Source organism: Rattus norvegicus, chromosome 11 (assembly GCF_036323735.1).
Source record: "Rattus norvegicus strain BN/NHsdMcwi chromosome 11, GRCr8, whole genome shotgun sequence".
NCBI classification, from domain to species: Eukaryota; Metazoa; Chordata; class Mammalia; order Rodentia; family Muridae; genus Rattus; species Rattus norvegicus.
The window spans coordinates 93,498,556-93,635,661 of NC_086029.1; the positions used below are offsets into that span (position 1 = coordinate 93,498,556).

General features: G+C 43.7%; 3 long non-coding RNA genes across 3 annotated transcripts; 2 read left to right on the plus strand and 1 right to left on the minus strand.

The window, feature by feature from the left end:
• Window positions 1-11,586: 11,586 nt before the first annotated feature.
• LOC120095697 (uncharacterized) lies at window positions 11,587-60,915 on the minus strand. The gene is made up of 5 exons (XR_010056200.1): window positions 60,630-60,915; window positions 59,782-60,285; window positions 58,192-58,301; window positions 36,650-36,837; window positions 11,587-12,519 (listed from the first exon to the last, which is right to left on the minus strand). It is a non-coding gene; the product is annotated as an uncharacterized LOC120095697 (long non-coding RNA).
• On the plus strand, window positions 60,631-84,348 carry LOC102550088 (uncharacterized). Its single transcript, XR_358412.5, has 3 exons — window positions 60,631-60,741; window positions 74,861-75,048; window positions 84,163-84,348. It is a non-coding gene; the product is annotated as an uncharacterized LOC102550088 (long non-coding RNA).
• Window positions 84,349-90,085: 5,737 nt separating this feature from the next.
• LOC120095698 (uncharacterized) lies at window positions 90,086-95,432 on the plus strand. Its single transcript, XR_005491482.2, has 3 exons — window positions 90,086-90,234; window positions 93,901-94,307; window positions 95,071-95,432. It is a non-coding gene; the product is annotated as an uncharacterized LOC120095698 (long non-coding RNA).
• The last annotated feature ends 41,674 nt before the right edge of the window (window positions 95,433-137,106 follow it).

The following is a 137,106-nucleotide window of genomic DNA, read 5'->3' on the forward strand; positions in this document are numbered from 1 at the left end:
AAATGCTGCCCACAATGGCTGCCAGAAAGACTTATTAGGACTGTTAATTCATCACTGTCCAGAATGGAGCAACCGTCTCCTCCTGAGACTTCCTCTCTCTCTTTTTCAGATGCTGCTTGTCACAAAGATCCTGGTGATCCTCCCTTGGTTCCAGCTGGTGGTGACACAACCCAATCTACCTCAACCCCAACCGCCTAATAGTAGGCATTTCCTCTGGAATTCTACATGGGTAGTCCTTTCTGATAGACACGACCCAGTTTGGGCCACCTCCAAGATCACTACCACACCATGGTGGTCCCCTAGTTGGACTCCAGATTTGTGTAAGCTTGCTCTAGCTGCTTCAGTCCCCCAGGGACTAGAAGAGTCCTTTGATTTAGACAAGGCTCCAGAGATAGGTCTTCTGGCCCAGGGCAACAGCGGACAAATCTATGAACAACAAATAACTGGATGCAACAATTTTCACAAACGCTCACTTCTATCTGGTCAGGAGTTCTATGTCTGCCCTGGTCCACACCGAGACCGGGTTCTGTCTCACCGTTGTGGTGGCTTAAGTGATTTCTATTGTTGCTCCTGGGGGGGTGAGACCACTGGCACCCCACTATTGGCACCCCACTTCTTCATGCCTCTATAACCTATCCCAATTCCCAAGGTAGGGCCTCAGACACCACCACACACGAGGATGGTGCATCCTTCTCAATATTCAGTTCACCAAAACAAGGAAAGTCCAAAGACTGGTCATGAGGGTATACCTGGGGTCTAAGAATTTATCGAGCTGGGACTGATTATGGTCTTACCTTCACTATAAAATTACTTAAAGGACCAGTACATTCCTCTGTTCCCATTCCCATTGGTCCTAATCCTGTTTTGGTTCCTTGGGTCCCTCCTGGACCCCCTCCCACTCTGCCTGGATCCCCTACCTCTTCTCAAATTATTACTTTTCCTTCGATTGCAGCCACCCCCTTAATCTCCCAGGCCACATATTCTTCTCCAGAGACCAAGAGTCTGATTCTTACCTTGATTAATCAGACTTTTCTTACAATCAATGCTACTTCTCCCTCTGTGGTAGATGATTGTTGACTGTGCTATCATTCCCAGCCTCCTTTTTATGAAGGTTTTGCAGTTGATGCTGATGTTGTCCTTACCAATAATTCCCATTTGTGTCGCTGGCAGACAGAGGAATGGAATGGCCTCTCACTTTCACAAGTGTCTGGTTTGGGATTGTGTGTTGTTGGGAGCAACACCCCCACCCAATATACCCAATCTTTGCAATCAGACCATTTTCCCAGATAAAGATTCTAGTTACCTTCTACCATAAAACAATACATGGTGGATAAGCCTTGAAGAACTTACCCCTTGATTGGCCACCAAAGCATTTTCTACTGATAGTTCTGATTTTTGTGTTTTGGTCCAACTTGTTCCTCGATTAGTTTATTATCCTTCTGAGGAATTTTTTCATCTTTGGGACCAGTCTCATGACTCTTCCCCAGGCCCCTCTTGACAGCGGTATGAGCCCATCTCCACCATCACTATTTCTGTTTTATTAGGACTGGGAGCTCTGGTTGTTGGGACAGGAATTTCATCACTTGTTCTTTCAAACAGCCGCTACCAAGAATTGAGTGCTACCATTGATGCTGATGTTCAACACCTTCAACAGGGGGTGGATGATCTTACTGATTCCCTTTCCTCCCTCACTGAAGTGGTCCTTCAGAATCGTAGAGGCATTGATCTGCTTTTTCTTCAACAAGGGGGGGGCCTGTGTGCAGCCCTAAAAGAAGAATGCTGTTTCTATGTGGACAAGACAGGTCTAGTCAAAGAAAGCATGAAAAAAGTAAGAGAAGGCCTAGAACAAAGGTAGAGAGCGAGAGAGAAAGGTGAGAGCTGGTATCAAAATTGGTTTTCCACCTCCCCTTGCCTGACCACCCTTATTCCATCTTTTCTACGGCCCTTGGTTGACCTTCTTTTGCTCATATATTTTGGCCCCTGGGCCTTTAATCACTTGACTAGCTTTATTAAACAACAAGTAGATGATTTAGCAGTGAAACCTATTCAAGTACATTATCATAGATTAGCTTTAGAGGATTTAGGTGAAGAATGCTCGGTCTCAACTCCCATCTCCACTCAAACCCAATCTGGGTGATATTGCCCTTGGACTGCCTAATGTTGGCCCTTCTTGCAAAGATAGCCTCCTTTACCTTTCAACCTTGGCACTGACATTGATCATGATTCTCTGTCCCTCACTCAGTCCATGCTGGGTAGAATGATAAAGATGGGCAACTTTTGAGACACCCATTCACCTAAGACAGGAGCCCTGAAGGCTGACAGGATATCCAGTGATGGGTAAGATTGCTGGGCTCCTTGATCGATCCCAAGACAGGCGCTACCCCAAAAGGATAAAAGGGAAATTCCTTCACTGCTGAGCTACCTGCCACCCTGGAGCACTAATATCAGGGGCCTTTCATCCTTTATTACAGAGAAGGGGGAGATGTGGGGAGCTGACTTGCCTGAGACCCCAACATTGAGCTAATTAGGACAGAAAAAGAAGATATGAAAGTTCACCTAAAGGAAAAGCTCAGTGGAAAAAAACTAATGTTCTAGCTAAACTTACATTAAGTGCTAATACCAATCTGGTGGTCTGCATGGCTCAGTAACAACACTTGCCAGAGGCACAGATACAAATCTGGTGGTCAAACAGACTTGCCAAGTGGAGGCTCATGACCTTTTGTTAGGAGTTACCTTCATACAGACCTAGGGCTCGTGACCTTTGCAAAAGTGCCAGCTTCCTACAGACCCCTACAGACCCTGGGCTTGTGACCTTTTCCCGAGAGCCAATTTCCTATAGACCCACGGTTTATGACCTTCTGTTAGGGCCAACTTCCTACAAGACCTAGGCCAACATCCTGCAAGAGTGATCCAACTACCCTATTGGCTAGTACATCAAGGTCTCCCAGCCCCCCTGAAGACTTCCTCTTCCCCCAGCCTTGTTACTATATATAACCAGAGCTTGCAAGCATTAAAATCGTCATCTTCATCAGACGCTTGTCTTGGCGTCCTTCTTTGTGTCTCTTGTTCCCCATTCTCTTCCAGGTACCCTCTGGACCCTTGTTGACTGTCCTGCAGGACGGGACACTCTGGAGTGACTATTACTGACTGCTGGTGCCAGGCATGGTATAGTTCTCTCATTTAAATATGGATTATTAATATTCAAATCTAATTAAAACTTAAATAAAATTAAATCTCATTATATTAAATATTTCTCCCATTTAAATCCTCCAACAAGGAAAATGTAGAAATGGCTCAATGTCGAGAGCTTTTTCAGCTCTTAGAGAGGACCTCAGTTTGGGACCTAGTACCCACTTGGGGGCAGTTTACTACTCCCTGTAACTTCAGCTCCAGGGGATCTGTTGTAGTAAATATTAATCTCAATCAGTCATTTCTACCTCACCTTTGACCATTCAATTCCCAGATAAAAGACACAAAATCTTTATTATATTTATAATAAGCCTTAATAAGCACTAGAGCTGGGCAGAGATTGAACCTCTATGACTATTTTGTCTACTTCCTGGCCAATAACCCTAAGATATGACGTGCCATGTTCTGCCTGGGCTGCTCTTACTCTGACCGGCCAGGTCTCATGGACCATTCCCACAGTCTCCTACTCCATGCTGTCTTCTCTCTCCACCTTCTCCCTCTTCCTCTTATGTGGTCCTTTCTCAGACTCCCAAGCCCAGGAACCAAAACCCCACCTACCTCTCTTCTGCCCAGTAGTAGGCTGTCTGCATCTTTATTTGACCAATAGTTTTAAATTAAGGGAGAAGGTTACATAGTATCACTTGGTATATGTGGTGATGATCTTGTTTTCCCTGGAATCAACCAGACTTTGTACTTAGCATTACAACACATAGCAAAAGACCAATCCTCAACAATTACTCATTATTGTCCACACAGAAAAGACCTTTCTTTTATAACAATAAACAACAAACAGTAGGAACAATTATAAAATAATTATGAAAATTATTATGTGAGAGCTACATTCAAAAATCCAGTCTGCTTATATTTGGAAACTCAGAAGAAAGCGTTCTATTATCTATCTTATCCTGGTGAGTTTAGAGCTCTGTATCTAAATCAATTTTTGTCCCAACTTGCATTATTAACTTAAATATATCTTCCTAGACATAAAATACCTTCCTAAATATTAAACAACTTAAGTTTCATTGTAAGACTATAATTATCTAGTCTTCAACCCAGTCAAAGACCTCAGAAAGAATAAATATGCAGAAGTGCAGGGACACCACTTCCAAAAAATTATAAAAATGACAGAGACAGGTGATTTCCTGGACAGTCCCCAATATTGTCTCTATAATACTGAAGCATCCATCTTCAGCCTCTGGCTCTGTATATCTTACAGACCTTTTGTGAAGCAGGAATTATGAAGGACTTGCTTAGCCTGTCTTGGCAGAGCTTGGGTATCAACTTCCCTGCTTCCATTTGTCCTTTCTGGACAGATTTGTCTATAGTTGAAACTTGGGCATTTTCTTTGCCCAGTGGCTAGCTTGCCACAATTGAAGCAACTCCATATGTTTGTTGATGCTCATCGTCTTTGAAGTAGAATAGCGGTATTGTCAGGAGCAGGCCTGTTCCATAGTCAAAAAAACTTTTAATGATGAAATAATTTTAAATGCCATATTTTGTGGATCTCTGAGGCATTTTTTTAAAATATCTGGATTGTCAAACATTGTTTATTCTTAGCAATTCTCTATCTGAATAACCTTGAATACATTTTATTGTAATTAACTAAACTAGAATCTAATATGACCAGGAGTTTGATTATCTGACTATGGATTTGTAGTACTTAATCATCCTAAACAGCTTGTAACAGCAACTATTAAAAAGGACTGGGCTACTTGGTCCTGCCAAGACTGAACCCCCAGTGAACGTGATTGTTGGAGGGATGATGGTAATGGGGGGAGGATGGGGAGGGGAAGCCCATATAGAAGGAGGGGGGAGGGGGGTTAGGGGGATGTTGGCCTAGAAACCGGGAAGGGGAATAACAATTGAAATGTAAATAAGAAAGACTCATAAAATGTGTATCAATATACAAAGACTTTCCATTGTGCCAATTGTGTACATTGTAACAATATACAAAATTCTGTATCAATATAACAAATCATACCCACAATTGTGCATAAAAATATGATGGCATCTACCATTGTAAGATTATGGCTATAAAAAATTTTTTTTGTTTAAGAGTATATTCAATGGTGAGGGCATTGATCCTAAAGGAGAACCTACTGTTGCCAATAGAGGACTACAACCAACATTGTTCTCTGGTCTCCCCACACATGTACACACACATCTGTACACACAGGTGCATCTATCTCCATAAGCATGTACATATACCACACCCACATAACAATTTAAAATTTAAAAGCAACATTTTCAAAATAGAAACAAGCCGTAATATTTTACCCCATATGTAACAAAGTATTAGCCTTCTTACAACCTAGTGTGCTCTCCTAAGTGAAAAAAAAAAAAAGTTAAAATTGAACACTGTAATAGACAAATGGGCAAAGAATATAAAGAATTCAGAAGAACTATTCCTAATACACATGACATTGAAGATATTAAGCTCACTGGTCAAGTAGTGAATAACAAATACTTGGAAAAGACTGATTGATTGCAACTCCCAGGAATTGACGTGCTTAAGCCTGAGCCTCCCAATATGCTAATACTTACTTGTGGGACTTCTTGGGAGGCATCTACATTTAGATTTAGATAAATGTCATAAGAGAGGGACTCTCAGAATTCAGAGATAATCTGAATAATCTTAGCATTTGGGAAATGGAAGCAGCAGGATCAAGAGTTCAAGGCCAGCATTAGCAAGTCTGAAGCAAGCCTGGGCTGTATCAATCTGTTAGCAAAAACAAACAAACAAAACAAAACAAACCTAATCAGCGCTGAGAAGAGTAGGAATTCTTGACTAAGGAAAAACCATGGGGGGGTTGGGGATTTAGCTCAGCGGTAGAGCGCTTGCCTAGCAAGCTCAAGGCCCTGGGTGCGGTCCCCAGCTCCAAAAAAAAAAAAAAAAAAAAAAAAAAAAGAAAAGAAAAAAAAGAAAAACCATGGGGAGCATACAGCAACAAAGTGACTATCTACAGCCTGGAGCACTCTCCTACAACACAACCATGAAGCCTGAAGTGCTTTCACCAGAACCCAACCATGAAACCTGAAGCGCTCTCACCAGAACCCAAATATATTACTGCCCTGAGCTTGCACTTCTGGCCTCAGAACTTCAGGAAGTTACCAGCTTTTGTTTAAGACCCATTCCATGTCATTTTATAATCCAGTCCATGTTGAGGAAGACAGAGTTTTAACCATGGAGGTGTTCATATTACTCACTTTCAAGTCTCTGTAATGGGGGCATGGGGGTTTTTTTGGTTTTTTGTTTTTTTGCTTGTTTGTTTTTGTTTTTTTGTTTATTTTGCTTCTGGGCTACAGAGGGCTCAGCCCATAGCAGCAAGGGAAGCAGGTGGAAGAAGGACCTCAGACCTCAACAGCAGAAGTGAAGTGGAAACTTCTGGTTTCTTCAGAAAGTTGGTTATGTCAAACGATGTTTTGCTGGAACACACAGGAAAGGATGTTTTGCTGAGGCAGACACAGGGGAAGGAATGTACTGCTAACGCACACATGTGAAAGAATGTCTTCCTGAAGCAGACACAAGTGAAAGCATGTTTCGCTATAGCAGATGCATGAAAGAACATGCGATGTTTAGAAGGAAGATAACTACGACCCCCCCCCCCCAGACAGTGGAGGTCACGAATTTGTCCATTTTGCTCTGCCTCACTATTTTTCACGGACAGCACCCATGTGTTGGTCTGCCTTGCATTGCATTGCTGAGTGATTTCATAGAGAGAAACTCACCAAAGAACTTTTCATGAGGCTCCTGTGGTGTCTTGCTGCTTCTTCAAACTCAGGCACTTGGCAATCCTCAAGTTTTCTTCTGGATTGAACTGTAGCTGCTGGTTCCTGGGTGGTGTCTGCTGAGTGGACTGGGCTGCAGCTGCTGATTCATGTTTGGTGTTTGCTAGTGAACTGGACTGAGAACAACGAAGATTGGAATCATGTAAGGGTCCATGATTCACCTAAGAATGATCCCCTGGACTTAAATAGTGTGCAAACGCAAAGAGTTTTATTCTGCAAAAGTCCAGCATGCTGGAGTTGCCCATTACCAAGACAGAGAGACAACCAAGTGAGCTCAAAGGCAAATGTGACTCAAGCCCTCCAGTCCACTTGTTTCTCATGGATATCCATTAGACTCACTGAGAGTCTTTAATAATACCAGCAGGGTTTGAAGGTCACCCTCTAACATTCTCATTTAACTGGCCTAGGATTAGATTTAAGTGTTTATGCTTTTAGACTTACCATAAAGACACAAAGGATAACTTCCACATCATTTCAATTAGTTTTCCTGAGAAGAAGGTCATACACTGTATAGTACAGCACAGTACAGTACAGGCCAACTACAGACCAGTCTGGAACTTACTCTGTAGCTCAGGTTGGTCTCGATCACAGAAACCCTCCTATCTCAGCCTCCAAAGTGTTGGGATTACCAACTAGCCCCACCATGCCTAACTCATGATACTACTTATGAAGGATCCAGCCAAATCTATGGAAACAGAAAGTAGAATGTTAGGTAACAGAAGCTTGGGGAAGATGGGCATAGACATCATTGGGCAGTGTAGGGTTCCCCTTGGGAAAATGGAAGACATATGGAGATAGAAGGTATTTGAGTGCACAACAGTGTGAATGTACTTTCCACCATTAGCTGTATGCCTAAAATGGTTTGGGGGCATATTTTATGTTTTGTCTGTAGATTTTTACCAAAAGCATAAATTGGTGGAAAGGAAAGGTTAAGAACCCTTCCATGATTCTAATGTCACTCATGAGGAGAGCCTCTCCCACCACTGATGTTCCTAAGTAGAAGCTTCCTACTACATTGACTACCTGAGGGAACTGACCTTACCCCTGACCTTAGAGTTACATCACAGCACAGCAAGATCTCTGTATTAAGAAGCAGAGATCTCTATTTTTAAAAGTTTTTCAGGACTGATAATATTGCTGAATGTTTAAGTACTTGCCAACTATGGTGCAAGGCTCTGGGTGTGATTTCCTGGAGCTGAAGAAGAGTTAGACTAAGAGTGGCCACCATAGTCTTACATATTTGTAGCCTTGTTAGCAGGGAATGACAGTACATGAAAAGGATTAAAAGGTGTGCCCCTGTTGGAGGATGTTAGCATTTTGTCTAAGCTCTGTCCTACAGTTACCTGGCAACAGCCAGGAATGCCTGACTCACTATAAAAGGGGCTGCTTGACCCCTCCCCTCCTCTCTCTCTTGCTCTTGCCTTCCTGCTCCTGTTCTCTCCCCTGTCCCTTCCCCCATCTCTCTCCATGTGGCTACCCTTTCTCTCTCTCTCTCTCTCTCTCTCTCTCTCTCTCTCTCTCTCTCTCTCTGCCTCTGTCTCTATCTCTCTGTCTCTCTCCCCCTCTGTCTCCCTCTCTCTTACTCCCACCCCTCTCTCTCTACCTCTCTCTCTCTCTGGCTCTGGCTTTCTCTGTCTCTACTACCCTTTCAACTCCCCTCCCCATGCCCTGAATAAACTCTATTCTATACTATACTGTCGTGTAGTCCCTCAAGGCCTTTCCCACACCTCACCACATATCCACTAAAACATATCCTTCTCTTTATCTTTTGGTAAACACATCAGTGTTGTTGTAATAATATACAAAATAAAGAGAAAAAGTAAGCTTGTCTTTTATCCCCACTAGGTCTGGCACCATGGTACCCCAAGATATCTGCTGGATAACTTAATTCTCAGTCCGCAAAGCCTCTCACCTGCTTTGCTCCATCCCATATCACACTGCCAAAGGCCTCTCTTTGAGCCTGGCAGCAATCTCTCTACCTATTTGGCAGGTTTCCATGCCAGAAACACACATCCCAGCTCCGTGGTAGCCCAGACCAGCCACCCCACATTCCATTACACTTAAATCTACACATGAAAAAACACACAACACAATAACCTTGGGTCCAATTGATAAGATATAATTGCCCACCTAAACATACAAAGTCCAATACACATCCATCCCTTAAAAACATTCGTAACAACCTGTGAAGATACAGCATGGAATCTTAACGTCACCTGCCATATTTTCCTGCCACGGCTTCTCTCCTTGTCCCTCCTGTCTCTCTTCTTTCCATTCCAGTCTCCTCCTCTTCCTTCAAACTTTTCTCCTGCCCATCCTTCCTTCTGGTCCAACGACAGGCTTCCTTCTGTCTTGTACCTGCCTCACCTGTGACATCATCCCACACATCAGAGGAAGCATGTCACTGGTGGTGGGCTTTGAGGTTTCAGAAGCCCACACTAGTCCCCACCCTGCAGATGAGGATGTAGCTCTCAAATCTGTCTTCCGTATCATGCCCCTGCCATGACCCAGCAATGACAACAGATTAAGCTGTAAATGATCCCGAGTTCAATGCTTTCTTTTCTAAGACTTGCTGTGGCCATGGTGTCTCTTCACAGCAAAAGAGTAAGACGGTAACTTTCATAAAGAAACAGAGAGGGTGGGAGAGACGGACCAGCAGTTTACGTGTGGTCTTGCCAACTTTGCAGAGAACTCAGGTTCCATTCCCAGGCACACCTATGGTAGCTAGCAAAGTCTGTAAGTCCAGTTCCAGAAGCTCTGACATCTTCTGACCGCTACAGACTCCTGTACTCATTGTGCTGTACAGATATACACACAGACACATTTCATTTATAAAAGAAAAATGGGCAATCCACCAACGGGCAAACAGAGGAGAAATCTAGGCTGAAAAGCCTATGAAAAGATACTGAGGAATCAGAGAAATGTAAGTAATAGAGCACTGGCGTGTGCTGACTGGTTTCCATTTGAAAGCTAGCTGACACCAAGCTGGAAGGACTTAGCCGTTGGTCAGCCTTGCAACACTGAAGGACTGGTGACTGTGAAAAGGATTAGAAAGTGTGGCCCTGTTGGTTTAGGTGGAAATGAGTCCTTCCTGAGCATTGCCTCTGCCTAAGTAATCCTCTCTATAGGAAATCCCCACCCAGCCCACAAGAGAACATGGAGGTCTGCAGCAACAGCTTTCTGTAGGGCTTCCCAGTAGCTAAAGACAATACAATAGCTGTCTATTACCATAACAAAGTTACCTTTGGAGGGAGGAGACTGAAAGAAGGGCCATGGGTAAAGGAGAATAGGTGAGTACCAACAATAATATGTAAAAGACAGAAAAAGAAGAACAATTTGAAACTCCTCTGCTCGGGCAAAAGAAAAGCAATCACGAGATAAGGGAAGAGAAGGCATGCCTACAGAATCTTAACAATGTACAATGCAAGCTCACAGCTGCGGGACCCCAGACCAGTCAGAGGAAGCTGTACGTACAATTGGAAGAATCAGAGTTGGCTTGAGGGTGAAGGCAATTGTGTGTATCAGTGTCTTCTGTAGTATTCTCTGCAACTCAACAGTGAGTGAATTAAGAAAGGATCCAAGTTCAAGTCCTGCACAGGGTGAGATCCAGTCATCTGCTTCCCGAAACTAGAAACGTTGAAATAGCTGTCCTTCCCAAGACAACTACAAAAGCCAGAGACAGCAAACCCTCATCTTAGTACTGAAAGTTGGTTGATGAGGAAAAGGGAATGGAAGGGGCAGAAGCAGACGAAGGTGATGGAAATCCATGAATCATGTATGAAGACGTCATAACCTAGTCCATAGTCCTGTATAATGGACACGTATGGACAAGAATATATTGTCTTGTTTTGTTCTTTGAGACAGGGTCCTCCACAGAGTTCTGACTGTCCTGGAACTCCCTAGGTATACCAGATGGGCCTCGAACTCTCACAGATCTGCCTGTCTCTGCCTCCTGAGTGCTGAGATTAAAGCTGTATGACTTCCAGCAACAAGGACATTTTTTAGAAAGAGGGGCAGGAGAACAGAACAGAGAGAGGGGAACATTGCTGTGGTGAGATCACCCACAGGGGGAAGGGAGACTCACAGGTCAAGCTTATGGTTGGGTTTCAGAGGACCCTGAGCAGTTGCCCATGGCCTACTGTTGCCACTGTGTCTGAGCCACAAGAGAAAAGCCACACTTTTTAGGAGCTGCTGGAACCATAGGGATGGGAGTGTTTGCCATCGAGCAGAGTGGACTCTTTGCACTGGACTAAGTCTACACTTGGGAGTGGGTACTGACTCCTAAGTCCTACAGTACATTTTCAAGCCCTATTCCAGGTAGCCTAGTGCCCTCAGGTGTTGGGAGAAGGAAGAAAGATCCTCCCTCAGATTTGTTCCCAAAACAGTAATTCCAAACAGACGTCTGGATAGCATGTGCTACATGGAGCATGTGAGGGGGGAAGAGCCAGGGGGCCAAACGGATAGAAGCTGTGGACCACAGAATCGCATTCCCGAGCATCGCAGCTGCTGTGCCTATTCGATACAGGCGAAGTGATGCTGACTGTGTCCATGGCGACAAAGGCTGAATTTACATTTTAATGTAAGGATATGGAAAATTCGCAAGCAACATCAGAGTTCTTTTTTTAATGAGCTAGTAGATATAGAACTGTCAATAGTGCAGCAGCCAGCAAAGAATTCAATAGAAGAGTTAACATTCAGCCAAAGGGACCATGCAGGATACAGACTAGAGAGGCACAAAGACCCCCAAATGCAAGATGTTAAGGTGATTGACATCTGTCACCTCATTGATCCGTAGGACTGACTCAGCTCCTGTAGGTCTGGTCTCCTGCAGCCTCCGGGGTGCATGGGTGTGACTATGGAGGCACTTGGAGGGTCCTTGACCAAGAAAGGCACCAGATCCTCCCCCTCACCCCAGAAGGCTGGCTCAGACCCAGAAGCTCCTCCGAGTCTCTCGGTTCTGCGAGGCGCATCGGTGCCCTCTAGTGGGAGGATTTTAACTTCTCTGAAATTCTGCTGCAGAGGGATTCTGACCCTGCTGGAGACTCTCTGGGTGGTCCTCAAGCAGGGATGTGGAGCCCAGGGCTCATCCAGGCAGGAGCAGACTTGCTGAAGTCCAGCTTGGGTCAGACACAGCTGTGCGCTCCGCTCGGAGCTCGCCTCTGTCCTCTCCTCCGTGTTGTCCCTCTGTCTTCTTAGTCCTCTTCTTCCACACAGCCTGCTGCTCCCTCTGGCACACTCCTGGGGGTGTGCAGGGGCACAAAATTTCTAAGCCATGCCAACAGCAGCTTCACTTACTGGAAATCTTCTACTTCTAAGAAATGCGGAGCCCACAAAGATTTGTGAGGAAATGGTGGAAGGCGGGCTGTGGAGGGGACTGTAGTTAGTATTTAAAATTGGTCCTAAGACTCGGATAGTTTCTGGACCAGGAGGATGGAACTTGTGAGTCTGTGTAGATACGTGCATGGGTTCCTCCCAGACTCTGGAAAGCTAGTACCCAAAACCCACTTCGAAATCATCAGTCTCCATGGGCCCCTCAAGATCCTGGAGCACAAGACAAAGGGAAGGAGAAGCAAAGAAAAAGAAAAAGGAAAATTATGTTCTTAAAAGTACACACACACACACACACACACACACACACACATACATATATATATATATAGAGAGAGAGAGGGGGGCGGGGCATATCTTGAAACACGTATAGCTGAGTGAGTGGTTTACTCTGCAAGTCACCAGCACTGAAAATAAACCAAAGCCCCCCACAGATTACACTTACTAGAGATTAAATTCCCCTAATTAAACAAGAGAAGGCTGGAGCTACAGTCATGGATCTGCTGTCAAGAGCAGGGTCTGCTCTTACACAGGATCAGAGCTGATTTTAGGGGCTGAGCCTTCTCCAGCCTCAACCGTTCACTTTCAATACCAATGAGTTCTTTAAGCCTCATCATGGTACAGTTCTGTGGGGGCCACAGCCTTGTTTAACTGGTCTTCCACAACTCTGTTTCCTTCCTCCCTGTCAAGCAGACAAGAGTAGTTCTTGCTGGGGTGCTAGTGGTATAATCCTTTAATCACTGAGGAAACAGAGATTGGCGAGTCTCTTTGAGTTCCAGGCAAGCCTGGTTTGCAGAATTTCAGGACAGCTACACAGAGAAACACTGTCTCAAAAAACAAACAAAAAGACATAATTCTTAAAACATGACTCAAAAACTGGAGGTTTTCTTTAGAGATAAAGGTTATACAAAGCTCTGGGTTACATGCCCCCCCCAAACCATAAATCAAATTTTAAAGATATAAATGTACTTGAAGGTGTTCAATGGCTTCTTGTTCTCAGAATAGTTCTACCTTTCTTCTCTGTCCTGTTCCCCATCTAACAGCTGCCACAATGACTTTCTTACACACACACATGCATACACAGCATGCATGCTTGCATGCATGCACACATGCACACACATTCACATACACACACTCATGCACACAAACACATGAGTGCGCACACACAAGCACATGCACAGGCATGTTCAAACACATACACACTCACACACATACACACACACACCCTACTCCCTCTGGATTGCCATTGCCCTGCTGCAGGCCATAGCTTAGGTTTTTCTCCTCCAGGAGGCTGGCCCTGCTGGCCCAGCCCAGCTAGACTCTGGTCTCTGCCTGCTTCTCCTAGTTACCATTTTTTTATTATGATCTTTAAATATTTATTTAATCTTATTTATGTTTCAGAAAGTGGATTTTTTTATTAATCTTATTTTATTTGAGATGGTCTGTCACTCTGTAATCTAACCTTAAACTCTTGATCCTCCTGCCTCAGCTTCCTGAGTATTGGGAACATTGATCTGACTACCAAATCCAGTATTTTCTGTCTTTCAGATTCCTGTCAATGTGTAAACCCATCGTTCACATCCCTTGTCTCAGTACAGCTGAGCTTTAAAATAATGTTGAATAATGATGATGATGGCAAGCATTCCTTCCTGGTAACTGATGTCTCTAGAAATAATCTGAGAGCTTCGTGGCTTTAACAAGAGTTGCTGTTAATGTTAGCATCAGGCACATCTGTGGACAGCTAGAAGTAACTTTACAACAATCTTGCATCTTTATGGTCAGCTCTCCGGGACTCAGCAACAGACATGTCATCTCTAAGGTGTCCTGTGTCCGTCCCTTTGCACATGTGCCACTGCATGTCCCAATGTACACGTGTCATAGCCAAAATAAAAGATTCAACCTCCCTGCCGCCCTCTCTCTTTCCCTCCACCCTCTTCCAGAGGCTGCCTCTGTCCCCCTCCCAACAAACCTCCCATGTGAGTGAGACCTGTTGCATGATGTGACTTGTTCAGGACCACGCTGCCCCCATTTCTAACATTGATGCCGTGAGACACTGCAGTCCCACCGTGTAGGGATAGAGGGGCATGGAACCCACCACCACATGGAGTGACCACCACAATGTGGGTTACACCCACAGGCCTGACATCACCCTGACAAGCCCATCTGTTACATGGGCTCACTTACCGGTCATCAGATTGCTCCCCTCCATCCAAACACCAATGAGTTGGTAAGCGTCCCACCCTAGTCGGCACACCGGGTCCTTGGTCCCAAAAGAGAGCTGGCTACCCTCTAGTGGTTCCAGGGATGGAGTTATCCATGGTCTTTATGACTGGCTTTCTCCCTGATTCCTCATTCTAGGACGCTTTCCCTTGGGTGAGATGTTTCTCTCTTCCCTGAAATAGTTCCTTTCTCGCTGCTGCAAACCCCCTCAGGCCTGGGTGAACCATTCTCCTTGTCACCAGTCTGGTGCTGGTCCAAGCTCAGCCCCCTCCCTAGCCCCGCCCAGGTCACCTTATGATGACCTGGTGATCTGGCCCATCTGTCATTTCTAGCTACTGCACTTGTCCTTGGGACGCTGGGACAGTCAAACTGCTAGCTTCTACTCACCTAACAGGTGCCTCGTCTTCACCCATATCTCCAGGCTCCTTACTGGAATGTCTCCTCCAACCTCTAAAACTAGCATCTGACTTAAAGGCTTCCAAACGTATCCACCGTTGCAATCAAGTCTGGCCCCGTTACTCGTTAGATAATGACTCCAAATGGCTGCTGAGCGGCACTTCTGATCCTAGCATTTTAAAGCGATCTGGACTGTTCTATCTCAGGGATTCCAGGAGTGGAAAGAGGTTCTCTATATCCAGGCATTTTCTTGGCTCCAAACCCTCTCTTTGCTGCTCCTGTTCTCCATCTCAACTCCTATTAGCTATGAAATCTCAATGAGAAGAAATTCCTACTACTCTTGATCCAGCTGATGACCCTCCCTCTTACCATCCCTGACCTGTGTCCTCAATCGTTTCTGTTTCCCCAGCCTCCTTAGCTGCTTCTTCTCACCAGGCTTCTCCAGAGCCTCCTTATTCAGTTTCCCCAGAACCCTCCTATCCTTTGACAGCTATAGACCTCTCTAGCTTACACCGGCACCTACTTTCATCCCACCAATCACTCACTCTCTATCTACAGCCACATACACACCCCAACTTTCTCCCCTACTGAGCCTAACCCAGCTCTGGTCCTTTCTTCAAGGGATGTGTCTGGGGCAGATGATCTGATTAGAATACATTTCTCAAATAGAAAATAGACTTGGATCTTCTACCTCTAACACCTCTACCTTTGTGGAAGAATTTCAATATATCACTCAATCTTATAGTTTGACGTTCTGTGATGTTCATATGATTCTCAGTAATAATTTACTCTCTGAGGAGCACAGGCAAGTTTGGAAACAAGCTAGAATACATGCAGAAGTAGTTCATCAAACCAACACATCATACCCAATTGGTCCTGAGGTGGTGCCTGGCCAGGATCCTCAATTGAATTCTAATACCCCAGATAGTATTTTAGCTAGAGACCAATTCATAACTGCCTTCTGGCTGCTCTCAGTAAATTTTAAAAAGCTCCAAGAGGTCATCCAGGATAAACAGGAAAACCAGCCTTACACCAGGCCCCTGTTTTAAATGTGGTCAAAGGGTCACTGGTCAAGAGCCTGACCTAACCCCCACAAGCCACCAAGGCCATGCACAAAGTCACAGCAGGAGGGACACTGGGCTGTTGATTGCCCTCATGCCGCTGATGACAGAGAGACATCACTCCCAGGTCACCCTCCAGATGTTCTAGGTTTGGCCATGGATGACTGAAGAGGGCTGAGCTCCCTTGACCCGACTATCATAAACATCATGGAGCCTAGGTGGTCATTATGGTATCTTGGTGACCCATCTCCTTCCTCTTGGACACTGGGGATACTTACTCAGTCCTGACAGAGTTTTTGGGACCCACCTGTCCTTCTCATTTCCCTATTGTTGAGGTAGGGAGACAGCCTTACCAAACCCACCAGACCCTACCACTTAGTTGCATTTTTAGGGATGTTCTTCTCACCCATTATTTTTTGGTAATGTTAATGTGTCCTGTTCCCTTATTAGGAAGGGACCTTTTAGCTAAAGTGGGAGCCTTTTGCTCCCCGCATTTGCTTAAATCCAAAATCTCCAGCAGTCCCTCTCCTCTTCCTTCTAGCCACCCAACCTACTCACTCTAATATGTAATTTCCTTTGTCAGCCCTCCAGAGCCTCAGAGGACTTAAGCCTAACATATCTCTGAACTCCCAAGGGAAAAAAAAACTTCTCTGTCCTACCTCTTCCTCCTTTAACACCCCTATGCTAGCAGTTAAAGAAACCTAATGGAAGCTATCGCCTAACTAGGCATTAATTCTGCAATGGTCCCTCTCTATCCTGCTGTGGCTTATACACTTCTTTCCACAATTCCCTCAGGACCCTCTCATTTCTCGATCCTAGATCTCAAATTCCTAGATTCTCCATCCCTCTAGATGCCCAGTCACAGAACATCTTTGCCTTTACCTGGACTGACCCTGACACCCACTTTTCACCTGGACTGTTCTATCTCAGGGATTCCAGGACAGCCCACACCTATTTGGCTAGTCCCTGGCTTCCACTTACTTTCTTTGACTCTCCCTAAATCTAAGATTGTCCACTATGTAGATGATATATTCTCTGTAGCCCTCTCTAGAAATTAGCCAAGCTGACACCTCTGCTCTTCTAAATTTCCTGTCCAGTTGAGGCTACAGGGTCTCACCTTCTAAAGTCCAACTCTCCACTTCTCAGGTCACCTGTTTGGAACTTACATTTACCCAAACCCACAAGGCTACTACCTTAGATAGAAAGAATCTAATTCAGTCTCGAACAGTTCCCTCAACCAAATACTAACCATTTTCTATCTCCTTCCTGCACTGAAACCTTAGACAAACTACTACCTCATCCTTCACACATGTGGGAAGGCCTCAGGCAGTTGATACCAGGTATACATATGGCAGCTCCTTTCTACATGAAGGATCCAGAAGAGCTGGCTATGCTATAGTGTGAGACACAGAGGTGGTTGAGGCACAGATCCTCCCTGCCCACATCACTAACCAACAGACTGAACTAATAGCTCTTGCCTGTGCCTTTCAACTGGCACAGGGACAATCCTTCAACATGTATACAGACTCCAAATATGCTTTCCATAGCCTCCTGTCCCACACTGCTATCTGGAAAGAGCTTGGGTTACGTATGACGAAAGGAGGATCGGTAACTAATACAAACCAAATTATGGCCATGCTAAAGGCCTCCCACCTCCCCACAGCTATTGAAATTGTCCACTGCAGGTCCCACCAGACAGATGACTCTATTGTTTCCAAGGGAAACAACCGAGCCAATGAGTCAGCTAGAGCTGTGGCTCTTAGAGGTCTAGACTCGTCTTCACCCACTACAAGACATTCTTACACTACAACCGCCATCCCCTCTTACACCCTGATACTCGTCAAACTCTGTCCTATCTTCCACCAGCTCTTTTATCCTAACAGCCAAGCATTGTCTTATTTTGTTGAAACCCATCTACAGCCTACTCCTGAGGAGTTACATTTCTTAAAAATCTATCACTGCCTCTTACAAAATCAGTCAGATGGCAGACTCCAACTCCAGGCATTATAGCACCCCTTTACATACCTACCAGGCTAGAGGTTCCCTTCCTGGAACAGACTAGCAACTTGACTCTTTCCACATGCCCACTGTCAGATGTGCCACGTATCTCTTGATCTTGGTGGCCACTTCTGAGGGTGGCTGGAGGCATACCTTACCACCAACAAAAGGGTTCAGACAGTCTCTCATCAACTCCTTCCAGAAATCATCCCCTAATTTGGAGTTCAGCCTCCCCCTAGTCAGACAATGTTCTCAAACTTACCTCCCAAGTTTCTCAAACTCTATCAAGCCCTCGACATCCCCTGGCATTTTCATATTCCCTATCACCCCCAGTCTTCAGGAAAGGTAGAAAGAAATAACCACTCCCTGAAAACCACTCTTGTCAAACTGTCACAGGAACTTCATCTTGATTGGGTAAAACTCCTAACCCTGGCTCTTTTTAGGTTACAAGCTCTCCCAAGCAACCTCTTTTCAACTTACCTTTAGAGCTCATATATGGATGTCCTATTCTAAATTCTGGTCTTTCATCCAAATGATCCCTCTCTCTGTTTACCTACTTATCCCATTACTCTGTAACCTCTGCTCTTTCTTTTTTCTTTTCTTTTCTTCCTCCACTCTTTCCTATGGAACTTTGCTGCACACTGTCTACCGTGGCCACACACTGCCCCCAAGGCACTCCCTGTCAACATTGGAGACCAGGTTCTTCTCTCCCCTCCAGACCATCATCATCACTCTCTCTCCTAAATGGCAAGGCCACTTCAAAGTAATTCATGTGACTCCCAGAGCTGCCAAATTTGAGGGTTTTTCTCACTAGGTCCACCTGTCTCAACTCAAACCTTTCACCCCTCCACCTCAAAATGACTCTTCTTCCTATACCCCAAAAGAATCCTACTCCCTTAAACTCCAGAGATGTCAGGACCACCCACCTTGTCCCCAATCCCAGAAAAATGAGATTCTACTTTGGAGTTGCACTAGACCCCACTGGATTAGATATGGGCTTCTCATCCTCCCCCTGCTGTTTGTTTCCATCCAGGTTAGCCCTTACATCTGGAGATTCAAGGTTCAAGAAATCCCCACTGATAACAAACAGTCTCTCAAAATAGTGTCAGGAAACTGATCCATAGCCACATGTCAGGTGTCTTAGGGTTATACTGCTGTGAACAGACATCATGACCAAGGCAACTCTTTTTTTTATCCCAGCTCCAAGCAGCACTGAAACAAGTTTATTTTTCCATAATCTGTTTTTATACCCTTCTAAGTACATACAAAGAATAGGATTAGTTCTTGGTCAAAAACAAAAGAGACATAAACAAAGTAATCAAGGAACAAACTAGGCATAAACAAAGGTCCTGTGGTCATTCCATTCAGAAACTAATCAAGATGATCAAGATACAGGGAATATATTCCTCAGCTATATTTTTCTTGAGCTTACTTCCTTGTCCTGTCCCAATGTCAAATGTTCTTGCCAGTTTCCTTATAGTTACCCTAAGGACTCCCTACATCGCCACCTTTTTTATTTCATAAACAAGACTGCACCTGTCTTAGGTTGCCCTGACAAAAAATGTCTTTTTTTACCTGTCATTGAAAATGCATTATCCAAGGCATGCATTTCTGTCTTAGGTTAGTAAGGCTCTGCAGAATCTCCCTAGTCACTGACTGCCAGCTTGTTAAACTAGTGGGGATTCATTTTAAGTTTCAAGACATGTATTTTGGCCACGGACATGATGATGTTGTTAAAGACAAGTTTTATCAAAATGGGCAGGAATAAAAGTATTCCCAGGACAAGAAGGGCCAACATAGTAAAACTATATGTCATTTTCAAAGCTTGACCAAGATAGAAATAATGATCTTAAATCATATTATTCAGCAGAGTAGCATTCTTTAAATTCATAATCTTGGTATGCAAAGTTAAAATATCCAGAGAGGTGTTAGAGTCATGCCAAATACCCTGCCCATGTCTTTGAATTTTCTCCCAATTATAGTGACTGTCATTGTAAATTTTAGAAGTGCACAAATTCATTATTATTTAGTGTGACACTCAAGATGGCTTCTCATTCTTAAATTCCGAACCTCCTCTCCAATAATTTGAGTAGTATTATAAAGAGTATCAACTTGTTGTTCCAAACTCCTATCTAAATTTTCTTGAATACTTAAAGCAATAGTAACATTTTCTGAAAAATAATTAACAAAAGTGACTATCCTAGCTTTCTGTGTCAAAGCAATTGCAGAAGCTATGGCACTAGTTATCAATATAATCAAAGCTATTATACCAGCAATAATCAAACTCACTACTCTCTTGCTTCTGCTTAAGGCTTGAGTCATTTCTTCCAATATTTGTAAGATTCTTTTTCAGAATACCAAGGTCCTGTCAAACTCACAGGCAATAAAACATAATTTGATTGATAGGCCACCATAACAGACATGTGAGATTTCAATACACTAACACAATTAGAAAGTGTACAATCAATAAAACTCACATTAAATACTACAGAAGAAACAAAAGTAATTTTAACATGACCAATCAATAAAAGATTAGGAGCCTTAACACATGTACAACACTAAAATCCAGATCCTGTCCCTATTTCGTCCACTATAAATGTAGTAACTTCATAGAAAGCTGTAGCTAACTTCCAAATATGCCATTGGAAATTGCCTGAATCAGATTTCCAAAGATCTACAGACATATCCATTGTCCAATGTTTGATTGAACCAGCCCAATCAATAATTGCATATTATTGGAAACATTGATTTATAACATTAATTATAACATTATTTTTGTTATATTTTGTTAAATGCCAGATCTACCTTCTTTGTTGGGTCAGATTCAGAAGGTCATATTTCACGAGAATAGGTCAGATTGCCTCATAATATTTAGGCATGCCCATCTTTATGCTTTGAGTTACAGTTTGTGAAACATTTTTCTTCCAAATTTGAGCAAACACAACAATATACATATCATTCATACTATTTTTCACAAAGCAAACAGAAATCCCATCACCAAATGCCTTGAAAGCCATGATCTTATTATAAGTTGGCTCCCTTGTCTAAGTACAACCAAGAAGTTGAAGATTATTATTGGTCACAATAATCTCCAGTCTAGGCCACACTGACAGATATATCAGTAGTGGGTCAGGAACATAGGCCCAGTAGATAGCACTGTGTACCAGAACCACCACCACCACCACCACCACCACCACCACCATCATCATCATCATCAGTGAGGGAATCAGTAGGAATGTGGGATTGTTCCATTGTTGCACCAGCCTTTCTGGCAGCCACCGAGCTCCTTCAGCATTCACTGGGTCATATTTTCTTTATTTTCCTTTGTGTGCACTTCAAATTCTGAGGTATCCTTCACAAAGCCCCTTGCACTCAAGCCCCAATGTTGTGACATCACGTGACCAAGCCTACTCAGTCATTCAACAGGGAGGGAGTGAGGAGGAAGGGAAAAAGACAATTAGACAACACTATAGCATGACTCCAGCCAGCACTGAAGCCCAAGGCAACTTTTATAAGAGCAACATTTAATTGGGCCTGCTTACAGGTCCATTATCATCAAGGCAGGAACATGGCAGCATCTAGGCAGGCATGATGCAGGTTGAGCTGAAAGTCCTACATCTTCATTTGAAGGCTGCTAGTAGAATACTGGTTTCCAGGCAGCTAGGATAAGGGTCTTAAAGCCCACACCCACAGTGACACACCTACTCCAAGAGGGCCACACCCTCTAATAGTGCCACTCCCTGGGCTGAGCATATATAAACAATAATACCAGGAGCCAATCCAAATTGCTGTCATCCCTACATCTACCACCCCATCCAAATATTACAACCTCTTTTTCTGCTTCCTCTTTGACCAGACAAAAGATGATTATAAAAAATGGCCTGACAAATATAGGGCTGCCCATATTTGTCTTGCCAGATATATATGTTAGGATCACAGACCAATCACCTCTTCTTTTTTTTCTTTTTTTTTTTTTTTTTTTTGGTTCTTTTTTTTTTTTTCGGAGCTGGGGACTGAACCCAGGGCCTTGCGCTTCCTAGGCAAGTGCTCTACCACTGAGCTAAATCCCCAACCCCCAATCACCTCTTCTATCAATGATGCAAGACACTTTTCTTCTATATTCAAGACCTATGGAATCACAGGTATGAAACAGGAGTTGTTGGTAAGCTCTACCATAAAAACCAATCTGGGTCCCCAAAAAGTATTATTCACATCCAGAGAAAATATGTCTCAATTGTCCAACCTCTAAATATAGGAAAAACAGAAGTAATCAAACACTCCTCCCAAGGTCCTTACTTCCTTGACACCCTCCACCCCTCATAAATGACACTAACCTGTCACATTTCATCTTCTGCTTCAGAACCTGACCTCAGCCTACCAGCTCCTTAATGTCACCCAACCTGGCTGCTTTAAAGGTTGCTGGCTATGTGTATTCCCTGGAACTAATTCACAATTACCACTTACAGTGATTCTGCCAAGTAACCTCACTTCATCTTTCATTAGCTGCCCGACTCTAGTGTTGCCATGGCTCTCATACCTTTTCTCTATCCCTCTTCTTGGTACAGCAAAGTGTTTTAGACATCCAAGACACTTTCTAAAGAATGCTAAGTTCCCTAGACTGCAACAGAACCACAACCTTGATACCTCATCTCTACCACAGTGCCCTACAGTCTAAAACATGTCAAATCTCTTTAGTACTGCCGATGGTCAAGAGTTTGGATGTTGGTGTTTCCCTTTCCCTAAATTAGGAGTAATCCATGGAGAAGAGCCTCTACTAATCCCAATTGTAGACTCAATATCTGCCAGACATAACAGGAGGACAGTTCAGATCATGCCACTCCTGGATGCTGTGGGAATAACTCTTTCCTATTGCCCTTCCTAAAAGAACACATAAACCTGATATCCCAGGTATGGGCTGAAAATAATCCTCTAGGTCTGGCCTCTCACTTGCCTCCTGTTTTGGTAAGTCTGAAAGTTACTACTAAGCCCTATCAGGGTGAGGCCCTTCAAGGTAGATATCAGACCCCACATTAATAACCTTCATGGTCATAGGATCCTGATTCCCTGTCATTCTTCCTGGGACACCCTACTGTCAATTAAAAACCCTAGAGGACAAAATTATAGATCAGTGCAAGACCTAAGAGAGGTAAATAAAATGGTGGAAGATATCCACCCAACAGTTTCAAACCTACATACACTCTTGAGATCCCTACCACCCGACAGACAGTCTTGGACTTGAAAGATGCTTTCTTTAGCATTTCCCTAGATAAGAACAGCTAGACACTTTTTGTGTTTGAATGGCAAGACCTAGAGGATGGTTTCAGCAAACAGCTGATTTGGACAAGACTGCCACATGGATTTAAAAACTCACTCACCAATTTTATAAGGCTCTCCACACTCCTATATGAGTATAGGCAAACTATGCCATGTACTGTGGCATACTAAGTATGTTTCTTTGCTCCAGTATGGGAATGATTTGCTTTTGGCCAACACTGATGTTGATCTGGTTGTATGGAAGCAACCAGATTTCTTCTAGAAACATTGCAAAGACTGGGCTATAGGGTCTTAGCCAAGAAAGCTCAGATCTGTGTATCTGAAGTGACCTTCTTTGGTTTCTAGCTCAAGAGCATCAAAGAAGTCTTTCTTAAGCCCATAAAGAAACCATCCTAGCCATCCCAACACCTAAGACCAGGCACCAAGTATGAGAATTCCTGGAGTCAGCTGGGTTTTGTAGGCTCTGGATACCAGGTTTTGCTGAGATAGCAAGCCCACTCTATGGGGCCACTAGGGGGCAGGAAGAAACTTTCATATGGACAAAAGAAAATAAAGCTTTCCAAGAACTGAAATTGGCAGATCTCCCCAGCTCTGGGTCTGCCTGATGTGACTAAGCCCTTTCATTTGTTTGTGGGTGAAAGTCAAGGCATTTCCAAGGGGTACTCACAAAAAACCTGGGCCCCTGGCAATGACCAGTAACTTACCTATCTAAGAAATTGGACCTAGTAGCAATAGGATGTGCAAACTTCTTGAGGATTATAGCAGCCACTGCCCTGCTAACTAAAGATGCAGACAAATTAACTTTGGGACATCTCTAACTATAATGTCATAGAGGAAGTTCTCAAGGGCCCCCCAACTACTGGATTTCAAATGCCTGGCTATGTCTCTATCAATCTCATTGTTTAACCATACCCAAGTATCATTTGCCCTTAGTACTTCACTGAACTCTGCCACCCTGCTATCTAGTCTGAACTTGGGAAAACCACCAAGCCATGACTGCTTGGAAACCCTGCAACATGTACATGGAACTCAGCCAGACCTGACTGACAGGCCCTGGCCCTATGCAGATTTCACCATATACGCTGATAGAATCAGATATACGGAAGATGGCACCAATTATGAAGGGCCAGTAGTGGTGGATTTGGACAAGACAGTATGGGTGTCTCCCCTCTCAAGTGGAACATCAGCCCAAAGGGCAGAATTAATAGCCCTCATTGAGGTTCTTAAATTGGGCAAGGACAAGGTAGTTAATATCTACACTGACAGTTGATATGCTTTTGCCCCTGCACATGTTCACAGGGTAATATTCAATGAGAGGGGACTATTGACTGTAGAATGAAAGACAATTAAAAACAAACAGGAGATCCTAGATCTCCTAGATGCTCTATGGCTCCCAAAGAAATTGGCTATCATACATTGTCCCAGACATCTTCCCAGACCCGATCCTACCTAAGAATACAACCTACTCTAAAGAAGATGACCAGGCTCATCAGCTCCTACTTAATACCTACACAAAAGACAGATGATGACATACAACAGATGGAAGAAAGATTCTACCAAAAACTTTGAGCAGAACTTTGGTTTAGGATCTCCATGCCAGCATGCATGCATCTGGGAGTAAATAAGATGAAAGAATTAATATCTAAAACATTCTCTATCCCGGGGTTGACCAAGGAATTGTAGGGCATTGTTACTAGACGACACTCTTGCCAATTGACAAGCCCAACTCATGCTAAAAAAGAAGGAGGACCCTTCATCAGCAGTCTCCTGGAAAATAGACTTCACTGAGATAAAAACAGAAAAAGTTGGTTACAAATATCTTTTAGTATTTATAGATTCCCTCTCAGGAGACTGAGGCATTTACAGCTAAGAAGGAAACTGTTCAAACTGTAAGTAAAAAAACTCATGGAGGGAATAATACCTCCATTTGAAACTGCTGTGGCCTTGGGGTCTAACAACAGACCAGCCTTCATCTCTCTGGTTAATAAAACTTTAGCAAAAACATGGGAATAAATTGTAAACTTCATTGTACATTCCATCCCCAAAGTTCAGGCCAGGTAGAAAGGATGAACTGGACCCTTAAAGAGACCTTAACTAAATTAACCTAAGAGACTGGCAATAACTGAGTGTCTCTCCTTCCCTTCATTCTCCTCAGTGTTAGGAACACTCCTTATATAGATGGAATAACTCCTTATGAGATAATGTTTGGGAGGCCCCCTCCAATCCTTCCTTATATAAAGACAGATTTGCTAGCTTAGATTTCTAATCATGATATCCTTTGTCAATCCAGGCACTCCAGTGAATCCAGACTGGTCTGCATGCCTATGTTCAACACCTACATAAACAAGGCTCACCAATCACCCCCTCATTGGTTCCAGACTAGAGATTTAGTTCTGACTAAGAAACACCATAAAGAATCCTTGGTCCCTCACTGGAAGGAACCCTACACTGAGACACTGACAACCACCACAGCAGTCAAGGTCGATAGGATCCATACCTGGATCTACCATTCCCATCTGAAGTCTGCCTCTCAGAAACATGAGAACTCTACCCAACAATGGACTGTCCAGTCTTGTCCACAGGACCCACTGAAGTTAAGGATAGTAGCCAAAAGAGCATGACAAAGTTCAAAATGATTAAGGACAGCAAGTTACACTCAGAGGGCCACCAAAGAGAAGACTTGTAAGAGATTGACCACTGTTTTATACTTATGATAACTCCTTGTTCGTGCTTGCTTCGGCAGCACATATACTAAAATTGGAACGATAACTCCTTGTTCAACACTAGAACTGATGAGACCTAATAACTATAAGCCAAAAAAACTTGACCTTGGAAGCTGTCTGATACTAAAACTGGTAGAGTTGTAAGTGATCCATACCCTGATGATTACTCTAGCCTCCAAAAATTGTTATAGACCTTCGTAACCTACGGCCAGAACTTGACAACAAGCCTCAAAATGCTCATGCTTACCAGCCTTCATTTTTATACTTTCAGGACTGGGCTACACATGCCTGGACATAAACGTACTAGGTTCAGGACTAACAGTGCAACAAAAGAACTGTTCTTAGGACAAGATCAATTATATGCATGCCCAGCAGAAACAGGGTCCACATGCACTCACTTTTCTGCTGATTGCAAAAAATCTACAATGGTTTTGCCATCATTGGGTATGCAAAACATGGACCCCAGGATAGAAATGGACTGTGATCCTTATATGGATATAAGGCTCACTTCTAATTCAGATTGTAAGATTCCTAAGGCTTATAATCCCTTGGTGATAACTCTCAAATCTTGGGACCCTTCCCTCCTATGCTAACTAGTAGATTGGACACACCTGGAGATTCAGAACTTATGTGTCAGGGATAAACCCTGGAATGTTTTTTACAATCCAATAATTGGCAAAACCCAAGTTTCTATGCCTAATGGGGACCTCTGGCACAAACACCAAAACCCGGTTCTACAACAAAAGTACTGCAACTTCCCAGGACCCAGAGTTGAATATTCCCACCCCTCCCCCAGGCATTTCCTCAGACCAGGCCACCCTCTCAGGCTGTCCTCCCTCCTTCTGAGATCCCTGAGACCTTTACATGGGGGTCCCTTAGTCAACATCATAGAAACTACTTTCAGGTTTCTTCATGCTTCTAGACCAAATATGACTAATGATTGCTGGTTTTGTTTGGATCCAAGCCCCCTTATTATATAGGAATAGCTACTATTGACCCTTCCAACTCTTCAAATCAGTCTCTCTGGATGATACTGGCACCTGTCCTTGGGAGACTTCCATTTCCCTGGTAGACATGTGCAAGGAAATGGGACTTGTTTTAGGTCTCAAAAATATCCATTGACAACATCACTCTATTCAGGTGTATTTCATGCTCCTAACTTAAGCATGTGATAAAATTGTCCAATTCCCTTAGAAGGATAAAGACTAATCTTCTAGCAGTACCCAAAGGCACTTGATTTGCTTGTACCCCAGGCTTTTCCCCTTGTCTATCTATGGCTCATTTCACAAATAAACAAAAACCTGAATTACATGTGCTTGTTGGTGTGGTACCACAAACCAAATATTATGGAGGGACAGCAGGGTGGGGTCACATGGGTCTTTCTCCTAGCCCTTTCTCTAAGAGAGCTGCACCCTTTTTAATGCCAGTGTTGACTGGGGTGGGTATTGCAGGATCAGCAGGAATAGATACCGCTGTTCTAATTACAGGGAAACAGAATTTCCGAATGTTAAGTGAACAGGTAGATAAGGATCTGGCTCAGTTACATTCAGCCATCTCATTTTTAGAACAAGCAGGCTCCTTAGCTTAAGTAGTCATGAAAAATGGACAAGCATTAGACTTGCTGTTCCTCAAGGAAGGAGGGGCATGTACGGCCCTCGGGGAGCAGTGTTGTTTCTATGACAATCATTCTGGGGTAATTAGAAACATTTCGGCTGAAGTCAGAACCAGCTTCCTCAATAAGGAACAGAAGAGACAACAAAATATGAGTTGGTTTGAAAGATTATTCAACTGGTTCCCTTGGTTAACATTCCCAAGTACTGCCTAAATAGGCCTGTGTGTTCTACTGTTAATTCTAACCTGTGGGCCATGTCTGGTCAATGATCTCAAGTCCTTCAATTGGAAAAGGATTTCAAGTTAACCTCATAGTCTTAAAAACAGCAATGTACAATTTAGGTGCCAACAAGCTAGCTCAGTAGATGGTAAACCTAAGGATGCTATACAATGCTTTAATTGTTTTTTTATTTACTTACCTCAGAAGTGAAATAGGCCTGAAGACTATAGGTTTAGTAGCAAATTAATATAGGAAAAATAAAAAAAAAATACCAGGAATGAGAGGTTATTGGCACAACTAACAGAAATTAATGGAATAATCTTTATTCTATTGACTTCCTGATTATGCTGTCCTGTATCAGCAGTCTAGTCAGGAGTGAGTCATCCCCGAGAGAGCAGGGTGGGAGAAATAGAAGGACGAGAGCCACAGTGCGAAGGTCTTCACGAGCAATGATGGTGCACACGAAGTCCTGGGGAGCACTTGCATCCACTAAAATCCACTCCATTATAACAAGGATTCCTTACCCAGTGTTGTTAGAGTGTCTATGCCACAGATGAGTCTCAAGTGTGCTTTGTTTGCAACCCAGGTTTGCAGATCACTAAAAAATTAACACCAAGTCAAAAGTTCCTGATGTGTGAGTGTTGGCAGGGCAATTGTGAGGCTTGGCGCTTTCCTGTTGCACATAGATAAAGGAATTCGCAGCATGTCACCATCACCTCTGTGTTGGTGATGACCCAGCAAATGAAGAACTCTCTTTAATGTCTGCACAGGCAAAGTGTTCTGTCTACAGGCCACAGGGATAGCAGTGTCCCTCATCTTGGCCAAGATGAGTGGCTGCTGTGGGTTTAAGTTTGTTGCAGTGGTCTTGTTCTACTCTCTTATTTTCCACGTTGCATATCATATCCAACAACAGAACTGACCTGATCCAAAGCAAAAGAGTGTTTCCCTCAACCTCCTCCAAGGTTGCTCATCACTGCACTTCCTCAGGGTATTGACCGTCTCTCCCCACAATGAACATTAAAGATTACATTCAGTTACGGCTCTGCTCTTAAATGAACAACAGATTTTCTGATCGTTATCAGCCTGCAGGTAAATCATATGTTGTTATGCTTGTATATGAGCCCTAAGCAACTGCTGTCTTTGTAGGTAGATGGTGGTTCAGTGATTACTCAGTGCCAACTAGAGTATCTCTCTCCCCAAATTGTCCACAAGTTAAACACAGAGCAAATGATCTGTTTCATAGCCTAAGAAACATGACTGGTAAGGGCCAGCTGCACGTCCGTCCTGTCCTCTTGACTCAGTGCCTTTGCCAGTCATACTGAGCAGTTTTCTGGCCAGTGTGCCTTCTTACTCCATTCAGTGCATTCACGCGTCCTTGTCATTTGCTTCTGTTTGCACATCTGGTGTCTCAGGAAGTTTGCCAGAAATTACCTGTTATGCTGAATGAGTAGGCGAAACATGACTTTGTGACCTTGTGTAATTAGACTGTCACCCTACCTTAGTTTTCAAAGCTTATGTGCTAAGAATGAGGGTAAAAGCACAAGGTCCAGAGATTAAGAAATTGCTATTTTATGCCTGGAAAAACACAGCATTTAGGAGGCTTCGTTTCCTGACTGTGTGCCTTCCCCTGCTTGCAACCATCCTGTATTACCATGCAACCTGCAGTTCCTTGGTGGGTTTGTCAGAGAAGTTCAGTGTGAGCACTGTGTGTGAAGAGGTGGTTTACATGCAGGGCTGTGTGTCTACACGGTTAGTAAGCTCATCCATTCACCACTGAACCATTCTCTTGCTCTAACCCCTCAGGTTAGATATCTCCCAAGAGCTTACACACAAGTAACTATTGCATGTCCTAATCACTGAAGCAATCAGTTAAACCATCAATTTGTCTTCCTTCTTCCTCTCAGATTGGGTGAACCTTTGTTTACAAAGTGTATGAGGAAGGATTTGTCTCCTTGGTTGGCCTCCAAGCAGAACATGTAACATTTCCACAGAGCATCCTCTGTCTCCCCAGGTGAGGAGCAGGTCCTTGGAGCCACTCCAGGATGAGTGGTTCACATTATGTAATGAAGCTGCTACCCTATCTTAATTTCCAAAACTTATCAACAGGTGTGGTCCATCCCAAGGCAGGTTGGAATGCACTCTACTCTTGGGTAGTAGCTCACTCCGTAGGGCTGAGCATGGCCTCACCCTTCATCCAGTCCTCTGAGCAGAGGTGAGCTGAGAGACTGCTCACCTTAAGGAGAGCCAGAGGGAGAACCATTCGTTCTCAGGCCAGATGCCTCCTTTAACAAGAGGGCGATGGTGGAGCCCGGGAACAAAGCCAAGGAGAGCCTGACTGAACTGGGTCCCTGCACTGCTCACAGGCTAGATCCAAGTCCTAGGCAAAATGTTTCTTCTTGGGCTAGCCTTGAGCTTGCTGTCCTCCTGCCTCAGCTTGTTAGGCTTACAGTAGTATGCCATTTCACCTGGCAAAACTTTATAGTCTGTTTTTCTTTTATTTTCTTTTCCTTCTTTCCTTCCTTCCTTTCTTTCCTTCCTTTCTTTCCTTCCTTTCTTTCTTCCTCCCTTTCTTTTCTTCCTTTCATTTAAAGACCAGCACTATGGTAGTGTTTTCTTAGCACACCTGCAGCCCTGAATTTGATTTCTTTAGCAATTCAGAAGCCAACATGGAGGCTATTCTGGCTATACGAGATCTTCAAAGAATTTGGTTTAGAAAAGAAACTAAGCACATTGCTGGCATCCTTTCTCTGGTATACGATAATTAAACCAAGTGCCTCTCCCTGTCCTGTCTTACAGTCCCAACACCCCAGAGTCTAAATTGCAAGAGTGGGAGAATGCTGCACTTGAATCTCTGAGAGAGGCCCAGGGTTCTGCATCCTCAGAGATGGGTTGCAGGGGAAGGGACTGTTTTACCAGGGTGAAGACTTGGACTGGTGTGGTCAGGCACCCTGAGAGAAGGAAGGACACTAGCAGTGTCTTCAGTCACCCAGGAATGATGGTTGGGAGGCTAATGGGGATTCAGTGAAGTGACAGGGTACAGCTTTAATAGGTGGGGGACAGTGAACATTGTGTAGCAGTCTTCACTGGTGTACACTCACAGGAATGCTCTATGTGATCCAGGAATAAACTTTGGTTCCACTGTACCAAGATGTCCGTAGCCATCAAAAGCTGGGTGCAACTTGGTGGGAAAAGGCAAAATCAGTTCCACTAATTTGAGGGCTGCGCCTCCTTAATTCTGGAAGCATTTTTATCTGGGATATGAAGAGAAGGGAGGGACAGTAAGAAAGGCTTCGTGAGAATCTTGTGTTTTGGAGCGTGACCATGTCTGGCCACTGCCTGACAATGTACTCCTACTTTCTTCTCTGGCTTCTCTTCCTTGGTTTGTCTAGAAGATGCCTCTTCTTTTTTTTTTTTTTTTAAAGATTTATTCATTTATTATATATAAGTACACTGTAGCTGTCTTCAGACACACCAGAAGAGGGCATCAGATCTCTTTACAGATGGTTGTGAGCCACCATGTGGTTGCTGGGATTTGAACTCATGACCTCTGGAAGAGCAGTAGGGTGCTCTTAACCGCTGAGCCATCTCTCCAGCCCCCGAAGATGCCTCTTTTTATCCCATAGCAAAGATGGGGCCTGGCCAGAGGCTACTCTGAGCCCTCAGTCCTGGCATATGATCCTCTCTATTTGTTCCCTTCTCTGAGCTCCAGGCTACTCCAGCAGCTTTCAGACTGTACTTGGCCTCTGCCCTCTCAGAGGAGAAAGGAAGGAGGGGATGGAGGGAAGGATGGTGGGAGCAAGTCCAGTAGGGGGGACAGTGAGCGAGATTAAAGAGGATGGATGGATGGATGGATGGATGGATGGATGGATGGATGGGTGGGTGGATGGATGGATGGGTGGATGGATGGGTGAGTAGATGGGTGGATGGATGGATGGATGGATGGGTGAGTAGATGGGTGGATGGATGATGGGTGGATGGGTGAGTGGATGGGTGGATGGATGGGTGGGTGGATGGGTGGGTGGATGGGTGGGTGGATGGGTGGGTGGATGGGTGGGTGGATGGGTGGGTGGATGGGTGGGTGGATGGGTGGGTGGATGGGTAGATGGATGGATGGATGAATGAGAAAAATATGTAGTATTGTGATCACAGTTGTCCTTGTCATGTCTCTTATAACAAAACCTGTTACCGAAAATCTGTTCCTTTTTTTTTTTTTTTTTTTTTTTTTTTTTTTGTTCTTGTGGACTGCACTTTAGAAAAATTTCTTGGAGAAGATGAAATATACAACTTTTTAAAATGTAAAAAAAATTAAGTAGCTGATTGAAGGAATAAACTATCAACTTGTGTAGGTAATAAACAGAGACCAGTCAAATAGTGGAAGACAGTTCTTAGCTTGCAAGGGTGGCAGCCACCACTGGGTGAACATGTGTTTATACCAAGACTGCAAGGCCCACGGAGAAAAGAGAGAGGTTTATGGGGGGACAGAGGGAGCTTAGTGTGTCCAGATTGAGGTTGTTAGTCTAGGGAATCTGGAAATGTGCTAACTGGGAGAATGGCATCATATGCGGGTGGCCAGGGTCTATATTTGGTTTTGTCTGGTTGTTCTGCAATTAAAATGAGGTTAAAACCAGGAAAGTTATTAGTTAGGTCTCCTTAGTCAGGCCCTTGCCATTTAGGGTCAGTTGTGGCAGGCATTATTGTTTGGCTTCCTGGACTGATTAATTGAAATTGATTACTAATATCCATGTCTACATTGTAGATAGTGCACTGACCCCCTGGGCCCTCTATCTTAGGTGGTTGATGGCTTTCTGAGCTGGTGACTATGGGTAAAGGGTTGATTTCCTATACCCACTGCTCTGGCTCCTGGGTTAACTCCCAGGGCAGGCTTTGGTGGGTAGCAGGTTGACTTCCTGGGTTGGTTACTGCAAATTTCAAATCATAGATGTGAAGCCTGTTGTGCATCACAATTTCTAAAGAGAAGCACATAAATGAAGTGAACCCTTTCCTCCCATGATACCTCAGTGGAGAAATGCATTAGCTACTTTTTCACTACTGTGACAAAGCACCTGAGAAGAGACTAAGGGAGGAAGGGTTTATTTGGGCTCACAGTTGAAGAGGACACAGGCTGTCCTCAGAGGGAGTCATGTGGTGGGAGCATGAGTCAGCTGGTCACATCTGCCCAGAGTTGGGAAGGAGAAAGGCCAGTGCTGCTGTTCAGACTTTCTTTTTCCCCTCTTTTTATTCAGTCTAGGACCTCAGTCCACTGGATGCCACTGTTCACATTTGGTGTAGTCCTTCACCATCAGTTAAATCCCTAGAGAAAGACACCCTCATGGACATGCCTAGAAGTGTGTCCCCCAGGGGTTCCAAATCTGATCAAATAAAAAATTAACTGTCATAGATATGCAACAATAAACCCAAATAAAAATGGCCTTTAAAAGTCAACAATAAGTTTGACCTAAAACTCCTCCCATACACTAAAAACCAACCCCACTTGATCTGTAAATAACCTGTAACATAACATAACTATAAATCTGTAACCAAGCCACTTATCCTTAGCCAATCAAAGTAGCTGAACTTCTAACCATTTAGAGGCTAAAAGCTGCCCAAATATGCCTATACATGGAGCCTATGACATGACTTAGTGGGTAAAAGTGCCTGCCACCAAACCTGATGACCTGAGTTCTATCCTGGGACCAACATGGTAGAAAGAGTTTAGTCCCAGGAACCACCCCTCCCCACGGTTGTCCTCTGTCCTTTATATGTTTGCGGCAACCACTTGTGCATGTGTGACTAGCTGCCCAAAGCCTGGATTTTTAAGCCTAATCTCCTGAGCTGCCAATTTGAAGTCTGTCATGGAGTCAGTCTGTCTCATCAAACTCTTGTTGCTCCCAAGCCAGTGTTTGCCTCTGTCTCCCATGCATGGCCTATTATGGCATTTTTCCTATTGGAAAACTGGTGTGAGCTCACCTCTGAGACCCCGGTTTGGCTGGCTCAGAGTGTAGGCCCCGGCTGCAAGAGGCAACATGTGTGCCAATTCTAGGCTTCAGTTGCCATGGTGTGAGTGGCTGGGAGAGTGGTGATAGGCTGCCCATGGTCCGACCTAGACTCAGGAACATGGAAAGGTGAGCACGGTGGGTGGGCGGTTGCCCAAACTCCTGGATCAGATCACGGTGCTAGTGAGAAAATGCATGCTGGAAAACCAGCTGCAGCATTTAGCCTAGCAGCTGGGCTGTGTCCCAACAGGCAATTGCTCCTTGTGTTGGGAAAGAGCCTCCCTGAAGATCTCTGTACCATGGGCTCTGGTGCTAGGGTATCATGAAGCCTTTGGGAATGCCACACCTTCCAGGGTACTGCAATTCACTGGTCCCAAACAGTGTCTGATTTTTGTTCTGCAATAGCCTCAAAACTGCATATTTGGGGAGGGCTTTGCTCTCTCTACCTGATAACTTCTCTCAGAATTAGATTGGTGCTATGCCCATTATAAAGTACATCAAAATGTAGGAAAACCAATTTAAACTTATTCACTGAATAACCTACAAAAATGAAACTCAGGCTATGGTTATTTTATTTGGCTTTAAAAATTACTGGGATATAACCCTTAATCTACTTTTCTAACTGCTGACCTAGCCACCTGCCCAGCAGTGTACCCCAGATACTTGATGTTTCTCCTGGCCACATGCTCATGGTCCATCTCCCCTCATGGCAGCTTCCTCTTCTCTTCTCTAGTTCTTGTTATGCCCAGACCTCAGGTGCCCACAGACCACCAAAGACCCCAGGAGTCCAACTTGTATGCAAAAGCAAAGCGTCTGTGTCTTTATTCAAGCTCGAGCTCGGACTTCTCCAACTTCTCCAACCCCGTGGATGGCTGTGGAAGGGTCCTGAGCTGGTGTCAGCCTTGCCTTTTATACAGTTTAAGCTGGGTAAGACGCTTTCCAGTTTGACAATTATAAGCCTGGCTGCCATCTTAGAAATCATACCTTCCATAAAATTTTAGGTAACATCGTAAACTTTACTACAACCTCTTTACTATAACGTGAGTCATTTGCCCTGGAGATGACACTGGGTATTTCTGCTTTTCAAGGGTGGAGTGACTGATACTTGGGAGGTGTCTTGGTTCCTGGAACCGGCCGTGGTTCTTCTAGTTACCAAGTTCAAACTGAGGACAGGGCATTAGATGGATTGTGAACACAAAATAGAATTAGCTGGCTGGGCCCTTCACATTTTCCTCCTCCTCCTCCTCCTCACGGTCTTTTCTCCCTTCTCTCCCTTCTCCACCCACAACCAGGTAACTCAAAATCCATCTACCTCTAATCCTCCCAGTAATCTGCTGTACCCAACTTTTAACCAATAGTTTTAAATTGAGAAACAAGATTTGCACAAGAGCTTGTAAAGGTAAGATATCTCTCATTCCAAGGCCTAGACCTTCTGGTACAAAATTTAGCATTACAATACATAGCAACAGACCAAACCTCAACACACAGTACTTCCCGCTCACATGACTGGATGGGTTATCTCACCCAGTGGAGGATTTCAGAGTCAGTGCCCATATTCTAAATGTCTAAACAATATAAAGGCAAAAACAATTTCCCTGCCCTCAACGTCTTCCTAATGGATGAGGATTGTATAAGACCTGCATGCCAGTTCAACTGGTCAAGCCTTTTGCCCCGCATGGTTTGAATAAGAATGGCCCCCATTGGCTCACATATATTTGATTGCTTAATCATCAGGGAGTGGTACTATTTAAAAAGGATTGGGAGATTGCTGGAGAAAGTGTGTCACTGGAGGCAGGCTTTGAGGTTTCAAAAGGCCACACTGTAGCTGCGGGCTTTCCCACCTATGCACAAGTTCCAGAAATAACAACTCTGAGACTGAATTATTTGTGAATAATTGCCTAGGCCAAAAGCTTTCGCTTGTTGCTGTTAGAACCTAACATAATTTTCTCACTTATTCTATTCTGACTCCTGCCATGTGGTTAGTTACCTCTCCTCAGTGCAACCATCAACATCTTCTCTATCCCAGAGTTCTCACTCCCTACTGGAACTCCTACTTCCTATTCTTGCCTAAACTCATTGGCCTATCATCTTTTTATTGACAGGTGATGTTTCCGTACAGTACACAAGAGATTCCCACTACATTTCCCTCTTTTAGTCCAATAAAAGTCTCTTTCTCTTTCTTTTTTTTTTTTTTTTTCCTTTTTTTTCGGAGCTGGGGACCGAACCCAGGGCCTTGCGCTTGCTAGGCAAGTGCTCTACCGCTGAGCTAAATCCCCAACCCCTTTCTCTTTCAATATTAAACTATAAACAATACTAACAATTGTGAGAACTGTCAGGTAAGAGGACATTCACAATGTCCAATCCCTATGTGTTTGGCAACCTTGGAGAAAGTCTTCTATTATCTATCCTATCTTGGGGAGTTCAGAGTTCTGTTCCTAAATCAATTTCTGTCATAAAGTACATTACAAACCTAAAAACACCTCAGACCTTAAAACGTTTTCCTAAATTCTAAACAACTTAAGCTTAATTATGAGAACATAACTACCTAGTGTTCAACTCCATCAGAGGACAGGGAGGGAATCAACATTACCGGAGTATGCAGAAGTGTATAGGGAAGCAGACTCCAAAACTATAGAAATGTATAGGGAAGCAGACTCCAAAACTATAGAAATGTATAGGGAAGCAGACTCCAAAACTATAGAAATGTATAGGGAAGCAGACTCCAAAACTATAGAAACGACAGAGACAGTCGGCTGCCTAGACAGAGTTTCCCTCAGTCATTGGAGCATCGTCTTCAGCCTTCTGGCCCAGAATATCTGACAGACTTTTCTATGAAGGACTGCTTACCCTATGTTGGCAAAGCTCAGCAGCTGACTTCACTGCATGTTGTAAACTGGACAGCATATTGTCAGCAGTTGAAGGGCAGTTTCTGCAGTGGCTAGCGTGCCATCTCTGAGGTAAACTCCATATGGAGGTCCTCTGATGCTCATCATCTCCCTTGAAGTAGAATGGGGTGCTGCAAGCAGACCTGTCTCCTTGTCCAAAAAGAAAAAGGCCTTTTAATAACAATAAAATATTTTTAAATGCCATATTCTGTAGATCTCTGAGGTTTTTGAAGACCATCTATTTGTAGTTTACCTGAATAGGCAAACGTTGTTTGTTTCTAGCTATTCAATATCTGTTCAACCTTGGAAACACATTTCTGTAATAAACTAGACTAGTATCTAACATGACCACAAGTTTGACTGCTTAACTATTACACTTGTAACTTTTAAATATCCTAAATAGTTCGTAATAACAGCAGTTTCCAAGGACTGGAACATTATATCGTTCTAAATGAATTACATAGGTTCAATACCTTAAAAGGTGGATGGGTGGGGGAACACCCTCATAGAAGAAGGGGGAGAGGGTTGGGAGAGGGTTTATGGATGGGAAACCGAGAAAGAGGATAACATTTGAAATGTAAATTCAAAAAATCGAATAAAAAAAGAAATTGAAACATATGTACATTGTACGTTAAAATATAATTTTTTATGTATCACTATACAAAGATTTATACCAATGTAACAAAATATAACCCTAATTTTGTATCAATATACAAAGCCCTATATCAATGTAAGATTTTTGGCTCTATAGTTGAAGAATCAATTCAATAATCTATACTTTATAGCTATTATTCATGTATTATTCCTATATCCCACCCTTTTTTTCTTTTAAATCCCTCTCTCCATTTTCCATCTAAGACATTCCATAATCCAACCTCCGCTATTTTGTTTTTTCTCTCACCAAGACCATTAACAACTTGCAACCAACCCCACTTAAATAATGGCAAACCAATCAAATGACCAAAAACCATCCATCCCACCTCTTGGGAAATGGGGGCAATGCTCCCACAACTTTTCCTGTGGAAACAAATGCAAAACTCTCCCCCGGCATAACACATTTCCCTCCTTCCATTTTGAGGTTAGGACATTGTTAGTGTGAACAGGCTGGTTTAGTTCAGCAGTCACTTCCATAAGCCAATGTCTCTCAGCAGCTGTTGCCTTTGCTCATTAGCATTTAAAATTTTAAAGTTAATAAAGCACTGCATAATCTATCTCTGGGGGCTCTGCTAGCTCTTTCTGTTTGTTCAGCATTTCCTTTAAAGAACAATTAGATCTCTCTACAATTGCTTGTCCTGTAGGATTGTGTGGTGTGTCCATAATATGCTTTATATTATAATATGGAAACAATTTCATTTTACTAGTGACATTTCACTAGAAGCATTGTCAGTCTTAGTGTGTGCAGGTACTCTCATAACTTCTTATAAATGTGTCACGATAAAACCAGGCTTTTCCGGAGCTTAAAGCAGCAGTCCATTGAGCTCCTGAATATGTGCCTATGGTATGGTACATATTTGAATTTTCCAAACTCTGCAAAATGAAACACATCCACTTACCAAATCACATTTCTTTGGGTGCCTTTTGTGTTCCTCCCTGCAGGTAATGCAGTTTGGCTATACGAATAACAAGTAGGGTTATTTCCTTATAATTTTCTTGCCTTTTTGTCAAGTGATAGAAAAATCTTTCTTTAAACCTTTTCTCTTAACAGGGTGAGGATTTTTTTGGATTTTTTTTTAATGAAATTCTGGAGCTTCTGGCACATTTCTTACTAATAGCTGATTTCTTCATTACCTGGTTAACCCGTATATGATCTGATATGTATCTTTTACACTGGCTGATTTCTACTCCCGATCGCTTGTTGTAGTTAACAGTGTAGTAAATTTTAAATCATCCTAAATAAGTTCAGCTGTATCTATAAGTAAAACAACTCTTTCTACACATCGAGAATCAAATAACTATTTTCATGGAAAATTTAATAATACATAGGAATGATACACAGCTACAGTTTTGGGGGTTTTTTTTTGTTTTTGTTCTTTTTTTAAACATTGGAATTGTAAGGGCTCTGAGTCACCTTATTTATTTTTTCTGACTTATACTCTGCCTTTCCCAGCTTGCTTGCACCAGTATAGAATGTAGGCACACTAGAATTTTTGCTACATGGAGGAGAATCCAATTACTTCTCTTTATAAACTAAACTCCCTTGCTTTGGGAATGCTTGTTGTTAATTTCTCCAAAAAAAAAAAAATTACTACAAGACCTCTGAAAATGTTCATTTTCTGCCCCTAATGAGGCAATTTTCTGCATTAGTAAGAGGTACCACAATTTCTAATAGATTTATTCCTGCTATTTGATGAAGTCTCATTTTTCCTTTCAGAATCAATTCATAAAACTTTTTTATATAAGTCTTTAAGTTTTTACTCTCTTTGTGTATGAAAAATACCAATTTTGAGATATAATCTCTCTCTGTATTAGAATTCCTGTGGGAGAATGAATACAAGGTAAAATAATTAAAATACAACCTAACTTTGGATCCTTATAATCTATATGGGACTCTTGAAATTTCTTTTCTATCAAAGCCAATTCTTTCTCAGCCTTAGCTGATAATTTTCTTTAGCTACTTAAGTCTTTATCACCTTGTAAGGTTTGAAACAAATTACTTAGCTCTTGGGTAGTTAATACAATGGTGGGCCTTATCAATTAATGTTTCCCAATAATTTTGAAAATCATTAAGAGTTCTCTATTGGATTCTCCTGATTTGTACCTTTCTGGTCAAGTCTCCTCATATTTTTTTTCAGGAGCAATTTGTAATCCCTCGCCAGGCAACATTCTTTTTACTTCTTCAAACATTTTTCCTAAGGTATTTTGCATCTGAATCAGTCAGTCAGATAGCATCCATATAATGGTAAATTATGGACTGAGGAAACGGCTTACAACTTATTTCTAATGAGTATGGTACAGAATGTTGTTGTAATGTAGGACTATTCAAAATTCCTTGACACAAGACTCTGCAGTGATATTTCTTTATTGGACAACTTCTATTGAAAGTAGGCATCGAGAAAGCTAACATCTCCCTATCATGCTCATGCAAACGGATTCTGAAAGCAATATTTTAAATCAATCACTATAATAGGCCATGCCTTAGGTAACAAGGAGGGCAATGGGATTCCAGGCTGTAAAGAGCCCATTGGCTGAATGATTTCATTAATTGCTCTCAGATCTATCAATACCCTCAACTTGCCTGATTTCTTTTTAATGACACATATGGGAGACATACAAGGGCTGGTGGATTCTCTGCATGTTGAGCATCAAACTGCTCTTAGACTAGCTATTCTAGTACCTGCAACTTTCATTTTGTCTTAAACCACTGTTCTACTCAACCAGGTTTGTCATTTTGGCACTTTAGTAGTAGGGTAACTGGTAATCTACCAGCAATGACTCCCCCATATAAAGTTGAAGAATCAGCCTCTGTTGTGTCCTGCTTATGGACAGGTTAGACAGTTTTCAACTGCCTTTGATAACATTGTAAAATTTCTTTATTAGGAACAGCTCTTCTTTTATAGCCTTTCTATAAAGTTGGGGGAATGCTAATCTGTGCTTCTCACTGTTGCAATAGATTTCTTCCCCATAGATTTATGACTCTATTAGCCACATGTGGTTTTAATTTTTGTCTTTGAGTTTCTGGTCCTACACATTGAATGCATTGTAGACTTTGTTTTACCTGAGACAACAGTGCAATTCCTAAGAGCTGTTAGATGACCTTTGAAACGGGTGAGCTGCATTCCAGGAATTTTGTGATATTATAGTTATACCTGCTCCAGTGTCTACAAGTCCTTCAATCTCAATTCCTTCAAACTGTAAATTTAACTTCAGTCCCTTATCATTTATAGTAGTTTATCAAAATATCTAGTTCTTGGTTTCTTTAGAATTTGTTTTATCCATATAAGCAGTTCATCTCTGTTAAGTGGTTTGTTTACGTTTTTAGCAGCTCTGTCCTGTCAGGCTTTGACTTTTCTAGTTGTTCTTCAGAAGTCTTTCTTTGGAATGGCTAATGTTGGTTTTTTTCAGACCTTGAGTGAAGTCCATTAGCTTTCTGACATTGAGGAATTGCCTTGAATACATTTGTTTGACCTATGCTCATGAGCCTTATGTCCAATTCTTCCACATCTACATTTCACAGGAAACTTTGTCCCTGAATAATTATAATAAATAACAATATTTTATTATTATATATTATATCATTTATCATTCACTTATTATTATATTATTTATTATTATATATTTAATATTTTATTATTATGTTATTTATATTACTATTATTATTATTATTATAAGAATACATTCTTAGGAACTGTTTGTCTATCATCCTTTACGGAATGACCTGATCTTTCACAGCCACAGCAATAGATATTTTGAGTTTTTATATCTCCTATAATTGTCCAATCATAACTGAATTGTGAGCATTAGATTCTATATCCATAGTGCTTTTAATCCACTCATGAACAGATGCAGATCTGGCCCTTAAAGGTCTACTAGCTTTTTTGCTTTCAACATTAGCATTTCAAAGGCTGAAGATTCCTTTAAAATTCCTCTAGCAGTTGGATCTGATAGTACTCTATTCAGAGCTGTAGTTAATCTTTGTAAAAAAGTCAGTGAAAGATTTATTTAAAACCTGGGTTATCTTTGTAACTGATTCAATTTGTCCCTATTATTCAACTTTGTTCCAAGCATTTAAGGCTATTGCACAACACTGTTCTAGGACAGCATCACCAAGTGTAATCTGTACTCGAAATTCAGAACACAGATCTTCACCTGGACAACAATGCCTCTAGTCCTAGTTCACTTCTCCATGCGTGAAGCCTCACCTTTCCACCATGCTAGACATTGTAATTGAAGGGCAGGCTCTAAAATGGCTGTTATCAAATCTCTCCAATCTTTTGGAATTTTATGCTTTTGTATGGCTGAGTTAAGTATCTGTTTGACATATGGTGAATGTATTCCATAGGTAATTACTGGTTCCTTTAAATCTTTTAAAATATTGTGTCTCTATAGGTCGCCATCCATACTCTTGATGACTCTATGAATATCTTTCATCTCCTTCTAATTCCCTTAACAAGGCTAGGAAAATCATTTTAGATTTATTAACACATATAGAGTGCCATTTCGCAGACTTGTTACAAGGTTGTGCTATAAGTTCTAGCCTTCTTTCCTGTCTCTATCTTAGTATCTCCCTCAATTATATTTATAATTTTTTTCTACATTTTTCCTCCAAGGCTTGTCTCCATTCTTCATCTTTTTCCCTTTTCTTATATCTCTATCATCTTAGTATTTTCTTCATTTTTATGTGAGAATTTTTCTAATTTTTCTTATAAGTTTTGTTCCCTTTTTCTTGTACCTCTAAGTGCCCTCCCTCGCCCTCTTTTGAGATAGCATAAGAAACCATCTTGGTTATCAGGATGAAAAGGGGGATTACTGATGTGATACTAGTCATAATTGGTAATGGGTCAGAATGGGTTTCCAATCTCTATGGCTGTGAAGAGACACCATGACCAAGGTAATTTTTATAAAGGACAACATTTTATTGGGGATGGCTTATAGTTTTAGAGGTTCCGTCCATTATTATCATGACAGGAAACATGGTAGCATCCAGGGAGACACAATGCTGGAGACAGAACAGATATCATGATACAGCGGCACCCAGGAACTGGGTGGAGCTTCAACAGGAGGTGCTCTCAAATCCTGCCTACACAATGACGCACTTCCTCTAACTAGGCCATAACCTCTCAATAGCAGCACTTCCCACAGGCCAAGCACATTCACACCATCACAGTCACTTATCCCATTCTCTTTAGTTTCTATCTTTAAACCATTTACAGTAAGTAATATAGAGCCTGGAAGCTCTGTGTCATTGTGCCTCTCATCTTCATGTGTCTTATTTCTTTAAACTTATTTCATTCTCTCTCTAATCTTTGCTGACAACACACATGTATTTGTTCACCTTATATGGCATTGCAAATTTCATTTGTGGTAACATCATAGAGAGAAATTCACCAAAGAACTTCTTGTGAGGTTCCTAAGGCTTTTTGCCACTTCCATGGACTAGGGTCAGTTAGCAAGCCTCGAGGTTTCTACATCTGTTTGGTGTTTGCTAGTAGACTGGACTGAGAACAATGCAGATTAGAATTGCCCCAAAGAATTGTTTCTAAACAGATCCATTTTCCCCATATCCTAATAACCTTTCTTTTCCACTACCTCTGGTGGCTGCTGGGCTAGAGGAAACCTTAGGTTGAAATCTTATTGAAAGTGGTGTGAGAAAAATTCATGCTACATCTCTGAGTTCAATGCAAGCATGGGACAGCACAGGTTCTAACTGACAAAAATTTTAAGTCTAGTCATGGTGGTGCACACCTTTAATCCCAGCAATCAGGAGACAGAATCATGCAGATTCTGAGTTCAAGGTCAATCTGCAAAGCACATTCCAAGAGAGCCAAGATTAGGCAGTGAAGTAGTTTGAAAACAGAAAGCTTGTAATAGAATAAGGGGGCCAATGTTCCAGCTCCAGCAAGCAGCAGAACTCAGCAGCTTTGGCCATGTGGTAAAGAATAAAAGGGACTACACGGAGACAAATGATGCCGGTTAGCTGGAGCTAAGAAATTAGCAATAATTAAGAAGAGACCAGCATCACTGAGGTAAAATCTTCTGGGAAGTGTTTTCTGAGAGCACAAAGAAACCGTGTTCCAGAGAGAACCAAAGTTGTACTTCATTCTACAGATGAACTTGGTAATGTGTAAGAGTCACCCAGATGGTACTGGTTCTGAAGGCATTAAGGAGTCGTGAAGAGCAGCTGATGCTTGGCAGCCTGAGATCCCAGAGGAAACCATTGATGAAGGTGCATCCTCAGTTGCAGTTGATGGCCAAGTAGCCTGATTGCATCAGAATGCCCCAGCATATTGGAGATGCCAATACCATGGGATGACCAGCAAGAGCAGCAGCAGCAGTGGAGTGGAGTCAACCACAGCCTAGAGTGCTACAGAGGGCAGAGCTGGAGAAGTGATCAAAGCCCTGTGGAGAAGCCAAGAAGATCATATGTGGATCCCAGACATTGGAACAAGAAGCTGTGAAGATGAAGTTGCCTTGGAGACCCCAAGGTAATAAAGATGTCAGAGCTGTGGGATACCTGCTGAGGAAAGCAGCCAATAGGGAGTAGAACCAGCCCGGCCCAGGAGAAAGAAGTTTGTTTCAGTCAAAGATAAAAAATGAGTTGGAGATCTGAAAACCACTTTGACATCAGACATGGAGATGCAGAGTTTGGAGTTTACCCACCGGGTTTCCAATCTTTCTTTGGGGATTACAGTTAAGTGATTGGATGGATCTCAGAAGAGACTTTGAACCATGAACTTTTACCATTGTTGAGACTGCTATAAGCTATGGGAACTTTGGAAGTCAAATTAAATGTATTTTTTAGTATGCTATGGCTAGGTATGACCCCCATAGACTCATGTATTTGAACAAGCCTATGGGGGGCCAGGGAGCAGAATGTTTGAATATGCTTGGCCCACTATTAGGAGGTGTGGACTTATAGGAGTAGGTATGCCCTTAGAGAATGTTTGTCACTGTGGTGATGGACTATGAGACCTCCTCTTAACTACATGGGAGCAAGGCTTCTCCTATTGGCCTTCAGATAAAGATGTAGAACTCTCAGTTCCTCTTGCACCATGCCTGCTTGGATGCTGCCATGCTCCCACCTTGTTGATACTATGTAGCTGTGAGTAATTAATCTGCTCTGATTTACTGGCAGGTAATCACACTTCTGGCCAGGGGCCAGAGTTCTCTAGATTCTTAAATGAAAGACACACATATATACACAGCATTATTTGTAATATGTCTTACTAGCTCAACAGCTGGGCTTCTTCCTAACTCCATGTGGCTAACCCATTTTCCCCTTCAATATTCCTGTTATCACCTTTTATAAAAATATTATTTATTTTTTATATATAAGTACACTGTAGCTGCCTGCAGACACACTAGAAGAGGGCATGAGATCCAATTACACATGGTTGTGAGCCACCATGTAGTTGCTGGGAATTGAACTCAGAACCTCTGGAAGAGCAATCAGTGCTCTTAACCTCTGAAACATCTCTCTAGCCTGAGTTATCACCTTTTAAAATCTGTATTTCATCTCTGCTACCCCAGACCCAATCAGGGAAAATGGCCTGTGGGGCCACAATCCCAGATTCTTACATGTAGGGGGGGTTCTTAAGCCTGACCTTTCTGCTCCTTCAAGGCCCATGTGTATGAGAAGCCCAGTCATTGATCAAGTAAGGCATACTGAAATTAATGATGCCTCTGTGTGTGTGTGTGTGTGTGTGTGTGTGTGTGTGTGTGTGTGTGTCTTTCATTTGTAAATCCGGAGAACTCTGTCAGGTGGCAAGAAGTGCGATCATCCACTGGGAACTCAGAACAGATAATTCCTCTGCTACAAGAATGGACTGAACCTCTGAACCTGGAAACCAGCCCTAATTAAATGTTGTCCTTATAAGAGCTGCCTTGGTCATGGTGACTGTTCACAGCAGTAGAACCATAACTAAGACATGTAGATATAACAGAATTAAATTAACCTCAGGCTTGTAAATCCCAAATAATAAAATAAACAGAGGAAAGAATTCCACACTCTCAACTCCAGGAAGGGGAGGAGTCTATGTACCATAAAGTTGTATCTGTGGACACCAGGAGCCATCTCCTGGATCTTGTTTTAATTTCCTCTTGGATTCTATGTACAAGGAACCCATGACGGTGGTGGAAAGAATGGGGAGGTGTGCCCAGATTCCATAGCTGGGCCTGTTTGCTCTGGGGCACATGGAGGAAGTGGGAAGGAGAAACTGACCTTGGTGTCATTTTGTTCCACTCAAAATGGTGTTGGCTGAGATCAGAAGGATCTGTGATCCTCCACAGTATCGGAAATTTAAGTCCATGAGAACCCAATTTGCTAAAAATACTTAATTCTAACTTAAAACCCTAGTAATTCAGAACTGAACTGATTCCACAGCTCCCTGTACCCAAATCCCATGGGGGAGAGTGCTGAACAGCCAGAAGTGCAGACAATCCTGAGACCACAGGATAAACTGCCACTTCTGCCCACCTCTACCCACATCTCTGGCCCAAAAGGAAACTGCATAGTGCCTCTGGATACAGGAATAGAGGAGCAGTCAGCTGCAGGAACCTGCTGGTTCTGGCATGCACCTGGAACTGAACTGAACCAATCAAACAGCTCCCTGCACCCAATTCCCAAGGGGGAGAGAGCCAGACCCTCAGAAATGTGGACATTCCTGAGAACTCAGAGGAGACTAATCTCTGCCCACATTCCCGAACCAAGAGGAAATTGCCTAGCGCCATCTGTGCCCCCTGGGCACAGGGACCTAGGAGCAGTCAGAGGCAGGATGCCAGAAAGCCAGTCACCAGGAACATATACACACCTGAGAGCAGAGCTCTCTGTTCCCAGATCTGGCTGAAAGAAAACAGGTCTACAGGAGTGCTGACATGTAGGCCTACAGGAGGGTCAAGTCACTGTCAGAGACAGCAAGACAAGCTAACACTGCAGACAACCTAATGGCCAGAGGCAAGCACAGGAAACTAAGCAACGGAAACCAAGACTACTTGGAATCATCAGAGCCCAGTTGTCCCACCAAAGCAAATACAGGATTATCCAAAACACACTGGAAAAGCAAGCTATGGATTAAAATTGGATATGGATAATGATGGAGGACTTTAAGAAGGACATAAATAACTCCCTTAAGAAATACAGGACAATACAAGTAAACAAGTAGAAGCCCTTAAAGAGGAAACGCAGAAAACCCTTAAAGAATTACAGGAAAACACAACCAAACTGGTGAAGGAATTGAACAAAACCATCCAGAATTTAAAAATGGAAATTGAAACAATAAAGAAAGCACAAAGGGAGACAACCCTGGAGATAGAAAACCTAGGAAAGAGATCAGGAGCCATAGATGCAAGCATCAGTAACAAAATAAAAGAGAAGAGAGAATCACAGGGGCAGAAGACACCATAGAAAACATCAACACAACCATCAAAGATAATGTAAAATGCAAAAAAGCTCCTGGCCCAAAACATACAGGAAATACAGGACACAATGAAAAGATCAAACCTAAGGATAATAGGTATAGAAGAGAGTGAAGACTCCCAACTTAAAGGGCCAGTAAATATCTTCAACAAAATTGTAGAAGAAAACTTCCCTAACCTAAAGAAAGAGATGTCCATAAACATACAAAAAGCATACAGAACTCCAAATAGATTGAACCAGAAGTGGAATTCCTCTGGTCACATAATAATCAAAACACCAAACACACAAAATAAAGAAAGAATTTTAAAAGCAGTAAGGCAAAAATGTCAAGTTCCTATGAAGGCAGACCTATAAGACTTACACCAGACTTCTCACCAGAGACTATGAAAGCCAGAAGATCCTGGGCAGATGTCATACAGACCCTAAGAGAACACAAATGCCAGCCCAGGCTACTATATCCAGCAAAACTCTCAATTAACGTAGATGGAGAAACCAAGATAGTACATGACAAAACCAAATTTACACAATATCTTTCTACAAATCCAGCCCTACAATTGAAAACTCCAACACAAGGAGGGAAACTACACCTTAGAAAAAGCAAGAAAGTAATATCCTTGCAATGAAACCAAAAGAAGACACACAAACATAATTCCACCTCTAACAACAAAAATAACAGGAAGCAAAAATCACTATTCCTTAATATCTCTCAATATCACTGGACTCAATTCCCCAATAAAAAGACATAGACTAACTGACTGGATACGTAAAGAGGACCCATTATTTTGCTGCCTACAGGAAACACACCTCAGGACAAAGACAGACACTATCTCAGAGTAAAAGGCAGGAAAACAAATTTCCAAGCAAATGGTCCGAAGAAACAAGGTGGTATAGCCACTCTAATATCGAATAAAATCAACTTTCAACCAAAAGTTATCAAAAAAGATGAGGAAGGACACTTCATATTCAAAGGAAAAATCCACGAAGATGAACTCTCAACCCTAAATATCTATGCTCCAAATGCAAGGGCACCTACAGTCATAAAAGAAAGGTACTAAACCTCAAATCACACATTGCACCTCCCACAAAAATAGTAGGAGATTTCAACACCCCACTCTCATCAATGGACAGATCATGGAAACAGAAATTAAACAGAGATATCAAGAAACTAACAGAAGTCGTGAACCAAATGGACTTAATAGATATTTATAGAACATTTCATTCTAAAACAAAAGAATAGAAGTTCTTCTTAGCACCTCATGGTACCTTCTCCAAAACTGACCATATAATCGGTCACAAAACAGGCCTCAACAGATACAGTAAGATAGAAATAATCCCAATACATCTTGTCAGATCATCACTGACTAAGGCTGGTCTTCAATAACAACATTAAGGAAAGAACACCCACAAATACATGGAAATTGAACAATGCACTATCAATGATAAACTTGGTCAAGGAAGAAGTAAAGAAAGAAATTAAAGATTTCCTAGAATTTAATGAAAATGAAGGCACAACATACCCAAACTTATGGGACACAACGAAAGCTGTGCTAAGAGGAAAACTCATAGCTCTGAGTGCCTGCAGAAAGAAACAGGAGAGAGCATGTCAGCAGCTTGACAGCACACCTAAAAGCTCTAGAACAAAAAGAAGCAAATACACCCAAAAGGAGTAGACAGCAGGAAATAAACTCATGGCTGAAATCAACCAAGTAGAAATGAAAATAAATATATATATATAAAAAAAAATCAACAAAACCAAGAGCTAATTGTTTGAGAAAATCAAAAATACAGATAAATCCTTAGCCAGACTAACCAGAGGGCACAGAGTGTATTCAAATTAACACAATCAGAAATGAAAAGGAGACATAACAGAACTGAGGAAATTTTAAAAATCATCAGATCCTACAACAAAAGCCTATATTCAACAAAACTGGAAAATCTGGAGGAAATGGACAATTTTCCTAGACAGATACCAGGTACCAAAGTTAAATCAAGAACAGATAAACCATCTAAATAGTTCCATAGCTCCTAAAGAAATAGAAGCAGTTATTAAAGGTCTCCCAACCAAAAAGAGCCTAGGACCAGATGGGTTTAGTGCAGAATTCTATCAGACCTTCATAGAAGACTTAATACCGAAACTGTCCAAATTATTCCACAAAATAGAAAACAGATGGAGCACTATCAAATTCCTTCTATGAAACCACAATTACGTTTATACCTAAATCACACAAAGACCCAACAAAGAAAGAGAACTTCAGACCAATTTCCCTAATGAATATCGATGCAAAAATACTCAATAAGATTCTCACAAAGCGAATCCAAGAACGTATTAAAATGATCATCCATCATGATCAAGTTGGCTTCATCCCAGGGATGCAGGGATGGTTCAATATATGGAAATCCATCAATGTAATCCACTGTATAAACAAACTCAAAGAAAAAAAGCCACATAATCATTTCATTAGATACTGAGAAAGCATTTGACAAAATTCAATACCCCCTTCATGATAAAACTCCTGGAAAGATCAGGACCCATACATAAACATAGTAAAAGCCATATACAGCAAACCAGTAGCTAACATTAAACTAAATGGAGAGAAACTTGAAGCAATCCCACTAAAATCAGGAGCTAGACAAGGCTGCCCACTCTCTCCCTACTTATTCAATAAGTACTGAAGACCTAGCCAGAGGAATTAGACAACAAAAGGAGGTCAAGAGGATACAAATTGAAAGGGAAGAAGTCAAAATATCACTAATTGCAGATGATAGGACCCCAAAAGTTCCCCCAGAGAACTACTAAGCCTGATAAACAGCTTCAGCAAAGTGACTGAATATAAAATTAACTCCAACAAATCAATAGCCTTCCTCTACTCAAAGGAGAAACAGGCTGACAAAGAAATTAGGAAAATGACACCCAGGACAATAGTCACAAATAATATAAAATACCTCAGTGTGACTTTAACCAAGCAATTGAAAGATCTGTATAACAAGAACTTCAAAAGTCTCTGAAGAAAGAAATTGAAGCGCTCAGAAAATGCAAAGACCTCTCCCATGTTCATGGATTGGTAGGATTAATATAGTAAAAATGGCCATTTTGCCAAAAGCAATCTACAGATTCAATGCAATCCCCATCAAAACTCCAACTCAATTCTTCATACAGTCAGAAAGAGCAATTTGCAAATTCATATAGAATAACAAAAAACTCAGGATAGCAAAAACTATACTCAATAATAAAAGAACTTCTGGGAGAATCACCATCCCTGACCTCAAAAGCAGTATTACAGAGCAATAGTGATTTTTAAAAAAAAAATTATGTTATTGGTACAGAGATGGGCAAGTAGATCAGTGGAACAGAATTGAAGACTCCGAAATGAACCCACATACCTATGGTCACTTGATCTTTGACAAAGGAACTAAAAACATCCAATGGAAGAAAGATAGCATTTTCAGCAAATGGTGCTGGTTCAACTGGAGGTCAGCATGTAGAAGAATGAAGATCTATCCATGCTTATCACCCTGTACAAAGCTTAAGTCCAAGTGGATCAAGTACCTCCACATCAAATCAGATTCACTCAAATTAACAGAAGAAAAAGTGGGGAAGAATCTCGAACACATGGGCACTGGGGAAATTTTCCTGAACAAAACACCAATGGCTTATGCTCTAAGATCAAGAATCGACAAATGGGACCTCATTAAACTTCAATGCTTCTGCATGGCAAAGGACACTGTCATTAGGACAAAACAGCAACCAACAGATTGGGAAAAGATCTTTACCAATCCTACATCTGATAGAGGGCTAATATCCAAAATATACAAAGAACTCAAGAAGTTAGACTCTGGAGAGCCAACTAACCCTATTAAAAATGGCTTTCAGAGCTAAACAAAGAATTCTCAGCTGAGGAATGTCGAATGGCTGAGAAGTACCTAAGAAATGCTCAACATCCTTAGTAATCAGGTGTAGGGACTGTATTGGATTTGGGCCTGACCGCTTTGTGACTGCATAGCTCAAGGTGGCTACCATGACTCTGGGCTGTATGGCCATAAAGTCTTGAGATTGTTGGACAAAAGTCTCTCCCATGAATTTACGGCATGATGCTTTGAGGCCTGCTGATGCATGTGGAACCGACACACCTGGGCCACACCTGGGCAGTGGTCAATTTACTTCTGCCTTTTGCTTTCTCAGCCTTTGTCCTTGAGATTTAGGCTGGTCTTTTCGGATTTCTCCCTAATTAATTCAGGTCTCATAGTCGGTCTTTTGTTACTGAAGTCATGAGCCAGGTAGTCACGAGTCAGGGTTTCCCACTGTGCTTCCCAGATATTTTCTACCTGGAGACTTGGGTATATAAGTGGTGAATAAAGCTACAGGAGTCAGTCTCTCTCTCTCTCTCTCTCTCTCTCTCTCTCTCTCTCTCTCTCTCTCTCTTCCTCTCCTGGCTTGACACGAATAACCTGTGTGTGTGTGTGTGTGTGTGTGTGTGTGTGTGTGTGTGTGTGTGTGTGTGTGTTTCTTTAATCCCACAGGCTTTAGCCCGATTCTCGGTACCGTGTCGGTGCAGGCGCGGACAATCAGGGAAATGCAAATCAAAACAACCCTGAGATTGCACCTCACACCAGCCAGAATGGCTAAGATAAAAACTCAAGTGACAACAGATGCTGGTGAGGATGTAGAGAAAGAAGAACACTCCTCCATTGTTGGTGGGATTGCAAGCTGGTACAACCACTCTGGAAATCAGTCTGGAGGTTCCTCAGACAATTCGACATTCCACTACCTGAGGACCCAGCTATACCTCTCCTGGGCATATACCCAAAAGATGCTCCAACATACAACAAAGACACATACTCCACTATGTTTATAGCAGCCTTATTTATAATAGCCAGAAGCTGGAAAGAACCCAGATACCCTTCAACAGAGGAATGGATACAGAAAATGTGGTACATCTATACAATGGAGTACTACTTGGCTATCAAAAACAATGACTTCATGAAGTTCATAGGCAAATAGATTAACTAGAAAATATCATCCTACGTGAGGTAACCCAATCATAGAAAAACACACATGGTATGCACTCATTGATAAGTGGATATTTGCCAAAAAGCTCGAATTACCCAAGATACAATCCACAGACCACAGGAAACTCAAGAAGAAGGATGACCAAAATGTGGATGCTCCCACTCCTTCTTAAAAGGGAGAACAAAAATATTCATAGGAGGGGATATGGAAGCAAAGTTTGGAGAAGAAACTGAAGGAACAGCCATTCAGAGCCTGCCCCACATGTGGTCCATATATACAGCCACCAAAACTAGATGAGATTAATGAAGCTAAAGAAGTGCATTCTGACAGGAACTGGATATAGATGTCTGCTGAGACACACAGCCAGAGCGTGACATATACAGAGGGGAATGGTAGCAGCAAACCATTGAACCGAGAACGGGACCCCTGTTTGAAGAACTAGAGAAAGGATTGAAAGAGCAACACCATAAGACAACAATGCCAATCAACCAGAGCTCCCTGGAACTAAACCACTACCTAAAGTCTATACATGGACTGACCCATGGCTCCAGCTGCATATGTAACAAAGGATGGCCTTGTTGGGCACCAATGGAAGGAGAAGCCCTTGGTCCTGCCAAGGTTGGACCCCCAGTGTAGGGGAATGTCATGGGGGAGGGGGAGTGGAAGGAGATGGGAGGGGAACATCCTTGAAGAAGGGGAGGTGATGCTGCCTGCGCCACCAGTGTGTGAATATCGGGCATAGGTCTGCGGGATTGAAAGAAATCACGTACACGGGTCACCTGTTTTCAGAGAGTGCCACCAAGGCTTTACTGAGATCTCCTTATATACCCGAGGCAAAAGCCGTGGAAAAAAACAACAAGGCAGGTGAAAATCCCCAACCAGGAAAACAGGAAAAGTCTGTGTGGTGCCCAATCAGGGGCATAAACAACTTCTTAACAACAACAAGCTGGAAGGCTTAGTGGGGAAGAAGGGTGCCATGGAAAGTCCTGGCCCCAAATCAGTGGCCAAGAGAAGCTGCCAAGGGTGTAAACAACTTCTTGCTATAGCAGGCTAAAAGGCTCAGTGAGGGGGAAGGGAAGCACCCCAAGGTAGGGCCCAACAATTCCCCCTCTTTTATTTTTTTAAGTAGCACCTGTCTTAGGATCAATCTGGGGTTCCAAAACTCTTTCCCATCTCTGAAAACCCTGCCAGCCTCAGGGTTTCTGTCTTAGGCGAGTATGGTCCCAGAAGGTTGCCCGTCTTTGGCTAACTACTTGTAAAAACTGAGCCTAATTTGGGCTGATGGATTATTCCCGGCCAATGAAAACCAAACCTGTTTGGTTTCAGCCTGAGACTGGATCTGTTGGTACTTTAAAACAGCCCAGGGGCAGCTGCTAAGAGTGAGCAATCGAGATAAGCATTCAAATCCCCAACAGCCTTGCTGCTATTAAGGGGCTGAACAGAGCTTGCACACAAAATGATAAAAGGTAGAACAAGATATAGCATGGGTTTCCCAGAGGAAGTCCAATTGAGAGCAGTTTGTTGGTTGAGATTAAGAATGACCAACTGAATCTGAATATTAACACTATTCTGCACAGTCAATGTAGTGGCGACTTCTCCAGACAACATATCCACAACGACTGCTGACTGAGATATGGCCACACTGGCCACAGCAGTAGCTGAAATGGTGATGGCAGCAATGACTGTCGCAGTAATGCCAAAGTCTCTTTTATGCCTGTAGAGTTCCACTGGGAATCAGCCTTCATTCAGAGGTATGGGGATCACACCAGGAACTCAAACAATCCATGCAGAATCTTCCTGTTCCTGGCAACTGGTCAGTAGGATAGGACCTGGAAGAACAATTGAGAATCTCCTCCCTTGACACTGCCTTAATCCCATTCTGAACCAAAAGAAAGGGTGCCAACCCACATGGCGCAGATTTCAGAAAATTTTTACTCTTAATTGGGCAAAAATGTAGGCAGGTTTCAAAAATATCAGATACACTTCAAGAGGTAGTACTTAAAGGTCTAGGCCAGCACCTCTGTGCTGGTCTAGGAGGCAAATAACTATCATTTCTAACAAGACTAATGGGGTACAAAATCTCTCTCAATCCTATAACACTAGCATTGATAACAGTAACACTTAAATCAGCTATGGAAACATTACTAAAAGTAAACGTGAATGAAAAAAGGAGCTATTTGACGAGGCTTTATAAAACTCTTAACAAAACGGACTATCTTCTAAGATGAAAAGTGAGGTTAGGAATCACTCGTTTTACCTTTGTGCAAGCTCCCATTTTACCTGTTGCGTGGTTTGTTGTAATAACAGCAGGCTGTGCCGTGGCATCAGGTTCGAGGAATTCTTCATGAAGCTTCAGTATATCTCCGGGTGGACTGTCGTCCACCGGATGCACACAACGCTCAGGAACCCAAACAGGGGCCTCAGCATCCTTGGGAAAGATGCGAGCTGATCCTCTCACCCTGACTAAGACGGGGTCAGGTCCCTTCCAGGCTCCTGAGGCCAGATCTTTCCATTTAACTAAACCATTATGTGCTCTGTCCTTCCTCCAGTGCCTGTCAGCCGCTGAGAGACCAGCCTTATCCACAATTTAAAAATTTAACATATAAAGAATAGTTTATAATTTAGTAGGAGGGGCTGTATACCCTTTCCCTCTTATATTCTTTCAAGTTGGTATTTTATGATCAAATGGGCTTGCTCTACACTTGCTCAATCTTGAGAATTGTAAGGGATACCGGTTTTATGAAGAATATCAAAATAAGCACAAAATTGTTGAAATGTTTTGCTTGTCCGTTATCGGTTTTTATTTGCCTAGGCACATTCATAAAGGCAAAGACTTGTAATTTCAATTTCTCAAAAGAAAGTACATGTGTAACATATCTGTATAAATATTGTAGGGCTCTTCAGGAAACGATAGCACCAAAAGAAGGGCCTTTAATTCAGCCAACTGTGCGGAGACGAAATCAAATGTCAATTTCTCCACCTTGCCCTCTGAAAGGACCCTTAGAAAAACCATCAGTGAAAACTAATCTGGCCTTACTTAGAAGGCTGATTTTTTACTATAGAGGGAAAGATCACAGTATAACTTAAAAAACTGACAAATTGGGGCTGGGGATTTAGCTCAGTGGTTAGAGCGCTTACCTAGGAAGCGCAAGGCCCTGGGTTCGGCCCCCAGCTCCGGAAAAAAAAAAAAAAGAACCAAAAAAAAAAAAAACTGACAAATTTTATTTTCAGGATAATGGTTATCAAATTGACTAGTAGTGGAACATGAAAAAAAAATGGACCAATCATCAAAAGTTCTAATCAAATTATTTACCTGTTCTTGATCAATAAGGTAAAATAATCATTCTTTGAGCAAGTTGTATAGTCAAGACAGCTCCCATATCATGAAGAACATCCCTTCCCCATAGATTAACAGGAATATTATCGATGATAAAGGGTTGAAAATATCCTATATGTCCTTCCTCATCTTTCCATTTAAGTATTTTACTACTTTTTTGAGGAGCTGTAGCTGTCCCCACTCCTTGTAAAGTATGTAATGACTAATTACATTTTTAGTTGCTTCTCCTGTTAAAGCAGTTGCAACCAGAAAGTCTAAAAAGGTGTCAATAGTCACAAATAAATCTAGAAATACCAGATTACTGTCTCTAACATTACTATTGTGATGATATAAAGAATGAGATTGTCTAATTGTTCCTATGCAAGACCCAAAATCTGCCCAGTATGTAAATCTATTGTGACTTTGTCCTCACTGAGGCAATCCAGTCTGAGTTCTTAAACAGCCTATAAAGGAACAGTACACTTCTCTTAAGTTAGTTGTATTAGCATAAATAGTTATAAATTTCGAGGGTTAACAGTTAATCTAAAAGAGGAAATTTTTTTAATCAATTGTAAACCATAAACTATTCATTGGCTATCAGTATACGAATTGAAAACTTGATTTTTTTTTTTTTTAAACAGGAGCAGTTACAGCACGTAATTCAATAACCTGTGTTGAAGCAGGGGGAAAGTCAAGAGAATGAACATGTGATCTAATTACATGTGTTGCCTTTTCATTAGATAACCAATTTAAATTGCTGTTTGGAATAAGGTGTATTTCATCAGGTTCTTTTTCTAAAATACTTCCATGACTCAATCTTACAATTTTGTACATCTAGCTCTCTTTACTTTCTATAAAGCTATTCAGTCACTCTGCAGTTAATTGTCTAGGGGAATAGAATTTGTGTCTCTCTTGGGGATATCAAACAAAGGCTTAATTCCTTCTGTGGTGAACTTAAGGTAAGGTCTTAGCTAATTAACATATCTTAGAAGCTTTTTAAAAATAATTTAAAGTAAACTATCTTGAATTTTCTGTGCCACAATTTGTCTAGGATATAACCGATGTCTCAAATATTGAAAAGGAATATTGAATCTTTTCTGGAGCAACAGCTACTCCCCAAAATTTAACGCACATTGTAAGAGTAAAGGCTTGTAGTAAAATTAAAATGTCTATATAATGAATAATATACACTGAAAGATTCAAAGTCTTAGCTTCTGGTATTGAAACAGTGACAAAATTTTTTTTACATAATGTAGGGCCAAGAGTGATTCAAGAGTATCATTTCATGGGCTCTCCAAAATTATAAGCAAGCTCACTAAATGAAAATCTTTCACAATCGCCAGGATGTAAAGAAAGAGCATAAAAACAATATTTTAAATCTATAATAATTCTACATGTATTTCTTGAAATAGCAGTTGGAGTGAGCAAACAGGCTATAATGTTCTTATAAGTTCCATAGCCTCATCAACCTTTTGTAAATCCTGTAACGATCTCCACCTGTTTGATTTTTTCTTAATTACAAATATGTGTGAGTTAGAATCTTGAGCCTGTCTGTGATCAAACTGTAAACTGTAGCCAGTGTAATACTGGCAATCTTTAACCACAATCTTTAAGTTTCCCTTGTAACACCAGAGCACCACCATAACTTTGGAAAGCAAAACTCAAACCTCCAACAAACCAACTATTCTCCAAAATCCATTCTTTTCAAAACACCAAGTCCATTCCTCATGCTTTAAAGTTTGACTGCCAATTCTTGCATATGAACGAACGATTGTGTGGACTCTAATTCCTCAACAAAGAGACATTGCCCTAAATTCTTTTATAAGTCTGGTTTCTAGGATAAGAATTATAGTAAAGTATTATTCCAATTTAGACCTGTTTCCCTGGGTTGGTTCATGCCGTGGGCTCTCTAGAATGACTCCAGTTTTAAGCCAACTTTCTGTGTTACCAATGTTACAAATTTTTAACCATACCCAATAACTTAAAAGCCAGTAAACTATAACCAAGACATGTAGAGCGCATTATACATCTAAAACTAATCAGAAACAAAAAATGAAGTGACTACACATATCTTTAATATTTAGATCAAACACCATTTTTACCTTTTCTAACTGGTGATTTTAAGAGAAGCACCTTGTCACCTGTTGAGTCCAATAATCACAATCAAAGAGTTTTCTAAGAGAAACAGCCATCAGTTCCATTACCATAGAAGCTGTGAAGCTCTTGGTGCCCTTAGGATCTGGCTAGTGTAAACATTTAGCCAGCCTCCTGGGGAGCTTCCCCAGCGGACCTAGGCTCCTAGCTACAGATGCAGGGCTCCAAAAGCCAATTGAAACTGCTTTTTATTTATTTGTTCCTTTCTTGAAAGGAGTTAAAAACTACATCAAGGGGTGAATCAACCAGCATTTAAAGTTTTAACCATTTTTTTCTTTTATACATGAAACACAAAACATTCAAGCAACGAAAAGCATAACCAAAACATAAATTGACATTCATGGACAGCTTGGTGCACTAAGGTCAGACAATAGATATACAGGGACAAAACTAGACGGCGTTCCACCAAAGGGACCCATATATCCTACCTAAAGGACCCAGAATCAGAAATAAGCACTTCTCCAATACCAGCAAGGAGGCAGGACCATCTCCTGCCTTCCTTCTGTCCCTTGGAGAGCTCTTAAAAAGCTTAAGCTCATTTTCCTTCCCTCCAAAGCATCTGTGGAGAGTCCGGGAGGACTGTTTTTCTTAACCCCATTCTCTCTCTTGTCTAGGGTGTAAACTGTCTCTAGTCAGGGTCCAAAGACTAAGAGCATCTATGAGAACTGACTTTGCTTCTCTAGATTTTAGCATAACTTTAAAAGAACACACACACAAAAACATTTTACCATTATTACCTTGTCCCTTTTAACCTGTTTCCAATCTGGAATATTCAATCTGCCACTAGCTATAAACCAAGGACTGACTTGTTCTATAGATTTAACAAAATCTTGGGCTGTCTTTACCTTAATACCAGTACCTTGTTGTTTGAGTAAACTTACAAGCTGATCTACGACCAATAACGAGGAACTTGTAGTTCCCATGGCTGAGACAAAACCTTTGTAGGCTACTTACTTTCAGCTTTGCCCCGTGGTCGCCACTTCCTTGCCGGCCGGCCTTTTGGAACGATCCCGTCAGGCTGTCCTCTCTTTCCCGATCTCGGTGGGACCTCCAAATGACAACGCCTGCACCACCAGTGTGTGAATATCGGGCGTAGGATTGAAAGAACACACATACACGGGTCACCCATTTTCAGAGAGTGCCACCAAGGCTTTACTGAGATCTCCTTATATACCCGAGGCAAAAGCCATGGAAAAACAACAAGGCAGGTGAAAATCCCCAACCAGGAAAACAGGTAAAGTCTGTGTGGTGGAAAGTCCCGGCCCCAAATCAGGGGCTAAGAGCAGCTGCCAAGGGTGTAAACAACTTCTTGCTATATAGCAGGCTAAAAGGCTCAGTGAGGGGGAAGGGAAACACCCCAAGGTAGGGCCCAACAGGGAGGGGGATGGGATAGGGGGTTTATGTCTGGGAAACTGAAATGTAAATTTAAAAAAATAAAAACCAATAAAAAAAAAGCTCCTAGTACTCTTTTTTTAATTGAGATTTATTTATTTTTATTAAGATTTATTTATTCATTCATTCATTCATTCATTTAATGTATATGAATACACCATTGCTGTCTTCAGACACACCAGAAGACATCTTTGGATCCCATTACAGATAGTTGTGGGTGCTAGGAATTGAACTCAGGACTCCTGGAAGAACAGCCAGGGCTCTTAATTGCTGAGCCATGTTTCCAGTACTCTTGAGGGACACTTTACCCATTTAGAAAAGCTACTGCTTGGGGACCCAGTGATACCGAGTGGACAACTGTTCTTCGTTTTCCCAAACCAGATTCAAAGTCTCCCAGAGGTGGGAACCAGGTTAAAGGAAAGAAGGGAGAACCTCGGCCTAGAGGGAGAGGAGACAGAAAGTAAAACTTGGGTTATGGAGATCTCTTGCTTTCTTCAAACTCTTATTCTACTTATGTTGGACAGGGCTGGGAAGCCCCTAGGCCTGCCAAAGGCGTCGGTTGCTACCACCATGGTGGTTTGGATGAGGACAGCCCCCACAGGTCCCTTTTTTCGAATGCTTATTCCACTTAATAAAAGATTAAAAGTGGGAAAGATTAAAAGGTAAGGTCTTGTTGAAGATGTGTTACCAAGGGTGGGCTTTGAGGTTTCTAAATCCCAGGCCAGGCCTAGTATCTGACTGCTGCCTTCAGTCAGTATGTCAGCTCAGAAACTTGCCAGCACCGTGACTGCCTGTCTGCTGCCATGCTCCCAGACATGATGATGTACTAACCCTCTGAAAGTATAAGCAAGCACCTAATTCAATGCCTTTTTTTATAAATTGCCTTGATCGTGCTGTCTTCCCACAGCATTAATACAGTAGCTAAGACGCCCCCTGTCTGGAGGAATTTGTCTCATTACTTTTTCTTAGAAGACGGTTTGGCCTGATTATTTCCGGTTCCCATTCATTAGAGCTCAACACACCCGTCCCTAAGGAAGAGATTTCTCGTATCTTTTGAGGATAGAGGATCTTTTAGAGTCCCTTAGGTATGACCTCCCACTCATTGATTCTCAAACAACCTGCAAGATGTCCAGTTGGCCAAAGAGTTCTTACCTTGGCCTGTACAGAGAGTTTTCTTGGTCACTGCAGTATTTGCCCTAGAGCCTTTCCCACACTGCTGAGAAACTTTCTTTCTTTAGTGATCTAATCTGAGCAGAGCTCACTTGAAACCTGAGAGGCATTCCAACAACAGATGTGTTTCTTTCAAGGGAGGTAATCTAAACATTCTTCCAGATGTGTTTGAAATCCTGGATGAGCCCGCAACTTGCTGTAAACAAAGAGTAATCTCATTTTCACACAAAGGAATGCAGGAACAGAACAACAGTAGCTTGACAAGGCAATTCTTTTTGTAAAGAGTACAACAACAACAACAACAAAAAAAAAAAAAAAACAAAAAAACACCACACTGGGCTAACAAGGACATCAGGAAGGATGTATACCTGGGTGTCAGCCTGATGAAGGTGCTAACTTTGTGCTTTCCCTATCAGCTGGGGTCTGTCCTCGTAGTTTTCCAGATTGGCTAGTTTCAAAATAATTGGTGCAAAATTGGTAAAAGACCTGTAGTGAGAATTTGGTTTCTTTGAAAAACACAGAAATATTACAAGAAAATGTTTTCATTTTATTTAGGGCACGGCAAGGTTGGTGGGGTGGGGTAAGTAGGGTGGGAGTTGAGAGGGTAGTAGAGACAGAGAGAGAAAGAGAGAGAGAGAGAGAGAGAGAGAGAGAGAGAGAGAGAGAGAGAGAGAGGCCATGAGCATGTGAAGAGAGAGGAGGGAAGGAAAATGGGGAGAGAGCAGGAGCAGGAAGGCAAGAGCAAGAGAGAGAGGAGTGGGCAAGCAGTCCCTTTTATAGTGAATCAGGCATACCTGGCTGTTGCCAGGTAACTGTGGGGCAGAGCATACCTGTTGCCAGGTAACTGTGGGGCAGAGGTTAGACAAAATGCTAACACCTGCCACTGTCCACAGAGGAGCCTGATGTGAATGACTGTCAAGTGGATCCCATGCGGAAAGTCAGGTACCACAAAACTGATGATGCCCTAGACAGCAGGAAGCAATTTAAGAAATCTGATGCCCCTATTCCCCTTTCATCATCAGCTTCCCCACCACCACCTTGCCCCACCCCCTTCCTTTATGATAAGAAAAAAGGAGGTATGTTAGCATCAGAAGCTGTTTACAGTCAGTTTCAGAATCCAGCGATGATGTCATCCCTAGGCAACAAGGACCCTCCTGTGACTATTGCCACAGCAACGTTCACACATACCCTACCCACCAGTGCTCACCACCACATGTTAGGATTCAGACACAGGACAAATAACTGAGGTGCATATTTTACATACCAGAGAAGATCTATACTCCAGGTTCTTCCAGAATCCCTCAGTCCCTACCTGTTACAGGGCACAACTGACATACCCTGACCTCTCCCCTGAACTTTCCAGTTGAGGGTTGCACTTCTCTTTCCCAAGAAGCCCTTCCAAATATAATCTAGGCTCTCTCTCCCTCCCTCCCCTCACTTAGTGCACTTTCTCTGTTTCTCCCCCCCCTTCTTTTCTCCTTCCCCATGATGACTTCACTGACCTCCTCCTGTGTGGCTGGTGCACTCACCAACTAGTTGGTGAGCAGCTATCTAATAAACATGCCTATATATTCTAATATGACTTAAATTGATCATTTGACTGGTGAAGAATAATTTACCAGAGGAGATAAAAAATATTTTCATAAAAGCTTTATAAGGTTGAAAAGATTTGTGGGATATTGGCCCATAGTGGGCAAACTAACTTTGATTGCAGATTACAATATAAAGCATGTTACCAGTATATCACACAATACCACAGGACAACATAGGTTATAGAAAGAGCCAATCATATCTTAAAAGAGATGCTTATTTAAACAAAAGGGAGAGTAAGAACCCCCAGGGACCAACACCCTTCACAATAGTCCCAAATAATATAAAATATCTTGGTGTGACTTTAACCAAGCAATTGAAATATCTGTATGACAAGAACTTCAATGTCTGAAGAAAGAAATTGAAGAAGATCTCAGAAGATGGAAAGATTTTCCAGGCTCATGGATTGGCAGAATTAATATAGTAAAAATGGCCATTTTGCCAAAAGCATTCTACAGATTCAATGCAATCCCCATTAAAATTCCTACTTAATTGTTTATAGAGATAGAAAAAGCAATTTGCGAATTCATTTAGAATAACAAAAAAACCCAGAATAGCAAAAACTATACTCAATAATAAAACAACTTCTGGGGGAATCACCATCCCTGACTTCAAGCAGTATTACAAAGCAATAGTGATAAAAAACTGTATGGTATTGGTACAGAGACAGGCAGATAGATCAGTGGAACAGAATTGAAGACTCAGAAATGAACCCACACACCTATGGTCATTTGATCTTTGACAAAGGAGCTAAAACCATCCAATGGAAGAAAGATATCATTTTCAACAAATGGTGCTGGTTCAACTGGAGGTCAGCATGTAGAAGAATGCAAATTGATCCATTCTTATCACCATGTACAAAGCTCAAGTCCAAGTGGATCAAGGACCTCCACATCAAACCAGATACACTCAAACTAATAGAGGAAAAGGTGGGTAAGAGTCTCGAACACATGGGCACTGGGAAAAATTTCCTGAACAAAAAACACCAATGGCTTATGCTCTAAAATCAAGAATCGACAAATGAGACCTCATAAAACTGCAAAGCTTCTGTAAGACAAAGGACACAGTCATTAGGACAAAACAGCAACTGACAGATTGAGAAAAGATCTTTACCAATCCTACAACTGATAGAGGGCTTATATCCAAAATATACAAAGAACTCATGCAGTTAGACCGCAGGGAGACAAATAACCCTATTAAAAAATGGGGTTCAGAGCTAAACAAAGAATTCACAGCTGAGAAATGCCTAAAGAAATGCTCAACATCCTTAGTCATCAGGGAAATGCAAATCAAAACAATCCTGAGATTCCACCTCACACCAGTGAAAATGGCTAAGATAAAAAACTCAGGGGGTTGGGGATTTAGCTCAGTGGTAGAGCGCTTGCCTAGCAAGTGCAAGGCCCTGGGTTCAGTCCCCAGCTCCGGAAAAAAAGAAAAGAAAAAAAAATAAATAAATAAACTCAGGTGACAGCAGATGCTGGTGAGGATGTGGAGAAAGAGGAACACTCCTCCATTGTTGGTGGGATTGCAAACTGATACAACCATTCTGGAAATCCATCTGGAGGTTCCTCAGAAAATTGGACATTCCACTACCTAGGGACCTGGCTATATCTCTCCTGGGCATATACCCAAAAGATGCCCCAACATATAAAAAAGACACATGCTCCACTATGTTCATAGCAGCCTTATTTATAATAGCCAGAAGCTGGAAAGAACCCAGATGTCCTTCAACAGAGGAATGGATACAGAAAATGTGGTATATCTACACAATGGAATATTACTCAGCTATCAAAAACAATGACTTCATGAAATTCATAGGCAAATGGATGGAACAAGAAAATATCATCCTGAGTGAGGTAACCCAATCACAGAAAAATATACTTGGTATGCACTCATTGATAAGTGGATATTAGCCCAAAAGCTCGAATTACCCAAGATGCAATCCACAGACCACAGGAAGCTCAAGAAGAAGGATGACCATTATGCAGATGCTCCCACTCCTTCTTAAAAGGGGAAAAAAATATCTATAGATATGGAAGCAAAGTTTAGAGCACCAACTCAAGGAACGGCCATTCAGAGACTGCCCCACATGTGGCATATATATATATATATCTCCACCAAAACTAGATAAGATTGATGAAGCTAAAAAATGCATGTTGAAAGGAACCGGATATAGATCTCTCCTGAGAGACATCCAGAGTAAGTCCAATACAGAGGTCAATGCTAGCAGCAAACCACTGAACTGAGAACAGGACCCCCTTGTGGGGCGGAGGGGAGGGGGATTAGAGGAAGGATTGAAAGAGTTGAAGAAGTTTGCAACCCCATAAGAACAACAATGCCAACCAACCAGAGCTTCCAGGGACTAAACCACTACCAAAAGACTATACATGGACTGACCCAGGGCTCCAACTGCATATGTAGCACAGAATAGCCTTGTTGGGGCACCAGTGGAAGGGGAATCCCTTGGTCCTGCCAAGGTTGGACCCCCAGTGCAGAAGAATATGGGGGGACAGTAAGGGGGATGTATGGGGGAAATACCCGTATGGGGGAGGGGGAAGGGAAGGGTTGGGAGTTTATGGACAGGAAACCGGGAAGGGGAATAACATTTGAAATGTAAGTAAAGAAATATATCTAATAAAAAATTTAAAAAAATACTGCACCAGAAAAGAAATCCTCCAAAGGTCTTAATCAAATACTAAGTATCTAAAACAAATAAAGGGAATTTAAAGTTGTAAGGGGAAAAGACTGAGTAACACATGAATACAACCAACCCATTAGAATAACACCTGATTTCTCAATGGACCCTCGAAAAACCAGAAGGACTTAAATGCATGTTTCTCCAAAATGTAAGAGGGCTCACATGTTGGCTTAAACTACTTTACCCAGAAAAACTGTCAGTTACAATAAACTGAGAAAGAAAAACAATTCAAAATATAAACAAATTTAAACAATTTCTATGTACCAATCAAACTTTAACCTGAAGAATTTAGTCATACCCAAGAAGGCACAAGAAATAAATAATCCCAGTTCAGGACATCAAAGTGGCAGCACACACCTTACCAGTTTACCATATCAAAGGAGGGGAGCACACCATAACATCGAAAAACTGGAATCGATAAACATTATCCATGTATAACTGTCAACATTTACAATCTCAAATCTCCAATAAAAAAGACTCGGATTCTTGGACAAAAAAAAAAAAAAGAAACTTAAGGTTATCTTGGACTTTCTTTTTTTTTTTTTTTTGTATACTGATAAGAAACTAAGGTTGTTTTGTTTCATTCTATATTGATAGAAATTTAAAGTTGTTTTATTTGAATTATTGTATAGTGATAGGAATGTAAGGTTGTTTCATTAGAATATATTGTAGTCTACGGCCATACCACCCTGAACGCGGCCGATCTCGTCTGATATCGGAAGCTAAGCAGGGTTGGGCCTGGTTAGTACTTGGATGGGAGAATATATTGTAATAAGCTGTTTGTTTAAAACATAATGTAAAGTTCTAGTTTTGTGTAATTATTTTTATTGTGTGTCAATTGTTAGTGTTAGAGAAAAGACAACCTTGAACAAAGAGGGGGGCACAAAGTGGTAATTTCTAGGTGTGTTGCAGACTCACACGATGTTTTGCTGAGGCAAGATCCATGAGGGGACACATGATGTTTGGACAGATGTAGGACTCAGTGGACAGTGGCAGCAAGCTTGCATAGCTAGCTGTGCAACTCTTCCTTGGTCTTGTGTCTTTGCTGATCGTCACTTTGCTGCAAGAGGCACAACAGAGACCTGCCATTCCGGCTGGTCCTGGTCACCCCCACTGACTTGTGCCAATTCAGAGGAGACCCGGTGGTTTCTGTTGGATCATGCAGCCATTGCTGATTTGTGTTTGGTGACACTTTTGAACTGGACTGTTGCTACCCTGACACTACTAGACTAGACTGCTGGTATCCTGACAAATGGAGACTGGAATTGTCCCAAAGAACTACTTTTAAGGTCCATATCCCCTTGTCTTTTATCATCTTTTCTCCCCTACCTTTGGGCAGTTGACTAGATAGGGGGTTGAAGTGTTTAAAGTGGGTCTTGAAAACCCAAGCCTATAGGTCTCTCCCCAAAAGCAAAGTCAGAGAAGCCAATGTAACAAGTAAGCTACATCAGGAGGACAGGTCACCAAATAGCAAAGGGAAACTTTCTATCAGTGCTTTAGAAGGAATCCCAATGTGAAGCCCCACGAGTGTCACTGGTGAAGGGACAGAGAGATGCGGGTCTATACTTCCACCTCACTATGAAGAACCAGCCTGCCTCATCTTAGGGTTAAGAGTCATCTCATAGTAAGGACAAATGAGGTCCACCCCTGGTAACGATTAAATGTTTATCAAGGATTGGGTTATGCACCACCAGTAACCTTGACTACAAATGGTTCTGTATTGCCTGTTTCAGGAGACGGCAACCACGTCCTTGTTTCAAATGTTGTTTTTAACTGTAAGGGTCTGTGATTTGTGAACAATGATACAACAGACTCAAGCAATATGCAATAGCAAGGAGTGTTTGCTTACTCCTCAGAGAACCTGCATGCATGTGTCCACCATGCACTGGGATGGAAGGCGGAGGTGTGGCCTCTGCAGGGTCAATTTAAAGCCTGTTAAGGCAGGAGTGGGTGACTTTTACCTTTCCTTCCCTTGATTGATTGGGTACGGATGTCTTTATGATTAATAAGCCTCTGGGGGATTTAGGGGACTTTTGCTGATTAACTATACTGGCTCAAGCTAGGTGGGGGAGGGGGGGCACCTTCTACAGGTTCCGACTGGAATTGACTTGTTTTGGACTCTTCCATTTCTGGAAAACAGAAACTTAGCCCTAATCCTCCAAATTGCCATTTTGTAGCCTGTCATGGCGTCAGCCTGACTCTGGCTAGTTCAGTCCTCTCAATAACCATATTACTACCCTACCTTAGTTTCAAAATGTTACAGGGCCACTTGTGACTATCTTGTTCCGCCCACTTAGCAACCATGGCCTTGTTTCGGGAGGAACTAACTTGTTATGCTTGGGTTCTGTTCCGCTCCTGTAACCCCACCCATTTTGCCCTCCAAATTGCCCATTTGGATATTCCCTACCTGGAGCGATAAAAGCATTGCCGTCCTCTCTTGAAACCCACCTTAGGAAGAGGCAGCCATATACATGAATAAAATAACGTTTGTTTTAATTAAATAATTGGATTAATTAAATTAATTTGGCCATGATGATTTGGGTCAGTGGTCTTTCTCATTCCATCTTTAGGATTAACAACCAGCTTCCAGAATCCCTGAGGCTTTTAGAAACACCAAGTCAGGCCAATCAGGATTTGTGACTTCAACAATAAACAGAATTTAAGGACGGAGTAGCCAGCAGAGAAGGAAATGGTATTTAAAGATATTTTAATACAGTCATAAGTGTGGGGTTTGAGACACAGAGAAGCACTCAGAAGAAATTAAGAGCAGGGGTGGGCGCAGGGAAACAGGATGAGGGGGAATAAGACATTGGTTCTCCCAGCATTAGCCAGAGCTACTCACTGGCGGCTCTTAGGTTTCACCTCAAAAGTGGGCTAAGAAACTGTCAGGTCCCAAAGGAACTTAGGACAAATGGCTAACTGTGGCTTCTCAGCTCACTCAGTACCTGTGGCTCCTCTCAGCTCTTCTCATGATGCCCCCACCCCAACTCAGCCCAGGGGCTTTGTAGCCTTCCCTTCCACAGATACTCTTTCCTGCAAACCCTGCCATTTTGGTTTCACCCTTTGTGGGTTCCCTGTTATTGTTGTTATTGTTGTTGTTGTTGCTTTGCAGTTTTTTGGTTTGGTTTGGTTCTCTTGGCTCTCTCTTTTCTTTCCTCTCTCTTCTCTTCCTCTCTCCCCCCCTTCCCTACCTCTCTCCTCCCAGTGCAGTCTATTGGTCATGTTTAGTCCACTGCTCTCTCTCCCTGCTCTGGACTCTCTCTGTACACTGTGACTGTGCACTCTCATATCTACAACAGCACCTTCCTTCTCTTACTCTCTCTCATATCTACAACAGCAACCTTCTCTCAGCTGGACTTTAGAATACTCATGTCCTCTTGCTCATCCAGAAACCTTCCTTCCTCCTTCCTTTCTCTTTTAATAAAGGACAAATGTGAGGTGGTTCTGGGGATGCTTCGGGTAGAATTATAATCTTATAAAGTCAAACCAAAGTTTGTGCAAAGTTAGTACATGTTCTTTTCTTGCAACGGGCTTTCTGTGGTGATTCCTAGAAAACTGCAGGTTTATGGCTGGAAATGGAGAGGGATCTAAACAACTGGTGATCGTGCTAGAATTCTTGGTTCTGTGCTGGCAAATGTGTCAACTGGGTTCAAGAGTGAGGCAGCGTCTTTTCTTCTCATGTTCCTCTGGGTTTTTTTTTTTTTTTATGCTGCCTAAATGGTAGGTATTGGAGATATGGAGATGAGATTGTTCAATATAGTAATAGAGAGAGCAGCAACCGTCTGTGAAAGAGAAGCTGACACATGATCCCCTTCAGAAAATGCAGGTTATTAAGAGATAGTCCTTGAATTGTGCCCAGGCCTTAAGGTGTAGGAGGGGACACTGGATAGAAAAAGGTACAATAGATAGGAGAGGCCAAACTGCCATCTTAAAGGGAAGGAGAAGCTTCCCTTTAAAGCCAGGAGGAGCTTCTTTAAGAATGAGACCAGAGACTGCAGAATGCTCAGTCCCGTGTGGAGCATACAACTGCACCCACCGTCCAAGGCCCAGGGATAATTGTGGAATAGGGGCAGAAAGACTGTAAGAGGAGAGAGTTGGTCATTTATAAGGAAACAGTGTCTTTTGGACATGGAGGACAGATGCTCATTTGAACTCACAGTGGTTATAACAGCATGCACAGAACCTGTGAAAGCCCAAGCCAGAATAAATCCCAGCAGGAAGATGGGAGATGGGCACAAAATCCCACCCATAGACATGAAGCTATTGGTAATTGTTAGATACTGGCAGAGGGAGAGACAGTTTTCATCAAGGGTGTTGCCCCTAGTAAGTCAACCATACTCTAGTGTAAGAATTTTATATGCAAGAATATTTGGACAGCACCAACCAGTTTTGATGAGTTTTTTAAAAAAATTAGATGGAATGGGGATGTAGATGTAAGAATTGAGAAATGGGTGAATAGGATCAAGATACATACAGAATGCTCAAATAACTAAATTTTAAAAAATATGAATGGGAGACAGAGGGAGAGAGAAGAGAGGGAGGGAGGGAAGGGGAGGGGGAGAGAAAGGAGAATGAATGAAAACAGTGCCACCCCAAGACAAATAGTGAGAGAAGACCAGGGAAGAATTGTGAGGGGAAAAAAAATCCCTAGAGCAAGCCCCAGAACAAAGCAAATTTATAAACGTTTATAAATTTGGGAAGATGACGGGAAGTTTCACATCACATGATTTAGTTCATCATAGTGTACGTTTGACAAAGAGCGTGTGCTGTGGTGTTTGAATCCACTGGGGAAGACCAAAGCTTAGACTCAATTCAAATTCAGATTAAAAAAATTTGTTCTTACTGCTAGTCGAAGGACAGCAAATTTAGAGCCAAATAGAATGGGGGCTGAAGGGATTTAAGTGAAGTTTAAGTCTCTTTAGCCACACTACAGGGAGTTGTGTGTAAATTATTACACAGGTCGAGCACTCTGGGGCAGTGTCACTAACTGACTGAGACAGAGCAGGCAATAACCCAAGGCTATCAGATGAGTGATGGATGTCACATCCCTGCATTCCCCTCTGGTTTTTTATTGTGTGGACCATATCATTGATTCATGCTGAAGGACAGGTTGATACTGAGCCCGAAAAGCCAATATCTTAACAGAGCTGACCTGTTCCTTGACATATGCTAACAGCCAATGTAGAATGTGTGAGCTGATTGGACTGCCAGAGAGCAGTAGGAGAATTGGCCCAGCTAGGGCACTTAAAATGGTGGTGAGCCAATGGAGTCCAAGAAAAAAGAGACTAGTACCAGTCAGAGGCTCAGCTCACTCTTTGGTTCTGTGTGTGTGTGTGTGTGTGTGTGTGTGTGTGTGTGTGTGTGTGTATCTGACAGCATGTCGCCACGGTACCAAGATTCAGACATAGGCCTGGGGGATTTAACCAAAGACAGAGACTCGGGTCATTCATGCTATGAGAATGCCAAGGCTTTTCTGAGGTTCACAGAATATATACCCCAAGTCCACCGAGTGGAAAAACCCAGGAAGCACAGTGGAAAAACAAGTTTATGCCTCAGGATAAAATGGGAACAAAAAACAGGAACTAACTCAAACAGCAAAGGTAAGGATGTTCTTTTCTTAAGAACAAAAGCTTCCATATGCATTAGCAAGATTCAGCAGGGGGCAAACACTGAGGGGGCCCAGGAGGGTCTGATGTTTCATTAATCAACTTATTCACTTTGCATCCCAATCACAGCTCCCAGTCCCCCCTACAACACCTGCCCTCTCCCTTCCCTTCTCTTCCAAGAAGGGGGAGGCTCCCACCTGGGTACTAACCCTCCCTAATACATCAAGTCATTGCAGGACTGGGCATATTCTCTCACACTGAGGTCAGACAAGGAGGCCCAGTTATGGGAAGAGGAACCACAGGCAGGCAATAGAGTCAGGGACAGACCCTGCTCCAGTTGTTGGGGGTCTTACATGAAGACTAAGCTACACGTTTGCTACATACGCAGAGGTGGTCTAGGTCCAGCCCACATATGCTCTTTGCCTGATGGTTCAGTCTCTGGAAGCCCCCAAGGGTTCAGATTAGTTGACTCTGTTGGTCTTCCTGTGAATCCCTATTCCCTCTTGGTCCCTCAATCCTTTCCCCAACTCGTTTACAAGTCTCCCTGAGCGCCATCCAATGTTTGTATGTGGGTTTCTACATCTGTTTCCATCGACTACTGGGTGGAGCCTCCCAGAGGCTATTACCATCAATAGTGGCGGGCATAGGCAGGGACCCACGGGATGGGTCTCAAAGTCGTCCAGTCATTGGTTGGCCATTACCTCCATCTCTGCTCCATCTCTGACCCTGAACATCTTGTGGGCAAGACACATTTTGGGTCAAAGGTTTTGTAAGTGGCCTGGTGTCCTTATCCCTCCACTAGGAGTCCTGCCTGGCTACAAGAGGCGGCCACTTCAGGTTCCCTATCCCCCACAGCTAGGAGACTCAGTTAAACTAATTTCCATAGACGCCCAGGGAGGCTCAGCTCACTCTTTTGCCCTGTTGTTTATATTTTTCTGAACCTTATCCAGTGTTTCCCAAGTAATTCCTGAGTTATTGGCATAAAAACCACATTTTTCACCTAAAGTCACATAAAGTCCTCCTTCCCTTAAGAGTAACACATAGCCCATGTTACAAAACCATTTCTGCTAAAGAATCTACCTGTCTTTCAGATTGTCCTTTAGGTGTTGTATATCTTGGTCTGAAGAGTTAAATTTCAAAAAGTTAGTCATAAACAAGGTCCGGACGTACCTGAGGGAGACTATAGGGCTTGCCGGACCATTTGGAGCCACCCCCTCCCCTTCCTTCACTCCCTAGAGGTGAGTCATCCCCCTGCTGAGTGTGATGGATCATCCCACCCCACATTGCTGAGCGGCTAGGTAGCACGTGCTCTTTGCTGATGTAATCCCGCGCCAAAAGTAACTGTGAGTCCTTTGAATTAGCCAATCCTGTGTAACCGCGTGAAATTCCATGGCTTTCCCTATATAAACCCCCACCTTTAGAGGCTCAGGGTCGTCGGCCCTCTATCTCCTGCGTGAGAGGCGTGGCATGTCGGCCCTAGACCTTGGTGTCGGCCCGAGATCTCGTTAATAAAGCTGCCTCCTTTCGGTCCCCAGCTCCGAAAAAAAGAACCAAAAAAAAAAAAAAAAAAAAAAAAAAAGCTGCCTCTTGTTATTACACCATGAATGGCTTCTCGAGCTTCCTGGGGCATGCCGCCATCCCGAGACTGGAGCGAGAGTCCCAATTTGGGGCTCTTTCATTTGTTCTTTCAGGTCTACATTACTACTCAGGGTTTTAAAATTCTGATCTTGAATAATTAGGGCTGACCTGCCCAAGATACCTGCATCTGCAATTTCTGCCATCACTAGCAGGGGCAGAACTATGACTAAAATTACAATTCATTCTCTCTCTCTCTCTCTCTCTCTCTCTCTCTCTCTCTCTCTCTCTCTAATCTAATCTAACCAGGTCTTGTTGGCGATCGTAATGAGTATTCTCTAAATGCAGGCAAAACATCTTTTACCTTCCTCTTCAGTATACAGGTCAATTTTTAGGAGGATAGGTTAAAAGATATATGTTGTTGTTGCTGCTGCTGCTGCTGCTGTTGTTGTTGTTGTTGTTCAGTGTCCCCCTAATAGCCACCGTACATCTACTGAGTCCAAACATGCAGACCCACCATATCCCTAGAGGAACCAGGAAGGATGTGCTAATGTAAGGGTCCATGATTCACCTGAGAATGACACCCCAGTCTCAAATAGTAGTGTTTTATTCTGCAGGATAAGTCCAGCATGAGGGGTCTACTATTCCAAAATGGGGAGACAACCAAATGAGCTCACAGGCCCGATTTAAAGCACTTAGGGGAATTCCAGGGTAGGTAACCGTTAGCTTGCTCCATCTCTAGGGACATTCCAGAACCATTTCAGAGGCATGGGGGCTGGAAAATATTGCTAGGGAAGTCTGGAAACTGTTGCTGACCAATTGCTCTTGGTTCAGGCCAAGTGGCAGGGCAGCTTCTGATGGCAAGACAGTTCTGACTAGCTGCCTGAAGCCTGGGGTTTCTTCTAGTAATTACCTGCCTGGGCTTGCCTGGACTTGCCTAATTCTTAGGCCTAGTCTCAAAACTACCAATCTGAAGCTCTGTCATGGAGTCAACATAGCCTTCTCACCAATATGTTCAGACCTGTTGATTACAAACTTGGCCACAGGGGGCTTCTGAGGGATCATAAATTGAAGAGATTAGGCAAACACCTTTTCCTTGGATGTTCCCCTAAATCAGCTTAGTTTCCTCTGGACTACAATTGAGATTCTTTTATGGTGCAGTGTTTGGGGTGATAGAAAAGTTGACTACTACCCCTACATAAAAGGGGTATGGGGTGCATGGGGTGACTAGGATCTAGCAAAGCCTATGCACTAACTTCAAAATCTCAAGCTCAGAGACATGGTCAAAAATGGAGTTTGGAAGGCTAGAGAGATGGCACTGACTGCTCTTCCAGAGGTCCTGAGTTCAAATCCCAGCAACCACATGGTGGTTCACAACCATCTGTAATGAGATCCGATTCCCCCTTCTAGTGTGTCTGAAGACAGCTACAGTGTACTTATAATAAATAAATAAATAAATAAATAAATAAATAAATAAATAAATAAACTTTAAAAAGAAAAAAATGGAGCTTGGGGTCTATTTTGGGGCAGGGACAGAGTTGTGTCTGTCACCATAGGCCTCTCAGCAGTGTCAGAGGACTGGCCCACTCTCACTGGTGATGAGGGTTTTGGGGGGAAGGAGAGGAGGTTCCTTGGAATAGCAGCTTTTGTAAGTGAGTTTAGGGGATTACCAGGTAGGGTGACATTTTTTTTACTAGTGAATTTCACACCAGGTAAATCTCCACAACCTCTCAATTTGAATATGAACCCCCAAGATCTGCCCTGAAGCCAGCACTTGGCACTTAATTCATTCCAGGCCCTAACCTTCAAAGTGAAGGGCTTATAAGTTTTAAGTTTGTATTCTGATTGGCAAGCCTGAGGAGGGAGGACTTTCCCATTGAAGGAAGATGAAGGGGTCTTTATGTTCGCTCCAGTCCATATAAGAGCCTCCAGACTCAGCTTCACAGCCCAGGGCAGAGCAGTAATCTTCTCTATGCCTAGTATGACAGTGTGGGACGAACAAAGCAATGTTTTCCTGTATGATAATCCTACAACTTCCCACAACCCGGTGAACATTACTGTAACTCTCATAGTCCACCATTAGGTCATTGCTATCAAAGAAATGAACCGATGGCCGCACTCCTGTCTGGAAGAGCCCACTGGTCCTCTGTCTTAGTAAATCCCCATAGTCTAGCCCAATTTTCCTTCTCATATGCAGAATGAGGACCTCTACCTATAAGTAGTAGAATCTAGCAGGTCTGGATCAAGCATGAGGGTGAGAAAACAGAGCTGGGGCCCAACGTTTGTAATGGCCACACTGGCTCAGTGGCTGCCCTTCTGCCATGGCATCAGCAAATCTGTTGCCTCGGGCTTCAGTCGAGTCCCCTTCCAGTGCCCTGGGCAATGGATGATGGCAAGTCTTCCTGGCAACCAGATAGGGGGCTGAGATCTCTTATTTTCAGTCTCCTTTCTTGCTCCTGGTACAAGACACAGTGACATCACGCAGTGGCAAAGGCACACGCTGGCTCTCATAGTACATGGTCACAGCCTGACCATTTCCTCAACTTAGTGACTGAGTCAAGTCCTCCCGTTCTGCCTTTTGAGCTGATGTCCTCTGAGACAGAGATTGGGCCCAGATTACCCCTGTGAGTGTCACTATGGCTGCCCCTGCAGACCTAATCCCATGGGGCACACAGCTGCTCCCATCAGTGAATAATGTGGCACCTGCCTTTCCAAGGGGCAGGTCTCAAAGATCTGACCATCCACTCTACAGGTGTTCAATGACCTGCATGCAGTAATGGTCTGACTGTTAGATCAGGCAGGAATAATGCTGGGTTTAATACTGAAGGACTCTGTAATAGGCCTAAGCTTTGCAGACAGGTCCTGTAGAAGTCCCTTCACCTGCCTTCCTAACCATTAGATTGCAGTCCTAAAATTAGCCACAAGTCCATTCCCATTGGATACTGATTCATTCCTTAGACTAAATACCAAAGGACAGCAATTGAAAAAGAAGGGGGGGGGGAGTGACAACGAACCCCAGAGATAGATTACAAAGTACATTACTGACTTTAAAATTCTTGAATTTTAAGGGGGTGGGGAAAAATTCTTGAATTCTAATGATCAGAAAAACATCAGCTGCTGAGAAACATTGGATTATGGAAAAAACTGCTGAATTAAATCAGCCTGTTTATATTAAGGATGTACTAACTTCAAAATGAAAGAAAGGAAATGTGTTACCACTTGGGGAGAGCTTTGTATTTCTTTCCACAGTAAAAGAAAACCTGTGACTTTCTTCCAAATTGGTAAAATACAGATTTGACAGAGGAGGACCCCTGAAGATCCCAACTGCAGATCCCTTACCATGGAGATATTTAATAAATGCAAGTTAATAGTTAAGCAGTCAAACTTGTGGTCATGTCAGGTACTAGTCTAGTTTATTACAGAAATGTGTTTCCAAGGTTGAACAGATGTTGAATAGCTAGAAACAAACAACGTTTGCCTATTCAGGTAAACTACAAATAGATGGTCTTCAAAAACCTCAGAGATCTACAGAATATGGCATTTAAAAATGTTTTATTGTTACTAAAAGACCTTTTTTTTCTTTTTGGACAAGGAGACAGGTCTGCTTGCAGCACCCCATTCTACTTCAAGGGAGAAGATGAGCATCAGAGGACCTCCATATGGAGTTTACCTCAGAGATGGCACGCTAGCCACTGCAGAAACTGCCCTTCAAGTGCTGACAATATGCTGTCCAGTTTACAACATGCAGTGAAGTCAGCTGCTGAGCTTTGCCAACATAGGGTAAGCAGTCCTTCATAGAAAAGTCTGTCAGATATTCTGGGCCAGAAGGCTGAAGACGATGCTCCAATGACTGAGGGAAACTCTGTCTAGGCAGCCGACTGTCTCTGTCGTTTCTATAGTTTTGGAGTCTGCTTCCCTATACATTTCTATAGTTTTGGAGTCTGCTTCCCTATACATTTCTATAGTTTTGGAGTCTGCTTCCCTATACATTTCTATAGTTTTGGAGTCTGCTTCCCTATACACTTCTGCATACTCCGGTAATGTTGATTCCCTCCCTGTCCTCTGATGGAGTTGAACACTAGGTAGTTATGTTCTCATAATTAAGCTTAAGTTGTTTAGAATTTAGGAAAACGTTTTAAGGTCTGAGGTGTTTTTAGGTTCGTAATGTACTTTATGATAGAAATTGATTTAGGAACAGAACTCTGAACTCACCAAGATAGGACAGATAATAGAAGACTTTCTCCAAGGTTGCCAAACACATAGGGATTGGACATTGTGAATGTCCTCTTACCTAACAGTTCTCATAATTGTTAGTATTGTTTATAGTTTATTATTGAAAGAGATAGAGACTTTTATTGGACTAAAAGAGGGAAATGTAGTGGGAATCTCTTGCATACTGTATGGAAACATCACCTGTCAATAAAAAAATGATAGGCCAATGAGTTGAGGCAGGAAATAGGAAGTGGGAGTTCCAGTAGAGAGAGAGAACTCTGGAGTAGAGAAGATGGGATGGCTACACTAAGGAGAGATAACTAACCACATGGCAGGAGTCAGAATAGAATAAGTGGAATAATTATGTTAGGAGCTAAGAGGAACAAGCGAAAGCTTTTGGCCTAGGCAATTATTCATAAATAATTCTGTCTCAGAGTTGTTATTTCTGGAACTTGTGCATGGGTGGGAAAGCCCACAGCTGCAGTGTGGCCTTTTGAAACCTCAAAGCCTGCCCCCAGTGACACACTTCCTCCAGCAAGGCCACACCTCTCAATCCTTTTCACATAGTGCCACTCCCTAATGACTAAGCATTCCAATATATATATAAGCCAGTTGGGGCCATTCTTATTCTGACCAACTGCACTAGCATGCAGGTCCCATACCATCCTCATCCATCTCTTAGGAAGATTTTGAACACAGAGAAAGTATTTTTTGCCCCTATATTTTTTTAGGCATTTAGGATATGGACACAGACTCCAAGATCCTCCATTGGACAAGAGAATCCATCCCCTGTCATTCTCTATAGAGAGTTTTCCTGATCAGGGCTACACGGCTGAAGACAGGAGCTCTTATTTCCTAAAGCTCTTACTTCCCATGCTTCTTTATCCTGTAATGAGGCAAGCATGCAATCTCCTGCAGGGGGATTGTGTCCCATCCTAGGAAAAGGGCACTCCTTGAACCTGGGGACTTCCTTGCACGTGTATTCTCAATTTAATACATTTTACTCAGGAATTCAATTTTTCATAAATAGTGTTTTTTAAATATACCTGATTTTGAATTATCATCTTACATTAAATAAACCATTTTGCTTCAAACTTTTTTTTTTAGTTACTTGCTTTAGGCTTAACTCTGACAACATATACAGAAGGTTATATGATGAGAGATATAAATTTGTCTCTGCCTCCAAGCTTGTCTCCGTAAATGAGTTACATTGGTATTTAGCATGACTATCAACAAAATCCTGAGCACACTGGGAGAACTTGATCATTTGTAAGACGACAGATCATTAACTTCTGTCTTATCGTCAACAGTTTACATAAGTAACTCTCATAAGATTAGTATCTTTTTAAACTTTTTATTGATCCTTTGTGAATTTCACGTCATGTACCACAACCCCACTCATCCCTTCACATATCCACCTTTTAACCTTGCAATCTCTCCCCCAAAAGAAAACAAACAACAACAAAATAAACAAAAATCTCACCATGGAAGCTGCAGCGTGTTTCAGTGTGTCCCCCACTACCCATTTGTTCAAACATCTTTACTTGCAAATGTTCATTGCAATGAGTTATGCGTCTGGTTTGTGGCCTCTGACTTCTGCTACACCATCGATATTGGATCCTCACCAGGACTCCTCTAGGATATTCTGTTGTTTCCCTGTTGATCCTACGGCTTTGGATCTCCAGGGCCAGACTCTTCATGCACTTCAGAAATTCACAGATAGGGCAGATATTAGGGTGGGCCAACTCAAACCCTGGATCTGGTCCTGGCTGGTAGCTGAGATGTTCATCCTACCAGCTCTCATGGACTCACACAACCAGTGCAAGCTCTCCAGCATGGCCCCAGCCACCTTACCTAGTACCACAGAGCCTGAAAGAGCAGGGCCAGCTCTCCAGCTCTCATGCCCTTGGGCTGGCAAAGTGGAAATTTCTGGTTTCTCTGGAGATTCAGTTGTGTCGTGTGGTGTTTTTCTGGAAGCTGTCTTATGAGAGGACATTTTGCTGAAGCTGACACGTGAGGAGGCCTGTGATGTTTTTCTGGAGTGGACACCTGAGAGGGCGTGTGATCTTTGGAAAGAGTATAAGTAGAACCCAACAGACAGTGAAAGGACACACTTGCATTGGTTCGCCTTGCAACAATTTGCTACTCTTTGCTGGGCTTTGCCAAGGACTCCCTTGCACTGGTACACCTTGCAATGCCTTTCTAGTTTTTGTTGATCATTGCTGACCTTTGCCTGCCATGACTTCGTAACAAGAAACGTGCCAAAGAACTCCTCTCAATAGTCCAGCTGCTTCTTGCTGTTTCCTCTGACTTGTGCCTATTTGGTTTGGAGTCTTGAGGTTTCTGCTGGATCAAGCCACTGCTACTAATTCATGTTTGGTGTTTGCCAATTGGACTGGACACCATTAGTGGTTTGTCTTTGGTGTTTGCTATTGGACTGGACTGTTGATATCCCGATAATGAAGGTTGGAATCACCCTAAAGAACTACTTGTAAATAGGTCCACAACCTTATTTCCTATTAACTATCTTTTTCTCCTACCTTTGGTCAGTGCACTGGAAGGGAAGTTGAAGTGTAAAAGAGCCCTAATTATAGCAGGTTTAAAAAAATCTAAGCCTACAGGCTGGGTCACCCATACCTTCCCACCAGGGCCAGCTCTACTGTGCTACCCAGGACAGGGGCAGGGTCTGCTCTCCTGATACCTGCAGCTGGCAGGAAAAATTAGTCTCTTATTTAGGGTTTCTGTTGCTGGGACAGAGCACCATGACCCTAAGCAAGCTGGGGAGGAAAGGATTTATTTGGCTTACATTTCCACACTGCTGTTCACTAGCAGTGAAGTCAGGAAGTTCAGAAGAAGTCAGGACAGGAACTCAAGCAGGACAGGAAACTGAAGGCAAGAACTGATGCAAAGGCCATGGAGGAGTGCTGCTTACTGGCTTGCTCTCCATGGCTTGCTCAACTTGTTTTCTTATAGAACCCAGGACTACCTACCCAGGAATGGTACCACCCACAATGGGCTGGGCCCTCCCCCATCAATCACTTATTAAGGAAAACTTCTACAGCCTTTCTTAACTGATCATATGGAAACATTTTTTTCTTTTCTTTTCTTTTCTTTTTTTTTCTATTCTTTTTTTCGGAGCTGGGGACCAAACCCAGGGCCTTGCGCTTGCTAGGCAAGCGCTCTACCACTGAGCCAAATCCCCAACCCTTTCTTTTCTTTTTTGTTTTGTTTTTGTCGTTATTGTTTTTTTATCTTGTTTTGTTTTGTTTTTGTTTTTCAAGACAGAGTTTCTCTATGTAAGGGCTGCCTCTGCTGGGATTAAAGGTGAGTGCCACCACCACCCAGCTTGGATGTATTTTCTTAATTGAGGCTTCCTCCCTGATGACTCTAGCTTGTATCTCATTGACATAAAACTATGTAGCACAATTAGGACTTTACAATTTATAGCTGTAAAGATTTTGAACCTTAAAACTTATAACTTTTGAATTGGAGCTCTCTTAGTATTAAAATGAGCATAAGTCATAGATACAGTCCATGGAGAATCTGGGAACCATTTTCCTTGTCCTTTTATAGTATAGTTCTACAAAATGTAAATTAGTTTATTAGATCTTTTACATAAAGTATTTTATCATAAAGAATATAATCACAAGAGAGGACAGTAAGACTGGGTCTCATAAGGAGATATTTATAAGAATAAAAGGTTCGTAAATATTCTTACTATAGTTTTTATAGTTTTCCCAAATGGCTAAAGCTTAACAAAGTTAACAAAGCCATCCCTGCTTACTGTTCTTCCTATTTCCTAAACAACAGTTGAATCCCAGTTACATACATAGCATGCTGTAGCAAATGAAGACCAACCGTATGTCAGTTTTTAACTAGCATTAGGTTAACATTTTGTCTGCTTAGAATTTTATAAAGTTTAACCTCTCCCCCAACCCAATGGTCTTACAGATCCTGGAGGGGGGAAACAGTTTACATCCTAGTAAGAACTTCAAAGCTATACGTGACCTTGAACGGGGGAACAGTTTGTAAACACAACTGAGATGTAGGAAGAATATTCAGAGAACTAGATATCTGTAATTACCTTTAGCCATTTAAACTTTTGTATATAAATCTCTCTTGATTAAAAAAATTTAAACACCCTGAGATTTAACAGCAACAAATAAATTCATCATTTGTTGTAAAAAAATAAAATTTCTAAGGGAGATGACAGTGTTAGACAATATCTAGGGCCTTTACTAAGTTTATCTAACAGATTTCTCATTGCTGTGGACTCCCTCCCTGTTTTCAGTTTTTAGCCTGTTACTTCAGTTCTTCCAGAAAACCTTGAGGCATCGTGCAATCAAGGCCTAATTGCATAGGACGCATTGGAAGGCACAGCCAGACACCAAGACGAAGGGCCAGTGACCTCGCCTTTCTGCTTCTTCCTTCGGTTGTGCTTATTTTAAGCAAGTGCAGTCGTTATAATTGAGGGATTATAGACAGAGTCATTTTCTTCAAAGCCAGCCTGGTGTGCCTACAGATGAAGGCAGATAACTTTCTGAAGATCTTAAGCAGTGTTTTTCTCCTATGAAGACATCAAGTGGTCAATATATAAATACCTGTAACCTAGAGGGTATCAGACAGGAAACTATAAAAATACAAGTGAGAATACCCAGGCTTGGTGGGCCAGAAACAAAGTCAGACCAAAGTCATAAAGAAACCTTAAGTACAGACAAATCTATACTCAGGGGAGCCAGGCTTGGAGACCCAGTGGAAACAGTGGGCATTAGGACCCAGTAACTTCTATGCCAGGTTTTCCTTCCAAAACTCTCAACCAAGGAACTCTACTGAAAAACAAACAAACAAACAAATAAACAAATAAAATCCTCGCCCTGCATAGAAAATGTTGCCCTGCACTCTGTGGCTTTCCTGAGATGAGTTCCTGGATCACTGGCTGGCAAAGGTGCCAGGATGCCTGGGTTCTGAGGGTGGAGGAGCAGCTGCTCCGTTTCTGCACACACTGTAGGTCCTCAGCTTCTGCAGCCGTTATTCGCCCTGTTTCACACACTGTCCTGATTAGAACTTACCTTGACTTAAGGCTACAGGGTAGGGGAGCACTTTCAGAGAAGGGGGATGGGATGTTTGGAGTTGAGGCTTTGGATGTGGCCAGAAGCAGGAGCTGAGGACCCAGGATGAGAAGGGTTAAGATGAGCTGGGTCTTATGTAGGGGAAGGGGCCTCAACCCAGTCTCCATTTCATCTTACCTTTTAATCACAGCACTCATGAGGCAGCAGCAGAAGCAAGGGGATCTCTGAATTCAAGACCAGCCTGGTGTACAGAGAGAGAGACAGAGACGACAGAGACAGACAGAGACAGAAAGACAGAAACAAAGAGAGACAGAGAGAAAGAGAGACAGACAGAGACAGAGAGAGAGAAGAAAAAAAAAAGAACTGAATTCAAGCCTGCAGTAGCCATTGTCCAATGTATGTTGTAGTCATATTGGTAGAGCCTAGCAAGAGTAGCTGATCTGAGATCTCCAAAAGGAGTTTTGTTTTGATTTTGGTGGGCTTGTTTGTTTATTTGTTTGTTTGTTTGTTTGTTTGTTTGTTTGTTTGTTGTTATCCCACCAAGCTAAAGGAGTAGTTTGGGCATAGGTGATTCAGAACCCATGTTGGATGTGGAACAGTGGTCAAATGCAGCCCAGTACCCCAAATGTCACATTGACCAAACAGGCCTGGAAAATAGGAGGTCATCCCCAGACTCAGAACCTTCCAGGAGTCAAGCGATCACCAGGCCATCTAAAGTTCCTGGAATTCTCAAACTAGTGAGTCTCCAAGGCCCATGGAAAGCTCCCACAACCTTAGGCCTCGTCTCAAATTGAAAGACAAAAAAAAAAAGGCACTCCCTTGAGCCCTTGAGACCTTACCAGGTCACCTCTGGATTAGGTCCCGCAAGTTACCATGGCTCCAGCATTTTGGCTGTGTGGGATGTGAGTTTTGTCTGAATGGAGAAAAGCCTCCTACCCAGGGGTCAGAGCATGTCAGAATGAAACAGAAGGGAGGCAGATGGCCCCACCTACTGAGAGTAGTGAGTACAGGACCAGTGAGTACAGAGAATAAAGGAGCTCTGAGCGGAGGGGTCAGACCAGGGCCCATCCTGGGTTTCAGCACCAGATGTTAGATTTCTCAGGCAGCGTAAAGAGAAGGCAGAAGGAGACCAGAGACTGACTGACCGCAACAGATGAGCCTGTGTTTATTAGGTCATACAGTGAGGTGTACTTGAACAAGGAGGGGTTTGCCAGGGGGAAAGGCTGGCTGTGACCCTTTACAGGAGCAGGGTGAGGGACTTGTGAATGAGAAACTGTTGAAGCTCTGGGGGACGGGAGAGGGGCTACTGTGTGGGTCTGCAGTCTCCCCTTCCTGAAATTATTTGCCCCAAGTGGGACAGACTATTTGGAAGACAGGCTGTCCCTACAGACATTCCTTTTGAACTGATCTATATAAGGCAGAGCAAGGTCATGGGTAAGCTCATGAGAATCACACTTTTACAACCAAGACCTTTGATCAACTTAGACAACTATTTACCACCAATGGTTTTCTTCTTGGTAAGACAAAAAGCACTTGGGAGGCAGAGGCAAAGGATCTCTGCGAGTTTAAGGCCAGTCTGTCTATGTAGCAAGATCCAGGACAGCCAGGGCTACATGGTGAGACCCTATCTTAAACATTAAAAATAAATAAATAAATGAATTTCAGGCTTTGTTCAAAGCAGCACTTACCTACAGCCAAGAGAGCCTGGCCAGTGTCATTTTAACCTAAAAAGTAAATGATGGTCAAAGTCCCCTTTCTATCCCCATTTAGAAGCCATCTAGGAGGAACATAGCTTATTGTAGCCACTCCAGCAGCTACCACAGTACTTGAGAGCAGAGTCCAGTGATTAGTGTTCATTCTATCACAGGTAGTGACTGTGTCTTTTCCACACAGTCTTCTGGGTTGGCTGGTTTAAAATCATTGGTGCAAAGGAACTGAAGGAAAGGCAGGAGGTGTCCAGGTTTGTGGAATGCGGGAGTGGGGGAGTGAGTGTAAACAAAAGTTTTCCCAGGTGGAGGAGATGGAAAGATTTTAATTCCTTTGCATAAAAGTTTTGTAAGATAGGGGAAAATTTGTAGAATATTGGCCCTGGGTCGGATAGTTATTTTTGATAGAAAACTATTGGTTTTCTTACAAGAAGAGTAGGGAGATCAAAAGTCAGAACTTGTGACTACCATCATACCAGTGAAACAAGGTGATACTGGCTAACTCTAAAAACTCACCTTATGGGGTTGGGGATTTAGCTCAGCAGTAGAACGCCTGCCTAGCAAGCGCAAGGCCCTGGGTTCGGTCCCCAGCTCCAAAAAAAAGGAAAAAAAAAAAAAAACTCACATATACCTGTCTCAACATTCAGTTTTACTACGTCCAGAAATGGTAAGTGTCCCAATAAATTGAGAGCCTTACCAGATAAGAGGGTAGAGAAGCCATGGCATATGAAATCCACTTCAGTGAAAGCCCACCCGAGTCACAGATCCACTCATGAAAGGTTCTGATGGGGGTCTGGGAGGGACACTGAGACAGACTGTTAGGGCTAGAAGTTTATTAGAAGAGTCGTTAAAGCCACAGATAAAGAGACAGTCCACAGTATCATGGGGGCTTGGAGAAAGGCTCAGAGATGAGCAGCATGGCTATGTACCTGCAAGTCTGTTAACTCAAGACAATGTCTCAATAGGTGCCTGTGAGAGAGGGAGGCTGCTACAGGTACCGTGGATTCTAACATCACACTCCTGTCTTCAGTTGTCATATACTCAAGTCTTTCAAGCTACTGTTCTGCTTGCCTGCAAATAAAACTCCTGGGAACATTACGGAACAGAAGGATTTTTCTTGCTACAGCTGTGTTGTTTGAACACAATAACTAGCAACTCAGAGTTCATAAATGCTTGACAGAGTGGCAAAATGTGTGTGTGTGTGTGTGTGTGTGTGTGTGTGTGTGTGTGTGTGTGTGTGTGTGAATATATGCCCGAGAAATGCAGAAGAGAATGTCAAATCCTTGAGTATTGGATTTACAGGTGGTTATAAGCCACCAGACATAGGCTGGGAACTGAACTCAGTTCCTTTAGAAGAGCATCTCGGCAAGCCATCTTTCCAGACCTGTATCTGAGTGTCTTTTAAAGAGTCCGCTAACCAACACCACTGCATTGGCAGTTAACTTTCGAACATATGAACTTTGGGGGAAACAAACCATCATCACCTTAGATTTTTGTTGCCGTAATAAAAACCATGACCAAACAACTTGAGGAAAAGGAATTTACTTCACCTACAGCTGACACCACCAGGGAAGTCAGGGCAGGCACTCAAGGCAGGAACCTGGAGGCAGGAACTGAAACAGAAACAGTGGAAGAACGCTGTTTACTGTTTTGCTCTTTCTGGATTGCTCAACCTGCTTTCTTAAAGAAGTCAGGACCCCCTGCAGAGTGGCGTTGCACCTCACTACTAAGGTTGTGGTCTACCATGTCCAGACAGCTCTCCTGAGCTCATCGTAAAATGGAACAGGGTTTCCTCTTCTCCTCTTCTCCTCTTCTCTGTGTGATCTGGGGAGCCAACCCCCAGTCTTCTACCTAAGGAATGTCACATAATCCTTGGCAAAATTACAGGTTCAACTTTCTCTTTCCAGATAAGAACCTCTTCAGTAAGCACCCGGGATCTTTGGAATGCCTCTCCATGCAAATGAGGCATCCCCAGCATGTTAAGTTCCAACCAATGAAACTTCATCCTAAGAAGAACCTTCCCACTCTCTAAGATTTATATGGAGCCCTTGATTCACCCCAAATAAAGGGTATGCGTACAAACTATTTAATTGAATACCGTCTTAGAGAGCTGTTTCATTAACTATTATCTGAGAGGGCTGTAACAAAATCCTCTGATAAGTCCTCACCACCACCACCACCACCACACACCCAGTTGGACCAGCATCCTGCAGACCCCACCCCTCCAGGCTCTGCTTTATCCTTCCAGGAGCAGTGCCTGGACACCCTATGGGAGGAAGTAGAACTTGGAACCACCTAATGGTGGCACCACTCCTTGTTAGCTGAACCCTCCCACATCAATTATTAATCAAGAAAATGCCCACAGACTTGCCTAGAGACTGATCTGATGGAAAAAGTTCTCTCTTCTCAGACACTTTGTATCAAGTTAACAAAACAAAAGCAAGCAACCAGGGCCAACCAGTGGTGGTAAACGCCTTTAATCCCAGCATTTAGGAAACAGAGGCAAGCAGATCTCTGGATTCAAAGCCACTTTAGCCTACCAAGAGAGTTCCAGAACAGCCAGAAACACAGAGAAACCCTGTCTCAAAATATCAAAGGAAACCACCACCACCACCACCACCACCACCACCACCACCCCCCCCCAAAAAAAACAGGAAAATGGACCCCTTGTCAACTTGACACACCAATACATTATTATTAAACCACAGCCTTTCCTTTCTTATTTATCCCCAATATTTCAGATTAATATTAACATCACAATAAAACATAACTTTTTTAAAAAGTTCAACAGTCTTTAAAAGTTAGGTTTCTTTAAAATAGCCAGCATCTCTTTAAATGTCTAAAGCCTCTCAGCTGCATGCTCCTTTAACATAAACAATAAGTCACATACTTTCTTGTTGGGGGTCCAGGAATCGCCTTGCAAGTCACATAAACACCAGTCTCAGTCAGACAGGGATAGTTTACTGAGCACATACCGCAGGACTGATTGGCCAAGGCCAGGGCCCAGACTCAGGAACTGAATCACGACATCGAATTAAGGTCCTTCGGGGCTTTTAAGCCTAAAAATCCACAAATATCTGTGCCAACTTACTCCACCAATCAGGATTTAGGAATAGAGGATGTCCTCAGGAGCATGTGTTTGTTGTACACTTATCCTGCTCCCATTGGCGGGGGTATTTAACTGTGACAGGGGACTTGCCTTGTCTAGCATTCATGTCCTAACTTGCCAACCAGGATGTCAGTTACCCACGTACATGTCTCTTTCTGCCAACGAGGATATCAGTTCCCAGGGAGTTCTTGGGGACTTGAACTTTACTTGACCACTACTCAAAATGGAAGTCTTATTCCAAATAGTTTCTTATACTGGTGCAGGTGTCTCTCTTATGTTGGGGTCCATCCCAGGGACAGCTTATAAAGGCAAAAACCATAAAAGCAGGAAGTGCTGTTGGGTGGTTGGTTCAACCTGATAGGTAATCTCTCTCTTTCTCTCTCTCTCTCTCTCTCTCTCGCTCTCGCTCTCGCTCTATCTCTCTTCTTCCCTCCCTCTCTCCTTGAATTTTATTTTGAAACAGAGTCTTATTCTTCCCAGGTCTGCTGGCCTAGAACTCACTATATAGCCCAGGCTAGGCTTACACTCAAAGTGATCCTCCTACCTTAGCCTGCTGAGTACCTGGATTACAGGTGTGAGTTCCATACTCACCTTCGTTAACTACCTGCATGATACATATTGTTGTTATGAGTAATTCCCCAAAGGGGTTTCAGTCTGTCGAAGGGAACTATACAATTGCTACACAGCAGAGGTAGAAACTCAGTCAGGCTGCATCATTGGATCTGATTCTTTGAACAAAACAACCCCTGTTTGAGATGTTCAAAGACATTGCTCTCCCCAAGGAAATATCAGGGTGGGTGCTGACTTCTTGGGAGATTGGGTTCAAGATAATCAGCAGCAAGACATAGCTTTTGGAAAAGAATTTGACCTTCACATTCATCTTTCCTCCATTTGTCGACACAGCTCTTGCCTCAAAGGGTATGGCGCTGTTTATTGTAGAGTGAGGTGAGTCACTGTGGCTTGGGAGGAAAGGTTCAGACAACTTCAAGTATCATGTCCCATCTCTCAGCCCCAGGTGCTATTTCTTTACACCTTCACCCTGGAGCTTCACAACATGGGCAGGTCTGAGGGTGTTGTTCTTGCTTTCTTGAAGCTGACAATAGCCTGTGGCTGATTTTGGTTGCAAAATTTGGTTCAGAAATTACAAAGATAATGCAAGATATTCATCAAAATTCTGAGTGTGGGGGACTAAAGAGATGGCTCAGTGATTAAGAGCACTGGCTGCTCTTGTAGAGGACCCAGGTTCAGTTCCCAGCACTCACATAGCAGCACAGAACTAGCCAGAGCTCCAGTTGCAGGAGTAACTGATGCCCTTTTCCAACCTTCCTTGGGCACTGTACACACACACACACACACACACATACACACACATACATACATACACACACACATACACACACATACACACATACATACCTATATATATACATACACACATACACACATACACACATACATACACACACACACATACACATACACACACATACATACATACATACACACATACATATACACACACATACAAACACACACATATACACACATACATACATACACACACATACATACACACATACATACACATACATATACACACATACATACAAACACACACATATACATACACATACATACACATATACACACACATACACACATATACACACACCTACATACAAACACACACACATACATACACACATATACACATGCAAACACACACACACACAAGGCTACTCATGTACATGCAGGCAAAGCACTCAAATCCATTAAAATTTTTAAAAGTGTAGCAGTTCTGAACTTTTTACTTTAAATCTGGTATCTAGAAGCTGTCAGCTCTTTTCCACTCTGCCTACCCCCATGGTTATGACAGCTAAATTGTTGCCCCACTGGGGATGAAAGTTGGGGGATGAGTGGCAACAGCTTTGAGCTGGATTTAGGCTTCCTTCCCATGCACATGTGAGAATCTGCCTCTATCTCATGAGCACTTTTATGCCTCCTCAGAGGTTCCTGGGTCAGCCTGTTGCTCATAAAGTTCTCCCTGGTCTGTGGCTACTCTCCCTGGACTGGACTAGCTAATGTCCAGTCTCCTTTCAGATAGCCATCTGAGACCTCAGCCTCAGCCTCAGGACATTCAGCTATGATGTCTGTCTACACAAAAACTAAGACCGGCTCAGCTATGACCCAACTATGTTCCCTAAAGCCCACGAGTTGGAAGCACAGTTTTCAGATTCATGTTTGCTTCTTTTGTGATCTTTGCTGTTTGTTTGTTTGTTTGTTTGTTTGTTTGTTTGTTTGTTTTGAGACAGGGTCTCTCCATGTAGATCTGGCTATCCTGAAGCTCACTGTATAGACCAGGCTGGCCTCAAACCTACCTGCCTCTGTCTCCCAAATGCTGGGATTAAAGACCTCTGTCATCGTACCTAGCCTCGGACTCACAGGCTAATGGTATTTGAAAGTAGGCCCTTTAGGGAGTAGAGTTAGGATTAGGTCAAGTCATGAGGGGAAGGCCTCTATGCTGGAAAGAGTTCATCAGTGCCACAGCACATGTGTGGAGGTCAGAGGACGACTTTGTGAAATTGACTCTCTCCTTTTGTTAAAAATATAGAAGAATCTTGGTGTCACACAAAAACAGGAACAGAGCAAAATCAGTATGGCAAGACAATTTTGTTTTGAAAAAAGAACTTGACAGAATTCAAACCTGGCTAGTAAGCCCTCAGGGCAGCGTGAGTGGGGTCGAGGTGCCAGGAGGATCATTTGGTGGGTTCGTTTTCTTCTTTTTCTAATGCAGAATGATTATGCCTTTCCCCCACATTGGAGGAGCTCACAGTCTTTCTGGATATGAAGTTTTGAAGTAATCGGCACAAAGGTAGTGAAGGAAGGGGGTAAAGTGTTTCATGCCACCATGTTCCTGGAATATGTGAGAGAGGCCCTTGGGACATGCAGAAGTTTTATCAGGTGGAAGAGATCGAAAGTGGGGGCAATTTTGGATATTGGTCTTTGACAGGCTACCTACCTCTGTTAGAAAACAATAACTTTATCAAACTTTCACCATGTGGCTCCAGGGATGAAACTCGGGTCATCAGGCTTAAGTGGCAAATGCCTTTGCCTGCTGAGCCATCCCACTCACCCTGGCGGTAGTGTTTTTATAAAAAGAAAGGGAAGGCTGAGTGTGGAGGGTCATCCAGTGAAGTGCTTGCCTTGCAAGCCTGAGGGATGAGCTCATCCCCTGACCCAAAGTGGAAAGAAAAAAGAGATTTAAAGTTGCCCTCTGACATTTAGATCTGTCTGCTGACATTCACTTGTGTGCCACACCTTCATACAAAAAGAAGAGAGGAGACTCACCAGGCCTGCATACACACAGAGAGAAGAGGGGGTCCCACCAGGCCTGCATATACACAGAGAGAAGAGAGGAGACTCACCAGGCCTGCATACACACACAGAGAAGAGGGGTTCCCACTAGATCTGCATACACACAGAGAGAAGAGGGGGTCCAACCATGCCTGCATATACACAGAGAGAAAGGGGGTTCAGCAATCCTGCATACACACAGAGAAAAAGGGGGTCCAACAATCCTGCACACACAGGGAAAATGGGGGAGGGACTCCTGCTAGTTCTCTTTTATTGCAGGTCCCACATCTGTCCAGAATAGTTCATGCTTTGCATACCTTGAAAATTCTCTGGAAGCGCACAAGGCAGCTCCCGTGGGCAGCTTCCTTCCACTGGCTGACTTCCCACACAACCACAGCAGTTGGCCTAGCAGGCCCTCTCTCCTTCAGTTTCGGGAGCAAAGAGTCTAGCAGTCCCTGAGATGAGATTTCCAGCACAGCTTTCTTCAAGGGCATCTTCCTCACACAACGTTTCCATCTTTTTTTCTGCATACTTATTCAGATTGCCCTGGGCTGGGGGGAGGGGAAGGGGGTGTGTGTTCATGGGATAAAGGTGTTGTGCACCATGGTGCATGTCAGGGAGGTCAGAGAACCAATCTATTGTTTCTCTCCTCCCACTGAGCTCTGTCACAAGGCTGAGGCAAATAAATCCTTCAGACACTGAGCCATCGCTCCCACACCACAACATTCTTGGGACAGATATTTTGGCTGCTGTTGTTGTTGTTCTCATTTTAAAGAAAATCACAGGACAAGTTGGCTTCTTGTTTTAGATTTTCCCATTTATAACTCATACTGTACTTGATAGGAAATGTATATTAAGGCTGTGTCATGCTTAAACACACTGACACTTTTCCTTTCTCATATGTACATGAAATATTTTCGATCTTAAGGAGAAGAAAATTTAATTTCTGAGATCTCAAAGAGGCAAGGCAAGTGTTGCCCAAATAGTTGGGTCCCCAGACCAGGGGTGGGGATGGGGGCGGGCAGACAAGATGGGGGTGGGCACACATGTGGGAACCTAGATCACTACAGGAACTCCTTGCTACTTCATGAGTACTTTCCATCTCATCTCTGCCCCAGCCACACAGGGCTCATCAGGACCTGGAGGACTTGGTTGGGAGGAGAGACAGGCCGTTTTAGCATCTGGTAACACCCTGGCAGAATGTGACTTGGAGCAGTGTGCCTGGTTAGCTGACTCACCCTCTCTGGCATCCAAGCCAAATACTCTAAGGACAGTGCTCAGCCCCGCCAAGCCCAGCTGCAGAGAAAGAGGGGGTGGGGAGCATTCCAGCCCTGCCTTGGCTTCCTGGTGTTTCTTTGTAACTTCTGTAAGCTTGGGAGTAACTTACACTGTGTCAAGTGGTAAGACCACTAACGATGGGGGAGTTCATTCGTGCAGCTGCTCCGTCCCAGAGGGAAAAGAAGAGAGTACCCGCCAGATGCAGAACACCTGGGTGTGCCAAGCGTTCCCAGCACAGGTTGGTTAATCAGCCCAGCCCCGTAGAGTGCTCACAAACACCTTGGTGTGGAATGTCTAATGAGAGGAGAGATATTTGCCATACATTACTAAGTAAAGACTCCGCACACAGGGTCCTTTCTTTGTAATGAGAGTGTTCTTGCTTGACAGAGTCCTTTTGTGGACCAGTGCTGACTGGGCGCACCACCCCGCAGACAAAACAATCAGGTTACATCTTTTCCACTTCCCTCTCAGGGATCTGCTGGCTGCCCCACACCCTTCGAATACAAAGGGAGTCATAGTCTTGTCACATTCCCCAGACAATTGGAGAACTGGTGTTACTGATGCACTAACGTCTCCTAGCCTCTCCAGAGCCTGCAAGCAACAGTATCCAGCTACAGAGTAACACCCACCTCAAAACAACAAAATGTGCTAAATCTTCCCCTCAGTTACCAGCCCCACTTCTGGTAGGAGCTACGTCTGTGAAGCCAGGATGTGTTTGAGCCCTTCTTCAAGGCAGAGGGGACACACACACACACACACACACACACACACACACACACACACACACGGGGGGGGGTGTTTAATGTACTTCCATACTTGCAGGTGTGCTTATGGTTTCTTTCTTACACACAGTTGGTTCATAATAAGGAAGTTGCTGGACCACCAGAGACTGAGCTAAATGTAAATCTTAGTCTGAACGTTCTCAGGAGGCAATCTGTAGAGACATGCCTCTGCCCACTGCAAAAATGACTGCCCACCTTCTTCCCCACAGTACCTCAGAGCAGGGTGTCTGCAGGATGGGACTGTGGGGGGTTTCCCAGGCAAGCCTGGAGTCGCTCGATTTTTCCTGTGCATGGTGGCTACTCTGCTTGGCACTCCGGGTTTCAGGCTTAGGGGTTCTGTCTCAGATTGTTTATTTTGACTGTTCCTTGATGTGTGAGGTATATTCACCGGAGAAGACTGCTCAACATAGATCTAGGCCAGTAGAAAATTCTTTATTGGCCAGTGGATGACTACACTGAGTGTTCAGGATCCCGGTGTAACCCTGAGCCTTTCTCAGGGTGAGCTTTAAAGCACAAAAACCATATTCTGTGTTGACATTCTATACTGACATACTTTAGTTAACAAGAACAGTTAGCCAAAAGTGGAACTACAGAAGCCAAAAAACAAGGTTAGTACATTTAGAGACTTTCTCAGATCTATGGACTTGGATGGGATAGGCCCTTGTTTTAGTGTTGGTGGGTGGTGCTGTCCATGGGCTGAGTTTTACAGTCTGAATGGCATTATGGAGTCAGTTGTGCTAAAGTCTGGGGGCCTACTAAGTCTGGGTCCCCCGTTACGTTCCTGACCTCCCTTGTTATGAATGAATGTATACTTATACATTTGTGCTCTATATATGACTGGGGTTAGAACTCAAATATTCTTTCTTTTATTATTACCTGTGTCACCTATGACAAATATGCCATTTCTCTACTTCCTCAAAGAAATCAAAGCTATTGGCTGAACCCACCTCAAATCCCAGCCTCACTCTTCCCCAGCTCAATTAATCCCTAGTCAACCTCCTTACTTCATCCACTCTCACCTCAAAAACCAGAGATCAAGGCAGCTCCTGAAGCTGTGCTCCCCCCTCCTCTCACTATACTCTTGCTGCCTACCACCCAGATCTCCCACAAACACACTGCAGAGGTGCTGGCATTGTTAGCTACAGGATCTGTATGAGAGAGCTCATATAACAGCTCCTGGCTGGAGATGTGGCTTGGTCGGTAGAGGGCTTGCCCATCTCCTCTCCAACTCTATCCATCTTCCTCCTCCCTCTTCCCTCTCTACAGTTCTCTTTCTCCTGACATCTGTCATGGTTTGCCCTGAGGTTATCTGTATTTTGATGCTAATTCCACTGCCCCAAGGACAGCTGCCTAGTCACAGACTCAGAACTCAGGTGACTTCACCAGAACCACCTCCCCATTGAATTTGTAAAGTACAGGTGAGGGGCAGGTACAGGATAGAAGGAGGCCTATCATTGAAGGAGAAGGAAGGATGGGCGGGAGAGAAGTTTGAAGGAAGAGGAGGAGACTAGAGGAAAAAGGAGAGAAAGGAAGAGGAAAGAGTGAGAAGCCATGGCAGGTGACATTAAGATTCTGCTGTTTATTTACAGGTTGTTATTAATGTTCCTAAGGGATGGATGGTACCGGGCTTTGTATGTTTAAGTGGGCAATTATGTCTTATCAATTGGGTCAAAGATTATTGTGTTGTGTGTTCTTTTATGTGAGGGTTTGAGTGTAGGAACGTGTGTAGCAGCAAGAGACACTGGGTGGCTAAGGAGTGGGGATATGTTTCCGCCAAGATATCTAGCAGATTATCTTAGGACACTACGGTGCCAGAGCTAGCGGGGTCAAAGACATCTTTACCTTTTTATTTCTATATTTTTACAACAACAGGCGTCCACTCATTTAATCTGTCAGTTAGTCAGTCAATGCACAAAGGTTGAACCTCTTGCTCTGCTCGATCCTGGGACTATAAAGGGAGAAGTTACAATCCCTGTCATGAGGGAACTCACAATGCAATGACACGATACTAGGAATTCCAGTGCTGTGAGACCACATTCATGTGCTTCTTTTTTTTTTTTTTTTTTTTTAAGAATTATTTATTTATTTCAGGTATAGGATACATTGTAGCTGTCTTCAGACACCAGAAGAGGGCATCGGATCCCATTACAGATGGTTGTGAGCCACCATGTGGTCGCTGGGAATTGAACTCAGGACCTCTGGAAGAGCAGCCAGTGCTCTTAACCGCTGAGCCATCTCTCCAGTCCCATTCATGTGTTTCTATAAAACTGCTGATAGATTTTGTAGAACGCAGTATGGTGTGGTGGGAGGAGCTACCTCAGTGGACCCATGCTGAGGTATCCACCCCCCACCCCGCCCTGCCGGAGGATGAGTATAGTGTAGAATAGAGTTTATTTGGGGCATGGGAAGGAGAGCTGAGAAGAGAGTAGAAACAGAGGAAGAGAGGAGACAGAGAAGGACAGAAAAAGAAAAGAGAAGAAGCCAGCCTGGAATACATGGAGGAGGGAAGGGAAGGGGAGAGAAGGAGAAAGGGGTGAGAGAGAGCAAAGGGGGTCAGAGAGAGAAAAGGGGCAGAGAGAGTCAGAGAGGCCAAACAGTCCCTTTTATAGCAAGCCAGGCCTACCTGGCTGTTCCCACATAATTGTTGGGCAGAGCCTAGAAGAAATGCTAACACACATGAACTCAGAAGTCATTCTCGTCAGACTGAGAGCTATGTAGATTTAGACTATGTGTTCTGTAATACTTTCAAAATATTATGGGGCTGGAGAGATGGCTCAATGATTAAGAGCAGACTGCTCTTCCAGAGGTCCTGAGTTCAATTCTCAGCAACCACATGGTGGCTCACAACCATCTGTAATGGGATCCAGTGCCCTCTTCTGGTGTTGTCTGAAGACAGCTACAGTACATTCACATACATTAAAAATAAAGTATATCTGTATGCCAGGCCTGGTAGTACACAGCTCTTGAGAGGCAGAGGCAGGAGGATCTGTATGAGTTTGAGGTCAGTCTAGTCTCACTAGAGAGTCCCAGGACAGCCAGGACTACATAGAGAAACCCTGAATCAAAAAAACAAAAATAAATAAACTGAAAAGTTCACATCTTTCCACGCCATGTGTATGCAGGGTGGCCTTGGAAGCCAGAAGAGGGCATCTGGTCCCCGGAGCTGGAGTCATAGGAAGTTGTGAACCACCCGAGATGAAAACTGGGAAGCAAACTCTGATCCTCTGTAAGAGCAGAAAGCACTCTTGACTGACAAGCCCTCTATCCAGCCTCTGTATAATATTTCAAAGAAGTAAAGAAATTAACAAATCTGGTATCCGAACACTCATCATCCAGAGCTGTGGCGTCCTGACATTTATATTTCTACTGCATCTTCCTACTGTATAATGTATTTGAAATTCTGTACCTATTACATGTCATCGAACTTCATGTAAGATGTGTCATACCTACCCTGCCAGAGAGGTGGCTCAGCATTTGGGGGCATTTGCTATAGCAGAAGACCACAGTTTGGTTCTCAGCACCCGGACAGGTAAGCAGCTTCCCTTAACTCCAGCTGCAGAAGATCTGACGCCCCTTTCTAGTGTCCACATGCACACTCTGGAGTGTGAGAATTCACACAGGTGCGCACGCACACACATGCGCAAAATGAAGGACAAATCTTAAATGTGTCATATTCTATGTGTCGTTTTAACGTTTGTTTGGTTTGGCTTTTGAGACAAAGTATCACTATGTCCACCAGGCTGGCCTTGAACTCACAGAGATTCATCTGCTTCTGCCTCCTGAGTGCTCAGATTAAAGGCGTGCATCATCCATCATGCTTGACTCTATGTGTCATTTTTAGTTTGTTTTTGTTTTGTTTTGTTTTGTTTTATGGTAAACATTAAGCTTTTGAAATTTATCTGTTATCATTTGTAGGGCTTATTCTCTCTCGGACAGATAGCTGGGTAGATAATTTTCAGGTTTTGGGGAGGATGAACAACCTTGTAGCTTTCGCAGAGGATGAACAATGTAGCTAATGCAGAAGTCAGCTGTGCAAATGAAGGACCTAAGGAACTGAAGTATTGTAATCATGACCAGATGATTTTTCAAAGTGTTCTTTGTTCAAAGTATAACAATGTATACTTTCACCAGCGATCAGTCTTCTGCTTATCTTCTACCTAAATACCCGGTAGCATCTGGTTCCACCTCTGGTGTGAGGGTTTGAGATGGTATCTCCTGTAGTTTAAATATTCATTTCCTCCATTATTAATGGAGCTGCCATTCTCTTTGATCTGTGTCTTTCTCTGTCACAGTCTCCAGTGCTGTCCTGTCATCCTATTGGGAAGAAGTCCTGTATCCAAGTACCTGAGTTCACCTACCAGTCTTCTGAGAGATGAGCACACTCATTTTTTATCTTGAGTTTTGTCTCCGATTCTGTCCGATAGCACTTTCAATGGGAGTCACCTAAGTGAAGCAGGTAAAATGTTACCCTCTCCTTATGTGATTTCTTTTTTTACATCCTGTTTAAGAAATCTTTTGGGGCTGGGAAGATGGGCCATTAGTTAAGAGACCTTGTCACTCTTGAGGAGGACCAGGGCTCAATTCTCAACACCCACACGGTGACTCACAACCATCCACAACTCCAGTTCCAGGGGACCTGACACTCTCTTCTGACTTCTGCAGGCACCAAGCATGTGTGCAGTGCACATTCATAAATGCAGGCAAAACATTACACATAAAGTAAAATGAATAAATCTCAAAGGGAAGAAAAAAGATATTTTTTTTCTGCCCAAACATAATGAAGATCTCTCTATCATCTTTTAAAAGCTTTAAATATTGGCTTTGAAGATATTTCTTTGTGGATAGGGAGATTAAAAACCTAATTTTATGTTTTTCTACATTTCACTTTCCTAAGCATTACTTTTTAAAAAACCATTTATTTATATAGCGTGTGTGTGCATGTATGTGAGCGTGTATATGTGTGTGAGTGTCTGGCACGTGTGTGATTGTGCGTATGTATGCGAGTGTGTGTGTGTGTGTGTGTGTGTGGTGTGTGTGTGGTGTGTGTGTGTGTGTGTGTGTGTGTGTGTGTGTGTGTGTGTGTGTCATGCATGCCAAAGCTTCTCCCATTGATTTTTGCCTTCCCAGGAGTGTGTCCCAGGTATTAAAATCGGGTCATCTGGCTTGGCAACCAACACTGTCACTTACTGAATCATCTCCCCAGCCCTGCACTGCTTAGTTCTCAAAGTAATTTCTTCCTCCTGTGATTTGAGGTCCCAGCTGCTGTGTCTCTATCTCCTCCATATGTGCGTGGGTCTCACGCAGGGCTCTGTGTTCTGTTTTACCGCCCCACTCTCTCGTTACCATTCCCCCACCATTCCACTGCGTCCCCTTAGCCTGGAGATTAAGTCTTCTCTACCCCGTTGCCTTGTGTTCTTTTCCAAAATTATCTGGTTGCTGATCTTCTTTGTGAATTTTTAAGATCAGCTTGTCAAGTTCCGTCCCAAAGGAAACTTCACTGGGTAGAATTTTAATTGGATTTGCAGATTACTTGGTAGGGGCACCAGCAGGAAGTTCAATCTTCTGATCCATGAATCTTAATTGGATTACAAACTGTTTGCCTGCCAGGAGTTTGCAGGATGCCAAGTCTTCTGATCCATGCTTCTTCATTTATTTTTGCTCTTTTTAATTTCTTCACAAGGCTTTGTCATTTCCTCCATTAAAACGTTTCTTACCTTGGACCAGTGGGGCAGCTCAGTAGGTAAAAACAGCTGCCAGCAAGTTTGAGAGCCTGCATTCTCTCCTCCTGTGTGCAGCACTCACTCTCTGTCTGTTCTCCCCTGCCCTCTGTCCCCCTCCCGGTGGTGACTTCCCTGGTCTTGTTCCTTAGGACCAGTGCACTGCCCAAGAACTGATTCCCAATAAACCTGCAATTATATACTTTAATCTGGCTTGAATTAGCTCATTTCACCAGTGCAGAATAATTTATCACCCTTTCCAATTATTTTTTAAATTTTTATTATAAAATTGTTGCAAAAAATAAACAAATAAATAAGAATCACATCGAAGTTAGCCAGACCCAAAGTTAGAGCAGCCCTTGGGGATGAGCTTCACATTGGATTTTATCCTTTCACTACCAAATATGTTATTTTGCATGTTCTACCACCAAAACCAAAAATCTATGACAGAGTTAGAACTAAAAACGGCAATTAGCTTATCCCCTCTTTCATAACTTGTGCCCATTACCTACACTCAGCTGTCCCCAGTCCCTTATTTAACCCTTTTTGTTACACTGCATCTACAAGTACATATGTTCACATATGTGCATGTGCTATTAACAGATTCTACATATGAGGGAGGACATGTCTTGTGGGGCATTGGAGGGGCGGCATTCGTGGTTTAGTAATAAAGGCATGGAGATATATATTTTTTTTTCTTTTCTCTCTGCTATCAGTGAAAGGATCCAATTCCAAGGCAGTTTGATTGAGATATGAGTTCACTGGCCTCAAGGATTGAGGCCAAGAGAATCGCCTTTGGGAGAGAGGGGGTGGAGAGAAAGAGAGAAAGGGTACACATTCAGAGATAGGAAGAGGGAAGGAGAGGGAGGGGAAAGGGGAAGAGGAAGAAGAGGGAGAGGGAGAGAGGGAAAGAGGGAGGGAGGGCTAGAAGGAGGGAGAGAGGACCAAAACATCTGGATTATATAGGGAAGAGCCTCTGGGCTAGAAAGGTCAGGGTTGGGAGCTGGGTAAGCCAAGGTAGGGACTGAGGGATGCTGGAAGAACTTGGAGGCCAGGTCTGTTTTGATATCTAAAATATGCCCTTCAATATAGTATAAGACTGTTGGCATTTGGTTTTGGTTTGGGTTTTTGTGGGGATTTTTTGTTTGTTTTGTTTTGTTTCGTTTTTTGCTGAAGCAGTCTCTCAGCTGGCTTCTGACTTAACCAACTTCTCAGCCACTGCATTCCTCCAAGTGGCTCTCATTGTTCTACCTCCCTGCTCCGGTCTCATCCAGGCTTCGAGCTGTCAGTTTGGTCAGGCGCTGTTGGAGTAGGTGCGTCACTGTGGGTGTGAGCTTTAAGATCCTCATCCTAGCTCCCTGGAAGCCAGTATCATGCTTAGCAACCTTCAGATGAAGATGTAGAACTCCTCCTGCACCATGCCTGCCTGCACGCTGCCGTGCTCCTGCCTTGATGATGATGGACTGAACCTCTGGACCTGTAAGCCAACCCCAATTAAATGTTGTCCTTTATAAGAGTTGCCTTGGTCACGGTGTCTGTTCCCAGCAGTAGAACCCTGACTAACACACAGCTTACTTATTCTGAGCCGATCAACACAGGACTGTGCCCACTCCGTATTTTAATATTGTCTTTCGGTTAGATTGAGGGTGACATGGCTTTCCGTGACCTCTTCCATGGCAGGACTTAACATGATAATTTCACAGATGCCTCTTTTGGGGCAGGCGGGAAAGTGACAAGCATTTACACCTTCCTCAGCACCTGACTCTGCCCACAGAGCAATTAACAACTGAAAATACAGAGGCAGAACTACAGGGTCACTTAGTACTGTACGTGTGGGTCGGTCAACCCAACAGACTTGCAGGGTTGGGGTTTTGTTTTTTTTTTTTTTTTTCTTCTGAGATTGTGTGAATTCCCTTAACATACATTTTTTTTTAAACTTTTTTTATTGGTTCTTTGTGAATTTCACATCATGCATCCCAATTCTATTCATTGCCCCACATCCCTCCACAGATGCCCTCTGCCCTGGCAACCTCCCCCACCTAAAGAAAGCAAACAAAACAAAACATAAACAAGAAAAATTTCGGCTGGGGATTTAGCTCAGTGGTAGAGCGCTTACCTAGGAAGCGCAAGGCCCTGGGTTCGGTCCCCAGCTCCTGCAGAAGCTGCCGTGTGTCACCGCGTGTCACACAGTACATCCTTTTGTCCAAGATACTGTGTTTAAATGGCGGTGTGGAATGTGGGAACCAAGCAGACAAAAGCTATCTTAGAAAACATCAGGTGCCTGGGACTTCCCGCCAAGGAGCTCCACAAGAATTTGCTGGGTAAACATCCTGTTCTAGAAGTGTCACAACCACAACCCCAACCACATGGATCCACAACCTCGTGGAACTTGAATCTATGTCATTCTTACCAGCCAATAGACTTAAAGGTCAATATGCTTAGCCAGTAACCTTGCTGATGTAATTTTATACCCCTAAAAGGTATAAAAAGTGTGTGCCTTTGTTCCTGGGGGTCGCCTCTGCCCAGATTGCAGAACGACCCCAGTGCACTGGATTAGTAAACCTCTCATTTATTACATCGATCTCTGTCTCTGTGTCTCTGTGAGTGGGACATCCCAAACGTAAGACTCGGAGGGCTTCTCTCCAGTCTTAAAGCGGCATGAGGGGGTCCCTTGGCAGGCCCTGTTGAGGGTTCCCCCTAAACAATCAAGTCAAGCAACGGGCCTTAGAGAGAAGGAAACAGAGAAGGACAGAAAGAGAGAGACGAAGAGAGAAAGACGGGAAGAAGTTGGCTGGGGACATGTGGGATCAGAGAGAGGAAAAACAGGGAGGGAGTGAAAAGAGAGGATGAAGAGACGGGGAGCTGGAAGAGAGAGGGAGGAAGGGAGGGAGGGGGGAGAGAGATGATGGAGAGAGAGGAAGAGAGGGAGGGAGGGTAAGAGAATGATGGAAAGAGGGGGAAAGAGGGAGGGAGGGGAGTGGGAAGGAAAAAGAGAAAGACACTGAGAGAGAGAAGCTAAACAATCCTTATAGAGGGCCAGGCTCATACCTAACAGTTGCTGGGTAACATTGGGCTGAGCCTAGAGGAAATGCTAACACAAGCAGCTTAATTTGCAAATGTTCATTGCAAGGTGTCTTTGGCTCAGTTGGGCGCCTCTGGCTTCTGCCACACTGGATCCTCTTTGGGACTCGGCTCTGATATGGTGTTGTTGCCCTGTGTCATGGAAATCCTGCAGCATTAGTTCTGCTGGACAGCCCCTCCCTTTGAGAAGGCTAGGCTAACTCCACAACAGGCTTCACATTGGCTGTTCAGAACTGGACAAGCCCAGACAAGTCCAGTCCTCGGAAGCCGCCCCGCCACCTGGTCTGAAGCAAGGACAATGGGTCAGCAGCAGTTTCCAGACTTCCCCGACTACTTCCTCAGTAACAGTCTCCAGCCCCGAGCCCTGGTAATGGAATATTCCTAGATTTGGAGTAAGATAAAGGTCACCTACCCTAAAATCCTCTAATGTGTTTAAATCAGGCCTGAGAGCTCACTTGGTTGTCTATCTTGGTAATGGGAGACCCCAGCAGATTTCTGCAGCATAAAACACTCTTGGCTTTTACATACATTCGAGTCCGGGGTATCATTCTTCAGTGAATCATGTTAGCAGGATTGAGTATACCTCGAGGTTGGCTATCGCAGACTGAGTTAACAGAGTTTTCTTTTTTTTTTTTTTTTTTTTTTTTTTTTTTTGGTTCTTTTTTTCGGAGCTGGGGACCGAACCCAGGGCCTTGCGCTTCCTAGGTAAGCGCTCTACCACTGAGCTAAATCCCCAGCCCCGAGTTTTCTTTTCTTAAAACTTAATTTTGTATGGAGGCTGTAGTGAAAGACCCCCGGAGAGGACCTTTCCCTCAGGAGGAGTCCCAAGCGCCCAATGACCGAGCCGAGGCCACTCGGATGCAATCAGCAAGAGGGTTTATTAGAAAACACAGGTACCTGCAGGACACAGTCTCTTCGGAGGACTTGCGCGCCCAGCAGCTCCAGCATGGGGCTTTTATAGGGTTTGGGGAAGCAGAAGCGGGCGTACAGAAGCAGATGCATAGTTACGGGGATTGGTGGGTTCAAACGAGGCACATAGACATGTTCACATATGATTGGCTATTTCACATGATGAGGTAATAAGGTATAGCTATACACATTGGCAGGTTTGGGGCGTCCTGAATGTCGGGGGCTGGGGGCTTATCTCTTCCTGCCAGGTGGCCTGTGAGTCAGATCCGGTACTCCTGGTCTGTTCTGCATTCCTTTTCTTTTATGGTCTGTTAGTTCTAGCGGCAGGGCGGGGCTGCCTGGACTTGCTTTTCACAGTGTTTAGCCCTGAGGTTGTGAATTTTGAAACATATTCTTTTAACTTCATATTTTTAAACCTTAAATCTGTATAATTTTCCTTTCAGTAGAAACCTCAAAAACCGGGGCTAGAGAGATGGCTGGGGGTTAAAAGCGCATGTTGTTCTTCAGAGCACCTGGGTTCAGTTCCCAGCACCACACGGTGGCTCACAACTACTCGTAACTCCACTTCTATGAACTCGGATGCCCTTCTCACCTCCATCAACACCAGGCACATAGATGGTGCACATGCCAGCAAAACCATACAGGTAAAATAAAACAAATAAAAATCTTTAAAACGATAACAGAAACCTGAGAGGTTAATTTTCCCATTTTGAAATTCTCTCAAGAATCTCTCCTTGTCTGGAGAGATGACTCTGTAGTTAAAAACACTGGTTACTCTCACAGAGGCCCCAGGTCCAGCTCCCAGCACTTACAGGGCGGCTCGCAATTACTCCAGATTCAAGGTTCTAACGGATGGCCTCCCCTGCCTATGCTGACACAGCAGTATACAGCAATGATTCATAGTCATCCGCAAAGGCAAATCACCCATATATTTAAAGTGATACTTTTGTTTTTTTAAGACGGGGTTTCTCTCTGTAGCCCTGGATGTCCTGGAAATTTTTCTGTAGACCAGACTGGACTTAAAATCAGAGATCTGCCTCTGCCTCCTGATAAAAGGTGTGCTCCACCATCACCACCACCATACACATGCGCGCGCACACACACACACACACACACACACACACACACACACACATCACTAAAGTAACTTTTTTTGAAAAGTCTCTTTGAAATCTCTATATAAAACCCTTGGGTGTTTTGGAAGCTTTTCCATTAATTGCACGACTATTGATTAACTCAGTCTTTCAAGTTGAATGATTTATGCTCTGCAGAAGCCAAGTGTGTCCTGTATACTTTGTTTCATTGATAGGGCTACTCTCCCTCTTCCTTATCTCTAAAGTGTGTAATTATGCCTGATATGTTCTTATTTCTTCCCAGGACTGCTTCCTGAAGACTTTCTCCTTTTGAGAGGAGGGTATTGTCTACTGCCCTACCACCCTGAACGTGCACAATCTCTCACATCTTACTCAGGGTTTTACTGCTGTGAACAGACACCATGACCAAGGCAAGTCTTATAAGGACAGCAATCAGGGGTTGGCTTACAGGTTCAGAGGTTCAGTCCGTTATCATCAAGGTGGGAACATGGCAGCATCCAGGCAGGCATGGTGCAGGAGGAGCTGAGAGTCCTACGTCTTCATCTGAAGGTTTCCACAAAACACTGGCTTCCAGGAAGCTAGGACAAAGTCCACACCCACAGTGACACGCCTAGTCCAACCTCTAATAGTACCACTTCCTGGGCAGAGCATATGCAAACCATCAAACCATCCCACAGGGGGAGGAGGTCTTTCAACTCACTATGTAGTTTATATGAACCTCAAACTCGGAGCAAGGCTCCTCCCTCGGTCTTTTATTTCTTGATAAATCTCATAAATGTGTCTGTTGTGTTGGGTTTTTCTTGTTTTGGTGGTTAGTTGGCTTAGATCCAGTTTGTGCAGTGTGTTCTGTGTGGTACGTTGCATGTGTGGTAGGTATGTGTCAGCGTGTGTGCATGCATGTGTGTGTGCATATGCATGCATGTGCATGCATGTGTGTGTGCATGTGTGTGTCTATGCGCATTTGGAGACCATGGATAGACATCAGGTTTCTTTCCAGATCACTCTTCTCTCCTTTCTCACTGACCAATGAGCTCTAGGGATCTGCCTGACTCAGCTCACCCCAGTGCTGGGTTACAGGTACCAGCCACTGTGCCTGGTTTTTTATGTGGATTTTGGGTACCAAGCTCAAGTCCTTGTGCTCACGTAGCAGGCACTTTTTCCACTCGGCCACCTCCCCAGCCCAAGCCTCTTTTGTTTCCAGTGAACTGCCTTTTAATCTCCTGTCTTCTGTTTTCTATTTCAGTCACGTCTGTTTTTTCCACCATTCACTATCCCTAGTTTTCTTCAGGTTTACGCTGTTGTACCTTCTCTAGCTTCTTTTATTGACTACATAAGTAACTTTAACTTTTCCTCATTTGAAAAAAATAAAGTCTTAAAATTAGAATCCCCTGTGTTTCAACATAACAGGTTCTGTTTGTTGATTTGGTATTCGTGTGCCATGGCAGGCTTGTGGAGGTCAGAGGGAATTTGCACGAGTCAGTTCTCTCCTACCGCATGGATGCCAGGTCTTGAACTCAGGTCCTCGGACTTGAAACAGGTCACCCTTCCCCACTGATCCGTCTAGCTGGCTCATTCTACAGCTTTTATAAGTATTGGTGTTTATGGTCAGATATCTGATGGTTTCTTTTGTGATGTTTTTAATTTATTTACTCAGGAATGACTAGCAGTGCTCAGTGTGTGGGAGGACTTAATGCTGCCTCTGTTGCTAATTTGTAACTTCCTTGCTTTGTGTCAGAGAATGTAATTCCTATGATGCCGACATTTTTCTTCCATGTGCGTATTGTTTCATCATGTTGATCATCTCATGCACACTGTGAATGTGTGCACTTCATTGGTTTATTGATTGTACTAAGCATTGTAATATCCAAAAACCATCTCCATGCTTATTAGATATTTCTGTGGTCTTGTGTTTTTCTCTTTAAAAATTATTCTTAATTTGGGGATTGTTTGTTTGTTTTTTTTTCTTTTCAGAACTCCATACATATAAGCAATACATTTACATCAATCCCAGCCCTTCTTCCCCCTCCAACTCTCAAGTCCTCTCCCTCCTCCCAAATTCTTGACCTCTACTCTTTTTACTGTTAAGTAGTATGGAGAGCTTTGGGGGTCGCCTTCTAGGAATTTGGCAGGAATTTGACATTGGGCTAGGACAAGAAGTAGGCTCAAGATGAACACAGCTGAGAAATGTGTTCTTTGTCAATTGAGGAGTCTTGTTAAGACTGAATACAGTAATCATGGGACCTTCGTGTATGTCTTGTTTGTTCCTCACTACTTTATGTCTTAAGACTACCATATTCTTTGTGTGCACCCAGAATGATATAAAAGCAGACTGGAAAAAAAATAAACCTGCTTCAGCCTCAGAACTGACTGGGGTCGTGTTACAATGCTGTCTAATTGTCTTTTTTCTTACTTATCCCCACTCCCTCCCTTGAGACCTTATTGGCTGAGCTGACTTGGTTACATACACGACACAGCCACATGCATACATTTATATACAGCCTACTGGGTCCATTTCCTATTGTGACTGAGAATAGACACTTGGTCACATATACAGGCACACCCAGATGCACACATCCTATACAACCTACTAGGTCCGTTTTCTATTGTGTCTGGGGATATAGGCCCTTGGGATTGGATAGCATATGTGGGCGCTTGTCACTGGGGGCACTGACTTCTCCTCTTTCAGCAGCCATTGACCAGCTGGAGCTCTTCATCTGAGTGTAGGTTCTTATGGAATTTTGCCTGTCTATGTTAGCCTGTCAGCTAACCTTGGCATCATATTGAAGGACCCTAGGGGCTTTCACCAGCCTTACACCCACCACCGCAGGTCAAGAACCAGCTTCCTGCCTCTGGTCAAGGCTAGGCCAAGTTCCATTCTCCACCCATGGTTCTCGGGAGGAGCAAGAACATTCTTGAAAAACTGCAGGATGTACTGACTGATAGCCTCCTGACCCTCTGGTCCCAGATAGAGTTCGAACGCATGTCATATGCTTGTTAGCCAATAGATTCAAAGGTCAATGTGCTCAGCCAGTAAGTTAAAACCATCAACTTGTTGATGTAGCCTGTAGCCCTGTAAAGTATAAAAACTGCTTGTTATAGCCATTCAAGGTTGCCTTCTAGTCACTCACCATGAGGGGCTGATTGGGGCTCAACCCGACATGTCGGGAAAAGGAAAAATAAACCTCTTATGTTTGCATCGAAATCCATTCTCGAGTCTCACTTGAGAGGTCTCCCGGTAGTTTAAGACTCACTTGGAGCCTTACAATATGGTCTTGTTCAAGCAACCATGTTGTTAAGGCTTCATAGGTGTGTTTACCCTCTCACGCCTGGAAACTCTCTAACTAGCAGCCAGCACCTGGGTCCTCTGGCTGTTTTGGACTTTTGGCCCACTTTCATGATTTCTACTACTGATCCTGGGGTGCAGGGTTGTGCTACAGTTTTATCAGATGGTGCTGAGAACCAATTGATGGTTATTTTCTGCTCGTTTTCTTTTTTAATTCTTCCAACCTAATTTTCAAAGATTTTTATGTGTATGAATATTTTGCCTGTGTGTACATATGTGTATGACATACATACCTAGGGCCTGGGATGTCAGAAGAGGTCACTGGGGGCCCTGTACCTTGCTGAGATTTACTCTGTGTATTGTAATACTAAGTGCAGCCCCCCAAGACCTGAAGACTGCACGTAGACCCAAGAGACACTATATGACCTTACCCCCATCTCATTTCTGATTGGTAAACAAAGATGTCAACAGCCAATAGCTGGTCAAAAAGATATAGGTGGGATTTTGGATTCCCAGGCTTGGAATCAGAGGAGAACCAGGAGGAGAAGAAGGTGAAGGAGGAGGAAGAAGTCATGGATTAGGAGTTAAGAAAGCATGGCCCTGGGCTGGAGAGATGGCTCAGTGGTTGAGAGCACTGACTGCTCTTCCAGAGGACCTGAGTTCAAATCCCAGCAACCACATGGTGGCTCACAACCATCTGTAATGAGATCCGATGCCCTCTTCTGGTGTGTCTGAAGACAGCGACAGTGTATATAATAAATAAATCTTTGAAAGAAAGAGAGAGAGAGAAAGAGTAAGGAGAAGAGAGAGAGAGACAGAGAACCTCTCTCTCTGGAGGTTAAGGGTGTTGAAACAGAGTGTCTATATAGGGTCACTATGTAGACCAGGCTGGCCTCACAGAGATCCCCTTGCCTCTGTCTCCCTAGTGCTAGGATTGAAGGTGTGCACCAGCGCACCCAGCCTTAGATGTGTTCTCAGTGAGCCTCATATGATTGGTTCAGATCTATTTAACGTTCTGATCATCTCCCCCATTGCTTTCCACCACTGTATGCAGTAAGCATTTTGATTTCTTTAAAAAACAAACCAACAACAACAACAAAATGATAGGAGAGTACATTTTTGTTTTAATCCCATGTGCGAGATAGGGGGTTGCTTTAGTTTGCCCACAGCAGCTGACTATGATTCGCCTCGTGCTCTAGCGGGGCCGTGATTTTGCCAGCCACAGACAGTTCCTGCAAGTGTATGAGGTTTGGAATCCTTGACTAAGAGGATGCGTATATGCTGGAGCCTTGAGAAGATTTGCCAAGCTATCATATGCAAAGAGAAGAAAGGGGATGTCCTGCTGATGAAGATCACACTTGCCCCAAAGAGCTCGCTTCCCCCAGTCAGCAGGAAGTAATCTAACCATATTGATGTCCTCTTTCCGCTGTACCCTTCTTTCTCGCCTACCTAGTAAGAGCGGTTGGAAGGGGAGAATAGAGGGGAGAAGAGCAGTAGAAAAAGGAACCCATAAAGTAGCCAAAGTCCGGCTACAACTACGTAAGTGAATATTTACATCGTTTTGTCTTGCTAGTCTCGTCTTGCCTTGTTTCTGTTTAAGGACTTTTTCCCTTTTCTTTTTCACAAAGCCCTTGCTACTTTAGGAAGGACTCGGTTTTATTTGACCTCTTATTTTTCCTCTGTAGGTTGGAAAGGAAACATTGTGTTCTGATTCTGAAACAATGTATTCTGATTCTTCAGCTCATCCCCAACTTCCAGCTCTTCCATTTTAATTCATTCATAAAATCAAAGGTTGTTCCATCTCCCCCTGATTTATTTTACTGGCGTGAGTGCATGTGCGTTTGGAAGACAAAAATCAACGTCATCTGTCTTCCTCAATCACTTATTTTTTTTTTTTTGAGGCAGAGTCTCTCATTGAACCTGGATCTGGAACTTACCAAGTCTGTTAGGTTTGTGGTTAGCAGACCCCAGGGTCGTCCTGATTCTGTCCCTCCAGTGCTAGATTACAGAGGCACAGGAAGGGTGCTGAGAGCAAACTGGGGTCCTCAGGTTCTTAGGTTCCAGGCTGAGGGGGGCAAGCCTCTCTCACTAGGGGAAACAGAGGGAGCCAAGGGGGGGATATCCTAATACGGTATAAAATTTAGCCATGACTCGTTAATGTGGCAATCCGTTTTAAGTTATTTCACATCATTTAAGGTTGCTAATCCGGAGGTGACAATAAAGTACCCCCTGTTTATAGTCTCTGCCTGCCCACTCTGTTCCTGGACAGGGCAAGACACAAATCCAGTTGCAGACAGAAGAAGGCAGTCTCTATGACCACTTCACTATCATCTGCAAAGAAAGGAAGTCAATATCCAAGCGCAATAGCACTCACCTGAAACCCTAGCACTTAAAAAATAGAGAAGGGAGGATGGAAAGTTATAGGCTATCCTGGGCTATGTAAAAAGCCGAGGACCAACAACCGTCTAAATAGTCAGTGGGTATCACAGAAGCTGGGACGGGAGGAGAGGAGTGGAGAAGAGGAAAGACAGACATTTCTATTCTAAAATGAAAGCATGAAAATCGAAACTAAAGGAAGAAGAACAAGAGAGCACAAGGTACGGAGAGCCTAGCATGTTTGCTTTAGGGATAGAAACTGGGTGGAGTGCGGTGAACTGGTGCAAGAACTTATTCTCCAAGCTTATCAGCTTCATAGAAGGGCAGTCGTTTATCAGCTGTCAGTCTCTGCTGGTCAAAAACTTGGAAGCAGTTCTTCCTGGTTCTGACTCAGAAGTCTCTCCTGTGGTTTGTGACGAGATACTGGTGACAGGGTTTAGTAAAAAATTATTTAATAAATTCCTGGGGCGGCGTTCCTTCCCACCTTTGACCATTTACATTCTGGATGAAAGACACACACACACGACCTTAAGCAGCGAAATACCTAGCCAGTTGCTCACCGTCCATGCTGTTAGAATCTACTTTCTCATCGATAACCCTGAGTTATTGTTTACTCTTTACTGTGTTCCATTTGGGCTGCTCTTAACTCAACTGGGCAGCATGACCAAGAGGCCATAGCTTCTCTAACCTATGGCCTCTCCGGCTCTCTCTCTCTCTCTCTCTCTCTCTCTCTCTCTCTCTCTCTCTCTCTCTCTCTCTCTCTCTCTCTCTCCTCTCTCTCTTTTCCTCATGGTTCCAAGCCTCGGAAACCTAACGCCCTCCCTCCCCACCCCTATGTCTCTTCTTCCCAGCTATTGGCTGCTGGCATCTTTATTTACCAATCAGAATTAAGTGGGGGCAGGGTCCCAGAAGCTTTGTGCAGACTCCAGCATTACAATAAACAGCAAAAGACAAAACCCCAAAGACAGGGTCAATGAAATGGCTCTCCTGCCTCCAAGCCTAGGACGAGTTTAATTCTTTTTGTTTCTTTTTGAAACAGTCTCACTTTGTCTCCCTGGCTGGCCTCAAATTTGCAGAGATCCTCCTGTGTCTGCCTCCCAAGTGCTGGGATTAAAGATGTAGCCACGCCTGGCTAATTTTTATTCCTATCCCAGTGCAGTCTGTACTTCATATAAGTAACATTGTATCTTAAATTCTGAGTCTAAATTGATCTTTGTCTCTTTCTATTAGTGTTAATTTCTAAGTCACTCATCTTGGTAACTCTGTGTCTAGTCTGCTGTGTGCTAATTTTTTCGTAACTAAACTTTCACTACCATGATTCCTATTTTATTATCTCCTATCTCTTTAGTCTTTTACTTATACCTTCACTCATTCTTGCTATTTCTATGTGGGTTTTAAACTCCCTTGGCCTTTCGATCTGTATAATAAGCATGTTTCTTTGGAGACTGTCATAAAATTAACTTAATCTGGAGTAGATTCATATTTCAAGTGTTTGGTTTGGTTTGGGGAGGAGTTTAACCATTAAATTAACTTTCATATGTTTCTACTATAATTTCACAGTGAGTAGAGAGATTTTTCACTCAGAAAATATTTGTTCATGGTACCACTGAGGTAGAAAGCAACCCTGCCAGAGAATTTTTTTAAAGAAATATTTTATTTATTTTATGTATGTGAGTACACTGTAGCTGTCTTCACATACACCAGAAGAGGGCATCAGAGCCCTTTGTGAGCCACCATGTGGTTGCTGGGAATTGAACTCAGGGCCTCTAGAAGAATAGCAGTTAAGAATAGCTTAACTGCTGAGCCATCTCTCCAGCCCGAAGATTTATTATTAAAAAATAATACTACATGTTTCTGTTTCACAAACTTTCTACAACTTTTGTAAGTGGCGTTCATCTCTCTTCCTAACAGGTTTGTGTCTCACCCTCCTCCAACAGTGGAATCAGCAAGGAGACCAAATCAGAGGCACTGTCAGTCCCAAATTACACACACTGAACAAGATAAAACAGCTTAAATCAGACTGCTGTCTGTGGCCCAAAGACTGGAAGCCACTGGGAGAAAAATTCCCTTCTTCTGACCAGCCAAGTTCAGAGTCTTGGATGATGAAGCAGGAATGAATGCTCCTGTCCAGATCATCAAAGACATCTGCGTCTATTCTGCTGCCCCGGAGCACAAATGTGAAGATATTTTATAGCTATCTGCTTCGAATTAGAACAGTCGTTCTGGCCTGGGTTCAATTCCCAGGACACCCACACAGCAGGTCACATGTGCAACTCCAGTTCTGGGGATACTGGCTCCCTCACACAGACGTACATGCAGGCAAAGGACCAGTGTGTATAACAATAAATCTTAAACAATGAAAACTACAGTCACTCTGGGAAGGAGGGAGGTTCACAGGACTCAGGAGCTAATAAAACTGAGGGTCCAGGACAGACATCCTAGACCTTCCCCCAAAGTTACAAAAGCCGCTGAGGACTGGGGAGAGGAGACTGGTGGACAAGGTGGGCAGGAGTGGGCTTTCAGTGACCTAGCTGCCTTTGTGCTACTGAGGTTTCTATGAGTAATTCCTCACCTATGCCCTGGTGTGTAGCAATTAAAGTCACTGATTCACTCACCAGGTACATTTCATGGACTCCTTTCTTTCCAATTTGCCTTATCTGAGGTGGAGAGATGTTTGTTCATGTCTCCTCAGGAAATGTCACACATCAAATGTGATCCCGTAAGATAAGTCTGTTATGAGGTGGCCCGGATCTCCTGTGAACACACACACACACACACACACACACACACACACACACACACACACCTCACCCCTGTGGCAGGCAGGAGAGCTAGTCCCCAGTTTCAGCATTTGGGTCAGAGGGCCCCACTGCCTGGGCAGGACAGTAGAGCAGACCCTAGTGGGTTGGGTGTGAATGAATCAGCGTCAAGGGCATGAGAGCGGGAAAGCTGGCTCTGCCCCTGGCTGACTGCAGCATGGGGTGAGCAGGCCAGGGAAGGGCTGGAGAACTCAACCTGGTAGGGTGGGGGCAAGGGAGTTGGAGGCTGATGAACTCAGCTACTGCCTAGGCACAGATCCAGGGCTCTGAGTTGGCCCCCCTTAACTGCTGGAGCTCATGAAGAGGCCAATCCTACAGACACAAAGCTGTAGGATCTCATGACACAGGGCAACAACAGGATATGAGTCTCAGTGAGGATCCAGTATTGACGGTGTAGCAGAGGCCAGAGGCCTTGAACCAGACCAACAATGCATTGCCATGAACATTTGCAAGTGAAGATGTGTGCACAGAGGAAGGAGTACAGTATAGGACACACTGTGACACACTGCAGCCTTGGATGTGTGGACAGAGGAGTACAGTATAGGACATACTGTGACACACCACAGCTTTCACGATGAGACTTTTGTTATTTTTGTCGTTATTTGTTTTGTTTTGTTTTTTCTTTTGGGGGGGGGATGTTGCAGAGGTAGACACAAGGGGATAGAGAGACGAGTGGGATTACGGTGCATGACGTGAAATTCACAAAACATCAATAAAAAGTTTTTAAAGTAAGAATGGCGGATCCTCTCACTTGACTTGATAGAAGTCACCATTTCTCAGAAAATTAATGTGTAAAGTGCCTGGCTATCTAGTGGTGATACTGTGTTCGTGGATATTAAAATTTTTAGCTGAGTGCCTTCCAATATCCAGCTCGACCCAAATCCCAGCATTCAAGAGAGCTTCGGGTCATGCGGTGAATTATGTCTCAATGCATAAAGTCGCAGTCTGAACGTGAGAGTTCTCTGGGGTGAGCACGTCACTGGGGCCATGCTGAGACAATTGCCGACCAGTCGGTATTCTTTTTTACAGTTAAACTTTTACGTTACAAAATAATAGCCTTTGTTATGACACTTTCAGACACACAGGTCACTGCTCTTGGCTCATGTGACCCCTCGAGGGATTTTGTTCTTGTTCTCATGTGTATTTTTCACTGTGTCTCCAGCTCTGATGAACTGAGATCCTGGGCCTAATAGAGAGCAGGTCTTGTCACAACATTTGGGCCCCCACAGGGACATGAGGACATCCCAGGTTCAGGCAGATGGAGGGGTGGCTTGGCTCAGTTCCCAGGAGCAATGAGCCTTCATTCTCACATGCCTTATGTTTCTGACTGAACATGACCAGAGCTCCCCCTCTCAGCCACCTTTTACAGGTAGCAGGTGGGAACTTCACTCTTCCCTGGCTTCAAGAAGCCCTACTGTTGCCCCCTGTCTTGCACAGAGCACCTCAGGCACACTTGTTGGGAGCTGTGCCTGGGGGCTTCTAATGCTTCTGGACTCTGAGACCAGCAAGCCTTTTTTTCCGCTTCCAGTCAGTACACACAAACATCCATTTGGTTCTGGACCCCAGCCATACCTTTTAAATTGTCTTTTGCTGCTGTTGGCATACGTGTGTGTGCATGTCTGTGTGAGTCTGTGTGTATACATGCATGTAAATGTCTGTATGTTTGTACATGTGCATATGTGTTTGTACATGCACGCATGTGTGTGTCCTTGTCTCTGTGACTCTGTGTGCGTCTGTGCATATATGTTATGTGTGTCACTCTGTGTGTATGTGTGTGTGCCTGTGTGCTTGTAAAGCAGAGGAAAACTGTGAAAAGTCAGTTCTCACCTTCACCCTTGAGCTGGCTCACTCTGGTTTCTCCATGCTGCATACTCTCGGCCCTTGACGCGTCACAGGCTTCTCATCCCCACTCCTCTCACAGTGGGGTTCTGGCATTGCAAACGTGTGTCACTACCCTAGCTTTTCACATGAGTTTCAGGGCTGGAACCCCACCACGAACCCCACCACGGACTTGAGCAGCTGGGACATCTCTGGCTGACTTCTCCCTAGGGCCGTTTTGTTTCTTTTTGCTACATGTTTGTGACAGACAGGAAGCTATAGCACGAATTCAGTGCACCAACCTGACTGGAAAGGACAGAGCTGGGTGGTTTTCATGTCCGTAGGGAAGTCCTACGGGGTCTTTTACTAAATGTGGAAGAGGGTATTTTACAAAACTCTGGGAGTTTTAGCGCATGAACACTACCAAAATGCCAGTGGCTTTCAGTGGAACAAACTTCTTGGACAGTGGAAATGCAAGTATTGTGTTTCCCTCTTCCCTTCCCCCACCAGCCTGCACAAACGAGGGCGGGGGAGGGAGGGACTACTCTTTGAACGTGAAGGCCACAACTTGCAGACCAGGCCTCATCAGTCAGCCTCTCTAACCGTTGGGCTGAGAACCATAGTGGCCAGAGACCCCAAACCAGACTGGGACTGGCTTGCTTTGGCAGACAGTTACAGGGTATCGCCTCCCCCTGGTGGCCACAAGAGGAAGCTGTACACTCTCAGCTAAGAAAAAGATCCACGAGGAGCCAAGGTTTCCAAACCCCCACCATGCAGGTCTGAGACCTGTGGGGACAACGCAGGCTGCCTGAGGGTCCACTTAACGCCGGGCCAAATGCAGTCCCCTTTCTGCCTATTCTTTTGGGGCAGGTTCTAAATTCTAACCCAGCTCAGACTACTTCCTTCTGGCCCTTCTGAGCATTCGTTCTCAAGGCCTTATGATCTAGAATGTTCTTTAATGGAGTTCCTTAACCCAAACGCCCAGACCCCTCCAATAAAGCCACATAGAACTGTGAGAACGAAGTCTGAGACCGACCTGGGTCTGAATCCTAAGACAAGTTGGGCAACATGTGTGTTACTGTCTCTTTGCCCATAAAATAAGATTTATAACCACTTATAGTTTTTATTTATTTTATGTATTTATTTTATGTATTTATTTTATTTATTTTATGTATTTTTTATGTATGTATGTATTTATTTTATGTGTGGGTGTTTTGCTCGCATGTGTGCTTGCACATCACATGTGTGTCTGATGCCCCAGGAGGTCAGAAGAGGGTATTACACTCCCCACAACGGGAATTAACAGAGGATTATTAACTACCATGAGGGTGCTGAGAACCAAACCCAGGTCTTCCAGAAGGGAAGCTGGTGCTCTCTGCCACTGGGTTATCTCTCCAACCCCTGAGCAAGCTGATGAGAGATTAAGGTCAGATCATGAGAAGCAGACAGCCTAGAAGCTTCTGTGTGTTCGATGTTAGTGGTTACCTAATCTAAGCCCCTTCCTGAATCCTACAGGCCTGTCAGCCACTCTGGGCCTTGGATAACAGAGATCAATAAAACTCTTCAGAGGAGCCAGGCCCAGATGGTGTGCACGAGCTGGGCCCCAAAGAACCACAGGCACGCCCACACTCTCTGCTGGTGTTTGTGACCAGTGCCGATGGGTCTCCCGTGTTTTCCCATCCTGTGCAGCCTCAGAGCACGAGTTCAGTATGGAGTCCCTGCCCTGCATGCTGTGCTTGCACTCAAACCAAAGGTGTAGGCATTTGTTCTGTGCCTCTGTTTGTGGGGAAAGGGAATGACCCTGCCCTCGCAGCCTTTATAGCACTGGGAGGAGCCTGGCCAAAGGCCTTGTGACCGTGCATCTAAGTAGCCAGGAAATGGGGACACGGATCTCCGTCTGCCTGAGAGAGCTGGCGTGGCTTCCGGAAGTGAGACTGCAAGCCGGACGGCTGGATATAATTTCGTCAGGTCATTCAACGCGATTTCCCTCCATATCCATGGTCACCCCCCTCCTCCCCAGTTCCAGTTCTCTACACTGGGCTCAGGAACACTCACAGGCAGGCTGGGTGCTTTCCTATTGGAATATGAGCAACGGCACAGGATGTCAGCCTCAGACAAGGCCCCTCAGTAGCTGTGCTGGGTCTAGACAGAAACAAGCACAACCCTGCTCAGCCCTTCCTGGACGCCCCCTTAGTGAGACATCCACGGTGCCCCAGGCTGGGTTCCCCTTCACTGCAACAAGCAATAAACCCAGTGTGCTTCTGGGAAGGCAGGTTCCTGGTGGTCTCTGGGTATAAGGCGTCGATAGTGCTGGTGTAGAACTCAGTCTGAAGGAGAGGAGACACGGGGAGACAGAGCAGTAATGCAAAAGGCTCTGCTGTGGGACAATAACCGTTATGTTTGCAAAGCAGCAAGGTTGCAGAGGAGGAGTTTACTGTGGCTGGACAATATCGGCAGTGCCGTGTGGCCGACAAGGCAGATGGGATGCGTTTGGGGAAGCAAGACCAATGCTCTGCAAACACACAAGGAACAGTCTCCACTGCTCGTCATAGGAGGCTCTTAGCAAAATCACTACTCTCCGGGTACCCTGCTGAGCCACCAACAAGGACATTGCCCTCGATATGCTCGAAGCATGAACCTCTCCTTAAGCAAGGTCCACCGAAAGGCATTCTACATACTTGAAATGATTCTCTTCGTGTTATCACAAAGTAACGGGAGAGATGCCAATCCCGGTGCTTTGGGGGTGGCCCTGCCAATTTGCCATATGATATGCATGGCCTCTAGTAACTGTGAGGAAAGCCGTCCCTTTGATTTAGGTCTAACAGAACAAACCAAGCCAGCCATTTGTGTGGTCCGATATGATTTAGTAGCGAGCACGGCTGAACAAATGTCATCGCCAGCTGCAGTTTATGCCCCAGAAAGAACACAGAAGAGAGCCTGCCTTCAACGGCAGTATACACTAGAAATTCCCCACAGTGGCTCACGGCTGCAGAGTGCAGGTGTGAACACAGACTCAGTACAGCCACTGAGCTCTAACCCTACCCAGCTATCTTAGGGGACCTGGTGCCCAGTAAGTAAGGGTGGGCTGAAACTGATGGAACCCCAGCCCCCCCATCAAGAGGAACCACTTTGGGTTCCCAGAACCCACGTAGTGCCTAACAACTGTAGCCCCGGTCCAGGAGATCCAACACCTTCCTTTTCTGGCGTCTGTAGGCAGCAGGCACGCATGTGGTGCACATATGCACACACAGGCAAACCACTCACACAGATAAAGCAAAAATAAATCTCCCTGAATTCCATGCAAATCAAAAGGAGACCGTAGCGTAGCTCAAGGGAAGAATGCTCACCTGACGTGCGCAAAGCCCTGGGTTCCAAACTTAGCACAGAAATCCTTCTAAAAATAGAATATGTTAAGAGACACCACCACGAGGGAAAAGAAGAGGAGGTGTTGACAGCAACACTTAGAAGCCAGGCCTTGATGAGACAAGTGACAGTTCGTGTAGAAAGCTCAGTCCCCAGCCTGGGCCAAGTGGAAAACAATTGTGTTTATATTTATAAATATAATGGTCCCAGGGACCCCTGGGAGAAGGAAAAGAAGTCTAATTAAGACAGAGACAAAAACAGTGTAAGGTTCAGTCTCATCTCACCCGTGACCCCTGTCCAATCCCTCCTCCTCCTGACAGAGACTGAGACAGAGAATGGTTTCCTCCTGTGAATGAAAAGCAGATGCCCTGGGGTAAGCAGAAGGGAAAGTGCACAGGCAAGTGGCAGAGGTCCCTGTTTTGGGCCATTGGTCGTCCTCCATTTTGCATCTTCATTTTATTTTGTATGTATATATAGTTCTATTTGAATCTCTGTGCACCACTTTCTGCTTCCCATGGAGGCCAGAGAGGACTTTGGATCCCCCGGAACTCAAGTTCCAGACAATTGTGAGCTGACAGGGGGGCTTTGAGAAGACGCTAGCCCTGGAGTCACTCACTAAGAAAAGAGGACCCACAGCTACCGGTGTGGGTAGGTATCACCCAGTCCCTTGGGGCCTAATAAAAACACAAGGCAGAAGGAAATCAAATTCTCCCTTCATGAGTTTGGACAAGTTTTGCCTTTAGACTCTGGAGTCCACGGTTCTCCACCCTTGGAACTTGACCCAAATGACATTCCAGTTCTCCTGGGCAGTTTCTAAAACCGTTTGAGCCCACTCAGCTCCCTACTAAAAGCTTTGTAGAAGGCCAAATCTACTGGATGCAGTGGTCAGAGTAGGGACAAGGGTGTGATACCGGAAGAACTCAGGAACACACTGTCTTACAGCTCAGACAACCCTGTCGGTCCTCCCCAGACTCCTCTTCCTCTCAACATGTAAACCTTTCCTCCACTGGACCTTGTTCTTCTAGCTATTAAGCATCATTAATACTCCCATGCCTACCTGGTATATGGGGCCAATTAGCAACAAAGCACGGGATGCTGAGTCACAAGGGAGGTTAGCGACCATTTTCTTAAGACCGGGATGAAACTGGTTGCCCACAGCGATAAGGGAAAGGGCCTGTTCTTTCTCAAACACTACCCAAGGCGCCAATTCACCCGGGATGTGTAAGCCCTGAGCAAATACATTTTTAAAAGCCCTTGTCAACAAAGGCACTTTGACTTTATAATGCATTGCAAAACACCACATTAACTGGCTAAGATGCTTACGTCGACGTCTATTGGGGTCAGTGCACATGAAGAGTCTCCATGGCACATAGATAGCATCTCTCATACAGCTCAGGACCCACCTCTTTATGCGTTTTGTAATCAACTGCTCATTCTTGGCTGACTTCATCAGTCTTAGATTACAAAGTTGATAGTCCCCACAGTGATCTGTCTCTGCGGTTCCTTAATAACCTGTCTTCAATACCGGTTCCGTCGTTACTCGTGACGTTGCACCATGCACTGTACAGCAACTGGTACTGACTCAGCGTGATCCTCTCCAAGGCTTTAAAGATCACAGATGTGAGCCTTGCTCAAAGTAGGCAATGTGTGCGAGTATACAAATACAGACATATGTATGAACATTTGTGTGCACATGTGCATATATATGGACAATAATTTGGGTTTTTTGTTTGGTTGGTTAGTTGGTTTTGGTTTTTTGAGACAAGGCTTTTTCTGTGTAGCTCTGGCTGTCCTGGAACTCACTCTGTAGACCAGGCTGGCCTTGAATTCAGAAATCTGCCCTCCTCTGCCTCCAGGGTGCTGGGATTCAAGGCATGCATCATCACACCTGGCTTGGCTCGTTTTCTTACTACAGTGTTTGTCACTGCAAATGAACGTCTGATGGCACATTGTCCAGCCCTGCACAACCCTTCTGGCCATAGCCAGTGGTCCTTAGAATGGAATCTCGTGCCCTGTGGACCAGACCCCAGATTCTAAACACCATCAACAGGATTGGCCAAAGGGCCCATGGACAGTAGAAGCAACAGCATTATTTATCAAGCAGTCTACTTGTCAAGATAAATGAGGACATTTGTAATGGAGGTCCCTAGGAGCTGGTTCTGAGAGCCCTTAGAGGAGACAGGTGGCCCGCCTTCAGAGGACTGCCAGCCACTCGGTGTGAAGACCACAGGAGTAGGGCTAATGCCCTTGCATTATCTCAACTATTCTCAGTTGCCACAGATACAAGGCAATATTTTTGGTTGTAGCACCAGTGAGTGAGAGTTGACACATGAACTATATACAGGGAAGTCTAAGAGTGCAGAGTGGACCATTTAAATCCCAGAGCCTAGAAACTGGGGTAACCTGAATTCATGTGGTCCCACAAGAGAAACACACTCATCAGTAGGAGCCATGTCCCCACTATCTGCCTTCCTGATACTACAGACTAAACCAGAGGCTTAGTAAATTTACCCAACACCTGAAATAAGACGCAGAGAATACCACAAGAGAGTCACAAGGTCTTGATGCTGACCAGAGGTGGGGGTAGGGGGCTGGTAGGACAGCTCTGGTTGTTCATAGTCATCAGAGAAAGTTCTGGAAAATGCCTCCTGAGACCATGAACCCCACAGACTCATCTGGTTCACAGTCTCTGGCATAGCCAGTTTAGCTGCATAGTCCAGCCCAGATAGTGAGGGAGAGTTTAGAACACTCCAAGAAAGCCATTCCAAACCATCAGACTCTCGAAGACTGGCCCAGAAAGGGACCTGTGTGTCCACACACAAGGATGCTACTAACCCAGGCAGAGTTTCCTCTAAACCCTGAGCATTTGGTCCCTTGGTTGTTCTGGCGTAGGTATGTATATCTTTCAGGCCTCCTCAGGCTGCCCTGGCCTCTGCTTTCAGTGTGTGAGGCTTAGAGATCACCCAATGTTGAACGCAGGCACCACTTCCTGTTCCAATTCTCCCAGTTAGGAGTGTCTCTCCCTCCTTCACCTGTCCTCACATTCATTCAATGTCATTAAAACTGGACAGGTTTTTGAAAACTCTGGAATTTGGGTTTCTTTGAAAAACAGAAATGTTGTAAGAGTGTGCTTTCGTTTTAATCCTAGGTGTGGGACATGGGGCTGCTTCAGACTATCCTCAGCAGCTGACTGTGATTTGCCTTGTACTCTAGCAGAAGTGTGGTTTTGCCAGCTGCAGAGTTCTACGGTTGCATGACATTTGGAATTCTGGAAACTTTTCAGAGGGTATATAAACGCTAGGGCCCCGATAGGCGGGCTTGGTGGTTGGTGGTCATTTAAGGGAGTTGGTTTCCCTTTGTTAGTAGTCAAAGAAGAAACAAAAGAAAAAAACTAGATTTAAGGATCTCTCTTTCCTCTCTCCTCTCTCTCCTCTCTCTCCTCTCTCTCTCTCTCTCTCTCTCTCTCTCTCTCTCTCTCTCTCCTGTCTCCTCTCTCCTTTCTCTCCTCTCTCCTCTCTCTCTCCTGTCTCCTCTCTCCTCTCTCTTCTCTCCTCTCTCCTCTCTCTTCTCTCCTCTCTCTCTCCTGTCTCCTCTCTCCTCTCTCTCTCCTCTCTCCTCTCTCTCCTCTCTCTCTCCTGTCTCCTCTCTCCTCTCTCTCCTCTCTCTCTCCTGTCTCCTCTCTCCTCTCTCCTCTCTCTCTCCTGTCTCCTGTCTCCTCTCTCTCCTCTCTCTTTCTCCTGTCTCCTCTCTCCTCTCTCTCCCCTCTCTCTCTCCTGTCTCCTCTCTCCTCTCTCTCCTCTCTCCTCTCTCTCTCTCCTGTCTCCTCTCTCCTCTCTCTCTCCTGTCTCCTCTCTCCTCTCTCTCTCTCCTGTCTCCTCTCTCCTCTCTCCTTTCTCTTCTCTCCTCTCTCTCTCTCCTGTCTCCTGTCTCCTCTCTCTCCTCTCTCCTCTCTCTCTCTCCTGTCTCCTGTCTCCTCTCTCTCCTCTCTCTTTCTCCTGTCTCCTCTCTCCTCTCTCTCCTCTCTCTCTCTCCTGTCTCCTCTCTCCTCTCTCTCCTCTCTCTCTCCTGTCTCCTCTCTCCTCTCTCTCCTCTCTCTCTCCTGTCTCCTGTCTCCTCTCTCTCCTCTCTCTTTCTCCTCTCTCCTCTCTCTCCTCTCTCCTCTCTCTCTCTCCTGTCTCCTCTCTCCTCTCTCTCTCCTGTCTCCTCTCTCCTCTCTCTCCTCTCTCTCTCCTGTCTCCTCTCTCCTTTCTCTTCTCTCCTCTCTCTCTCTCCTGTCTCCTCTCTCCTCTCTCTCCTCTCTCCTCTCTCTCTCTCCTGTCTCCTCTCTCCTCTCTCTTCTCTCCTCTCTCCTCTCTCCTCTCTCTTCTCTCCTCTCTCTCTCCTGTCTCCTCTCTCCTCTCTCTCTCTCTCTCTCTCTCTCTCTCTCCTCTCTCTCTCTCCTGTCTCCTCTCTCCTCTCTCTCCTCTCTCTCTCTCTCCTGTCTCCTGTCTCCTCTCTCTCCTCTCTCCTCTCTCTCTCTCCTGTCTCCTCTCTCCTCTCTCTCTCCTCTCTCCTCTCTCTCTCCCCTCTCTCTCTCCTGTCTCCTCTCTCCTCTCTCTCCTCTCTCCTCTCTCCTCTCTCCTCCCTCTCTTCTCTCCTCTCTCTCTCCCACTCTCTCTCCCCCTCCTCTCTCCTCTCTCTCTCCTCTCTCTCTCCTCTCTCCTCTCTCCTCTCTCTCTTCTCTCTCCTCTCTCCTCTCTCTTCTCTCCTCTCTCCTCTCTCTCTCACTCTCTCTCTCCCCTCTCCTCTCTCCTCTCTCTTCTCTCTCTTCTCTCTCCTCTCTCTTCTCTCCTCTCTCCTCTCTCTCTCTCTCTCTCTCTCTCTCTCTCTCTCTCTCTCTCTCTCTCTCCTCTCCTCTCTCTCTCTTCTCCCCTCCCCATCCTTCTTTTTCTTCTATCTAGTGATAGGAGGTGAAACCCAGGATATAAAGGTTAGGAAGAAGATGAACACAGAAACTAGCAAAGACCAGCTACAGAATGTACTGGGCAAAGCCTTGACTGATACACAGGGTGAAGAGGGGAGTCCAGAAAAGAAGGAAGACCCTCAGGAGGAGACAGGAACCGGGGCCCCACAATGGAAGGTCCTGGCATATAAGAAACCAAGTTATTAGCAGCACTTGCCCCCAAAAACACACACACACACACACACACACACACACACAGAGAGAGAGAGAGAGAGAGAGAGAGAGAGAGAGAGAGAGAGAGCGCTCTTGATCCCCAGAACATGTTCCCTAGGGTGAGTCCCTGCCCCATAACGCCTCCTACTTATTGTAACTCTCTGTCCTGTCGCCCATATTCCAAACTGCTGCAAAGGTCTCTAGCAGCCATAATTTTCCTGCATGACTACCTCCACTGGCTGAACTCTGCCTCCAGGGCACTGTCCGACAGCCAGCAGGCTATAGCCCCAGGAGTTGAAGGAGCCGAAGAGGAGACTGCAGGAACAGTTCAAAAGGAGACAAGTACTCTGGAGCCAAATCATGGCCTGAAGGTATGCAAAGGTCCCTGTGGCAACCAGGAACACAAAAGAACACATTCTCTTTCATTTTGGGTTTTGGATTTGGGGGCTTTGGGGGTTTAGTTGGTTGGTCTGCTTTGGATTTTTTTTTTAATAGTAAAATGTAACAACAAATAAGATAAAGCTAACACATCAGAGTTGCACAAGGCAAACAAATGGAAGAGGAAGAACCCAAAAGAAGGCACAAGACTCAAAGGCACACTCAAGAGTCCCATAAAAATACTAAATTGGAAGCCATAACAGTGCAGGAACACTGCTGGCTGCCTCAGTCTCTGTGCGTTCGTTGGAGTTTGGATTGACTTGACTGAGATGACGGAGGAGGCTTCTCTGGTGAGAGCTGAGCAAGGCACTGGTCTGTGACTATAGTAGAGTGTCTTTAGGAGTCATTTTGTTGGCACAGTTTTGTTCTGTTTTATCAGTTGTGCTAAAACATAGGGGTAAAGGTTCTATGTAGGCACCAGCCCGACTTCTCCATGTTCAATGGGTCGAGTAAGTGTTGTCTTTAGCAATGGGACCCTACTGATAGTTTATGGAGAGCAACTTGTAGTCTTGGCAACAGCTTGGATTGTTTGGCCCCATGGGACCACTTTAGCCAACAACTCAATTAGATGTGGCCCAGTCCTGGTACTGGAAGCTTCATTTGGTGACAAGAGATGACCAAATGAGTGGCTTCGTCTCTCCCATTATTTGGCAATTCCATTTAGATCACCTTCATATAGGTATGTATTTTAGGAAACGTCTACTGTATTGGGTTTCCATGCTACCCCTCAAATGACCCTTAATTTTAGTTGCCTCTCCCCGTATTCCCTCCTTCATCCCTCTTCTCTCTCTTCCTCTTAATCCCTCCATTCCAGCCCCTCACCCATCCATAGCTATCTATCCTATTTCCCTTTCCTAACAAGATCTATCTACACACCTCGTCCCTTACTCTGTACCTAACCTCTGTGTTTCTATGGATGGTAATTTATCATTGACTTAATAGCTAATAGCCACATATAACCGAGTACATCTCACGTTTGTCTTTCTGACTCTCGGATACCTCACTTAGGTTGATTTTTTCCCCCAGTTCTATCCATTTGCCTCTGAGTTTCATGATTGGGGGCAGCGGTGGAGCGGGTACAGCTGACTAATACTGTATTGTGTGAATGCACCTCATTTTCTTTATCCACTCTTCTGTTGACAGATATCTAGGTTGCTTCCAGAGTCTGGGTATTATGACTAGAACATGATTGAGCAAGTGTCTGTGGGAGAATAAAGCCAGACAGACCACATGATGAAGCCAGACAAAACACATTCTCACAAGTTTCCCTACCTCTGCAGAAACTAGTGGACTTGACTGTAAACTTGTAGCAACTTTTGGTAGGCTCAGGGTTCTTCCTTCCTGACAAGGTTTAATAGCTCTTCTCTGATTGGCCATCTTTCTTGACCTTATTTACATATCCACATTCATCCGATCAGAGTTCATCTGAAAAAGAGTAGATCTCAATGCACAGTAGCCTGGCCTGACCTGCTCCTGTTCTCCTCATCAAAGAAGCCTGAAACTCTCAAAATCCGGCTCCCAGCAGATGTATTTGGCAGAGGAAAACAGGGTCTTCAAGACTCAGTGGGGACAAACTAACTCTTCTGAGGCTCCTTCCCTGACAGGAGGCTCCCTCAAGCCAGTCGCCAAGACTCCTTGAGTAACTTCAGGCTGAGGAGCCCATTCCTGCCTCAACCTCCAAGACACATTCTTCTGGCCTGCAGAGGGCGTACATTCCTGCCTCTGCAGATAGCCTCCTGCTTCTGCCACCCTGGTGGGTGACCTGCAGACTGGCTACAGGAAAGCCTGCTCTTGGCGAGCCCTTCAAGAGCTCTTTAGTTGCAACACTTCCCAGAGTTGTAACAGATCTTGGCTAGCATCCAGCTGTTGTGAGCGCTCAACCTTGTTTCATTTAAATCCCATGTAGCAATTGATTTTAAATTGTTTTCTCCCCTGAGGGCTGTTAATCCCAGACTGATAATAAAGCGTCTCTTTGCTCAGCGCTCACTCCGTTCTTGGAGAACGGCAGGATAAAATCCATGTCTATTGACTGCTTCATGGGAATTGAGTTCAAATTCCCAGAGAATCTCTAATCATTACTGAAACTAAGTGTAAACAACCAGGCCGTGGAGCCTGCACTGCTGTACTGGAGCCCAGAGACAGGAAATGGAGCAACTGAACTCAGAGAAGTGTTATTAGTCAAATTGCATTAAAAAAAGAAAAAAGGTGGCAGAAACTCAAATTCATCAGTTTGAGCTCATACATCTTCCAGTCCACCTAACTTTACACAATAAAGCTCTGTCTCCACTTGGGTCTCTTCCCCATCATAAACACAGAGACCTTTAGAAAGAAAGTAAAAAGGGCTGGAGAGATGGCTCAGCGGTTAAGAGCACTGACTGCTCTTCCAGAGGTCCTGAGTTCAATTCCCAGCAACCACATGGTGGCTCGCAACCATCTGTAATGGGATCTGACGCCCTCTTCCGGTGTGTCTGAAGATAGCGATAGCAACAATGTATTCATACATTAAATAATTAAAAAAAAAAAACAGACTCTCGAAAGAAAGTAAAAGAAGTTTGGAGATCGTTCAGTTGGTAACTGCTCACTTCACAAGCATGAGGACCCAAGCTCACATCCATAGCACCCGTGTGAAAGCTGGGATACAGTGGCATATGCCTGTAACCAGCACTGTAGAACAGGAGGCTCCCCAGAGTTTCCTGGCTAGCCAGTGTTGCTGAAATGGGAAGTTCCAGTGTCTTAGTCAGGGTCACTATTGCAGTGATGAAACACTATGACCACAGAAACTTGAGAAGGAACGGGTTAATTTGGCTTATACTTCCATAGCACTGTTCATTAAAAAAAAAAAAAAAAAAAAGTCAGGACAGGAATTCAAGCAGGGCAGGAACCTGGAGGCAGGAGCTGATGCACGGGCCACACAGTGGGCATGTTGCTTACTGGCTTCCTCCCCATGGCTCGCACGGACTACTTTCTTATAGAACCCAGAACCACAAGCCCAGGTTGTCCCCACTCACAATGGTCTGGGCTCTCCCACATCAATCACTAATTAAGAAAATGTTCTACAGGCTTGCCTACAGCCCAAACGTATGGAGGCATTTTCCCAATTGAGGCCCCATCCTCTCTGATGACTCCAGCTTGTGTGAACTTGACACAAAACTAGCCAGAACATGCAGGTTTGAGAAGAAAGATTCTGTCTCAAGGATAAGGTGGAGAGCTACGGAGGGAGACAACGACAACCTCTGGTCACCACATGCACACACATACACATAAGAACATGCACTTGCACATTCATTACACACACACACAGAAAGAGAGAGAGAGAGAGAGAGAGAGAGAGAGAGAGAGAGAGAGAGAGAGTTAATTTTAAAATACCTCAGTCAATTCAAAGGCTGGGCACTTCCCCTGCTACCACCTCAGGCCCAGTCAGGGAAGCAGCCAGTGGCCAATTACTGGAAACTCCCATGGCTTATTGGCTTTATCTCCTGCCTTAACTGCATCCCCCTCTGCCCCTGGTCCCCCAGCAGATTCTCTCTGCATCCTACCCTGGAAATCCTAAGTGTCCCATCCCATGCCTAGCCATTGGCCACTGGCATCTTTATTGATAGATCAAAAACCAATTGGGGACAAAGACCTTCAGTGTCTGAGCAGCAGATTCAAAGCATTAGCATCAATCTCCAACAGGGCAGTGACAGGGTAACCTCAGCTTCCTGCTCCAAGACTCAGACTCAGAAGCCCAAGGCCTCTAATGATCAGGTAATCCCTCCGACCCTCCAAGTTTATTTTCCATTTCAGCTTATCTTATTAGAAATGATGTATTACTTGTGGCAGAAGAAGAGGGGGAGGAGAGAAGGAAGAAGAGGAGGAAGGGGAAGAAGAGGAAGAAGATGAGGAGGAGGAGGAAAAGGATGAATGCATTGGAAAGTCTAGATAGTTATACCAAGACCTTAATATTAATAGCATTTATTTCTGAGTGGCAGGCTAGAGAGATGGCTCACTGACTGCTCTTCTAGAGGTCCTGGGTTCAATTCCCAGCAACCACATGGTGGCTCACAACCATCTGTAATGAGATCCGACCCCCTCTTCTGGTGTGTCTGAAGACAGCTACAGTGTACTCATATATAATGAATGAATAAATCTTTTTTTTTCTTTTTCTTTTTCTTTTTTTTTTCGGAGCTGGGGACCGAACCCAGGGCCTTGCGCTTGATAGACAAGTGCTCTACCACTGAGCTAAATCCCCAACCCCCTGAATAAATCTTTAAAAAAAAAAAAAAGGATTGATTTTCAGCTAGCCCTTAAGCCTAGCAGTATAAAACAATGTTTGCTTTTTTTTTTTTCCTCCATCCTTAACAATAAGGAAGCAACACAGCTTTATCAGTGGAACTCCACCCCCAAGGTATAATGGACAGTCCCATGTGCCAACAGTTGCTGATGCCCTCCCTCACCTCTATACAACGTGATTACCCACAGGCTGATACTATTCACAGTACAGATGGCATACTGTTCACCTACAGGACAAAATGTCTACTCACAAACACGGCTCCAATCTGCTATTTGGTGTCTTGAGGCAATGGACTTAGAAGTGCTCAAAAAATTTTTTCAACAACCTCAATCTTTTCAGTATTTAGATTTTGACCATTCCGAAAAGATACAATTACAGGAAAGCTCCCTTAAGACACTTAATGATTTTCAAAAAAAAAACCAAAGCTATTACACAACATGAATTGGATGAAACCATTGTTGCACATATCTGTAGCAGACTTACAACCTCTTTTTGACATCCTTAAAAGTGAGGCTGGGGGTTGGGGATTTAGCTCAGTGGTAGAGCGCTTGCCTAGGAAGCGCAAGGCCCTGGGTTCGGTCCCCAGCTCCGAAAAAAAAGAACCAAAAAAAAAAAAAAAAGTGAGGCTGATCTCGCCTCCCCCAATCCCCACTCCTGTGCTCCCAAAAGGTTCCCATAAGGTTTCCATTTGAACAAAATAGAAATATTTTAATTACAAAAAGTAACTACAGTTTACCTGTCTTCATTTATTTTTAATATACCTTTACTTCCTACAGTCCTTCTGACGCAATTTACTTCTGCCCTTGGCAATCACAGAATGGATACATTTGCTGCCTCAACCCCAAAGACCGGTTACCCCACGAATGATCAATTCAATTATTGGAGCCAAGACCCAGATTTTATTGTTATCCTTTTGAAGTCTTCCAGGTTACTTCTTTATATACTTTGGGTCTCCCATAGCAAACATAATTAGCCTCTCCTTCAGGACAAATCTTAAGTCATTACCCTAGTGCTAAGACTCTCTAGTTATCACAATGTAACTCTTTTACTGTTCCTACCATTGCTTCCTCTTAGCCTCTGCCTGATGCTTACTGATGGTTCCTCATTACCCTAGTGCTAAGACTCTCTAGTTATCACAATGTAACTCTTTTACTGTTCCTACCATTGCTTCCTCTTAGCCTCTGCCTGATGCTTACTGATGGTTCCTCATTACCCTAGTGCTAAGACTCTCTAGTTATCACAATGTAACTCTTTTACTGTTCCTACCATTGCTTCCCCTTAGCCTCTGCCTGATGCTTACTGATGGTTCCCCTTAGGGAAAGCAGCTTATTGGTCCCAAGACAGATATTAACGACATCAAACCAATTATTCCTCTGAGCAGCAAACTGAATTATTTGTTGCTCTTACAACTTTTACTTACCTTAAAGCTTCATATAGCCACCTAGGGTATGAATTCCTTCAGCTCAAGGCCAAACGGCTGGCCAGGAACCAAGTGAAAAAGACATCTGATGGCATGCAAGAGTTAAGAGACTTGAGCCAGGCCTCCTCCTCTACAGATATTTTCCTTATGATGGCCTTCAACATCAGTGCTTTAATGGATCTCCATATGAGCAAATTCATAGGGCACATATTCCACAACCCACTTAAGCTCATCTGTCACTTGGTTTGATGTTTCCTCAGTGGTTTTTTTGTTTCTTGTTTGTTTTTTTTTTTTTAATAATACTGCATATTCACCCACCTTAATCATATTTTTTGTCAATTTAACACAAGCTCATTTGAAAGAGGAAACCTCAACTGAGAAAATGTCCTCACAAGATTGGTCTATAAACAAGTCTGTGGGAGCATCTCCTTGATTAATGATTAATGTGGGAGAGCCCAGGCCACTGTGGTCAGTGTTGCCCCTGGACCCTTGATAATATATTTCAAAAGAGCAAGGCGAGGAAGCTATAGAGAGCTAGCCAATAAGCATTGTTCCTCCATGGCATCTGCTATGGTTCCTGCTTCTGCAAGACTGTGACCCAAAATATGTTAGCCAAATAAATCCCTTCCTCCCCAAGTCGCCTTTCTCACGATGTTTTATCACACAGCAATGGAAACCCAAGACATTGCTTGAACCCTTTCTTGCCACAGGACTCAGGGATAGAGTCCCTTCAACTACACTGGCTTAGCTTCCCAACTTTCACTATATGTTGCTGCTAACAACTCCTTTTATTGCTGCCCAAAAGTACAGACCTGGTTGGCCAAGAAATGAGATCAAAAGGCTATTTTTAATTTTATGGCATCGTTTTATGACTTTTTAGCAAAGTCATTTACCCTCCAAATAGACCTTTCTGTGTTAAACGTAGACAATGGGCCCCAACAGATGAGGGTTTAGGATAGTCTGGGTCTTGATGTACATCCTTGCTGTAAAAGCAAAGTTAAGTGAGAAGTGATAGACGGCAGACTCCACAGAGAGCTGGCGGATGGAACGAGGATTCAAGAAAACATAACTTAATCACTCCTATCAAAAGGTGGTTTGCTCCAAGAACACTGCGAAATGGGTTAAGGGTGGGTTAGTAACCTCCCCCATCTTATGATAGCATTTGGGACTCTGCAGGACCATCTCCAGAAGTTGGGGCTATGGCCTGCAATGGTGTAGAAAGGGAGACTGTCCCTGGAATACAACTCGAAATGCTGCCCATTTAAACACAACAATAAATAGGCAAGTTCGTGTATTTGTATGTATCATGAGTCTGAATGTTTATATCACATTACCCATTCCGACTATTATCTGCAACAGTGTATTAACCATACTCATTAGGGAAAGACTCTGTGTTTACCATTCTTAAAAGCCCAGTATTGTCCAGGGTTTGGGTCTGTCTTAAAAAGCCACAGCAAGAGACTCCAACTGTAGCCTTTATGCACGAAATGGTAAGACTCATCAAAGGTTTATGTGGTGGTCAATTGCTGGAACTATGATCCCAGCTAGCATTGTTGTGTTGTACCAGGAGGGGGAAACAGCTTGTACTTAAACTTGTGAAGCAGAAATCCATATTAAGCAAAAGATTCGTGGTAAAATTCAACAGTTAAAAGAGTCCATACATCAACTACATGAACAAGTCCAAGACCTATGAAGGTCATAGCATTTGAAATGTCATTTTGATGTCACTCAGTTTTATGTTAAATCGGCTATGTTAACCTTGATGGGAAACAAGGAGCAGGAAATGTTGCCAACATCCTTGTCTGAGAAAGAAACATTGTTCATCTAAGAGCAGTCTGACCCTTGGCACACCAAGGACACAAGGAAACAGTCTGTACAACAGGTGCTCCAGCTCAGAAGTCAGCATGTGCTGGTTCTGACTGCAGAAAGGTGTGTTCTATTCCCGTATATTTTTCTACCCAACTTCCTTGTCTTCCTTCTCTCTGGTGATACATTAATTAGAACCCTCTATTATTTATAAGCATGGTTTAATGATTGGGCAAGTATCTCTGCATGAAGTTGGTCCTAATAAAAGCTTAGGACCTTGGATCCTCAGAACTTCTGGAATGTTCCTTGGGTCCCTGTGCCATCCCTGCTGACAGTTCACATTCTAGACTCAGAGTTTTATTTCCTAAACTGAGCTCTGCTATCCTCAGCACTGCTCAATCATGAGGACTGGAGTTCAGTTCCCAGCACCTGTGCTGGACAGCATAGGCTAACAAATGCCGGTAGTTCCAGTTCCACAGGATACAACACCCTCTTCTAGTCTCCATGTTCATGCACTTACACTTAGACAGACAGACAGACAGACAGGTGGATGGACAGACGGACACACACACAGACACACACACACACAGACACACATACACACACACACACACTAAATGATTTTTTTAAGGGAATTTAGGTGACTGCAGACTAATATGTGGCTTAGTTAGTAAGTACTTGCCTAACATGCATGACGTCCTAGGCAATTGTCAAGCATACTGCAGGGACAAAGAGCAAAATTCCATCAGAGATAGGATTCTCCAGTGTAGATTCCTGGAGCACAGATAATGGATTAAGGCCATGACCGTGCTCCCACCCTCCATGTTTAAAGACAGTCTTGCTTTGAAGTCTATTCTAACCTTGGATTAACTATGTAAACCAGGCTAACCTCAGAGGAACCACCAAACCCAGCCACAACCACAGCTCTTAAGTAAAGTATCCCAAGGTCACATCCTACTTCCCTGGATAGCTGCTCAGTGCTCAGAGGGAAAGCCCTGCTTTGAGAGTCAGGCATGGCCCCTGCCTATGCCTCAGACTTGCCATTGTCATCTTCCTCAGCTGCATCAGAATGCTGGGTCAGGCAGATAAGAGAGAGAGAGAACATATGCTGTTCATGCAAGGACCCAGGTTCAGTTCCCAGCACCCACATGGCAGCTCACAATTGATTTTTAACTCCAGCTATGGGGAGCTGATGCCCATGGAGTCCATAGGACCCAGCTTATACGTGGTAATATACAGACAAGAAGCAGACACATGAAATGAAAATAAATAAATCTAAAAAAAGAAAAAAAAAGGCGAACCTCTGGATGAAAGGGTCCCAGTGGGCTGGCTCTAAGGCGTGGGTATTTGGCAAACCCCAGGTTTGAGCAACTCTTCTACAGCAAGACTCTTTGCCAGAGACATACCCTGTATATACGGGTATGTATACAACGATGTACAAAGCAAACACCTCCTGACAACAAGTCATGAAGACATTTGTCTTAAAACAGTTCTTTGGCATACATGAATTTTTATAGTTTATTACAAGCACAGCCAAATTTGTATATTAATAAGGTAGACATGCTTGGTTTTTTTTTTTCTTTTCTTTTTTTTCGGAGTTGGGGACTGAACCCAGGGCCTGGCGCTTGCTAGGCAAGCGCTCTACCACTGAGCTAAATCCCCAACCCCCTGACATGCTTGTTTATTGTTACGTAAAGAATTAAATCTTAGCCAGGAATAGTGGTGCACACCTTTGATCCCAGAACTTGAATGGCAGAGACAGATGAGTCTCTTGAGTATAAGACCAGCCTGGTCAACATAGTGAGCTCCAGGATAGCTACAGAGTGAGACCCTGTCTCCAAAAAAAAAAAAAAAAAAGTAAAATAAAATAAGTTTTGGCTTAATGGTTGATATGGAGGCTGCCCAGGAGAGACCATCAGAAGCTCCAGGAAGAGCTGTACTGACCTGAAGCACTAGGAGAGGCCACAGTGGGGTGCAGGGGTCTAAGGGAACTACCAGAAAAGGACCTGCAACCTCTACTCCCTGATAAGCCAGAACCCCAAGAACAGTGAGACTTTGAAGAACAAAGCACTCACCCTCCCACACCCAGCACGTAGGGGAGCCCGCAAGATCTAAGGGAGCCTGCTCAGAGTGAGGGATGGATAGGAGATCACTACTTTTAACTCAGCAACTCACTCCAAAGACACTCTCTTTACTTCTCACTCTCTGTTATCTAACCTCCACTCTGCACATATATGTCACGGTGGTTTTGCTCTTGTGTGTATGTTGCTCACACAGATCACACAGTCTCACTCCGTATGTTTCTTTACCCAGTCTAAACAAGGCATTCTTTGTCCGACCTTTCACCAGCAACTCGTGGACAGCCCCTCTTACCACTGCATCTCTCCCTTTCTCTCATCCTTATTCCCTTCTCTGCTTACCTCTTAGTTATAACCTTCCATAACTTTAATGAGCTGTAAAATCTGTGAGCCCAACTTTCCCCTCCCAGGAACTTTACCAATCCTGTTGACTTTTCTCTTTTCAAAGTCAATCTAAGCTACTAATAGTGACAGATGTGTCAGATCCTCCTGGGTCCCCTACAGTGTTTGACCCCTGCTGAAGCCCTGCTGATGCACGTAGAAGCCTTTTGTTCCTAACAAAGGAACACCCGGACCCTGAAGTGACACAGTAAACTTGGGGCACACATTTGGTCTTTGTTCCTGATGGCTTAAGCCGGTGAACTTGGGGTATATATTCAGTGAATAAAGTAAAAGATTTTGCATTCTCATGACACATATGACCCGAGTATGTGTTTTTTCTTAAACCTCGAAGACCTACACCCAGCTCTCAGTACTGTGTCGCCGCAGGCACCGACAAAATGCTTTTCATCTCAGCATTCCCAAGGCAGAATAAGATGGATCTCTGAGTTCAAGGCCAGTCTGGCCTACCTAGTAAGTACCAGTTCAGTCAGGACTACACAATGAGTCCCTGTCACCACCACAAAAAAAAAAAAAAAAAAAAAAAAGTCATTAACTCTAATATTTATGCCTATCCTCATCCAACATAGTTCCCTGACTCGTAATCACAAAATCTGAGCACACTCAACACCATCCTTGGTTGTGGACGTTGGGACCAGTGAGGTTAATCAGCTCAAACATAGTAGTGCAAATACTCAACAGTTGTGTCTGCTCTTGCAGTTACTATTCTGCTCTGAGAATAATACAAAATCCACATCAAATACCCCAGGCCCTTGAACTGAGGAACTATCTTCTGAATTACACATTCTACCACATTCAAGTCCCAGCGGAACACTGCAAATATTTGACTGAAGGAATATAGCTAGTAAAGTAAAAAGCATCTGGGACTGGAGAGATGGCTCGATGGTTAAGAACACTGGATGCTCCTACAGGGGACCTGAGTTTGATTCCCAGCATCCTCAAGGTGGCTCACAAACATCTGGAACTCAAGCTCCAGGAAATCTGGGCCCTCTTCTAGCCTCCTCGGGCACCCAGCAGGCACACACACAGTACAAGACATGCACGCAGGCAAAACATCCACGTACATAGAATATAATAATAATAATAATAATAATAATAATAATAATAATAATAATAATAATAATAATAGTAATTTTTAAATTAAAAAATCTCAAGTAGCCACATGAGAATCAAAAACAATGAAGGAATCTTGATCCCTCCAAAAATTACTAATCCTGTAGTAATGACATCCAGTGAGAATGAGTTAGATGAAATCCCAGACATGGAACCCAAAAAAAAAAAAGATTATAAGTATATTTAAAGAAATTAAAAAATAAAAATAAGCTCCCAAATGTAAGGTAGAATAAGGTAGAAGAGACCAATTGTTAGATACTGATTTATTGACTTAATTAATGGTTTACTTAAAGCACTGCTTGTGCTGCCTGTTTGCCAAGCATGACTTCACTTGCAGTCTGGAACAGAATGAGCTGGAGAAATAGTCGAAAAAAAATGGGTCATTGCCTTTAACAACCTGCTGACTGTCATGTAGGCTTGGGTAAAATCTTCCTTGCCTGCCCACCCAACCTGTGGTTTTAGAGCATAAAATAAGAAAACAAACTGAACCCAGCACTAAAGTCTTTCCAGGGCCATCTTGGCTGCAGCCCACCAGTGATATTTCCTCTGCTCCTTCTCACTGGTGTTGGAGCACTTATTCTAGAAAGATTTCCCCAGCTAGATCTCCTTCACTGAGGCACCCGTTGTTCCAGAAAGACTGCCCTCAGGGGCCTCTCAGCCTGCTAGGAACTAGGAAGTGCAGGCCTTTGATGAGATTCTTGGGTCCCCTTCCAGTGCCCAAGGGGACTGTGAGACCCAGGACCAGAGTCTCCAAGTGGAATCAGATGAGACCAGACTAGACACCCAGACCAGGTAAGGACCCCAGGGAGATGGGCAGAAGGACAATGTGTGGTCTTCATCACCTGCTAGAGACTGCCTCCAATGTGCTTCCTTAATGGGATACCAAGGTAGTACAGGTTTCCAAGGAAAAGCCTCAAATATCAAGGCACTGGTATTAGTTTCCAGAGAAATAAACAGACCAGAAATTAAGCATGGGGACTTATAAATGCTTAATATAAGCATTTATGTGTATGCGTGCCTTAAATGATCACTCAGCTCTGTGGCTATGGGATTTGATTGGGCACTAACCTGTGGTTCTGGTGAGGTCAATTCCTCTGCACAGGCATTCACCTTCCATAATAGGAGGTGATGGAGCACAGAAGTATGTCCGTGGCTATGAGGTAAAACCCCTTAAGTCACTGCAAGGTGGCCAAGCCAGGTGGGCAGCTACATGAGGGCGAAGCTGGTCATGTCCATCCCACCCTATGTATCACACAGGGCTAGGCACATATAAACTCCCTCAGGCTCTTGGTTAGGGAGCTCTTCTGGTCAGTGGGTCTGCACAGTCCTAACATGGGACTCACAGTTCTGCAAAGGCTGTTAGGCCTGAAGACACCAAAGAAAGCACCCGGTTCCATTAGCATTGCCAGTGGTCTGTGATGCTGCCTCCTTCTGGCTCCAAATGCCAGTGCTGAAGCAGTCACAAGATCAGGGCCCTCCAAGGACATCTGCCTCATACAATGCTCACCAACATCCATCAGCCTGCTCTACCAGACTCTGGTTGGCTGCGTTTCAGGAACAAGTCTGTTCCAATGTGTTCACCTAGGGAGATGGCCAGGTTCTCCTCCCATCCAAAAAGGTGGCACCTATGTTATCTGGACACATACTTGCCTGAAGAGGAAGGAGAGTCCTTTCCATGATTGTAGAGAAATTATTAAACATATGTTTCTCCTCACAGCTGGAGAGGAGCTGCTCCCCAGTTCAGAGATGGAACTTTTTACTGATGGGAGCCGAAGGCTATGGCAGGGCAATAATAGCCCCGCATATCAAGAGACTCCAAGGACCAGTATGTGGAGAAAGGAGACTGCTCACCTCGGGGAACACAACAGGTAAAACAAAAAAACAAACCCGGCATCTCCTAGAGGCTTCCTGACCTCTGTAGTAATAGTAATACTCACCCAAAACCAAAGGATGAATAAGCTGGGGAAAAGAAGTGGCAGACCAGACTACCCTCAGGGAATCATAGACCAGTAGTCCCCTCCCCTTACCACCAGAAGCTATGCTTCAATGACTGAAGACGGAGCTACTAAACATCAGGAAAACTAATTACTAAAGATAGAAAAATAGGGCTGGAGAGGTGGCTCAGTGGTTAGAGCACTGACTGCTCTCCCAGAGGTCCGGAGTTCAAATCCCAGCAACCACATGGTGGCTCACAGCCATCTGTGACGAGATCTGACGCCCTCTCCTGGTATGCCTGAAGACAGCGACAGTGTACTCATATATAATAAATAAATACATTTTTTTTAAAAAGATAGAAAAATAGTCGTTCCTGAGATAGCAGCTCCCAGCCTAGTCCAGCAAGCGCATAAAACAACCCATCTGGGAAAACTGCCCTACAAGAATTGTTGCAAAGACATTCAGTGTTCCCTAGGTTGCCCACACTGACCCAACAAGCTAGCCAGGCCTGTCTGCAGGGTGCTTGGAACAAGCTCAAGTGGTGACCCAAGGCCCCATGCTGACACAGAAACAGGGGCCTGCAATTAAACATCTAGATGTGGGCTTTACTGACGATATTCAACCTAGCAGAAGAAGGGCAACTATACTTGCTGGCTGGGATGTGCATTTTCTTGGACTGTACAGTAGCTTTTCCTATCTGCAGAGAATCAACTTGGAACTTGTACGACCTGTACGACCCCCAATCGTCAAACAGGAAAATGAATAAAACTTTTTAAAGGATACAAAGAAACAGCCTCCCTTGGCCAGGGATTCTGTCATTTGTACTGTTTGGGGTACATTGCATACCCTGTAAATATGTTACTCTCCTTTGGAGATTATGTTTGATTGCCCACCTCCACTGTTCCCAAAGGACTCAAAGGACCTCTGAGAGTATGGACATGCCCACCTCCAGTGGTTCTTGAAAAATTTAGTTGACACTGCACAAAAATTGCCCATCCTCTCAGGTCTTAACATTGCAGGTATCTAACCATGGATACACCACACCAAGTCAGTTGTAGACCCAAGCCAGGACTGGACTGTGAGGGCCCACCCAGAGCAGCCTCTGAAATTGACCAACTCAAAGCTGGATGGAGACACAGATCAGTCCCTACTTGGCTTCCTGATGTCCTTCTTGAGCCTGCTGATGTGTACCTGTGCAGTCCCCCTGTTTCACCTCCCTGACCTTGTCACACAGTCTGGAGAGCAACCTTGTGCCAGGGCAACTCGTATTCCTAGATACCCATCAACATAACTAACCAACCCCAGAGGGGTTCTGCCTTATCTTCTTCAGGTGGTGTTTCTACTGAGAAATAGGCCAGCCTCAGATCACCCTTCAGAAAAGTCCTACTGTGATGGGACTGCCCACAAGCTAAAGTCATCTGAGAGGAAGGAACCTCTACTAAGGAAACGCCTCCATAAGGTCATAAGCAAGCTTGTAAGGCATTTTTTGAATTAGTGATTGATGGGGGAGGGCTCAGACCATTGTGGTTGGGACTACCCCTGCCCTGGTGGTCCTGGATTCTTTAAGAAAGCAGGCTGACCAAGCTATGAAGAGCAAACCAGTAAGCAGCAGTCCTCCATGGTTCCTGTCTCCAGGATTCTGCCCTGTTTGAGTTCCTATCTTGACTTCCTTTGGTGATAAACAGAGCTATGGCAGTGCAAACCAAACTCTTTTCTCCCCAAGTTTCTTTGGTCATGGTGTTTCATCACAGAAATAGTAACCCTAACTAAGAGAAGGGAAACCAGGGAGGAATAACATGGGAACTTACCATAAAACGTTCTTCATCTGAAAAAGGCATGTCTTAGAATGCTGGCTTTGTTAAATGCCAGCCATGAGCTCCTTCACCTAGGTCAGGACTGGTGAACATGCTTACAGGCTGGCCAGGTTACCTATACTGGAGTAGGAATGACAAGCAAAGCCTGAGTAACACACAGAAGAGATATGTTTAACTGAGCCTCTTGATAAGGTCTTAGGAAAAAGCCCAATGTGTAAAAAATAAAAAGAGCTGCTCCAGACTAAGAACAGTTACTGTTAAAAAGAACAATAATTCCTAATGGTATACACTACACCTCCCCAAAATGTATTTACACCTGCTGCCCAGGAGACATTTATAAACTGGTGGGCATTCTTGGCCTCCAACTTAGATATGCTCCCAGGAACTAAGACCGACCCAACAAAACTTACATCCCTTCAAGTAAAGAAATAAAATAAATAAATAAATAAAAAACCTCCTGTACTTTCACTAGTCCTGTTAGGGATGGCCCCAACAGTGTCCATGACTACTGGTGCCACCACACAGGCATCTGACAGGTTCAACATGGCCAACTCTCTACTCAGATCAAGAAAAACTTAACCATTGTTCAGGAAGCACAGTCATTCTTTGAAACAAAATAGATTCATTGACAATGTGATGACCTCTCAAAATCCTAGGGGATTAAACTTGATTATGGATGAAAGGGAAGATATATATATATATATATAGATATATATAGATATATAGTTTTAAATCAGAAATGCTATTCTTGTGCTACATGAGAAAATTACCAAAAAGTTATTTAAATGGATTGAGGCTAAAGGTGCAGTCAAGAGCCCACACCAGGAGTATTTCTTCAGGGTGAATTTGTAAGGTGTTTTGAAGGTAAAGAGGGGGGAATAAAGTAAAATAAGGTTTTAAAAAGACAATTATTAGGCACTAACTTACTGATTTACTTAAGCACTGCTTGTACTGTCTGTTTGCCAAGCATGACTTCACTTGCTATCTGGAACAGAATGACCTGTAGAAATAGCTAAACAATGGGTTGTCAGCCTCAACAACCTGATGGCTGCTACACGGGCTCCTGTAAAATCTTTCTTGCTTGCCTGCCTCACCTTGTGGTTTTAGAGAATGAGAATGCAAACTGGACCTGGACCTACGCCTTTCAGGTGCTGGCCCAGCTTCTGGCGATCTCCTGCCCTCCACCTCACCGCTATCCAGGAAAGTCCCTGCAACAGAGAGAGCAAGAGCAGCTGAATGGAATAGGGAGGGTGTTGTAAGACAGGAAACAAGAATTCAACAAAGAGTTAGACATACTGAAAACAAGCAATCCAAGAAAAAATGCTGAAAATGAGAAACAGAAAGTCTCACCTACAGAACCGCCCAGGAGAGGAGACTATCGAGCTTGGAGACAAAGTGAAGGAATCAGAACAACCAAGCAAGAACATAGATGAAATA